Source organism: Saimiri boliviensis, chromosome 6 (assembly GCF_048565385.1).
Source record: "Saimiri boliviensis isolate mSaiBol1 chromosome 6, mSaiBol1.pri, whole genome shotgun sequence".
Taxonomy (NCBI): domain Eukaryota; kingdom Metazoa; phylum Chordata; class Mammalia; order Primates; family Cebidae; genus Saimiri; species Saimiri boliviensis.
The window spans coordinates 125,913,586-126,051,930 of NC_133454.1; the positions used below are offsets into that span (position 1 = coordinate 125,913,586).

The 138,345-nt window shown below is 51.5% G+C and overlaps 6 protein-coding genes and 2 pseudogenes across 15 annotated transcripts; 6 read left to right on the plus strand and 2 right to left on the minus strand.

The window, feature by feature from the left end:
• The first annotated feature begins 10,902 nt into the window (after window positions 1-10,902).
• PELI3 (pellino E3 ubiquitin protein ligase family member 3) lies at window positions 10,903-21,727 on the plus strand. Of its 4 annotated transcripts, none has more exons than XM_039470845.2 (8): window positions 10,903-11,057; window positions 12,173-12,325; window positions 12,869-12,940; window positions 15,301-15,430; window positions 16,511-16,612; window positions 17,660-17,854; window positions 18,154-18,342; window positions 20,002-21,727. In XM_039470845.2, the coding sequence occupies exons 2-8, from the start codon at window positions 12,174-12,176 to the stop codon at window positions 20,569-20,571; spliced, it is 1,410 nt and encodes a 469-aa protein (XP_039326779.1). In that variant the 5' UTR covers window positions 10,903-11,057; window position 12,173; the 3' UTR covers window positions 20,572-21,727. The 4 variants fall into 4 exon arrangements, with proteins under 4 accessions (XP_039326779.1, XP_074257838.1, XP_039326780.1 ...); XM_074401737.1 differs by having other exon boundaries at window positions 12,173-12,301; XM_039470846.2 differs by lacking the exon at window positions 12,869-12,940.
• Window positions 21,728-21,832: 105 nt separating this feature from the next.
• DPP3 (dipeptidyl peptidase 3) lies at window positions 21,833-56,796 on the plus strand. 3 transcript variants are annotated; one of them, XM_010348360.3, is made up of 18 exons: window positions 21,833-24,851; window positions 26,900-27,177; window positions 29,882-29,971; window positions 32,504-32,641; window positions 33,219-33,293; window positions 33,873-33,966; window positions 38,837-38,967; window positions 39,083-39,213; window positions 39,286-39,344; window positions 40,425-40,619; window positions 40,774-40,886; window positions 41,246-41,338; window positions 42,982-43,044; window positions 43,146-43,270; window positions 43,381-43,501; window positions 44,847-45,026; window positions 51,004-51,166; window positions 56,187-56,796. In XM_010348360.3, exons 1-18 carry the CDS (start codon window positions 24,800-24,802, stop codon window positions 56,357-56,359), a joined length of 2,274 nt encoding a protein of 757 aa, XP_010346662.1. In that variant the 5' UTR covers window positions 21,833-24,799; the 3' UTR covers window positions 56,360-56,796. The 3 variants fall into 3 exon arrangements, with proteins under 3 accessions (XP_010346662.1, XP_003937796.1, XP_074257836.1); XM_003937747.4 differs by having other exon boundaries at window positions 26,903-27,177; XM_074401735.1 differs by lacking the exon at window positions 21,833-24,851 and adding an exon at window positions 25,210-25,412.
• Window positions 56,797-57,724: 928 nt separating this feature from the next.
• BBS1 (Bardet-Biedl syndrome 1) lies at window positions 57,725-82,137 on the plus strand. 3 transcript variants are annotated; one of them, XM_003937749.4, is made up of 17 exons: window positions 57,725-57,819; window positions 58,121-58,197; window positions 58,313-58,347; window positions 62,689-62,961; window positions 63,827-63,873; window positions 63,978-64,016; window positions 64,136-64,208; window positions 65,904-66,035; window positions 67,911-68,017; window positions 69,990-70,110; window positions 70,258-70,416; window positions 72,807-72,876; window positions 73,362-73,520; window positions 77,456-77,589; window positions 78,512-78,646; window positions 79,351-79,437; window positions 79,633-82,137. In XM_003937749.4, exons 1-17 carry the CDS (start codon window positions 57,773-57,775, stop codon window positions 79,717-79,719), a joined length of 1,782 nt encoding a protein of 593 aa, XP_003937798.1. In that variant the 5' UTR covers window positions 57,725-57,772; the 3' UTR covers window positions 79,720-82,137. The 3 variants fall into 3 exon arrangements, 2 of the variants coding, with proteins under 2 accessions (XP_003937798.1, XP_074257837.1); XR_746141.3 differs by lacking the exons at window positions 79,351-79,437; window positions 79,633-82,137 and having other exon boundaries at window positions 77,434-77,589; window positions 78,512-78,600; XM_074401736.1 differs by lacking the exons at window positions 57,725-57,819; window positions 58,313-58,347.
• Window positions 76,527-96,719, minus strand: ZDHHC24 (zDHHC palmitoyltransferase 24). Of its 2 annotated transcripts, none has more exons than XM_074401738.1 (3): window positions 96,376-96,719; window positions 93,098-93,375; window positions 76,527-77,130 (listed from the first exon to the last, which is right to left on the minus strand). In XM_074401738.1, exons 1-3 carry the CDS (start codon window positions 96,654-96,656, stop codon window positions 76,787-76,789), a joined length of 903 nt encoding a protein of 300 aa, XP_074257839.1. In that variant the 5' UTR covers window positions 96,657-96,719; the 3' UTR covers window positions 76,527-76,786. The 2 variants fall into 2 exon arrangements, with proteins under 2 accessions (XP_074257839.1, XP_003937804.2); XM_003937755.4 differs by lacking the exon at window positions 76,527-77,130 and adding an exon at window positions 83,116-88,465.
• On the plus strand, window positions 79,799-82,137 carry LOC104652859 (uncharacterized; annotated as a pseudogene).
• Window positions 95,005-95,100, plus strand: LOC120364772 (U6 spliceosomal RNA; annotated as a pseudogene).
• Window positions 96,720-97,485: 766 nt separating the features above from the next.
• ACTN3 (actinin alpha 3) lies at window positions 97,486-112,916 on the plus strand. Of its 2 annotated transcripts, XM_003937746.4 has the most exons (21): window positions 97,486-97,730; window positions 101,489-101,603; window positions 101,778-101,897; window positions 103,788-103,874; window positions 104,776-104,863; window positions 105,376-105,454; window positions 105,530-105,611; window positions 106,367-106,452; window positions 107,039-107,131; window positions 107,604-107,834; window positions 107,933-108,080; window positions 108,919-109,069; window positions 109,606-109,714; window positions 109,809-109,949; window positions 110,201-110,383; window positions 110,864-110,998; window positions 111,095-111,274; window positions 111,625-111,771; window positions 111,860-111,925; window positions 112,375-112,533; window positions 112,614-112,916. In XM_003937746.4, exons 1-21 carry the CDS (start codon window positions 97,584-97,586, stop codon window positions 112,770-112,772), a joined length of 2,706 nt encoding a protein of 901 aa, XP_003937795.1. In that variant the 5' UTR covers window positions 97,486-97,583; the 3' UTR covers window positions 112,773-112,916. The 2 variants fall into 2 exon arrangements, with proteins under 2 accessions (XP_003937795.1, XP_074257835.1); XM_074401734.1 differs by having other exon boundaries at window positions 97,531-97,730; window positions 101,489-101,897.
• Window positions 112,917-113,043: 127 nt separating this feature from the next.
• Window positions 113,044-118,490, minus strand: CTSF (cathepsin F). Its single transcript, XM_039470848.2, is given in 14 exon segments — window positions 113,044-113,586; window positions 113,668-113,726; window positions 114,147-114,237; window positions 114,331-114,395; window positions 114,476-114,595; window positions 115,257-115,337; window positions 115,417-115,513; window positions 115,602-115,747; window positions 115,870-115,983; window positions 117,159-117,234; window positions 117,340-117,471; window positions 117,473-117,577; window positions 117,867-117,965; window positions 118,164-118,490. Coding segments are annotated over 14 exon segments (1,473 nt in total). The 5' UTR covers window positions 118,377-118,490; the 3' UTR covers window positions 113,044-113,511.
• Between the last annotated feature and the right edge of the window lie 19,855 nt (window positions 118,491-138,345).

Consider the following 138,345-nt stretch of genomic DNA (forward strand, 5'->3'; position numbering starts at 1 on the left):
AACAAGAGTGAAACTCCGTCTCAAAAAAAAAAAAAAAAACTAGTTCTGACCGTGATGGGAATTGAGGATTGGATATGCCTCATTATTTCCTCCTCTCTTTTGGAATTCAGGCACAACTCACCAGTAAAAACAGATCTTAAGACCGATAAAGCAGACTCTTTGTAGGAATAGGATACCAAATTCCAACCTGACTCTAGTATAGCAGCCCATGATAGATAGCAGGCCCTGAAAGAAATCAAAGTATTTTACTCCAAATTATGTTACTTTGCCATATCTTGAAATAGTCCTGTCATGGGGGATTTCTACATTCTGTAAGAGAATCCCCTTCCTTTTCCAGGTCTTCTTCCTGATCCAGGAGAAGAAAAAAGAGTCTGGTACGTTTTTAAGCCGGATAGAAAAAATTTACAATCTATTGTCTCTGAAGACTGCTACCTGGAGACTTCATCTGCATAATAAAAACTTGGTCTCTACAACATCTTTTTTTTTTTTTTTTTTTTTTTTTTTTTTTTTGAGACGGAGTTTCGCTCTTGTTACCCAGGCTGGAGTGCAATGGCGCGATCTCGGCTCACCGCAACCTCCGCCTCCTGGGTTCAGGAAATTCTCCTGCCTCAGCCTCCGGAGTAGCTGGGATTACAGGCACGCACAACCATGCCCAGCTAATTTTTTGCACCTTTAGTAGAGACGGGGTTTCACCATGTTGACCAGGATGGTCTCGATCTCTTGACCTCGTGATCTACCCGCCTCGGCCTCCCAAAGTGCTGGGATTACAGGCTTGAGCCACCGCGCCGGGCTACAACATCTTATCTTAACCCAGACACCCACTTCTATTGATTCCAGGTCCTTAGATAAATTCTTTTTTTTTTTTTTTGAGGCGGAGTTTCGCTTTTGTTACCCAGGCTGGAGTGCAATGGCACGATCTCGACTCACCGCAACCTCCGCCTCCTGGGTTCAGGCAATTCTCCTGCCTCAGCCTCCTGAGTAGCTGGGATTACAGGCACGCGCCACCATGCCCAGCTAAATTTTTTTTGTATTTTTAGTAGAGACGGGGTTTCACCATATGGACCAGGATAGTCTCGATCTCTTGACCTTGTGATCCACCCTCCTCGGCCTCCCAAAGTGCTGGGATTACAGGCTTGAGCCACCGCGCCCGGCTTAAGTTGCACTTTAATCAGTATCTCAGATGGACCAAGACCTACCCTCAGTAAAAAAAGGTGCAGGTGCCATTGACAAGATGTAAACAGGAACTTGACACTGACTTAGTTGGAGAAGATAGATTGGAGGGGCAAGAATGGAAACAGAGAGGCCATGATGGGGGCTGTCCTGAGGGCCCAAGCCAAGAAATGATGAAGTCTGAACTAGGTTGATGGGCGCTGTGGGGACATAGTAGGCAGGACTTGGTAACATGTTGAAAGTGGGCAATGAGGGAAGGGAATGAGCTACTTGCAGGAAGTTCTGGGTCCCTAACTCTCCAAGTTGCCAATCAAAGGTCAAAGGGAGCCCAGCCTCCTCTCTCTCCTCTGCCTTCCCCGTCCTCTGTCTGCTCTTCCTTGCTCCTCCTGGGGCTCCCAAGATACCAAGCAAGAGGCTGACGTTGCTTGTGTATGACAGATACAAATCTCGGGCTCGTTGCCCTTACTTGCACGTTTGGTGACTGGAGAGATTATTTTAGTGAAGTCTGTCTCCTCCTTCTTGCTGCCAGAGTGTGAAGCCTCAGATGTCATTCCTCAGGGGGTACAGCCTTGGGTACCCACGATCACCGTGGGTTAACAAGGGTTTTGGCAGGACTCTCTTGGACTGACTCGTTCCCTAACATACCCAGCTGTTAAGCTCCAGTAATTGCCAGCTGAATTGTCTATTACTGTATTTTCAACAAAGCTCTGGGGTATAAACTGCTCCACAAATGGATCCAATCAAACCTGGTGACTCCTTTGAAGAAACAGTCCTGGAGGTGAGTGTCTCAGGTTTGTTCCGACTCTAGCAGGATTCTCCAGTTTCCCTTTCCCCAGTTTCTCTCCAGCAGACTAGCCAGCCTGCAATTTAGCCTTTATCTCCAGATTCCATCAATCTCCCTCTGTTGCCTTTCACCATAACCTCCAGTGTTTTGAGAGTGCTCCTGGGCTTGAACTCAAACTTCCTTACAACCTGCTGCAAATGTTCCTTTAGAGAAAGATCTGGAGCTGTCTCTCTTACTACCTACTTTTTTTTTTTTTTTTTTTTGAGACGGAGTTTCACTCTTGTTACCCAGGCTGGAGTTTAATGGCACAATCTCGGCTCACTACAACCTCCGCTTCTCTGGTTCAAACAATTCTACTGCCTTAGCCTCCTTAGTAGCTTGTATTACAGGCATGTACCACCACACCCTGCTAATTTTCGTACTTTTAGTAGAGGCAACGTTTCACCATGTTGGCCAGGCTGGTCTCAAACTCCTGACCTCAAGTGATCCACCCAACTTGACCTCCCAAAATGCTGTGATTACAGGCATGAGCCACCATGCCCCGGCCTTACTACCCACTTCTGTTCCCTAGAGAAATCTCTGAGCCACTGCTCTCGTGCGGGCGGGAACAATAGCGTGCCACTCTCTGAGTGACACCCCCACTTCAGGAGCTGAGTACTTGGAGGAGGGCGAGTGCAGCAGCCCCAGGTCTCCTCAGTCCTCCTCCTCCACCCTCTGAATCGAACCCCCATTCCACAAGTGGGGTAAGAGTGAATTGTGTCCCAGTGTTCTCAGCAGTGCTGCGCCCAGTGTTGGACATCCATCCTACCAGTGGAGGATGTGTGGAAGAAGGGCACTTCCACATATCAGATACACTAACCTAGAACTCAGACTCAACAACAGGTAGATAGGGCAGGATGAAAAATGCTGATGTCTAGTCCCTCCTGAAAAAATAGCCCCCTGACCTGGAGCTGGGGAGCGAGGGAGTCTGTTTTGTTTTTTTGAGACAGAGTCTCACTCTGTTGCCCAGGCTGAGTGCAGTGGCGCAATCTTGGCTAACTGCAACTTCCGCCTCCTGGGTTCCAGCAATTCTCCCGCCTCAGCCTCCCAAGTAGCTGGGACAACAGGCACGTGCCACCACACCTGGCTAATTTTTTGTATTTTTAGTAGAGATGGGGTTTCACCATGTAAAGTCAGGATGGTCTCCATCTGACCTTGTGATATACCTGCCTCAGCCTCCCAAAGTGCTGGGATTACAGGCGTGAGCCACCGTGCCTGGCCTGCTTTTTGTTTCTCTGAGACATGCTCTCACTCTATGTTCAGATTGAAGTGCATTGGTGCAATCATGACTCACTGCAGTCTCGACCTCCCTGGCTCAAGTGATCCTCCTGCCTCAGCTTTTCAAGTAACTGGGACTACAGGCATGCACCACCATGCCCAGTTAATTTTTTGTATTTTTTGTAGACACAGGGTTTTGTCATGTTGCCCTGGCAGGAATTATTTCTCATTCTGAGGTAGATTAGACAGGATGGTGACAGCCTCCCTAAAGGGGAATAAAACTTGCTAAGTAGATGGAGAAAACAAAATACCCAACAATGCACAAACTGCATCCTGGGCTCATAGTTAGAACATCCCTCAGAAAGGAGGTAGAAAAGCAGAAGGGGGCTGGGCATGGTGGCTCACGCCTGTAATCTCAGAAGTTTGGGAGGCCGAGGCAAGTGGATCATCTGAGGTCAGGAGTTCAAAACCAGCCTGACCAACAGAAACCCCGTCTCTAATAAAAATAAAAACTTAGCCAGGCATGGTGGCATGTGCCTGCAATCCCAGCTACTTGGGGGGCTGAGACAGGAGAAGTGCTTGAACCCAGGAGGTGGAGGTTACAGTGAGCCAAGATCACACCACTGCACTCCAACTTGAGCAACAGAGACTCCAACACACACACATAAACAGAGCAGAAGGGAAAATACCCAAATTCAGGTAAAGCGCAGAAACCCACGTTCAGTGTCCTTGGGCTAACCTATGCTTATTATAATAGTAAAAAACGCCGGGCGCGGTGGCTCACGCCTGTAATCCCAGCACTTTGGGAGGCCGAGGCGGGTGGATCACGAGGTCAAGAGATCGAGACCATCCCGGTCAACATGGTGAAACCCCGTCTCTACTAAAAATACAAAAAATTAGCTGGGCATGGTGGCACGTGCCTGTAATCCCAGCTACTCAGGAGGCTGAGGCAGGAGAATTGCCTGAGCCCAGGAGACAGAGATTGCGGTGAGCCGAGATCGCGCCATTGCACTCCAGCCTGGGTAACAAGAGCAAAACTCCGTCTCAAAAAAAAAAAAAAAGTAAAAAACACACCCCTAGGTAGAGATTTAAGATGCTAATGAGACATGCCATGTATGTACTAGCATGCTCAATAATAGCACATGTGCATGCAGGGGACCACCCAGAACATGAATAATCATGAATAATGATTCCCCCCTTTATGAATAATCATGTAAGACTCCCATAAAGGGAGACTCTCTAATGTCAATTGGTGCCGTTTCACCTTTGAGCAGCCAGCTCTGATCAGTGTACTTTGATTTATTATTAATTAATTTATTTATTTATTTATTTTTGAGATGGAGTCTCTCTCTGTCACTCATGCTGGAGTGCAATGGCACAATCTCGGCTCACTGCAACATCCGCCTCCTGGGTTCAAGCGGTTCTCCTGCCTCAGCCTCCTGAGTAGTTGGAATTACAGGGATGCACCCCCACGCCTGGCTAATTTTTATATTTTTAGTAGAGACAGGGTTTCACCTTGTTGACCAAGATGGTCTTGATCTCTTGACCTCGTGATCCATCCACCTCGGCCTCCCAAAGTGCTGGGATTATAGGCGTGAGCCACCGCGCCCGGCCAGGCCTTGGAGTCTTTTTTTTTTTTTTTTTTTTGAGAAGGAGTTTCACTCTTGTTACCCAGGCTGGAGTGCAATGGCGCAATCTCGGCTCACCGCAACCTCCGCCTCCTGGGTTCAGGCAATTCTCCTGCCTCAGCCTCCTGAGTAGCTGGGATTACAGGCACGCGCCACCATGCCCAGCTAATCTTTTGTATTTTTAGTAGAGACGGGGTTTCACCATGTTGACCAGGATGGTCTCGATCTCTTGACCTCGTGATCCACCCGCCTCAGCCTCCCAAAGTGCTGGGATTACAGGCTTGAGCCACCGCGCCCGGTGGCCTTGGAGTCTTAATCAAAGAACTGCCAACTTGTATTTGCTAGAGTTGACAATTTCTGGGCACCAGTGACTCTTGCATGCCTCCCATATTCCCATTTGTTTTTGTTTTGTTTTGTTTTTGTTTGCTTGTTTGTTTTGTTTGTTTTTGAGACAGAGTCTCGCTCTGTCTCCCAGGGTGGAGTGCAGTGGCATGATCTCACTCACTGCAATCTCTGCCTTCCAGGTTCAAGTGATTCTCCTGCCTCAGCCTCTTGAGTAGCTGGGACTACAGATGCATGCCACAACATCCGGCTAATTTTTTTGTATTTTTACTAGGTACTGGTCTGCATCTCCTGACCTTGTGATCCGCCTGCCTCAGCCTCCCAAAGTCCTGGGATTACAGGCGTGAACCACCATGACTGGCCTGTTTTGTTTCTTTGTTTGTTTGTTTTTGAGACAAAGTCTTGCTCTTTCACCCAGGCTGGAATGCAGTGGCACCATCTCAGCCTCCCAGGTTCAAGTGATTCTCATGGCTCAGCCTCCGGAGTAGCTGGGATTTCAGGCATGTGCCACCACACCCAGCTAATTTTGTGCTTTTAGTAGAGATAGGGTTTTGCCATGTTGGCCAAGCTGGTCTCAAATGCCTGGCCTCAAGTGATCCACTCACTTCGGCCTCCCAAAGTGCTGGGATTATTGGCGTGAGCCACCGTGCCCTGTCATTCCCACTTTTTTTTTTTTTTTTTTTTTTTTTTTTGAGACGGAGTTTTGCTCTTGTTACCCAGGCTGGAGTGCAATGGCGCGATCTCGGCTCACCGCAACCTCCGCCTCCTGGGTTCAGGCAATTCTCCTGCCTCAGCCTCCTGAGTAGCTGGGATTACAGACATGCACCACCATGCCCAGCTAATTTTTTTTTGTATTTTTAGTAGAGACGGGGTTTCACCATGTTGACCAGGATGGTCTCGATCTCTTGACCTCGTGATCCACCCGCCCTGGCCTCCCAAAGTGCTGGGATTACAGGCTTGAGCCACCGTGCCCGGCCCTCATTCCCACTTTTTGAACACAAAGATATATATCAGTTAGTGTATGCCAGTCCCACCATTGTTTGTTGGGTTTGGGGGGGAGGGAAATAACATATCTCTTTATTTCACAGGTTTTCAGATGGAAAGGAACTGTATTTGAGGGGTTATATCCAAGGATCTATACCCAAGAGACTTCATACACACCTAAACCTGATTAAGGTGGTGAGATTTTTAGACTTCCAGTGGATACTGTAATGGGGCAAGATGGGGGTCGGTAAGAGGGAGGATGCTTTTTTTTTTTTTTTTTTTTTTTTTTTGAGACGGAGTTTCGCTCTTGTTACCCAGGCTGGAGTGCAATGGTGTGATCTCAGCTCACCGTAACCTCCGCCTCCTGGGTTCAGGCAATTCTCCTGCCTCAGCCTCCTGAGTAACTGGGATTACAGACACGCGCCACCATGCCCAGCTAATTTTTTGTATTTTTAGTAGAGACGGGGTTTCACCATGTTGACCAGGATGGTCTCGATCTCTTGACCTCGTGATCCACCCGCCTCGGCCTCCCAAAGTGCTGGGATTACAGGCTTGAGCCACCACGCCCGGCCTTGGGAGGATGCATTTTTAATATGAAAGGGGAGTCAGAGGGCAGTCTGTGGTAGCCAGCCTCCAAGATCCCCCACAATGATCCCTGCTTCCTTGTGTAGTGTTTTCCCATGTGGAATAGGGCTGATCTGTGGAACCAATCATATATGACAGAAATGAAGGTGTGTAGTTTTTGAGGCTAAGCCAGAAAGAAAAAATTTTATATATATATATATATATATATATTTTAAGACAGTTTCACTCTTGTGGCCCAGGCTGGAGTGCAGTGGCATGATCTTGGCTCACTGCAACCTTCGCCATTCCCTAGATTCAAGTGATTCTCCTACCTCAGCCTCCTAAGTAACTGGGATTATAGGCACTCACCATCATGCCTGGCTAATTTTGTATTTTTGGTAGGGGCATGGTTTCTCCATGGTTGATCAGGCTGGTCTCAAACTCCCAACCTCAGAGGATCCACCCACCTCAGCCTCCCAAAGTGCTGAGATTACAGGCATGAGCCACTACACCTGGCCAAAAATAATTTTTAAAAAAGACATTGTAGCTTCTTTCTTGCTCTCTTGCATCACTCACTCTGAAGGACCCAGCTATCATGACATTCAAGCATCCCAAGGGGAAGTCTCTCTGCAAAGGAACATTAACCTTTCACCAAAGCATCACTCACCTGCTGGGTACATGAGAGCACCTCCTCCAGGGGATTCTCTAGCTTATTAAGCTAACTTTTTTTGGTAAGGAGCCAGACGGTAAATATTTCAGACTTTGAGAGCCATACAGTCCCTCTCACCACAACTCAACTCTGCCATTGTAGCATGAAAATAGCCACACACAGTACATAATCTAGTAGATGTGGTATGCTCCCATACATTATTACAAAAACAGGCAGCAGGCTAGATTTAGCCCGTGGGTTGTAGGTTGCTCACCCCTGTTCTAAAACTAAACATCATCTCTCTTTCCAGTCCCCATTGCACCTGTTGGAAGACAGTGTCATCAAAGTAAGTTTCAGCTTTTCTCAGTCATTTCAGATTTAAATGCATTCCTTCGGACTCTTCCACCTCCTTCTCCTCTACTTGGAATGGTTTCTCAGATCTGAGGGGACTTCCCCAGTGTCATGGCACTGGGAGAAGCAGGAGCCTATGAACCAGTGCCCCTGTAGCCGGCTATCTTCCTTGCCAGCTTCTACTGAGATATCTGTGTCTCACCGGCCTCTAGCTGTCAATCCAGGTACCCTGATCCACCACCCCATAAGGACAATCCAGCCTGTCTCAGTTTGGCAATTTTGGGGCACAGAAATCTCAAGGCTTTCCCATGCCACTCACGCATCTAAGACTGTACAGACCAGCCCTCCTAGACACAGCACAAACCCCACACACTGCTGTAGTCACCCTGTTTCTAGGGCTTTCCTCTAAAGCTGTAGCCTGAGAACTGAAGCCCAGGTCGCATTTACCCTGGATCCCCAAATCTACATGAGGGATCTGTCTTTTCCCAACCTTACCCTCCCACTCCAGCATGGCCTCAAGCGCAGAACCCAGCATCTTAGCTCTCCCTTCTCCCCAAATCTCCCAGCACAGAAGGAGTTTGTCACGGTTGTTTTTTGTTTGTTGTTTTTTTCTTCTTAATTTTTTTTAGAGATAGGATCTCACTCTGTTGCCGAGGGTGGAGTGCAGTGGTATGTTCATAGCTCACTGCAGTCTCAATCTCCTGGGCTCAAGAGATTCTCCTGCCCGAACTTCTTGACTAGCTGGGACTATAGGCAGGCACCACCATGCCCAGCTAATTTTTTAATTTTGTAGAGACACGGTCTTGCTATGTTGCCCAGGCTGGTCTCAAACTCCTAGCCTCAAGCGATCCTCCTGCCTTAGGCTCCCAAAGCATTGGGGTGAGCCACTGCACCCAGCCCTGTTTTGTTTTTTCAACATATGTTCTCAACTAGATACGCAACTACCTTTCCAAACTATTCCAAGCCCCTCACCTTCAGGCATTTGAACCCAAGAATTAAATAAAGCTTATATCTTATTCCTTTATTTGTCCCTTTCTTTGATGCAACAGGGACAAGATCTAAATTGAAGAGAGAAAAGGGAGGGCTGACAAAGGAATTTCAAAACAATACTGCAAAACCTTATTTCACCACATTTAGGTATCATTATTATGATTCCCATTTTACATATAAGGAAACTGAGGCCTAGAGAGATTAAGAAGCTGGAGTTCTTGGGGCAGAGTGCTGGGTTTAGAGCCAGAAGCCAATGCTGGAACTTCAGCATCTGTGTCTGCTGCTGGTGTCCTAACTCTCCCTTCCTCTCCCTTACTTGGGCAATCCTGGGATTGGGCACACCCAGGCTCCCTGAGGCCCCTGAAGGTCTGGCTGTGCCCACCATGCAGCTCCAATCCCAGTACTCTGCCCCAGGAGAAATCCCTGCCTCCTTCTCCAGTGAGTCTTGGTGATCCCCCTCAGACCTTCCTCCATACAGTCCAGTGGCAGGTGGAAGCATCAGCTCTGCATCTGCCTGGCTTGTGACCTGGGGCAAGTTTCTTCTCCTGCCTCAGCCTGAACTTCCTTGTGTGTAAACGGGGGATTATAACAGGGATTCAGTGTGTGTTCACTGAGGACCTGCTCTGGCAGGCAATGCATTGAAAGCTGGGGGTACACAAGGGAGTGAGGCTGTCCAAGGGTCGCTGTGCACACCGGCACAACAGGGGCCTCTGGAGGCATCAGGGAGGACAGCTATCCTGTGTCACAGGGTTTGTGTGACCTGTAGCCAGCAGCCCAGCAGTCTGCTTGGTGGGGGTCTCCCAGGGAGATTCTCTGTGACTAGTGTCTTATCCCCTAAAGAATGTGCCATCTGGTGCTTTCTTGTTTCATCTAGCCACTGGGCCCCAGAACAGTTGGCAAAGCAGTTGGTATCTTTGGCTATTTTTAGGTGGGGGAGCTAGTGGGGTGGATGTGGTGGCCCCAGGGGAGTCTGATAGAGGGAGCTTCAGGTGCAACAAGTTTGTGGGGGTGGGGTAGCAGCAGCTTTCTCTCAGGAATGTTTAGGCAAACTCCCATGCATCCTTCGTGATGCAAGGCCAAAGCCACCTCCTCTGTGCAGCCTTCTTTGATTTTCTCATAAAACACTACCACTGCCACCCACAAGACGAAAGACTTGATCTGGAACTATAGCCCAGCCTTTAATTACAGTTCCAGACCAAGAGTACTGAGCAACGGGGACCTTACCTGATGAAGATAAGCTTTCTTTTCTGCACCTCTGAGGCTCCATCCTGCCATCCCTAGTCAGAACGACAAGGTACAGAAGTTAGGAGTTGTGACTGAAGTCACTCATACAGCGGAGATTCCCTTTTGGCCCATTTCTAGTAAACTACAACAAGCAAGTCACTTTTGTAAATCTATTTTCTCATCTGTAAAATGGGCAACCATCATGCTTGCCTCCCAGGATTAAAGTAAAGGGTTTAATTTGCTCAAAGCACAGCGCACAGCGCCTGACATACAAGAGATCTCTCGCGAGCCCCAGGCTTAGAAGGGGCTGTGCTCCCCTAAAGGTCTCCTTCCTTTGCAGCAAGTCGGGTGGTGTATGCGTGCTGGCAGAGGGGAGGTGGCTGAGGGGAGGGGAATGGGGGATGCCCAAGCTGGGCTGGAAGACAAGTCTGCGACTCTAGTCAACTGCGGCTGCCTTCCCCGCTGACGCACACCCCCTTTGCCTTTGCCATTTTCCTCCTCTCCTCTAATTGCGTGGCGCCCACAGATGGGAGGCCAGGTGTCGGAGCTGAGGGTGGGGAGTCCTCGGGCCTAAGCCTGGGGAAGGGGCCTCCAGCGCCATGTGAGGGCCCCGATCTACGGTGGGGAGGGGGCGCCCGGGTCTCTGGGAGAATCCCGGAGTCCCCGGAAATGGAGGCGGAGTCTGGGGAGCCTGAAATGGGGGACGGGTCGCGTAGACTAAGGGAGAGTCCTGAGCCGGCGAGGAGGGGCAAGGGAGTCCCCCAGTCGGAGTGGAGGGCGGGGCTTCCCTGGACAGAGGGCGGTGCCAGGGGAGGGGCGTGGTCTCCCGTGAAGGGGCGGAGCTCCGCCGACAAGGGCTAAGCTTCGCCGCAAGAGGCGGAGTCTGGAGCGAGGCGGGGCTTTTCCTAGGGGCGGGGACAGTGGGGCGTGGCCTCAGGCCAGGGGGCGGAGCGTGGCGGTTGGCGCTCATCCCCCTCCCCCGGCCCCGGGTGTCCCCGTGACGAGGCAGCTCGGAGCCGCCGCGGGCCGGGCCCATCCCGCCGCAGCGGCCCGGGGCCGAGCAGGGGCTAGACGGGGAGGGAGTGGCGCCCAGCGGGGCCCGGAGCGTGGCCAGGTGAGGCCGCCGGGGCGGAGGGGGCGGGGGCTGCGCCGGGCGGGCCCCGGCGGGCGCGGGGGGCGTGTTTGCGTGTCTGGGGGTGGCGGAGGGAGTGGGTCCGAAGGCGGGCGCTGGTGGCTGCTGCGCGCCCGCGCGTCCCTGCGGTCGCGGTTGCGGGTGGTCTCTGCGCCGTCCGGGCCCGGGGTGTACGGGGCCGTGAGCGCGCGCGTGTTGTGCGGAGGGGCCTCCGGGTGTGGACCTGCGTAGGCGCTGGGCCGCGGTTCTCGTTCTGCCCGCCCTGGGCGCAGGGCTCCGGGCGCGGGCCTGCCCCGGCGCAGTCCCTCCGGCGCGGAGATGTTTTCCAAACAGGCTGCCTGCGGGAGACGTCTCTGCTGCAGCCCGAGCTCGAGGGGGGAGCGCCGCCCCCACAGGCCTCCTGAAACCTGGGTGGTCGGGACGCAGACAGACACCTGAGGGAGGGAGGGAGGAGAGGGCGAGCACCCAGGAGGAGACCATAGGCCTGCCCGCAAGGGGAGGCCGAGATGGGGAGACTGAGGCAAATGGATGGTGTGGCGGAGGCGGGCAGACAGGCAGAGACGGGGAATGGGGGAGAGAGATGGTGAAAAGGACAGCAGCTGGGAGGACAGAGAGTCATTGAGAAAACAGACAGACAGACAGAGGCCTAGACCTTGAAGGGGCAGAAAGATTCATATGGACAGGTAGATTCAAGGAACCTGTTAGAGGGGCTAAACCAGAGGTCCAGAGGCTAAGAGCTATACCTAGGAACTGGGTCTGCGATGAGGGGTAAGGGCCCCCAACTCATGGGGTACCCCTCTTTGAAGCACATCCCAGTTTGGGATCTTGGACAAAAAGTAGCCTCTGGCTACCCCAAGTTGGTCCATCCCTCTGGCACCACTGAATATCCTGACCCTCTGACTGTGCCACCCATCCCTGGTATCCCAGCAACCTCAGGCAGTTTAGAGGAGGCAGAGGGAAAGTGGTTGCCATAGCAGTAGAGGCGGTGAAAGGTCACCCTTGCCTTAGCCTAGGCGGCCCTGCAGCAGGCTGGAGCTGGGATTGAGCGGGGCTGGGGTGGGAACCTGCAAAGCTCTTTTCTCTCCCACTCTGCCCAGAATGGTGCTGGAAGGAAACCCTGAAGTGGGGTCCCCCCGAACCTCAGACCTCCAGCACCGGGGGAACAAGGGCTCTTGCGTTCTCTCCTCTCCCGGTGAAGATGCACAGCCAGGCGAGGAGCCCATCAAGTATGGTGAACTCATTGTCTTGGGGTGAGCATCCCTGGCCTAGGAGGGGTGAGGCACCAGACACCCTCCCACACCCAGCACAGCCAGAACAAGGGCCCTGACCCCTCCTTCCCCCACATAGGGCTTTCTGCTGTTTGTCCCTCCTCACCTTCCCAGCTGAAAGGCAAAATAGACCCAACCCACCTCAATTCATAATTATTATTTTATCTTCCCATTTTTCACAAATTACTGTGACAACTCTAACTGCCCAAGTTCCTGATCAGATGAGAAAAATGTGACACCAGCTGCCTTTCCTAAAGCACCTAGTATGTGTGGTGTGGGATGAAGAATTCTTGGTTGAGTTCAAATCCTGCCTCTGCAAGTTGCTGAACTTCCCTGTGCCTCCGTTTCCCCTGTTTTGCAAATGGGGATGATAATAATCCCTTCCTCAGAGGGTTGTCAGAAGGAATGAATGTGGTGATTTCTGTAAAGTACATAGAACAGCGCCCAGCACATATCGAGTGTTCTGGGAGGCAGGCCTGTGCCAAGCCCTTTCATGGACATTATTTCATTTCAATCTTCACAAAGATGCTGTGAGGAAGGAGGTGAGGAAACCGAGGCTCAGAGAGGGGAAGTGACTGGCCCAAGGGCACACAGCTGGTAAGTGGCAGGGCTGGGATTTGGACCCAGATCTTTCTTACTCTAGGTCTAGTGCACTTTCACTAAGCCGCAGCTGACCCGCACACTGCAGATGGGAAAGCGAAGGCCAGGAGAGAGGAAGCCACGTGAACTGGCGGCCGGGCCAACCTCATCCCTTCCTGGTCTCTGTCTGACCAGGATCCCTGCACCATCCACTCAGCTCTTTCCCCAGCTCTTACCCTCTTCCCTCTTCCTCCTCTCCCAACCAGGTCTCCTTTTGGCCTCTCTCTGCCATCAGTCCTAAAGAAACTATTTGATAAGCTATATCATTATGATTTTTAACAAAAGGCTGCTGTTTGTTGACATGTGCTTTTAAAAAAAAAAAAAACAGTGATAGTGAACACTTATCAAGGCCTTGCTATAAATATGCCAAACTCCGTGCCAAGCACTTTTAAATGCTTTGTCTCATTTCGTTCTCAAAATGAACCTCCAAGGTAGGTCCTGAAAAATTAGCTCCATTTTACAGAGGTCATGTGATAAGTGGAAGAGCCAGATTTAAGCCAGGCCCAAGCCTGTGTCCTGACCTGTCCCACCTCAAGGCCTGCCCCTGTCCATGTGTGGGAAGAGCTCACAGGGGCAAAAGTGATGTCTCCCTTGGGAGAGCTTGCCTTGGAAAAGCAGCTGCTTCGTATCCCACAGGCAGGACTGGCTTTCCAGCCCAAGGCAAGGCCACTAATGTGGGAAGCTGCAGACTCACGGGTGTGGGCCCACCTGGCAGCCCCCTGCAGAGCAGAGTCCACACTGGCTGCACATCAGAGATGGCTGGAGAATGCTGAAAATATACATTGACAGGCCCTCTCCAAGCCTGCAGAATCACTGTCACAGTGGGTAGGCCCAGGGAATCTGGATTTTTTTTTTTTTTTTTTTTTGAGACAGAGTCTTGCTTTGTTGCTCAGGCTGGAGTACAGTGTCATGATCTCAGCTCACTGCATCCTCCGCCTCCCTGGTTCAAGTGATTCTCCTGCCTCAGCCTCCTGAGTAGCTGGGATTACAGCTGGGATTACCCACCACTCCTGGCTAATGTTTGTATTTTTGGTAGAGATGGGATTTTACCATGTTGGCCAGGCTGGTCTCAAACTCCTGACTCCTGACCCCAGGTGATCTGCCCGCCTTCGTCCCCCAGAGTGTTGGGATTACAGATACGGGTCACGGTACCCGACCTCATCTGGATTTTAACAAATTCCCTGGAAGATCCTGATTCAAGCGGCCTTGTCTGTATTTGGCAGCTATTTGTCCTGTCACTTCCTTTTCCCAAACCTTCCTGGCTCCCCACTGCTTACAGAATAACGTCCTCAGCCTGGAGTTCAGAGCCTTCCCATCAGCATCATCTCCCTACCACACTTTACCACCAAAGTCACCATTCCCCGATCTCATCAGACCCTGACAGCCTTGGGGCCTTTGCTTAGGGTGAGCCTCCATCTAGAGTTGCTTCTGCAAGTCTGGAGTGGGACAGACCAGGCTCGAATCTGGACATTTTCACCTACTAGCCTGAGGCAAGTCACTTTACCTCCCTGAGCCTTGATTTCTCTCATGTGTAAGATGATCAGAGAGCCACTTGCCTGGCAGGCCACTGCACAGATTCCATTAGGTGATTGATGCCATGAAGGCCAGGAACACAGGGGCAGTAGCCCATGGCAGCAATGAGAGCTATGACTCACCCGCTCTGTGCCTCTCACATCCATCCCCTCCAGACAAGAGCTAGAAAGGCAGGTGGAAATTTGACATATATAGACATGGAGGTGGTGGCATTGTGGGCCATTTTTTCCTTTCATTTTGGTTCCTAGTAGAGGTGTGACAAGTGACAGTTTGCTACAGGTGAACCCTTTCTAGTTCTTCAAGACCCAAGAGGTGTTTCCTCTCACAGAAACCTGATCCTAGAGCCAGAATTCCCTTTTCTTCTAGGCTATGGCATCCTTGGCTTGTGTCTGGTTGTGGCAGGTGGCACTTAGGTTCCTGAAGAAGCTGAGGAACCTCTCCACTGAGGGCCCACAACTGACCCTGTGGTGCTCTACTGCCCCCATGCACAGCACCGAACCAGGCATGGCTCAAGTGTCTAGGAAATACTTGGTTAGCTGAATGAAAGTGCTTTTGAAACTGTTCTGACACCCCCCGCCCACTCCCTAGTGCACCAATTTGTTATTGTAGGTCTTCCGGTTTCAGGGGCTTCTAGAGCTTGTTTATTAATGTAGGATCTCCCCAGAAGTTGGCAGTTTCCTCCAAGTCTCATCAGGGGTTCACCTTCCCTCTGTCTCGTGTCTCACCTTCCCTCTGTCTCGTGTCTCCTCTTGCAACCCTTTCTTCTTCACCCCCCACATGTATAGCTACAATGGATGTCTAGCAAGTGGGGACAAGGGCCGCCGGCGAAGCCGCCTGGCACTGAGCCGCCGGCCGCATGCCAACGGAGTGAAGCCAGATGTCATGCATCACATCTCCACGCCGCTCGTCTCCAAGGCAAGCAACTGACCCATAGACCTGAGCGCCAGTCCTGCCCAAGGCCCAGGTCTTTGGCCTTCCCAGTCCTACCTGTCCACAGCCCCCCACTGCAACAGGGGAGCCCACTTTGTGTCATCACTCTCTGCTTATTGGGCTAGCCGAGAATGGTGATGAGACATCCTTTGCAGTGTGCACAGTTCTTTACAATTTGCAAAATGCTTCCTTGACCCCTGGACCTCTCTGAACCTTGGCTACCTCTAAGACGGTGCTGCTTCTTTCCATCCAATGGAAATGGAAATGGATGGAAATGAGCTGTACCATTTTAGAGGCAGCTAAAGTTCAGAAAGTGGGAGGCGACAGTCACACTGCAATGGTAAAGGAAAAACCTTTGGCTTTAGAGGATTTGGGTTAGAATTCAACCTCTGATATTTCCAGCTGTGTGCCTTTAGGCCAGTTTCTTTCTGACCTGCAGTTCCTTCAACGGTAAAATGGGAATGATAACCCCATTCTTTTTTGTTTTCGAGGCAGAGTCGCGCTCTGTCACCCAGGCTGGAATCCAGTGGTGTGATCTCGGCTCACTGCAACCTTCACTTCCTGGGTTCAACCCACTTCAGCCTCCTGAGTAGCTGGGACTACAGGCGGGCACCACCACACCTGGCTAATTTTTATATTTTAGTAGAGACAGGGTTTCGCTATGTTGGCCAGGCTGGCCTCGAACTCCTGACCTCAAGTGACCCGCCCGCCTGGGCCTCCCAAAGTGATGGGATTACAGGTATGAGCCACCACGCCCAGACTGGTAACCCCATTTGTGTTCCATCCTCTGGCACCACTGAATATCCCGACCCTCTGACTGTGCCACTGCTCCCTGGTATCCCAGCAACCTCAGGTAGTTTGGAGGAGGCAATTACTTAAAAATTCTTAGGGTGACTGTAGGGTTTAAATCATGTGAAACACCTGCTGCACTGTTCACCCTCTGCAAAGGATGGAGCTGCCCCCTTCCCAGGGAGTGGCTGCTGGGCCTTGAGCTCCAGCTGCCGGCTCGAGGCATACCCTTATCATGGCTGCACACCCTGGCAAGTGACTTTTTTCTCCCCTCAGGCACTGAGTAACCGTGGCCAGCACAGCATCTCGTACACATTGTCCCGGAGCCATTCAGTCATAGTGGAGTATACACATGATAGTGACACAGACATGTTCCAGGTATGCTCAGGCCTCTCCACACACCTCCTGGCCACCAGGCCTCTAGGCTCTGCAGACATTTCAGGTGAGGCTACAGGATGGGAGGCCATGGGAAAGTTGCTTCTCTTCAGACGAGGAAGCAGGATGTCCCAGTGTGGGCTGCTGACTGCAGAGTCATACAGCAAGTCAGCGGCTGTATCAAGGCTCAGACTCAAGACTCCCAGACTGGGAGGTCACATAGCTCAGGAGTTCAGGTGTGAGAGGCTAATGTGTGGGTTCAGATTTTGGCTCCATCACTTAAGTTCATTTTTCTTTTTTTTGAGATGGAGTCTTGCTCTCATCACACAGCAGTGGACTCTTGGCTCACTGCAACCTCTGCTTCCTGGGTTGAAGTGATTCTCCTTCCTCAGCCTCCTGAGTAGCTGGGATTACAGGCATGTGCCACCCCGCCTGGCTAATTTTTGTATTTTTAGTGGAGACGGGGTTTCACCATGTTGGCCTTGAACTCCTGACCTCAGGTGATCCACCCGCCTTGGCCTCCCAAAGTGTTAGAATTACAGGCGTGAGCCACCTCACCCAGCCAGCGTCACTTAAGTTCTCTGGGCCTTGGTTTACTCGTCTGTAAAATGACACCCTTAATAGTACCTGCCCCACAGGAAGATTAACTTGGGCATTGCACATAAAATGCTTAGCACAGTGGCTGGCCTATGGCAAATAGTTACTCGGAATTCACTATCTGCTGCTAACATTTGAGCAGCAGATATTATTATTATATTATTATTAATTGTTATCTTGTCAGCAAATCAACTGGTATTTATTGAGTGGGTTGATCCCCAGCGCTGGGGGCAACAGAGAAGGAGAAGCTCCAGGCCATGGCTTCTTGGACTTGGAGACCCCATCTGGGAACCTAGAGGACCTAAGGAGTTGGTACTGCCCCTTCCTCAAGGTCTAGCAGCCTCCTTGTTTGGTGGCCTTGCATACAGAGCAGCTGCTGGTACTCTGGGTGGGGAAGCCCATGAGAGTCCCCTGTGCACAGGCAGTCCCTGCTTGCCCTCCCTGTCCTCACAGATTGGCCGCTCCACGGAGAACATGATTGACTTCGTGGTTACAGACACATCCCCTGGAGGAGGGGCTGCCGAGGGCCCTTCTGCCCAGAGCACCATCTCCCGCTATGCCTGCCGAATCCTCTGTGACCGCCGGCCGCCCTATACTGCCCGCATCTATGCCGCTGGCTTCGACGCCTCCAGCAACATCTTCCTTGGAGTGAGTGAGCCCCCAGGAAGGGACCAACTCTATCTGTGAGGCAAGGGGTAGGCTGGGGAGGTGTAGCACCTTGGGGTGAACCAGCCCACAGTAATTCAAAGGATGGTCTCCGCAGGGCTTAGCAACCCCAGCTAATTGATGAGCAAAGTGAAGCCCAGAGAGATGCTCAAGTCATGCAGCTTCAGTGCCAGGCCTCTCTGGGCCACCTCCAAACTTGAGAGTAGAGGGGCAGTGCCTCTGGCACATGGCCTGCTGGTGGGCCACTGGGGGATATGATCTGATCCCTTATGTGGTCCCAGGAGCGGGCGGCCAAATGGCGGACCCCGGATGGCCTGATGGATGGACTGACCACCAATGGAGTCCTGGTGATGCACCCGGCGGGCGGCTTCTCCGAGGACTCAGCCCCGGGTGTCTGGCGGGAGATCTCGGTCTGTGGGAATGTGTACACATTGCGGGACAGCCGCTCAGCCCAGCAGCGGGGCAAGCTGGTAGGTGGCCCACTCCATGTCCCACCCCCATCCTTGCCAGGCCCTCACAAGCTGCCCATCTCCCTGCCCAAGCCAGGAAATGATCTCTAGTCTTTCTGCCCCAGGGAACCCCAACAGGCTCCACGTTGGGGAATCCCAGACTCAGGGAGTTCTTGGCATGTGCCACTTGTCCCACAGACAGGCAGACAGACCAGGGTCCCCAAGCATAGCGTGCATACCACTGGAGGTCCAGGGGGTCATGCAAAGCAAGGTGCACGCAGACACACTGTGCAGTCCCAGGTGGCTTTGAGGCTGCTGGCAGCTTGAAAAAATCGTACTCTCTTATAAGGGTGACACTTGGCCCATGTGTGAGCAGTTTATAGCCTAAAGTGTTGGCAGTTTGCAGCACGTCTGTCACATTCAGACAGGTTTAGCACTGTTCTTTTCTCCCAGGAGGAAAGTGTCCTTAGAATAGTTCTGACACAGGTGTTAGTGGAAGCTCCTTGTGGTACAGATCAGAGAGTTAAGGTTAGGAGCTGGAGTAAGTCCTAGGGAGAGGCAGGGGCTGCCCAAGGTTACATGGCTGTGCTCCTCAAACGGGCCATGCGCTGCTCTTCCCAGGCATGAGCACATTGGCCAAGGAGATGCAAAACCTCAGAGAAAATCATGGCTTTTCTTTCCAGAGCGTTGACTCTGCTGGGAGGTCTAGGGAAGCATTATTTGTTAAAACAATGCATGTGAATGTTTCACAGGCCTACTCTGCTTGAGCACCCACAATTTGCCACGTATTGTTCTAAGTTTTTACGTTGATTATTTATTTATTTTTATTATTATAATATTTTTATTTGAGATGGAGTCTCACTCTGTGGCCCAGGCTGGAGTACAATGGCACGATCTAGGCTCACTGCTACCTCTGCCTCCCAGGTTCAAGTGATTCTCCTGTCTCAGTCTCCCAAGTAGCTGGGACTACAGGCATGACGCACCACAGCCAGCTAACTTTTTGTATTTTTAGTAGAGATGGGGTTTTACCATGTTCACCAGGCTGGTCTTAAATTCCTGAGCTCAAGTGATCCACCTGCCTCGGCCTCCCAAAGTGCTGGGATTACAGGCATGAGCCACTGCACCCAGCCTGATTGATTCATTTAATCTTCACGAGAACCATTTGAGATGCCAGAAGGTACAATCCACCTTGAGGATGAGGCAACTGAGATAGAGAGAGGTTAAGTTACTCAACCAGGGACACAGTTAGTCAATGATGAGGCCAGAATTCAGCCTAGGCAGCCCAGCTCCTGAGTTTTTGCTTTTAACTGTAACCACTAGGACAGCTGCTTTGGGCTAAGCACCCAGCATTCCTCGTTAGAAGTCTTCCTGCCTCTGCCTCTTCCAGAAGGGGGCACTTTGGAAAACGTCTTGTTTTAGAAAAACTCTATCTAGGTCCAGACTTCCTGATTAGACAGATGGGGAAACCAAGGCCCATGCCCCGCTGGGAGGGGGGGTCAGCATGTGCCTGGGGTGCACCTGCACGCCTGCTTGGCCTCCTAGCCTGCCTTGCCCCTCTGCCCTGCCTGCCCTGCCAGCCCTGCCAGACAAGGTGTCCTCTCCAGGGAGGCTCCGTGGGATGGACCTGCGGGTTCAGTAGGGGCCTCTTGGGCAGTAAGGCCCTTCTACTGCCTCTGGCAGGTGGAAAACGAGTCCAACGTGCTACAGGACGGCTCTCTCATCGACCTATGTGGGGCCACACTGCTGTGGCGCACACCAGCAGGGCTGCTGCGGGCTCCCACACTGAAGCAACTGGAGGCCCAGCGGCAGGAGGCAAATGCAGCGCGGCCCCAGTGCCCCGTGGGCCTCAGCACTCTGGCCTTCCCTAGCCCAGCCCGTGGCCGCACAGCACCCGACAAACAGCAGCCCTGGGTCTACGTCCGCTGTGGGCACGTCCATGGCTACCACGGCTGGGGCTGCCGGCGGGAGCGGGGCCCCCAGGAACGTGAATGTCCTCTCTGCCGCCTTGTAGGGCCCTATGTGCCCCTGTGGCTTGGCCAGGAGGCCGGCCTCTGCCTGGACCCTGGGCCGCCCAGCCATGCCTTTGCACCCTGCGGCCACGTCTGCTCTGAGAAGACTGCCCGCTACTGGGCCCAGACACCACTGCCCCACGGCACCCACGCTTTCCATGCCGCCTGCCCCTTCTGCGGGGCCTGGCTTACCGGCGAGCATGGCTGCGTCCGTCTCATTTTCCAGGGCCCACTGGATTAGGCTCCCTGGAGCCCCCTGCTGCTGTGCCCACCTGCCTGCCCAGGTCCCCACCTCCTGCAGCCCAGTGGGAGCTCTGCATGTGGGACACTCCCTGCTGGCACATAGCCACACCAGATGGACATGTTGGATGGGCTGCGCCCTTCCCCCCAACTGTGGCCCCCCACAAGGAGATCCCCAAGATCTCCACCCCAGTCATGCCGATGGGGCCTTCAGCACCGGCTCTGTCCTGGGTTGATGGAGGAAAGCCCAGCCCCATGCCCTTGCCCTTCCTGGGGCATCCCACATTGTGCCGCCGACACTGTGTGCCCCTGGGGGAGTGAAGGGGTCAGGAGCCCCTGACCCCCAGATTAGGCTGGCTGTGCCCTGAGCCTGCCAACCCAGTTTCAGACACTTACCCTTCTTGCTACCACCCTGGGTTCCTCTATAAACCTCGATGCTCAGCTGCCCTCACAAGTCCCACATGCCCCGCATGCATGCAATGCCTCCAGCCCCAGAGTGAGTGGTGGGTAGGTGGCAGGCTGGGCCAAGCATTTGCTGATAGCCAGTGGGCTGGACTCTGTGCTAAGTGGTCTCTGGGGATCCAGAGGCAATCAGACCTGGTTCCCCACCTGGCAGAGTTCACAGTCTAGAGGATGACAGACCGTTACCAAATGGCAACACAGCTTCATGTGTGCCAGGATCAGAGTATGATTGGGCTGTGGCAGGCCTCACTGGTCATGGAAAAGTGAGGGAGGCTTCACGGAGGAGGTGGCATAGGAGCTCAGCCTCGATGGCTGCTCGGAACCCTCTGGGTCCACAGGATGGGAAGCGCGCTCTATACAGAAGGGAGGGCCTGTGCACAGGCTCAGGTGTCAGTAAGCCAGGAATCCAGGGACAGATTCAGGGTGGCTAGAGCATGGACTGCAGGGGGACAGGGAAGGAGGTGGAGCAAAAGGTTGAGACCATGTGACCAGGGAAGATTGTGACCAAGGAAGATGCTGGATGGAGGATTCTGAACCTCATTTGTGGATGGTCAGGAGTTAACAAAGGGAGGAGAGAGGAATCACTGGTCAAGAGTGTCGGCTGTGACACAAGGGCCGTCATCCCTGAATGTCCACCACGTGCCCCGCACTGTGCTGATGATAATAATAACTATGTCCATTGAGCACTCTCCAGACACCAGGCTCTGCTTCTTGGAGGTTTTGTTATTTAATCTTCATAGTAACCCAAGAAGGGAGGTGTTGCCATTTGTGTTTCTGAGAAGATGAGGGCAGATTCACCAAGTCACACAACTAGAAAGTGACCAAACCAGGATTTGAATCCTCAGCTGCTCTTCTCCATCACAGTGTTGCTTTCCTTCAACAGAGGTGGGGGTGAACCAAGCAGGGTTTTGGATACTGGATTGGTGGGCATGCACCTGCTTCATTCCCAGCCCTTCACAGGGCCCCTACAGTGGGCAAGGCCCTGCCTCTGGCAGCCCATGGTCTGCAGAAGGACCTACCTGTGCTTGTACTGGAAGCTAATCCCCACACCTGTACTGACCACCTGCACCCCAGGCCAGGATGCAGTGGGCCATCAGCCAGTCTGGAAGTATTTGGAGGAGTGAGAACCAGGAGCTCTAGAAGGCCCAGGAAGGACCTGGAGACTGAGCCAAGTCTTGAATGGCAGAGCATCTCCAAAGGCAGGGAGAGTTGGGAGGGCAGGCCAGGTGAGGGGGACCCCGAAAGAGAATGGGGAGTGGGGAAGGTTGCTGGGGCCTGGTGGGCCTTGATTGCTGTGGAAGCCAAGCCTAAACTAGATTCCTATTCATCCTGGCCACAGGTGGGGATGTTGCTGGGGTTTCTCCCAGACCATTCCTCGGGGTAGTGAGCCAGGAAGACAGATGGCTGTTCTGGAGATGAAGAGAAGAAGGTCTGAGTACAGGCCTGACCTGATCTGGGTCCCCAGGAGAAGGCAGATGGCAGAGCCTAGGGGAGTGCAGATTCCAAGGGGCAGGACGGACCTGCCCAAGGGCGCACAGTTGGTTGGGGCCAGGGAGACCAGGCCTGGGCTATTGCGAGGATCCAGGGCACCACATGTGATGAGAGGAGGAGGGTATGATCAGATTCTTGCTTCCAGAGCATAGCACTGCTGCAGTGGGGGCAAGGAGGGTGGGGATGCTGCAGGAGGTGTTGGAGCATTCCAATTTCTCTCCCCCCACATATACACAACAAAGCACTAAAAATCCAACTCTTCCAAGTACTCGGGTATTGGTGGAGGGGATCAGACAGCCCTGGTCTTATCCCAGCTCTGCCTTTGCCAGTTCTGAGAGCCTGTTTCCTTAACGTTAAAGGGAATAACAGTCACTACCTTGCCAGGTGGTTGAGAATATATGGAGGGCACCTGTAACAGTTGATTCATAAGTGTTACTCCTCACCTACCCCTTGTTCATTCCCATGGGGAAGAGTCAAGGCTGGGGAGTTATGACTCCAGTGATAGACTGCTCCATGTGAGTGTGTGTGTGTGTGTCTGTGTGTTGGAGTCAGGTGAAGGTGACAGTGTGGTGCAAAATCTGAATCAGGCCAGGTCCCAGTTCAGGGACACCTGAACTGTGTGGTGTTAGAGCAGTCGGTGAACCTCTTAGCCTCAGGTTCCCCATCTGTACAATGGGTAAAGTGATGATACCTCAGGAATCTTGCAAGAATTAAATAAGGTCCTCCATGCCAAACTGGTAGCAAGGGACCTCAGTACATGCTCATATTATCTGTAATTATAAAAATGTGATCACACAGCTTGTTGAGGATCTTGAGAGCACTGAAATCTTTTGCTTGCTTGAGCTGCCCCTGCTGGCAATGGACAGCACTACCGCCTTTACCTGTGCATATTTCAACTTCACCTGTCAGTCAACTTTACACCCTTTTTACTTTTTTTTTTTTTTTTTTAAAGACAGGGTTTCACCATGTTGGTCAGGCGGGTCTTGAACTCCCGACCTCAGGTGATCCGCCCGCCTTGGCCTCCAAAGTGCTTGGATACAGGTGTGAGCCACCATGCCCAGCCCTTTACACTCATTTTAGACAATTAAAACGGAGGCACAGGAAAGAAGAGGGGTGACTTTCCTGAGGACACTGACCAACTTGTTGAACTCCCCCATATAAAAAGTCATCATCAAAGCTAAAAGCTTGTAACACTCTTGTGCCAAGCAGGGCTTTGCGCGCCTTTGTGGATGAAACTGGTGTCTGGTAGGCGGACGCTGCCTGGCTTAGACACAGGCGCAGCAAGGAGACTGTGGGGTTTCAGTTCCTAAAAGCCCCTCACCCCGCACAACTATAGGGAGCAGCACTGTAGTCAACACATCACACCCTATAATATCCCTTGGATTGGATTCAATTATCAGCCTGGTTTTCCGGCTCAAAGAGCCAAAACTTCCAGACAACCTCGGTCCACCCCGGGTCTGACCCTGCGCCCTCACTTAGACTACTCCCCATTCGGCCTAGGTCCTTCCACATGCCCCATTTAGACCGAGGTGTGAGCCTGTCCAGCCCTGTAAAAAGTGGACTGCAAGCCCGCCTTTGCCCTGGACTCCCTTTTGGGGCCGCAGAAGGCTTTCTCAGCCTTCTGGCTTCTGTCAAGCACCAGGAAACTGTCAGCCCGTTTGTGCTGAGGAAACTGAGGCTCGGGAATGTTTAGCGGCTGCTTCCAGGCCCGTGGCGGGTGGGTGGTGGTGCAGTGAAGCACTCGTGGCGTTTCTCCGCACCCCTACACGGGTGGGACCACCTCAGCCCTGGCCCGAGTCGGCTCAACAGTAGCCCCGATTCCCGGCACCGACAGCTTTGCAGCCTCCAAGTCTCCAACCCCAGGCCCCGAGTCCCGTGAGGAAGGTGGAGCCACATTACTCCTATTGTGTGGGTTCCCACCTGCAAAAGTGAGGTCCGGGCCCCTGGGGTGAAACCCCAAAAGAAAGCGGGATCGGGGCTGGGAAAGGGGGGGTTCTCAAGTCACTGATACCCTTGCCAGCTCGGCCTGGGCTTGGTGACCTTGTCAGTCCGGTCTGTCGGGACTAGGCCGCGGCCAGGCGGGGCACAGAGCTCCCGGGTCCGGCGCGTGTGCGGCCTGCGGACAAAAGGCCGAGTCCGCGGGGCCAATCCGCTGGGCGGGAGCTGGCGGGCCGAGAGGGTCGTCTCGGCGCATCTATTGGCTGGAACTGACGCCCATCTGATCCCCGGGGCCAGGCAGTTGGCCAAGAGGGGCGGGGTTCGCAGAGCCCCAATGAATGGGGGAGCCGGAAGCAGGAAGTGAGTTTGCGAACGGAGCAGCGGCTGCAGGTGAGGCGCGGCGCCCTGGTTTTGGGGGTCACAGTGTGTCATCCCGGGGGACCAGGACTAATCTGTACTGAGCGCAAAATCACTCCCTTTCTGCCCACTCTCCAGTACCGCCTCCAAATTCATCCGGCCTTCGAGGCCAAGGAGCGCTCCGGGCAGCAAAGAGTTAACAGCCCTCTGGGAACCTGGAGGTTGTGCTTTTAGGGCGGAGCCTCTGGAGTCCCGGGCCGGGCCGGGAGACGCGAAACTCTGCCTCAGCCGGGACTGGGCGTGGCGGGGAGAATGCCGCGCGGGTTGGGGTATCTCCGGGTCCCAACGGGGCTATCAGACCTTCGGTAAATTGTTGGCCCTTCCTAGCCTCAGTTTCTCTATCTGTAAAATGGGCTTTCTTCTGGTTGTGAACTTTCGTGGCTTCCCTGGCGGAGCACAAGGAGAGAGCCAGAGAATGGAGGGCCGAGGAAAAGCAGTTAGAGGGATGAGGATGGGACACGTTCAAGGAAAGTCATTTATTGCTGTGGATAATTTCCGTCCAGGAAGACCTCATCTGATTAGTGCACCCACCTGGTAAGACTGAGGTTATTCCCTCTTTCACAGAGGAGGAAACGGAGGTACAGAAAAGTGAAGCAATGGACTTGACTTTAAGGAGTGTGGGGCTGAGTCCTTGCTAAAGGCTGAGGCTTCCATCTGGTGGCCTGGCGCTCTATCCTTACGAGCACAGTGGAAAGTGTCAAGAATTCTGAACAAGGACCAGGCGCTGTGGCTCACTTCTGTAATCCCAGTACTTTGGAAGTTCGAGGCAGGCGGATCACTTGAGGTCAGGAGTTCAAGAGCAGCCTGGGCAAAATAGTGAGAGCCCCGTCTCTACCAAAAATACAAAAATTAGCAGGGCGTGGTGGCGTGCACCTGTAGTCCCAGCTACTCAGGAGGCTGAGGCAGGAAAATAGCTTGAACTCGGAAGGCAGAGGTTGCAGTTTGAGATCATGCCATTGTGCTCCAGCCTGGGCAACAGAGTGAGACTCCTTCTGAAAAAAGGAATTTTGAACAAGGAAGCAGGGAGGGGCCTGGGCTGGGAGCCTAGAGATGAGGGTCTCTGCTGCTGATGTCTCTATTGTGAGATTAAGCAAGGCTCTTAGCCTCTCTGAACCTCAGTTTCCCCATATGTAACACTAGGTAGAGTCTTTTTTTTTTTTTTTTTTTTTTTTTTTTTCGAAATGGAGTCTTGTTGCCTAGGCTGGAGTTCAATGGTGTGATTTGCCTCACTGCAGCCTCCGCCTCCTGGGTTCAAGCAATTCTCCTGCCTCAGCCTTCCCAGTAACTGGGATTACAGGCGCCCATCACCACGCCCGGCTAAATTTTTTATTTTTAGTAGAGAAGGGGTTTCACCCTGTTGGCCAGACTGGTCTTGAATTCTTGACCTCAGGTGATCCATCCATCACACCCTCCCAAAGTGCTGGGATTACAGGTGTGAGCCACCATTCCCAGCCTTAGAGTCAATCTTTAAGATATAGAGGCTACAGCCGGGCGCGGTGGCTCAAGCCTGTAATCCCAGCACTTTGGGAGGCCGAGGCGGGTGGATCACGAGGTCGAGAGATCGAGACCATCCTGGTCAACATGGTGAAACCCCGTCTCTACTAAAAGTGCAAAAAATTAGCTGGGCATGGTGGCACGTGCCTGTAATCCCAGCTACTCAGGAGGCTGAGGCAGGAGAATTGCCTGAGCCCAGGAGGCGGAGGTTGCGGTGAGCCGAGATCGCGCCATTGCACTCCAGCCTGGGTAACAAGGGCGAAACTCCGTCTCAAAAAAAAAAAAAAAAAAAAAAAAAAAAGATATAGAGGCTACAGACCAAATATGGTCCATCAGTGTATTTTGTGACCTCCTTGGGTGAGTCATTTCACCTCTGAGCCTCAGTTAGCATATCTGGTGAATGGGTACAATAGTATTCCTTTCCATGTGTGCTTTTGGGAGGATTAAATGAGATCATAAGAGTTCAGGACCAGGTATGCAACTGTTGTGGGGTAAACGACAGCTGTGATGATAGTGATGGTTCTCAGCAGGGCCCATGGCGGACACCCAGTACATCCTGCCCAATGACATTGGCGTGTCTAGTCTGGACTGCCGTGAGGCCTTCCGCCTACTGTCACCTTCAGAGCGCCTCTATGCCCACCACCTGTCCCGTGCGGCCTGGTACGGAGGCCTGGCCGTGCTGCTGCAGACCTCCCCCGAGGCCCCCTACATCTATGCTCTTCTCAGCCGCCTCTTCCGCGCGCAGGACCCTGACCAGCTGCGCCAACATGCCCTGGCCGAGGGCCTTACGGAGGAGGAGTATCAGGTCAGTTCTCTCGGGCCAACCCGCATTTCCTGAATGGCTTCTGGGTGTGAAAGACCAGGATGCAAATGTCTGTCTATTTCAAGGGGTAGGTGGAGGATTAAACCAAAGGTTACAAATTCAGGCACTTCCCCTCTCTGGAACCTCAGTCTTCTCATCTGTAAAATATGCATGTGGGATGTGTATACCTCTTAGTGTTGTGATGACCCACTTAGAACAGTGCCTGACTTCAAAATAAATGGTGGCTTCTCTGATTATAGCAAAAGAAACTGTAGTGGAGATTCAGGGAAGGCAGAGGAAGGAGTCCAGAGTAGGAATCAGGAGGTCTGAGATCAGGACCAGTTCTCTACCACACTGTGTGGCCCTGGAAAGAATGTTCTGCCTGTCTCTTAGTTTTTGTTTTTGGATGTATTGGTCAGTTAATAGATGAATTCTTAGTGCATTGCAGCAATGCAGAAAGACACAAAACAAAACCCAAAGATCACTCATTCTCAGTACCCTCCTCAGAGGTAACTACTGAGGCTGGTTACAGCCTTTTCTTTTTTTTTTTTTTTTTTTTTTTTTTGGTGAGAGTCTCATTCTGTCACCCAGGCTGGAATACCGTGGCACAATCTCAGCTCACTGCAAACCTCCGCCTCCCAGGTTCAAACACTTCTCACGCCTCAGCTTCCCAAGTAGCTGGGACCACAGGTATGTGCTACTCTGTCCAGCTAATTTTTGTATTTTTAGTAGAGCTGGGTTTTCACCATGTTGGCCAGGCTGGTGTTGAACTCCTGGCTGCAAGCAATCCACCTGCCTCAGCCTCCCAAAGTGCTGGGATTACAGGTGTGAGCCACCATGCCTGGCCTTAGCTGCAGCCTTTTTTTTTTTTTTTTGAGATGGAGTCTCACTTTCACCAGGCTAGAGTGTGGTGGTCCAATCGCGGCTCACTACAACCTCCCCCTCCTGGGTTCGAGCAATTCTAATGCCTCAGCCTCCCGAGTAGCTGGGATTACAGGCACGCACCACCACACCCAACTAATTTTTGTATTTTTAGTAGAGACTGGGTTTCACCATGTTGGCCAGGATGGATTTGATCTCCTAACCTCGTGATCCACCTGCCTCGGCCTCCCAAAGTGCTGGGATTAGAGGTGTGAGCCACCGCGCCCGGCCAGTTACAGCCTTTTCTATGCCATCTGTATATTACATTCCTATATGTGTACATGCATGGTGACTCAGTTCCTTGTTTTCGCTTTTATAGAAATGAGATAATGTTCTTTTCCTGCTTCATGTTCTGCTTTTCCCATTGAATGCCAGTTCTTGGAGAACTTCCATGGGGTACATATAAATGTACCTTACTCCTTTTTATTGGCGTGAAGGATTCCATAACAGTGTACACTGTAATCAATTTACTCTTTTCTTTATTGCTGGACATTTAGCTTGCCCTGTTTTTCTTACAAACAGTGCCATGGTGAGCATACTCGTGCACACATGTGAGGAGGATCTATTTCTAGATGGAGAACTGCTGGGTCAAAAGTTCTGTACATTTACAATTGACTGATTTTGTTAAATCATCTTCTAAAAAAGCTTCACTGCATTATATTCCCACCAAGAATGTACAAGAATATGACCTGTTTTTCTATATGTGAAATAAAGGGATTTTGGATTGTTTCTCTCTGAGCTGATGTGCTGTTTCTTCTACCGCTTTTGAATGTTGGGCAATGACTTCCCATCTTGAGGGCTTGGCTTACTCATTAAAAGAGCTAATAATCTGTGGAAATGTTTATAAATGAAAAGGTACAATCCAAGCGTTACTATTTTCAGGGGAATTCTTATGTTTGCAGTAGCAGAAACCCAACTCAACTTGGCTTACATGAAAAAGAGAGTTATTGGCTCACGTGATTGAAAAGTCCAGGTCTAGTGGAAGTTTCAGGCAGGGCTGGATGCAGGGATTCAGTGCTCCCATTGGGATGCAATCTTCATCTCTCCGCTTGGTTGCTTTTCTCACTCATGGAGGGGAGCTCCAGGGGTTCCAGGCCTGATAATCCCTGGTGTACAGAGGCTCTTTGCCAATAGGAAATGTCCTAGGTAAAGCTCTTAGGCCAGATGGAGCTTTAGGTCCATCCCTGTAGTCAGGGATGGTGGTTTCTCAGACTGGCTGAGCTAACTTACATCCCTGAGCTCCAGGAATGGCCCTGGAGCTGGGGGAAGGGAGATCCCCCAGCCCCCTACCCACAAGAGGAGGTCTGAGGTCTTATTACCAGAGGAAGATCTGGGGCCAGCAGAAGCCACAGAGAAGATAGATGACTAAGGCCCCTCCGGCTCTAACGTGTGTTGCTTGCTTCCAAGGCCAGCTGCCTGATGGGTCAGAGGCTGAGGACAGGCTCCCAGGAGGAGGGAGGTGGTGCTGGAATTAGGCCTTAAAGGACGCAGAAGCCTCAGGTGGCTGAGAGGGTGCTGGGATGGAGAGGACAAAGGCAGACAAGCGCTTGGGTGTGTGTGGGAACTGTCCAGAAGATCAGTTAGGCAGGACAATGAGGGTGTGAAAATGGGTCTGTGAAAGTCAGTGTGGGCCAGACTGGGGCTTCCCAGGACCTGGGTCCTGCCCACAGATTTCCTAGCCTTACCCACACTGGTTCTACTGGGGCATTTGCATCTCAGGAGGGGGTGTCACTGGGGTCAGGGAGGCTGTGCTTCCTAGGTCTCTGATGCCTGCCTCCCCCCTCAGGCGTTCCTGGTCTATGCTGCGGGTGTTTACTCCAACATGGGCAACTACAAGTCCTTTGGTGATACCAAGTTTGTTCCCAACTTGCCCAAGGTGAGCCAAGGGAGGGTTGGGGAAGTGGAGATAGGGGTTTGGTGGGGTGGGGGTGGAGAATGCATTAGAAGGAGCCCTAACCAGAGTATCAGAAGCAGAGACCCTTGAGCCTATTGCTGTCACCCTGTGTGACTGTGGGTGTCACCAGCCTCACTGGGTGCTGCAGCCTCTTAGTGTATAAATGAAAAGCACAGCTCTCCCTGACTGCTGATCTTCAGGTGGAACAAGGGCGGGATGTGGAAGCGTTCTGTGACCTTTTAGGTGCTCGCAGACACGGAGCTCATTGGTCATCACCAGGAACAGTGGCGAGTGCTGGGCAGGAAGCATCCCCACCAGGGTTATGAGGCTTGAGTCTGTTTAGGGCAGAGGTGGTTCTTACAGCAGGTATAAGAGCCGGGACTTTCACATGCACACAAGTCACCTGGCAATCTTACTGACGTTCAGCATCTGATTTGGCAGGTCTGGCGGCCCGAGGCTTGACATTTTTTTTTTTTTTTTTTTTTTTTGAGATGTAGTCTTGCTCTGTTGCCCAGGCTGGAGTGCAGTGGCATGTCTGCTCATTGCAACCTCCACCTCCTGGGTCCAAGGAATTCTCCTGCCTCAGTCACCTGAGTAGCTGGGACTACAGGCGCGTGCCACCATGCCCGGCTAATTTTTTGTATTTTTAGTAGAGACAGGGTTTCACTGTGTCAGTCAGAATGGTCCTGATCTCATGACCTCGTGATCTACCCACCTTGGCCTTCCCAAAGTGTTGGGATTACAGGTGTGAGCCACCGCACCCAGCCTGACATTTTTTCATTAAGACAGGGCATTGCTCTGTCACCCAAGCTGGACCTAGTGGTGTGATCATGACCCACTTCAGCCTCAACCTCCTGGACTCAAGTGATCCTCCTGCCTTAGCCTCCCAAGTAGTTGGGAATGTGGGCATGCACCACCACAACAGCTAAATTTTCTTCCTTTCTTTTTTTTTTTCTTTTTTCTTTTTTTTTTTTTTTTGGGATAGGACCTCACTCTCTTACTCAGGATGGGGGCAGTGGCACAAACACAGCTCACTGCAACCTCAACTTCCTATGCTCAAGCGATCCTCCTCAGCTTCCAGAGTAGCTGGGACCACAGGTGCCTGCCACCACGACACCTGGCTGATTTTTTTTTTTTTTTTTTTTTTTTTTTTTTTTGAGACGGAGTTTCGCTCTTGTTACCCAGGCTGGAGTGCAATGGCGCGATCTCGGCTCACCGCAACCTCCGCCTCCTGGGTTCAGGCAATTCTCCTGCCTCAGCCTCCTGAGGAGCTGGGATTACAGGCACGTGCCACCATGCCCAGCTAATTTTTTGTATTTTTAGTAGAGACGGGGTTTCACCATGTTGACCAGGATGGTCTCGATCTCTTGACCTCGTGATCCACCCGCCTCGGCCTCCCAAAGTGCTGGGATTACAGGCTTGAGCCACCGCGCCCAGCCTGGCTGATTTTTTTAAAATTTTTTGTAGAGGGCTGCGCATGGTGGTTCATACCTGTGATCCCAGCACTTTGGGAGGCCAAGGTGGGTAGATTACGAGGTCAAGACATTGAGACCATCCTGGCCAACATGGTGAAACCCCATCTCTACTAAAATACAAAAATTATCTGAGTGTGGTGGCACATGCCTGTAGTCCCAGCTACTCGGGAGGCTGAGGCAGAAGAATTGCTTGAACCCAAGAGGCAGAGGCTGCAGTGAGCTGAGATTGCACCATTGCACTCTAGCCTGGCACCTGGCAACAGAGCAACATTCTGTCTCTATAAAAAAAAAAATTTTTTTTTTTTTGTAGAGACAGAATCCCACTGTGTTACCTAAGCTGGTCTTGAACTCCTAGGCTCAAGCAATTCTCACATCTTGTCCTCTCAAAATGCTAGGATTACAGGCATGAGCCACTGTGTCTAGCCTAATTTTTTTTTTTTTTTTTTTTTTTTTTTGAGATAGGGTCTCACTTTCGTCACACAGGCTGGAGTGTAGTGGCAGGATCTCAGCTTACTGCAACCTCCACCTCCTGGGTTCAAGCAATTCTCCTTCCTCAGCCTCCCAAGTAGTTGGGATTACAGGCGTGCACCATCACGTCTGGCTAATTTTTATATTTTTGGTAGAGACGGGGTTTCACCATGTTGGCCAGGCTGGTCTCAAACTCCTGAACTCAGGTGATCCACCTGTTTCAGCCTCCCAAAGCATGGGGATTACAGACGTGAGCCACCTTGCCCTACCTAAATTTTTTTATTCTTTGTTGAGATGGGGGTCTTTCTGTGTTGCCCAGGCTTGTCTTGGCTTCCAAGCCTGGCCTCAAGCATGTCTCTCCTCTGCTTCCTGAAGTGCTGGGATTATAGGCATGAGCCACCGCACATGGAGGCTTGACATTTCTCAGGTCCCACCAGTGCTGCTGGTCCATGGACCGCACAACGAGCCAAAGCTCTTAGGCCATGGGAGAAGAGCTTGGGAGTGGATAGGGAGGCTCTGGAAGGCAGGTTTGGGTGGGGTGACTGAACCAGTGGCCTCCCTTTCCCTGCAGGAGAAGCTGGAACGGGTGATCCTAGGGAGTGAGGCCGCTCAGCAGCACCCAGAAGAAGTCAGAGGCCTCTGGCAGACCTGCGGGGAGCTTATGTTCTGTCTGGAGCCAAGGCTTCGACACCTCGGGCTGGGGAACGAGGTGAGGCCCCGACTCCTCCAAGGGGAGGGGGAGTGGAGGGAATCCTTCCAGGCCACTTGGTAAGGAGGGAAGGACACGGAATGGGGAAGCGATGGGCTCTGCCTCACACTCCTGAGGCAATACTGCTCCCTACTCTAGGCCTCAGTTTTGTCATCTATAGAATGAGAAGCAGGTCAGGTTGAATGCTTTCTGAATGCCCTCCCAGATCTGACATTCTGCATGCAGGATGTGGTGTGCTGATGGAGGGAAGGAGAAGGCTGAAGGAAGAGGGAGCTGAGGAGAAGATGGCAGGGAAGGAGGGGGTTGCAGGGTGGCTACCTCTGCAGGCCACCTCAGTTGCCTGGGGTGAGGATGCAAGTCTTAGGGGTGGCCAGCCTGAGAGAGGCCTCAGCAGGGCTGCAGGAAGGCTGGAGATGAGCATCTGTTTGTTTTACAACTTTTTCCCCTAGAGGTAGATGGAGGGGTAAGGGGTAGAGGCTGCTGGAAGGAGGGAGGGACAGGAATCCTGGAAGATGACATCCCTGCAGCCCTGACCTCGGCAACTCCTCTTTCCCATGTCCCCTCTCTTCCCCAACAGGGAATCACCACCTATTTCTCTGGGAATTGTACCATGGAAGATGCCAAACTGGCCCAAGACTTTCTGGACTCACAGGTTTGGGGTCAGGGGATCTCAGGGTAGCGTCGGTTTGGTGGGGTTCCTAGTCCTAGCCCCTCATACCTGGTGACCACTCCTGAGTCTCTGCTTGACTACCCCCCGCCCCTGTGTACGAGGGAAGGTGCCACCCCTGCCCCACCCCAGGCTGTAGAGCCTAAAGACAGGCTCAGAGCAGGATGAGGAGGCAGGACCTCAGGCCACATCCTTGTGTGGCTCTGGGGTCCGTGTGTCAGTGGAACTCCCAGCTCAGCCACTTACCAGCTACGTGATCAGTTTCCATGGCTGTGAAGTGGTACCCACCTCCAGTAGCCCTGGGTTCACAGAGGCCATGCAGTGCCTGGCACAGTGGTTGGAGTCAGTGCTTAGTAAAAGTTAGTGCACAGTGTCACGAGCAGAGCAGGAGAGGTGGCCCTGGGCTGTCCCTGCCCACTCTCCCTCTCCCCACTACAGCCAACTGGGAAGGCCCAGCCTGCTTTGCCTCCATGCCTTCTCCCCCTTGCGTGGTCCATTTTCCTCTTCCTACCCCACTGTCCCCTCCAGACCTCACTCTCTAACCCCTGCCCTGGTCTCTTCTAGAACCTCAGTGCCTACAACACCCGGCTCTTCAAAGAGGTCGACAGAGAAGGGAAGCCCCACTATGAGGTGCGGCTGGCTTCTGTGCTCGGCACAGGTGAGCTTAGCCCCAGGCTTCCCTTCTGCCCCCTCCCGGCCATTTCTGGACCTGGGTGGCTCAGGCCACCAGCCCTGCCAGTGCAGCAGAAAGAGGGTCCTTCTCTCCCAGGAGTTTCTGCATAAGGCCAGGGAATGGCTCTAGTTTCTCTATATTAGTCCCATATTTGTCTGTGAACCAATCCCTGAGGGCTAGCAAGGGACAGGTTTCTGACTGGCTCAGCCTGGTCTCAAGCTTATCCTGTAGTCAGGCAATGAAGTTGGCCCCTCAGGCCGGGTGCGGTGGCTCACACCTGTAATCCCAGCACTTTGGGAGGCTCAGGCAGGCGAATCACCTGAGCTCAGGATGGTGCCCAGCATGGTGAAACCCCATCTCTACTAAAAATACGAAAATTAGCTGGGTGTGCTGACATTTGCCTATGATTCTAGCTATTTAGGAGGCTGAGGCAGGAGAATCGCTTGAACCCAGGAGGCAGAGGTTGCAGTGAGCCGAGATCTTATCACTGCACTCCAGCACTCCAGCCTGGGTGGCAGAGCAAGATTCCGTCTCAAAAAAAAAAAAAAAAAAAAAAAAGAGCCGGGCACGGTGGCTCAAGCCTGTAATCCCAGCACTTTGGGAGGCCGAGGCGGGTGGATCACAAGGTCAAGAGATGGAGACCATCCTGGTCAACAAGGTGAAACCCCATCTCTACTAAGAATACAAAAAATTAGCTGGGCATGGTGGCGCGTGCCTGTAATCCCAGCTACTCAGGAGGCTGAGACAGGAGAATTGCCTGAACCCAGGAGGTGGAGGTTGTAGTGAGCCGAGATCGCGCCATTGCACTCCAGCCTGGCTAACAAGAGCGAAACTCTTGTCTTTTTTATTTTTTTTTTATTTTTATTTTTTATTTTTTATTTTTTGAGACAGAGTTTCGCTCTTGTTACCCAGGCTGGAGTGCAATGGCGCGATCTCGGCTCACCGCAACCTCCGCCTCCTGGGTTCAGGCAATTCTCCTGCCTCAGCCTCCTGAGTAGCTGGGATTACAGGCACGTGCCACCATGCCCAGCTCATTTTCTAGTAGAGACGAGGTTTCACCATGTTGACCAGGATGGTCTCGATCTCTTGACCTCGTGATCCACCCGCCTCGGCCTCCCAAAGTGCTGGGATTACAGGCGTGAGCCACCGCGCCCGGCCCTCTCTCTCTTTTTTTTTTAATGATTTGGTTTAGCACCATTTTTTTTTTTTTTTTTTTTCTCATGGACCCTCTCTAGGTCTTTGTTTTTGTTTTTGTTTTGGGGTTTTTATTTTTTGAGACAGAGTCTCGCTGTATCGCCCAGGCTGGAGTGCCTAGGCTAGAGTACAGTGGCACGACCTTGGCTCACTGCAACCTCTGCCTCCCGGGTTCAAGTGATTCTCCTACCTCAGCCTCCAGAGTAGCTGGCATTGCAGGAACCCATCACAACACCTGGCTAATTTTTGTATTTTTAGTAGAGACAGTATTTTACCATGGTGGCCTGGCTGTTCTCCAACTCCTGACCTCAGGTGATCACCTGCCTTTCGGCCTCCCAAAATGCTGGAATTAAAGGTGTGAGCCACTGCACCTGGCCCCTCTCTGGGTCTTTGCACAGTCTATTCCCTGTTTCCCATGCGGAACCTCCTCTGGCCTCTCCTTGCGCCCTGGCCACCTCTTCCCCGTCCTCTAGGCCATGCATGGACATCGCCTTCCCCAGGATCTTCCCCCATCTTCCTGTAACTGAGTCCATGCCTTTCTCTCTTCCCATTGGCACACTTAGTAGTTTCCCTAACTACAAGCTCCCGAGAGAAGGGTCTGTGTGTTTCATCAGCCATTGTCTCCCCAGTGCTCAGCGCTTGGTGGATCTGAGCATCCATCAGGGAGATGATGGCAGATGTGGGTTCAGAGGAACAGGAGTGGATCTCACTGGAATATAAGCTGGGCCCATACTTAACGTACAGGATGCAATGTCGGGCAGTGGTTGAGTGAGGCCCTGGAGCCAGGATACCTGAGTGGGTCATTATCTATTGCTGTGGAACAAATGCTTCCCAAATTTAGTGCTACAAAACTTCCTTTTCAGCAGAGCACGGTGGCTCACGCCTGTAATCCCAGCACTCTGGGAGGCCGAGGCGGGTAGATCACGAGGTCAAGAGATTGAGACCATCCTGGCCAACATGGTGAAATCCCATCTCTACTAAAATACAAAAATTAGCTGGGCATGGTGGCGTGCACCTGTAGTCCCGGTTACTTGGGAGGCTGAGATAGGAGAATTGCTTGAACCTGGGAGGCGAAGGTTGCAATGAGCCGAGATTGCGCCACTGCACTCTAGCCTAGTGCCTGGTGACAGAGCAAGACTGTCTCAAAAAAAAAAAAAAAAATCTTTTCATGCTCACAGACTCTGGGTCAGGAATGCAGGTGGAGCACAGTAGGAACAGCCAGTTGCTGGGTGACCATGTCTGGGGCCTCAGCTGGGAAGACTCGACGGCTTGTGGCCGCAGGCATCCACAGGCTCGTTCGCTCATAGGCAGCTGCTGGCTGCCGGCTGGAACCCAGCTGGGCTGTTGACCACAGTACCTCACGTAGCACCCTCTTACTGTTCATGGTAGCTGGGCTCCAAGAGTGAACATCCCAGGAGAGCCAGGCGGAAGCCTGCTCACCTTGTGTGACCTGGCCTCAGCACATACATGATGTCCCTGCCACTGAAGTCACAGCCTTCCAGCTTCAGGAGGAGGGAACACTGATCCCACATCTCCATGGGCGAAGTCACAGTTGAGCTGGACATAGTGGCTCATACCTGTAATCCCAGCTAGTCAGGAGGCTGAGCCAGGAGGATCACTTGAGCCCAGGAGTCAGATCAGCTGGGCAATCTTGCGAGATCCTATCCCAGTTTTTTGTTGTTGTTTTTTTTAAAGAGCAGTAAGACAGGAAATACTGTGGCTATTTTTGCTTGTTTGTTTTGTTTGTTTTTACGTAGCTTTGAAGTTTATTTTATTGATCAGAGACGAGGAAAATACAATACTGTGTTAGCATCCCATTGCTTCTGTAACAAATGACCACAAATTTAGTGGCACCAAACAACACAGATTTATTCTATTATAGTTGTGGAGGTCCAGAGTCTAAAAGCAAGGTGAAGCTGGGCTGCATTCCTTCTGGAGTCTCAGCAGGAACCTGCTCCCTTGCCTTTTCCAGCTTCTGGAAGGCTGCCCAGCCCCCGACTTCACTCCAGCTCCCTTCTGCTATCATCACAGCTCTTCCCCTCAGTGTCTCCCTGTGGGACTGTCGATTATGTTCGGGACGTGGCTGTCTTTTAAAATCCAATCTGCCACTTGCTACTCCCTTAACATCGCGGTGCCTTAGTTTCCCATCTGTAAAATGGGGATAATAATTTCCCCCTCCCCCCAGAGTTGGAATGAGGCTTAAAGGAGTTAATACATTGAAAGCACATGTTATATGATACATGTATTTTTGGTTTTTTTGTTGTTGTTGTTGTTTTTGTTTTGAGATGGAGTCTCGCTCTTGTTGCCCAGGCTGGAGCGCAGTGGCACAATCTCAGCTTGCTGCAACCTCCGCCTCTCAGGTTCAAGCAATTCTCCTGCCTCAGCTTCCCAAGTAGCTGGATTACAAGCGCCTGCCAACATGCCCAACTAAATTTTTTGTATTTTTTTTTTTTTTTTTTTTTTGGAGACGGAGTTTCGCTCTTGTCACCCAGGCTGGAGTGCAATGGCACGATCTCGGCTCACCGCAACCTCCGCCTCCTGGGTTCAAGCAATTCTCCTGCCTCAGCCTCCTGAGTAGCTGGGATTACAGGCATGCACTACCATGCCCAGCTAATGTTTTGTATTTTTAGTAGAGACGGGGTTTCACTATGTTGACCAGGATGGTCTCGATCTCTCGACCTTGTGATCCGCCCGCCTCAGCCTCCCAAAGTGCTGGGATTACAAGCTTGAGCCACCGCGCCCGGCAATTTTTTGTATTTTTAGTGGAGACAGGGTCTCACCATGTTGGCCAGACTGATATCCAACTCCTGACCTCAGGTGATCCACATGCCTCAGCTTCCCACAGTGCTGGGATTACAGGTGTGAGCCACTGCGCCCAGCCAGTTTTTTTGTTTTGTTTTCGTTTTTGTTTTTGAGAAAGATTTTCACTCTTGTCGCCCAGGCTGGAGTACAATGGTAAAAAATGGCTTATTGCAACCTCCATGTCCCTGGTTCAAGCAATTCTCCTGCCCCAGCCTCCTCAGTAGCTTGGATTACAGGTGCATGCCACCACACCCGACTAGTTTTGTATTTTTAATAGAGGTGGAATTTCACCATGTTGGCTAGGTTGGTCATGAACTCCAGACCTCAGACGATCCACCCACTTTGCCCTCCCAAAGTGCTGGGATTACAGGTGTGAGCCACCATGCCCAGCTGATATGTATATATATTTTTTTTGTTGTTGTTGTTGAGATGGAGTCTCGCTCTTGTTACCCAGGCTGGAGTGCAATGGCGCGATCTCGGCTCACCGCAACCTCCGCCTCCTGGGTTCAGGCAATTCTCCTGCCTCAGCCTCCTGAGTAGCTGGGATTACAGGCACGCGCCACCATGCCCAGCTAATTTTTTGTATTTTTAGTAGAGACGGGGTTTCACCATGCTGACCAGATGGTCTCGATCCCTTGACCTCATGATCCACCCGCCTCGGCCTCCCAAAGTGCTGGGATTACAGGCTTGAGCCACTGCGCCCGGCCCTGATATGTATATTTTTTAAGATGAGAGTTTATACTTATGTCTGTTGGCTACAGGGAGCCATTGAAGATCTTAGAGTAAAAGAATGCTATGGGGAAGAGCTGGCTGAGGTGTCTTACTCCAGCCTTTTCTGAGTGATGCCTTCTTTCCCCAGGGCCTTCCCCAGACTCCGAGGTGACTTCCAAGCTGAAGAGCTATGAATTCCGGGGAAGCCCTTTCCAGGTGACCCGGGGAGACTACGCACCCATCCTCCAGAAGGTGGTGGAACAGCTGGACAAAGCCAAGGTTGGACTGGCTGGGGGCTGAGGGGTGCAGGCTGGGGACGCTTCTGGGCAGCAGAGGGGGCGTGGAGGTGGGTGGGTGGCCCAAGGTTGACTGTCCCCACCTTATGGTACCTCAGGCGTATGCAGCCAACAGCCACCAGAAGCAGATGCTGGCCCAGTACATAGATAGCTTCACCCAGGGCTCCATCGAGGCCCACAAGAGGGGCTCCCGCTTCTGGATCCAGGACAAAGGCCCCATCGTAGAGAGGTGAGGCACCAGCTCCACCCTGCCCACCCCTCCTGCCCGCCCCTCCTCTACCTCTGCCCTTTTCTCCCCCAGTTACATCGGGTTCATCGAGAGCTACCGTGACCCCTTTGGTTCCCGAGGAGAATTTGAAGGTAACTTCCTCGGGTAGGGGGAGGTCAGTCACAGTCCCTTTTTCCACCTCCAAGTCCATGTTTCCAGCGTCCCTTGAGGGTTCTCCCCACCCTCCTCAGCCATAATCATAACCAATAAGAACAGCCATGGTAAATAAACACCACTTACAATGTATTGGGCGCTGTTGTAAGAAGCTTACCTATATTAACTAATTTAGGGTTCGTCATCCCATGAGGATTTATCTTAAATCCCCATGGGCATCAACATCCCCAACTGTGAGTGTCCTCAGGTGCAGCCCCCAAGCCCCAGAAGCCCCCTTTTAGAGTCGCCCCTCCCTCTCCACATGCACACCCTCCACAACAGGTGTGGGCACTGGGTCACAATCAAGGGGTGGCCCGGGAACCCTGGCTCTGAGCCCCTTTGCTGTGCTGCCTCTGGTGTCTGGTCAGGGCATAGGCTCCAAACAGACATGTGCCTCCCAAGCCCAGCTTCACCACACCGGAGCTGTGTGATCTTGGGCCAACTAGCCCAGCCTTTGAACATCAGTGTGATTAGGATGCAGACTTCTGCACTCAGTGGCTGGGAGCAGGATAGACATTGTGACTGTAGACCTGACCCGAGGCTGTCATCCCAGGCTGGTGGCAGGCTGCCTCAGACCCCACCCATGTCCCCAGGGGACCTATCTGTGAAAGGCAGGGCATCCAGCCTGAGGATTCAGCCACTTCTGTGACTGCCGTAAGCCTCTCCAGCCCCTGAATGTAGAAGATTCTGAGCATCTGCCTGCTAAAACCGAAGAGATTAGCCTGGTAGGAGGGAGAGCACACAGCCTGATGGGTCTCATGTGTGAGCCCCTAGACCCAGGCCCAGGGGGAAGGGGCAGGTGGCCCAGGGGCCTGAGTGGGAGACAGGTTTGTGCAGCTGCAGCTTTCCTGCCCCAGTCCTGACCCAGTAGGGCCCAGGCCTGGGTCACTGCTGTCGCCAGCCACCAGCACAGTGATCATATACAGTACCCATTCAGTACATGCGTGATGGCTGGAGTAGGGTGAAGTGGGAGCCCTCCTGGAACCCTGCCAAGCCACAGCCCCCTCCCTCCCCTGCAGGCTTTGTAGCCGTAGTGAACAAGGCCATGAGTGCCAAGTTTGAGCGGCTGGTGGCGAGCGCAGAGCAGCTGCTGAAGGAGCTGCCCTGGCCCCCAGCCTTTGAGAAGGACAAGTTTCTTACCCCCGACTTCACCTCCCTGGATGTTCTCACGTTCGCTGGCTCTGGCATCCCTGCTGGCATCAACATCCCCAACTGTGAGTGTCCTCAGGCCCAGCCCCCAAGCCCCAGAAGCCTCCTTTTAGAGTCGCCCCTCCCTCTCCACATGCACACCCTCCGCAAACAGCCCTGTGCCTCTTGTCTGTGGCCTTTGACCCTCGCCTCTTTCTGGTCCTCCGCCTTCTCCTCCAGATGATGACCTGAGGCAGACGGAAGGCTTTAAGAACGTGTCACTGGGGAACGTGCTGGCTGTGGCCTACGCCACGCAGAGGGAAAAGCTCACCTTTCTGGAGGAGGAGGACAAGGTGGGCACCAGTAGTCAGAGGGTCGGGGCTGGGCCTCACCTGCCTCAAGTGGACTTGGGAAGGCGGACAGCCCAGAGCAGTAGAAAGGAAAGCACAGTTTCAGTCCTGGCTCTGTCACTTCCCAGCCACGTGACCATGCGGACTTTGGAGCCTCAGTGTCCTCTTGGGTCACACTAGGGAGGCATCCCTCCCTGCCTCCTGGGTTGTTGCAAAGATGAGATGGGCTGTGGGGCGGAGCACAGCTGGCCTTCACTAAGCACGTACACTGAGCTGGGCCCATGGCCCAGGGGAGGGGAGGGTGACAGGCTCTGTGGCCGGGGCCGGCCAGTGGACAGTGCATTCTCTGCTTGTCTTGGCAGGACCTGTATATCCTCTGGAAGGGGCCCTCCTTTGATGTGCAGGTGGGCCTGCATGAGCTGCTGGGCCATGGCAGCGGCAAGCTCTTCGTGCAGGTGAGAAGGCAGCGGCCAGCCCTGGCACCCCCGCCCACAGCTCCACTCTCCCACAACCTGCCCTACCCAGCGGTGAAGCTGCTTCAGCCTCTGCCCTCGCAGGCTGTGGGTCAGGTGGGGAAAATGGCCCCTTAAGCAGAGAAGACTCTGTCTTGCCCTCTCTCAAGATGTCCCAGGAGCTCAGATGCCTTGAGTATAGAGGTGTAGAGGGACCTCTGGGACAGTTCAGCTGCCCCTCCCACACCAGGAGGAATTGCTTGGCTCAGGCTAAGGAAGCGTACCCTAAGGGTGTGACTCCAGCAGCCCCAGGACAGACGCTGGGGCAGGGGGCATCTCTGCTACTCCCATCTGAGGCGGTAGTGCTGTCTGTTTGCGCTGCTGTTCTATGGAGCCTGGGCCTTTCCAGGTATTGTTGGGAGCCACTTCTCCCCAGAGCAGCTGGCCAGAGTGGCTGGAGCCCCCTCCACGCCTACCCAGGGAATATGGAAACACAGATAGTTTTTTGTGGGGGCCTGAAAAAGCTGATTGTGGACCCCCAGCATGGAGATGACCAGAGGTGGAGTGGGGTATGGACCCTCCCCTCTGAGGGTGGGGTTCTGGGTGGGCCCTGTTCCCCAGGGATGGGCTGCTTCCCTGGATGGGGAAGGGCTGGAGCTAGATCCCAGGGTCAGGAAGATGCAGAGAGCAGCTGTTGGGGCAGCAGTCTGGTGGAACGCTTGTCCAGGCTTTATCCAGGCTGTGGCCTTGGATAAGTCAGCTCCTTCATCGAGCCTCAGTTGGCCCATCTGTAAAATGAGGTTCCTGACCCCTACTACTGTGTGGGCTGTTGCGAAGACTAAAAGTGAAGACAGACCGTAAGCCCTGGCACACAGTCGGTCCTCAGCAAGCAGGTGTTAGTGCTGAGAGACAGTGTCCGCGGAGGTTGTGTGCTCTGACTCCATCTTGGGGCTCTTAGGCTCTGAGCCTCGGTGTCCTCGTCTGTGAAGTGGGGTCATAGTAGCACTGTCCTCAGAGGGTAGTTGTGAGGATTAAAAGGATGCTGCCTGAGGCCAGGCGTAGTGGCTCACACCTGTAATCCAAGCACTTTGGAGGCCAAGGCAGGCGGATCACCTGAGGTCGGGAGTTCAAGACCAGCCTGACCAACATGGTGAAAACCCATCTTTAAAAAAAAAAAAAAAAAAAGGATGCTGCCTGAAAGATGCGTGGCACGCGGTGGGAGGGCGAGGATGATGCTGTGACCTCCTCTGGCAGAGCCAGGAGCCAGGCCAGAAGCCCGTGGTGGGCACAGCTGGGTTCTCTGGCCCACACGTTTGGGGCATCTCCCACCTGGGTCTGGAGACACCAAATCTGGGTCTTCACAGGACTTGGGGTGAGTCCCTCCCCTGTCTGGCCCTCAGTTGTCCTCTCTGTGCGGTGAGGTAGGCAGCCCTGGTTCTCACACTCCTGAGCTCTGAGGAGGCAGCCAGCGTCACAGGGCTCAGGGCCGGGCGGGTGTCAGCGTGTGGACTGACCTGCTGCTCCCGCCACCTGCTCCTGGGCTCCCGCTTGCCTTTCTGAGCGACTCTCCGGGCCCACGGATCCTGGGGCTGGAGGCCTGGACCCAGCCGGGGGTGCCTTTCCCTCACTCGCCCTGTGTTCTGCAGGATGAAAAAGGAGCATTCAACTTTGACCAGGAGACGGTGATCAACCCAGAGACGGGCGAGCAGGTGAGGGAGGCCTCGGCGGAGCCCCAGGTGCTCACCCCAGGAGGGTGGGCACCAGTGGGGCATTGGCCACTCTAAGCCTGACAGTCCAGCTCCTTTTCCAGATTCAGAGCTGGTATCGGAGTGGGGAGACGTGGGACAGCAAGTTCAGCACCATTGCCTCCAGCTACGAAGAGTGCCGGGCTGAGAGCGTGGGGCTCTACCTCTGTCTCCACCCGCAAGTGCTGGAGTAAGAGCAGCAGGGTTGAGGGGTGGGCTGTCCCAGTGCGGTGATGGCGGCTGGTGGGAGGGGCACAGGGCAGCCTCTGACCATTCGCCACCTGCCTGCCCCTCCCACAGGATCTTTGGCTTTGAGGGGGCTGATGCGGAGGACGTGATCTACGTGAACTGGCTCAACATGGTTCGGGCCGGGCTGCTCGCTCTGGAGTTCTACACACCTGAGGCCTCCAACTGGCGACAGGTGGGGCCTGGGTGGAGCCCCCAGGAGGCAGAAGGGAGCCTGCAGTGGGTGCCAAGATCAGGGTGCAAGGATGGGACCACTGTACCTTTAAGGCAGATGAACTCAGTTTAATCCCAGACTCCACTGTTTAGGGGCAAGTCACATCATTCTTGTGAGCCCCAGAATTCCTCTCTGTGAAATGGCAGTAGGACTCTTCCTGGCCACCATTCAGGGTGAATCAGATGAGGTGACTTTATTAGGACTCCTTGCAGTTGATGTACTCTGTGCCACATACAATTCATTTTTCATTTTTTGTTTTTTGTTTTTTGAGACGGAGTCTTTCTCTGTTGCCTGGCTGGAGTGCAGTGGTACAATTTTGGCTCGCTGCAACCTCTGCTGCCCAGGTTCAAGCAATTGTCCTGCCTCAGCCTCCTGAGTAGTTGGGACCAGATGCTCACACCACCATACCTGGCTAATTTTTTTTTTTTGTATTTAGTAGAGATGGGGTTTCACCATGTTGGCCAGAATGGTCTCAATCTCCTGACCTCATGACCCTCCCGTCTCGGCCTCCCAAAGTGCTGAGATTACAGGCGTGAGCCACCGCGCCTGGCTGCAACACACAATTCTAAGCGCCCTCCATGAATTAACTACCCCAGGAGGTAGGTGCTATTGTTATCCTCATTTTAGAGATGAGGAAGTTGAGGCACAAGGAGATGAAGCTACCTGCCGCTAAGTGGCAGAGCCAGTCTTCACATCCACACGATGCCTCTGGGGCCATTCGATGCCACCGCTCAGTTATGTGTCCTCTGGATGCGGGGTAAGCAACAGAAACTTTTTGACAAAATCAGATGGTTGTGGTTTGAGGAGGTGATGTAATGTCATTCAGAGTCCAGAAATATGGGTCTGAGTCCTGACTCTTCCTTTACTTGCTGTGCACCCCTAAGGAAGTCCCTCTACCTCTCTGGGCCTCTATTTTATCATCTGTAAATGGGATAATGATGCCTACTTGGTTCCACTTTTGAGCACAAACAAGGTTGTGGAGGAAGAAGTGTTTGGGGGCCCTGGAGAGGGTAGCTGCTGTCCTCAGAGGGGATCTGGAGCAGCAGGGGTCACAGTGGATGACACGGGAAGCCCAGGCACCAGGTCCTGCCTGGAAATGGCCTCCCTGTCTCCTAGGGCAGCCTACCCTCTCTGTGAGCTGAGAAAGGAGGAAGCATTGGAGGGGAGGGGAATAAGCAGTAAAGGACCCACAGGGTGGGGGGGATTGACAGTACAGTTGCCAGTTAATGAGCATATACTATAGACCAGGCCTAGAACCGAGCACTTGATACAGGCTGCAAATGTCGTCTTTCCCCCGCCCCGGCAGGCCCATATGCAGGCCCGGTTTGTGATCCTGAGAGTCTTGCTGGAGGCTGGCGAGGGACTCGTTACCATCACTCCCACCACAGGCTCTGATGGGCGCCCAGATGCCCGGGTCCGCCTCGATCGCAGCAAAATCCAGTCTGTGGGCAAGCCTGCCCTAGAGCGCTTCCTGCGGAGACTTCAGGTAAGCAAAGGCCTCTCACCTGGGGGGCCCCCACCAACCTCTCCAGGGTTACTGAGTGTTACCATGTGCCAGGCACAGAGAATAAGCTGTGAGCAGTTTCTTATGCTGTAGTGAGGAAAGGTAGCCAGTAAACACGTAAGCACATCGGGTGGCTCACGCCTTTAATCTCAGCACTGTGGGAGGCCAAGGTGGGTGGATCACATGAGCTCAGGAGTTCGAGACCAGCCCAAGCAACATGGCAAAACCTCATCTCTATAAAAAATTCAAAAATTAACCAGGCTTGGTAGTGTGCACCTGTAGTTCCAGGTACTCTGGAGGCTGAAGTAGGAGGATCATGTAAGCCTGAGAGGTCAAGGCTGCAGTGAGCCATGATTGCACCACTACATTCCAGCCTAGGTAACAGAGTATGACCCTATCCCTAAAAAAAAAGAATAAGGACATCTTTTAAGAATTAAGGACATTAAAAAAAAAAAAAAAGAATTAAGGACATTTTTGGACAAACAAAACCAGTTAACCATTACTAAACCCTCAATAACAAAACTTCTTCAGGATATAATTTAGGAAAAAGAAACAGCCCCAGAGAGAAGGTTTGATAAGCCATAAGAAATAGTGTAAGTGAGGCTGAATGTAAGGTTACAATATGAACAATTGGTGTACAATATGTACACCAATAAAAATGCTCAATTTGGCTGGGCGTGGTGGCTCATGCCTATAATCCCAGCACTTTGGGAGGTTAGACTCCTTGAGTGCAGGAGTTTAAGACCAGCCTGAGCAACATAGACCTCATCTCTACAAAAAATTTTAAAAGCAGCCAAGTGTAGTGATGCACATCTGTGGTCCCAGCCACACAGGAGGCTGAGATGGGAGGATCACTTGAGCATGGGAAGCAGAGGCTGCAGTGAGCCCTGATCACGCCACCACTCTAGTCTGGGCGACAGAGCTAGACTCTGTCTCTAAATGAAGAAAGATAACGTATTAATCATAAGTTACCATAAAGAAGGTGCCAAGTTGGCCGGGCGCAGTGGCTCAAGCCTGTAATCCCAGCACTTTGGGAGGCCAAGGCGGGTGGATCACGAGGTCAAGAGATCGAGACCATCCTGGTCAACATGGTGAAACCCCGTCTCTACTAAAAATACAAAAAATTAGCTGGGTATGGTGGTGCGTGCCTGTAATGCCAGCTACTCAGGAGGCTGAGGCAGGAGAATTGCCTGAACCCAGGAGGCAGTGGTTGCGGTGAGCTGAGATCACTCCATTGCACTCCAGCCTGGGTAACAAGAGCGAAACTCCGTCTCAAAAAAAAAATTGCCAGGCATAGTGGCAGGCGCTGGTAATCCCAGCTACTCAGGAGGCTGAGGCAGGAGAATTGCTCAAACCTGGGAGGCAGAGGTTGCAGTGAGCTGACATCATGCCACTGCACTCCCTCATGGGCAACAGAGTAAGACTCCATTTCAAAAAGTACAAGTAAATTAAGAACTTTTTTTTTTTAAGTAAAGAAGAAGCTGGGCACGGTGGCTCGCACCTGTAATCCCCAGCACTTTGGGAGGCTGAGGCAGGCAGATCACGAGGTCAGGAGTTCAAGACTAGCCTGACCAACATGAGGAAACCCTGTCTCTACTAAAAACACAAAAATTACAATGGCTCATGCCTGCAATGCCAGCACTTTGGGAGGCCAAGGCAGGGGGATCACAAGGTCAAGAAATCAAAACTATCCTGGCCAACATAGTGAAACCTCATCTCTACTAAAATATAAAAATTAGCTGGGCATGGTGGTGTGCATCTGTAGTCCCAGCTACTCGGGAGGCTGAGGCAGGAGAATTGCTTGAACCCGGGAGGCAGAGGTTGCAGTGAGCCAAGATCGTGTCACTACACTCCGGCCTGGCACCTGGCGACAGAGCAAGACTCTGTCTCAAAAAAAAAAAAAAAAAACTCACAAAAATTAGCCAGGCGTGGTGATGCAGGCTGAAGCAGGAGAATCACTTGAACCCGGAAGGCAGAGGTTGCAATGAGCCAAGGTCACGCCATTGCACTCCAGCCTGGTCGAGGGAGTGAGACTCTGTCTCAGAAAAAAAAAAAAAAAAAATGAAGAAGAAAAGTTACCAGAAAAATAAGCAAAAATGAACAGAAGAGGAAAATGAATAGCTCTTGACCGAGATCACCAGAGAAGATGTTCAACCTCGTTAGTAATCAGGCAAGCTCAACCTAAGCTGCATAAATTACAATTTATACCCACCAGCATGGCAGAAATTAACAACTGCCAGCATCTACTTGGTAGGCTGAGCAATGAGTACTGCATCCACTGCGCTTCTGGAAGGCTGTGTTGCATAGGAATTTCAAGAAACAGTAGCATCATCTCTTAAAGTTGAGCATTCCTGTCACCTACACGGAATCAGTTCTGGGAAAACTTAGCTCTGTTCCTCAGGAGACATACTGGGATGTTCACAGCAGCATTATTAGCAAAAAGCACCAGCTGGCGCGGTGGCTCACACCTGTAATCCCAGCACTTTGGGAGGCCAAGGCTGGTGGATCACCTGAGGTCAGAAGTTTGAGACCTGCCTGGTTAACATGGTGAAACACCATCTCTGCTAAAAATACCAAAACATTAGCCAGACATGGTGGGCTATGCTTGTAATCCAAGCTACTTGGGAAGCTAAGGCAGAAAAATCACTTGAACCCGGGAGGTGGGGGTTGTAGTGAGCTGAGATTGTGCCACTGCACTCCAGCCTGGGCAAGAGCGAAAATCACATCTCAAAAAAAAAAGCACCAAATTACACATCAGCTGTAGAAGAGATTGTGTGTTTTAAGCAGAAGACTACACAGCAGTGAAACTATAGCTTCATGTTTTAGCACAAATGAATCTCAAATGTAATCCAAGCAGAAAGAGCAAATCAGAATATATACAGTTCAAAAAGCAGCCAAGCCAGGTAGCCCATTCTTATAATCCCAGCATGTTGGGAGGCAGAGGTGGGCAGATCACCTAAGATCAGGAGTTTGAGACCAGTCTGTCCAACATGGTGAAACCCCCTATTTACTAAAAATTCAAAAATTAGGTGGGCATGGTGGCAGATGCCTATAGACCCAGCTACAGAGGAGGCTAAGGCAGGAGGATCACTTGAACCCGGGAAGCAGAGGTTGCAGTGGGCTGAGATTATGCCACTGCACTCCAGCCTGGGTAACAGAGTGAGACTCCGTCTCAAAAAAAATAAATAAAATAACAGGCAATAATTTAATATATGATTTAGATTGAAACTCAGGTAAAGCAAGGAAATTTTTTAAAAAGTACATTACCGGCCGGGCGCAGTGGCTCACTCCTATAATCCCAACACTTTGGGAGGCCAAGGAGAGCAGATCATGAGGTTAAGAGAGCAAGACCATCCTGACCAACATGGTAAAGCAGTGTCTCTACTAAAAATACAAAAATTAGCCGGGGGTGGTAGTGCGTGCATGTAGTCCCAGCTACACGGGAGGCTGAGGCAGGAGAATTGTTTGAACCCAGTGGGTAGAGGTTGCAGTGAGCTAAGATGGTGCTACTTCACTCCAGCCTGGTGACAGAGCAAGACACCATCTCAAAAAAAAGTCTATATCAAGGATAGTGGTTTCCTTAGATGGGGGCAACCACAGGGTGCAGTCAAGCAGAAGGAGCTGAACCCTGAAGTGTGGTGGTGGCTGTATGAGTGTCTGTTTTAATGTTCTTTACAGCATACATACTGTATCTTGTCTGTGTAAGAAATGTTTTATTTATTTTTTTTTTATATGGAGTTTCACTCTTATTGTCCAGACTAGAGTGCAATGGTGCAATCTCAGCTCACTGCAACCTCCCTTCCCAGGTTCAAGCGATTCTCCTGCCTCAGCCTCCCGAGTAGCTGGGATTATAGGCATGCACCACCAAGCCCAGCTAATTTTGTATTTTTAGTAGAGATGGGGTTTCTCCATGTTGGTCAGGTTGGTCTCAAACTCCTGATCTCAGGTGATCTACCCACCTCGGCCTTCCAAAGTGCTAAGATTAAAGGCATAAGCCACCATGCCCGGCTATTTTTATTTTATTTTATTTTATTTTATTTTATTTATTTATTTTTGAGTTGGAGTCTTGCTCTGTTGCCAGGCTGGAGTGCAGTGGCACAATCTTGGCTCACTGTAACCTATGCATCCCAGGTTCAAGCGATTCTCCTGCCTTAGCCTCCCAAGTAGCTGGGACTACAGGCACACACCTCCATGCCCAGCTAATTTTTGTATTTTTATTAGAAATGGGGTAATGGGGTTTCGCCATGTTGGCCAGGATGGTCTCGATCTCTTGACCTCATGATCCTCACACCTGGGCCTCCCAAAGTGCTGGGATTTCAAGCAGGAGCCACCGCGCCCAGTCTATTCTTATTTTTATTTTCCTTTTTTTTTTTTTTTTTTTTTTTGAGACGGAGTCTCACTTTGTTGTCCAGGCTGGAATACAATAGTGTGATCTTGGCTCACTGCAACCTCCACCTCCCGGGTTCAAGCAATTCTCCTGTCTCAGCTTCCTGAATAGCTGGGACTATAGGCACTGCCATCATGCCTGGCTAGTTTTTGTATTTTTGTAGAGACGGAGTTTCACCATGTTTGCCAGGATGGTCTTGAATTCCTTACCTCAGGTGATCCACCAGCCTTAGCCTCCCGAAGTATTGGGATTACAGGCATGAGCCACCATGCCCGGCCAGAAATGTTTTATTTTAAAAAGGCTAATGGTGGTCAGTGGTGGCTTACACCTATGATCCCAACACTTTGGGAGGCCAAGGTGGGCAGATCGCCTGAGGTCAGGAATTTGAGACCATCCTGGCCAACATGGTGAAATAGTAGCCAGGTGTAGTGGCAGGCACCTATAATTCCATCTACTCAGGAGGCTGACGCAAGAGAATCACATGAACCCAGGAGGTGAAGGTTGCAGTGAGACCATACCATTGCACTTCAGCCTGGGTGACAGAGTTAGACACTGTCACAAAAAAATAAAAATAAAAAGGTAATGATAATACCTGCCTTGTCTACATGTCAAATGAGATAATCAAACAAGAAAGATTAGCTTTAATTTTGTGAGCGTTTAGTCTGTGGTAATCATTGATCTGTGTTTCCCACTCATTCAGCACAGTAACTGTGAGAGAGCAGAACTATTCCTGTTTAGAGATAACAGCTCAGAGTGGTTCTGTAACTTGTCCCAAGGTCACACTGCCTGTAAATGACAGGGCCCAGCACTTTGCAGAAGTGTCTTAGTCTGTTTTGTGCTGTTGTAACACAAAAAAATACCAGAGGCTGAGTGATTTATAAAGAACAGAAATTTATTTCTGACAGTTCTGGAGATGGGGAAGTCCAAGATCAAGGCACCAGCTAGTTTCCTTGTCTGATGAAGGCTGCTCTCCCCGTCTATCCAGGATGATACCTCGTTGCCAAAATCTTTGGAGGAGAGGAATGGGAGGAATGCTGTGGCCTCACATAGTAGAAGGCAAAATGGCAATAGGGCCAAACGGGCATAAAGCCTGTTTTCCTTATTCTTTCTTTCTTTTCTTTTTATTTAGAGATGAGACAAGGTCTCCCTCTGTGGCCCAGGCTGGTCTCAAACTCCTGAGCTCAAGCAGTTCTCTCACCTCGGCCTCCCCAAGTGCCAGGATTGCAGGCATGAGCCACCATAGCCAGCCATTTTTTTTTTTTTTTTTTTTTTTTTTTTTTAATAGAGAGAGGGTCTTGCCATGTTGCCCAGGCTGGTCTCAAACTCCTGGGCTCAGTGTTCCCCCATCTCTGCCTCGGAAAGTACTATTACAGGTGTGAGCCACCACACCAAGCCTGAAGCCTCTTTTATAAGGGCCTTAATCCCATTCATGGGGAAGGAACCTTAATGGTTAAGTTGAAACTTAACCATAAGTTTCAACGCCAGAATTTTGGAGGGGACACATTCAAACCATAGCACAGACCGTCCAGGACTGAGCACCGTCAACTAGACACTTACTCCATCATCCCACAGGTGCTGAAGTCCACAGGGGATGTGGCTGGAGGCCGGGCCCTGTATGAGGGGTATGCAGCAGTCACTGATGCGCCCCCCGAGTGCTTCCTCACCCTCCGGGACACAGTATTGCTGCGTAAGGAATCTCGGAAGCTAATCGTTCAGCCCAACACTCGCCTTGAAGGTAATGGACTCGAACTCCTTTCATGGGGACCACACGGGGCCCTATGGGGAGCACGAAGAACCCACACAGGGGCTCCAGGAGAGCAGCCCAGCATGGCCGTTTCCTTTCCATCTCCAGGGTCCTTCCCATGCCAAACTTCAGGCCCTACTCTTGGTTTCTGTCACTTCACCCCCCAACAAACACAGAGTCATACAGGTTGTAAGACAGTGACAGAAGATCTGAAGAAGACCACCAGAGCAGGGGATAGCAGAACATACAGACAGGGGAAGCCAGGCATTCATACCAAACAATTAGACCTGTTGGGTACCCAGGCTGGGGGTCAGGTCAGGAGGGAGCTGGGACCCAGCAAGCCTAGTGAAACCCAGGGGACAGTGTGACTCAGTCGCATCCGGGATGGTGATCAACAGCTGCATCATCCCTCTTCCTTCTCAAGCGACAACACCAGAGCCTAGCCCTAGCCTCACGGTGCTTGTACCTTTCATATTCAAACCTCCTCGGGTCGCAGCACCTTACTACCTTCACTTTCCTGTCACCCCTTGACTCATCTTTCCTGATAGTTATCACTTGAGACACCTAAGACAATGTGATGTTATGGAGTGGTTACAGCACCAGCTTCAGAACTGCCCTGTGACCTTGGCCTAGTCACTTGACCTTTCTAGACTTTGGTGTCTTCATTCATAAAGCCAGTGTGGATTGCTTGCTGATATGATAGTGAACCTGAATTCCTTCCTGTGGTTTCTAAGTGCTTTCTGGGGATTCACCTTTTAAATCCTCACAATAGCCCAATAAGGTAGGTATTTTTGTTATCCCCATTTTACAGGTAAGGAAACTGAGGCATAGAGAGTAATTTGCACAAGGATTATCCCTTTTTAGTAGAGGAGCCAAGAGTCAAATTAAGAGTGGTTGAGTTAGCCGGGCATGGTGGCTCATGCCTGTAATCTAAGCACCTTGGAGGCCAAGGCAGGCAGATCACCTGAGGTCAGGAGTTCAAGACCAGCCTGACCAACATGATGAAATGCCGTCTTTATTAAAAAAATAAAAAATAGGCCGGGCGCGGTGGCTCAAGCATGTAATCGCAGCACTTTGGGAGGCCGAGGCGGGTGGATCACGAGGTCAAGAGATCGAGACCGTCCTGGTCAACATGGTGAAACCCCGTCTCTACTAAAAATACAAAGAATGAACTGGGCATGGTGGCGCGTGCCTGTAGTCCCAGCTACTAGGGAGGCTGAGGCAGGAGAATTGCTTGAACCCAGGAGGCGGAGGTTGCGGTGAGCCGAGATCGCGCCATTGCACTCCAGCCTGGGTAACAAGAGCGAAACTCCATCTCAAAAAAAAAGAAAATAAATAAATAAATAAATAAATAAATAAAAAATAAAAAGAGTGGTTGAGTCAGGTATGGTGTCCCCTGCCTGTAGTCCCAGCTACTTGAAATAGTGAGTTGGGAGGATCGCTTGAGCCCAGGAGTTCAAGGCTGCAGTGAGCTATGGTTGTACCATTGTGCTCCAGCCTGGGTGACAGAGCAAGACCTCAACTCAAAAAAGAAAAGCATTGTCATGGGCAGTTAATGAGGGTTGAATAGAATAATATTTGTAAAAATCATTACCTACTATTGGTGAGGAAAAAGCATTTATTTATTTATTTTTGTTTGTTTGTTTTGAGATGGAGTCCCACTCTGTCACTCAGGCTAGAGTGCAGTGGTGCAGTCTCAGCTCACTGCAACCTCTCTGCCTCCTGGGTTCAAGCAATTGGCCTGCCTCAACCTCCTGAGTAGCTGGGATTACAGGCATCACCCACCACACCCGGCTAATTTTTGTATATTTTTTAGTAGAGACAGAGTTTTACTATGTTGGCTAGGCTGGTCTCGAACTCCTGACCTCAAGTGATCGGCCCACCTTGGCCTCTCAAAGTGCTAAGAATACAGGCGTGAGCCAGCACACTTGGCCTTATTTATTTTTATTTATTTTTTGAGACAGGGTCTCACTCTGTCACCCAGGTTGGAGTACAGTGGTGCGACCTTGACTCACTGCAGACCTTGACTCTGCTTTCCAGGCTCAAGTGATTCTCCAACCTCAGCCTCCCAAGTAGCTGGGACTACACAGCCAGCTAAGTTTTATATTTTTTATAGAGACAGGGTTTCTCTATGTTAGCCAGGCTGATCTCAAACTCCTGAGCTCAAAGTGATCCACCCTCGGCCGGGCACGGTGGCTCAAGCCTGTAATCCCAGCACTTTGGGAGGCCGAGGCGGGTGGATCACGAGGTCGAGAGATCGAGACCATCCTGGTCAACATGGTGAAACTCCGTCTCTACTAAAAATACAAAAAAGTAGCTGGGCATGGTGGCACATGCCTGTAGTCCAAGCTACTCAGGAGGCTGAGGCAGGAGAATTGCCTGAACCCAGGAGGCGGAGGTTGCGGTGAGCCAAGATTGCGTCATTGCGCTCCAGCCTGGGTAACAAGAGCGAAACTCTGTCTCAAAAAAAAAAAAGTGATCCACCTTCCTTAGCCTCCCAAAGTGCTGGGATTACAGGCATAAGCCACCATGCCCAGTGGAAAAAGCATTTATTAAGAGGCTTGGCTTGGCGCTGTGGCTCACTCCTGTAATCCCAGCACTTTGGGAGGCTGAGGCGGGAGAATTGTGAGGTCAGGAGATCAAGATCGTCCTGGCCAACATGGTGAAACCCCATCTCTACTAAAAATAGAAAAATGAGCTGGACATGGTGATGTGTACCTATAATCCCAGCTACTTAGAAAGCTGTGGCAGGGGAACTACTTGAACCAGGGAGTCAGAGGTTGCAGTGAGCTGAGATTGCGCCACTGCAGTCCAGCCTCGTGACAAAGCGAGACTCTGTCTCAAAAAAAAAAAAAAAAGGCTCACTCTAGATGCTTTTCCATGCCCTCAGGAGGCTTCCTGAGAGTTGGCCCCAGCCCTTGCCAGCCTCACCACCTCTTCCCTGGCTCACTGTACTCCAGGCTCCTGACCCTTCTGTTTCTTCTACTCACTGAGCTCGCTCCAGTCCTATAGCCTTTGAATAGACTGTTCTCACTGCTTGGCATGATCTTCCTCCAGATCTTTGCCTGTCTGGTTCTTTTCTTTTCTTTTCTTTCTTTTTTTTTTTTTTTGAGACCAAGTCTCACTCCATTACCAAGGCTGGAGTGCAATGGTGCGATCTCCACTCACTGCAACCTCTGCCTTCCAGGTTCAAGTGATTCTCCTGCCTCATCCTCCCGAGTAGCTAGGATTACAGGCATGCACCATCACACCTGGCTAATTTAGTATTTTTAGTAGCGATGGGGTTTCACCGTGTTAGCCATGCTGTTCTCAAACTCCTGACCTTGTGATCCGTCTGCCTCGTCCTCCCAAAAGTGCTGGGATTACAGGCATAAGCCACCGCGCCCAGCTGCCTGTCTGATTCTTTTTGTCCTTCAGGTCCTTGTAAAATGGTACCTTGTGAGAGAGGTTGTCTCTGACCCCCTCGGCCTAAAGTAACTGCTTCAGTCCCTCTCTGTTCTTCCACCCAGCTTCATTTTCTTCATGTGCCCATCACACTTGCCCATCTTCTTGCTGGTCACATCTCATGATGGCAGGAGCAGCATACCCCAGTGCCTCATGCACAACCTGGCACACTGGAGCTGCTCAGTGACTGTCAAATGAGGCCGGGCACGGTGGCTCATGCTTGTAATCCCAGCACTTTGGGAGGCTGAGGCAGATGTTTAAGACCAGCCTGACCAACATGGCAAAACCCTGTCTCTATTTAAAAAAAAAAAAAAAAAGATTCTTATAGATCCAAATGAGTGCATTAACAAATCATGTCAGCCACGTGGACAGTATCATCAATTGCTTTGTTATGTCTAGCCCTGTGCAAGCTATGGAGGAGCCACTGGGGATCCAAAGGTGATCACAGCTTATTGGGGATGATAAGATATGGAGACAAATCATCATACAAGGGAAATGTTAATGAATAGTCAAAAGATATAAACAAAACTCTAAACACTTAGAGGAGGGAAAATCGCATCCATCTTCAAGAGTATCCAGGAACGTTCTGGGGAGGAAGTGGTGGTTCCCACTAGATCTGAAGAACAGTTTGGATTTTCAAAGGCTGCCATGGTGATGGGTGATGTACCATAAAAACTTTATTTTTTGAGACAGAGTCTCACGCTGTCCCACAGGCAGTGGTGCAATCTCAGCTCACTGCAACCTCCTCCTCCTGGGTCAAGCGATTCTCCAGCCTCAGCCTCCCGAGGAGCTGGGATTACAGGTGTCTACCACCATGCCCAGCTAATTTTGTATTTTTAGTAGAGATAGGGTTTCACCATATCGGCCAGGCTGGTCGTGAACTTCTGACCTCGTGATCCATACACCTTGTCCTCCCAAAGTGCTAGGATTATAGGCATGAGCCACTGCACCCAGCCAAATATTTTATTATTTATTTATTTAGTTTAGTTTAGTATGTATGTATGTATGTATGTATGTATGTATGTATGTATGTATGTATTTGAGATAGAGTCTCACTCTGTCACCCAGGCTGGAATGCAGTGGCACAATCGGCTCACTGCAGCCTCCGCCATTCAGGTTCAAACGATTCTCCAGCCTCAGCCTCCCAAGTAGCTGGGACTACAGCTACACACCACCATGCCCGAGTAATTTTTTTGTATTTTATTAGAAACAGCGTTTCACCATATTGGCCAGGCTGGTCTCAAACTCCTGACCTCAGGTGATCTCCCGCCTTGGCTTCCCAAATCTTTATTTGACTGACTGAATGAATGAATGAAAGTAGCCATGCATTTAATACTCCCTCTGTAGTATTTCCTTCCTCACAGGGTTAGTGTAAAGATTGAATTAAGTAATTAACCTAAAATGTAGAGCACAGTTTTGTTTTTTGTTTTTTGTTTTTTTGGGGTTTTTTTGCAGAGCTCAGTAAGAAACAGTTGCTGCTGTGATTGTGATTATTGACTATTAGGATGATTTAGTATCCCAATTCAGACCTTTTCCTGCTGCTCTTTTCTCTCCATCTCCTCCCCAGGCTCAGATGTGCAGCTTCTGGAATACGAGGCCTCAGCTGCTGGCCTTATCCGATCCTTCTCTGAGCGTTTCCCAGAGGATGGGCCTGAGCTGGAGGAGATCCTCACACAGCTGGCCACAGCCGATGCCCGATTCTGGAAGGGCCCCAGTGAGGCCCCATCCGGCCAGGCTTGAGGAAGATGTGTGTGGCCTCTCCCCCAACTCCATCAAACTAAGGCTGCAAGTGGCCCTCCATTCATGTGTGTATTTAGGGGCTAGGGGAGGGGAAGGGGCAGGAGCATGGACCTTGGTACTACCTCAGCTGAGGGTGGTGACACTAACCGCTTCCATTTGTCAGCACTTTCCAGCTTGCCAAGTGCTTCCCCTCTGATCTCATTTCATCTGCACTGCCATGTGTGGGGTGAGCAAGACAGGGCTCACCATCCCATCTACCAGATGAGGAAATGGCAGTTCTGAGAAGTCACTGGTCTAGATCCCGCAGGAGGCACGTGACAGCTAGGGTTCAAAACCTTCTCACCAAATCCAATGCTCCTCACGTATTAATTTTATAACCAGACAAATAAATATCAGAGACAACCACCATCTTTGCGGCGTGTGTGGCTCTTCCTTGCCTTTGTCTGACTTCTCATTTGCTCCCAGCAGGAGGGTGATGAGCTCAAGGCCTGGGGAGGGGGAAAGCCTCCCTTCCGTAACAAGATGTTGACATTATCTCTAGATGAGGATATACAGTCACAGAGGTGAACACAGCATGATTTTTGCAGCCCTCCTTTGTGGCATTTCTTGCTTTTTTTTTTTTTTTTTTTTTTTTTTTTTGAGACGGAGTTTCACCCTTGTTGCCCAGGTTGGAGTGCAATGGTGCGATCTTGGCTCGCTGCAACCTCCTCCTCCCGAGTTCAAGCAATTCTCCTGCCTCAGCCTTCTGAGTAGCTGGGATTACAGGCGCCCACCACCATGCCCGGCTAATTTTTTGTATTTTTAGTAGAGACGGGATTTCACTATGTTGGCCAGACTGGTCTCGAACTGCTGACCTCGTGATCCACCCGCCTCGGCCTCCCAAAGTGCTGGGATTACAGGCATGAGCCACCGCGCCCAGCCTTCTTGCATTTTTAAATGTTCTGGGAACTTACAAACTCAACTTCAGTCAGAATGGTCTGCATTTGCCCCTTAACCCTCGTGTTTTGTTTCTCTGTGCCTGGACCTCTAGAATAAGGCAGCAAGACAGGACATGGCTCCTCACCGGGTAGCCATGAAGATGGTGACAGAAGTTCGTTTTGCTGCTCATAAATGCTAGAAGGGGCTTCTTTCCAACCCTGGAAGCCAGAGGGCCCTGTGGCTGACCCAGAGATCGAAGGACCCAAACACCTGGAAAGGTGGCTCTCATTGGAAAGGAACAAAGATAAATGAGCTGGGAAGAGAGATTCCTCAACCCAGGAAGGTGGCCAGTGCGTCCTCCCTCGGGGACCCTGAGCCTGGCTGGGAAAGCCTGGCGCCCGGAACCTTTGTACTTGCGCTTCCCAGCGCTCGGGCACTATTGGGCGTTACGCGGCGGCAGGGGCGGGGCTGGTTGCCAGGACGACGTCTGCCAAGATGGCCGCTGTGTCCTCATCGGATTCCGACGGCTGCGGAGCTGAGAGGTGAAGGCGGAGCTCCTCAAAGCCTCCTTTCCTTCCCGTGTAAAGAGGGTCCCTTGGTCCCCGGGCTCTGGGCTTCTGTTCTCGGGCAGTCTGGAAGGACTCTTAGATGTCACATAGGGAAACCGAGGCCCAAGATGTGCATGTTTGTGTCTGGAGGTCGCTCGGTGAGCCAGTGGCGAAGCCCCGGACTTGTACCCAGACGTTCTAATCTTATGTTCATGAGTGACCTGTACCAGCTCGCTCTAAGTTTTCTTCCCCTCCTGTGGGACTCACTCCCCAACTCTCTTTCCCCCACTTCCAGCAATGAGACCAATTCGAAATGGTTGGATGCGCACTACGACCCAATGGCCAACATCCACACCTTTTCTGCCTGCCTAGGTGAGTCTCTGGAACCAGGAACCCTGGCTTATAGGGGGATGGGGAATCAGACGATGGTCCTGTAGTGAAGCCTCTGGGATTCTGAGACCCTGGTTTTGGCCCTTTTGTTTTCCAGCGCTGGCAGATTTGCATGGGGATGGGGAATACAAGGTAAGCATATTACCCTAGCAGGAGAGTTGGGGACAGGGAGGTGTACCCAGAAATAAGATTTTCCGACGGCTGAAAAGAGGCCCAGCATACTCTGGAATTCACATATACTATGAAAAAGCACATTTCGCGTTAAATTTTGTTTTTATGTGGAAAGTGAAGAGAACTTACTGATTTCATAATACAGACTGCAGAAAGTAAAGCAGATAAAATATTTCTGGGGATTGTATTAAGACAAAGCCTTTTAATTTAGTTAACATGGTTTTCTTGTTGGAAGGGCAAATCCCTTGGTTGGGGGTGGGTATTAGAATCTGGAGGGAAAGTAAAAGGGAGGGAAGCGAGAGTTTTATGTTTATCAAGAGATTTTAAGATTGGCCATAAGCTGTCAATTGTCGAAGCTGGATAATGGGGTATATCGGGGTTCATTATGTGAGTCTCTCCACTTTTGTATGTGAATGAAAATTTTCCATAGAAAAAGGTTAAATTTTAAATTTAATTTTAAGACTGGGCATGGTGGCTCATGCCTGTAATCCCAGCACTTTGGGAGGCTGAGTTGGGTGGTGCACTTGAGCTCAGGAGTTTGAGACCAGCCTGTCCAACATGTGTGAAAAATTGTCTCTACTAAAAATACAAAAATTACCCGGGCATGGTGGTAGGCACCAGTAATCCCAGCTACCTGGGAGGCTGAGGCAGGAGAATCACTTGAACCCAGGAGGTAGAGGTTGAGTAAGCTGAAATTGTGCCACTACACTCCAGCCTGGATGACAGAGTGAGACTCAGTCTCAAATACACACACACACACACACACACACACACACACACACACTCTTAAATAAAAATATAGGCCGGGCGCGGTGGCTCAAGCTTGTAATCCCAGCACTTTGGGAGGCCGAGGCGGGTGGATCACAAGGTCAAGAGATCGAGACCATCCTGGTCAACATGGTGAAACCCCGTCTCTACTAAAAATACAAAAAACTAGCTGGGCGTGGTGGCGCATGCCTGTAATCCCAGCTACTCAGGAGGCTGAGGCAGGAGAATTGCCTGAGCCCAGGAGGCGGAGGTTGCGGTGAGCCGAGATCGCGCCATTGCACTCCAGCCTGGGTAACAAGAGCGAAACTCCGTCTCAAAAAAAAAATAAAATAAAATAAAATAAAATAAAATAAAATAAAATATATATATATATAAAAATAAGTTTAAAAAGACATAATTTTTTTTTTTTTTTTTTTTTTTTTTTTGAGACAGAGTTTCGCTCTTGTTACCCAGGCTGGAGTGCAATGGCACGATCTCGGCTCACCGCAACCTCCACCTCCTGGGTTCAGGCAATTCTCCTGCCTCAGCCTCCTGAGTAGTTGGGATTACAGGCATGCGCCACCATGCCCAGCTAATGTTTTGTGTTTTTAGTAGAGACGGGGTTTCACCACGTTGACCAGGATGGTCTCAATCTCTTGACCTCGTGATCCACCCGCCTCGGCCTCCCAAAGTGCTGGGATTACAGGCTTGAGCCACCGCGCCCGGCCGACATAACGTTTTTTAAAGGTAGAGAAGTGTATTGGGATAAAAGAAATGAAGTTAGCGTGGATTCAGTATCCATTTCTGGACTAGACCTTCCATGGAGGCACATTCATAAACACAGATTTTATTTATTCCCATTTTGTTAATGGGAAAATAGTTTCAAAGAAGTTAAGTTTATTGAATTTGTAACTGGGTCTGTTTGATTCCAAGTCCTGTACTTTTCTACCATAGCTCAGCCCTTACTATAGGCAACGACACTGCAATGGCTATATCATGTGGGTGGCTAGAAGATAGTCCTGAAATCCTACCCCATTTGGAATAGGACCCAGTGGTTTTTGCCCCCAAATTCCTATCCATAATGCATTCAGTAATTCAGCAAGTGTATAGTGAGAAGTGTATAGTGAGTCCCTACTGTGTGTCAGGCGTTATGGGGACACCTTATTCAGAAATCCGTCATCACATAGGAGGAGATACAGACACCATTGACAATTATTTCATGATATTGATTGAATGCCTATTTTGTGTTTGGCCCTGGGCTTACAATAGTGAGGGAGGAGAAACCATAGACACAGTAGCTAATAAGAAATGTTTTCCTTCAGTGCCGCCTGGGGGAAAAAAAAAAAAAAGAAATATTAAGTATCTTCACGTAATAGCATGTTTAATAGCCAGTTTATTCAGCATTGAGTCCTAGCATCTAGCCCAGTACCTGGGACAAAGTAGGTACTTGATAAATATTTGTGGGGAAGTGAGTAGATGCTAAAATTGAACATGTAGAAAGTAATATGGGAGTACCAGTGAGAACAATGGATTCCATCTGGAGGTACCAGGAGGCAGTAATGTGTGAACTGGGCATTGAAAGATGAATAAAATCTCTGAAGAAGGCAAGGATGAGAGGATGGGGAAGGCATTTCAGGTAGAAGGAACAGCACAAGCAGAAGCCCAGAGGCTTAGAAGTTCATAGCATATTTGGAAAGAGTAAATGTGAAGTTAGAAAGTTGAGGCCTATATAAAATAACTACCACATAAAATAGTAGTTAAGACTATGGCTTTGGATTCAGACAGACCTAGCTATCCCACTTAATAGCTGTGTGACTTTTATTTAACATCTCTAAGACACAGCTTCCTCATTTGAGAAATGAGGCTACTAATGGCACCTACTTCATAAGGTTGTTGAAAGCTGGTGTAGTGGTGCACACCTGTAGTCCCAGCTGCTTGGAAGGCTAAGGTGCGAAGATTGCTTAAGCCCAGGAGTTCAAGGCTGCAGCGAGCTGTGATCGCACCACTGAACTCCAGCCTAGGTGACAGAGCAAGACCCAGTCTCTCTCTTTTTTTTTTTAAAGACAGGGTTTCACCATGTTGGTTAGGCTGGTCTTGAACTCCCGACCTCAGGTAATCCGCCCCCGCTCCACCTCCAAAGTGCTTGGATTACAGGCGTGAGCCACCACGCCCAGCCAACCCAGTCTCTTAAAAATAATAAGATTGGGGCCGGGCGCGGTGGCTCAAGCCTGTAATCCCAGCACTTTGGGAGGCCGAGGCGGGTGGATCACAAGGTCGAGAGATCGAGACCAACCTGGTCAACATGGTGAAACCCCGTCTCTACTAAAAATACAAAAAATTAGCTGGGCATGGTGGCGCATGCCTATAATCCCAGCTACTAAGGAGGCTGAGGCAGGAGAATTGCCTGAACCCAGGAGGCGGAGGTTGCGGTGAGCCGAGATCGCGCCATTGCACTCCAGCCTGGGTAACAAGAGCGAAACTCCGTCTCAAAAAAAAAAAAAAAAAAAATAATAATAATAATAATAATAATAATAAGATTGTTAGGCCAAGCATGGTGGCTCATGCCTGTAATCCCAGCACTTTGGGAGGCCGAGGTGGGCAGATCACCTGAGGTTGGGAGTTCAAGACCAGCCTGACCAACGTAGAGAAACCCCATCTCTAAAACACAAAATTAGCTGGGTGTGGTGGTGCATGCCTGTAATCCTAGCTACTTGGAAAGCTGAGGCAGGAGAATCACTTGATTCTGGGAGGCGGAGGTTGCTGTGAGCCGAGATCAGGCCATTGCACTCCAGCCTGGGCAATAAGAGCAACGCTTCGTCTCAAAAATAATAATAATAATAGGATTGTTGAGAGAGTTAAAGGTTGCATGCAGTTTCTGATGTGGTCCCTGGCACATACTACATGCTCAGTATCCAGGCATTCTTGGGGATCCCCTTTCTGTCTGGAACACAGAAATGGGAAGGCGATAGGAAACAAGTTGATAACTAGATTAGAGGGGCCTTGCAGGCCTCATTCGGGGGAATGGGCTTGTGTGGCAGCTTCAGCAGCTTGGAAGATGGATTGGAGGGTGGAAAACTGAGAGACCAAGGAGCTTGGTTCCCCTCTCTGTGTCCACAGAGCACATCCTGCCATGCATTTGGAAACCAGGCTTCAGCAGCCCAGATACAGGTGTCCCCATCCCTTCCCCAACTGACCTCTGCCACTGTCCCAGTGTCTCTCTAGAAGTGCCTGGCATGGAAGACATGTTTGCCAAATGAATAATAAAAACATCAACTGCCACTTACTCCTCAGTAGCACTTACCAGGTTCTGTAACTCATTATCTCATTTGATTTTTACCACATATCATGAGGAAAGTATTCTCATTTTGCAAGTGGGAAACCTGAGATTCAGAAAGGCTAGTCAGCTTTCCCAAAGTCAGGCAGCTTGAAAGCCTGAGGGCCAAGGCTTTGTTGGTGCAGAAATGAATTAATGCACACCAGCAACAAGGCAAGAAGAGGGTCAAGTGGAAAGGTCTTCAGACCCTGAGCCTAGAATGAGCCACCTTCTCCCTGCAGCTGGTGGTAGGGGACCTTGGCCCTGGTGGGCAGCAGCCCCGCCTGAAGGTGCTCAAAGGACCACTGGTGATGACCGAAAGCCCGCTACCTGCTCTGCCAGCTGCGGCCGCCACCTTCTTCATGGAGCAACATGAGCCCCGGACCCCAGCTCTGGCACTTGCTTCAGGCCCTTGTGTCTATGTGTATAAGAATCTCAGACCCTACTTCAAGTTCAGCCTGCCCCAATTGCCTCCAAACCCTCTGGAACAAGACCTTTGGAACCAGGCCAAAGAGGTAAATAACATGGGAGTTGGGAACCAGAAGGCAAAGATGGCAGCCACTGGGTGAGGAGGGCTGGGCTCCTGGGAAGAAGGTGGGCTGGTGGTAGGAGATCAGCTATAGTCCATCTTAGAGAGCAGTGGTGGCACCTTTTTTTTTTTTTTTTTTTTTTTTTTGAGACAGTTTCATTCCTGCCCAGACTGGAGTGCAATAGCATGATCTCAGTTCACTGCAGCCTGTGCCTCCCAGGTTCAAGCAATTCTTCTGCCTCAGCCTCCCAAGTAGCTGGGATTACAGGTGCTGGCAATCACACCCAGCTAATTTTTTGTATTTTTTTTAGTAGAGATGGGGTTTTACCATGTTGGCCAGGCTGGTCTCGAACTCTTGGCCTCACATGATCCACCTGTGTTGGCCTCCCAAAGTGCTGGAATTACAGGCATGAGCCACCTTGCCCAGCCTAGTGGTGGCACTTCTGGGCAAGATGCTGTGCTTGGCTACTCAGCAGTCATTCCCAGAGAGGCACGGAGCCAGTCCCCTTGGAGAGTAGAACCCAGAAAATTCCTCTGCACTAGCCACACCCCTGCTCAACTTTGGGGGAGATGAAACCAAAGAAGGTAGGAGCCTATCAGAAGAAGGACTGGAAACACCAGGAGAAGGGGGAAGTTTGGGGAGGTGTTGATAAAGGCGATGATATACATGGCCCTGAGGCTGGATTCAGATAAAGGGCATGAGCTTGGGGCTTAGTACAGAGGTAGGCTGGCAGAGAGGCAGAGACCAAGAGGTACATCCAGAAGTGTGGAGCTCTCTGAGGGCATGGGCTTTGAGTTTCCTGCTTGCCTTGAGCTCACAGGCTCTCCCTTCTAATCCCACATTGTCACAGGACCAGATCGACCCCTTAACCCTGAAGGAGATGCTGGAGAGCATCCGGTGAGAGCCTGCCTTCCCCTTCATCCCTCCCAACTCCTTCCTCTTACCTAAGCCCAGGTTTCTGTTCCTCCACTCAGCTGCCATGCTGGCCCCTCTCTTTGCAGGGAGACAGCAGAGGAGCCTTTATCTGTCCAGTCACTCAGGTAAGGACCCTGTGGAGGGCCAGGGCTTGGGAGGCTCCAGGGGGAGGAAGCAGCTGCCAGAATGATGGAGGAGTGCAGCCAGGCCGGGGCCTGCAGATGCCAGTTCTGTGTGTGTCTAGTTTTCTGCAGCTGGAGCTGAGTGAAATGGAGGCATTTGTAAACCAACACAAGTCCAAGTCCATCAAGCGGCAGGTAATATGCCCTTCTCTTTTTATTTCCCTGTAAAAAAAATTCATATATTTTTTTAAAAGACCACCTAATATCAGTAGTAAAGTCTCTAAGGAAACCCAACCAGTGTCTCTGCTATATCCCTTCCAGCCATGCCATGTGTATATAGTCACAAAGTGGCAGTGCCTTCCACGTTCCAGTTAACAATGACAGCTTTTTTTTTTTTTTTTTTTTTTTTTTTTTTTTTTTGAGACGGAGTTTCGCTCTTGTTACCCAGGCTGGAATGCAATGGCGCGATCTCGGCTCACCGCAACCTCCGCCTCCTGGGTTCAGGCAATTCTCCTGCCTCAGCCTCCTGAGTAGCTGGGATTACAGGCACACACCACCATGCCCAGCTAATTTTTTGAGTTTTTAGTAGAGACGGGGTTTCACCATGTTGACCAGGATGGTCTCGATCTCTCGACCTCGTGATCCACCCGCCTCGGCCTCCCAAAGTGCCGGGATTACAGGCTTGAGCGACTGCGCCCGGCTATCTTTTTCAGTCTTAATGGTAATTACACAATGAGCAGCTTTATCTAAATAAAAACATTTTGCTTCTGCTAATTTCTGTAGGAGAAATTCCTTACAAAGATCTCCTTACAAAGGAGATCTTTTATTTTTTGTTTTCTCTCCAATTATAATTACAAAAGGAACAAGTAGGCCGCCCAGCTAATTTTGCATTTTTAGTAGAGCCGGGGGTTTCTCCATGTTGATCAGGTGGGTCTCAAACTCCGAACCTCAGGTGATCCACCTGCCTCAGCCTCCCAAAGTGCTGGGATTAGAGGCATGATCTGCTGAGCCAAGCCCAAATATTTTTTTTTAAATACAACTTTAAAAAAATGACTGGGGCCGGGCGCGGTGGCTCAAGCCTGTAATCCCAGCACTTTGGGAGGCCGAGGCGGGTGGATCACAAGGTCGAGAGATCGAGACCAACCTGGTCAACATGGTGAAACCCCGTCTCTACTAAAAATACAAAAAATTAGCTGGGCATGGTGGCGCGTGTCTGTAATCCCAGCTACTCAGGAGGCTGAGGCAGGAGAATTGCCTGAACCCAGGAGGCGGAGGTTGCGGTGAGCTGAGATCGCGCCATTGCACTCCAGCCTGGGTAACAAGAGTGAAACTCCGTCTCAAAAAAAAAAAAAAAATGACTGCAGCTGTACGTGGTGGCTCACGCCTATAATCCCAGCACTTTGGGAGGCTGAGGCAGGTGGATCACAGGGTCAGGAGTTCAAGACCAACCTGGGCAATATGGTGAAACCCTATCTCTACTAAAAATACAAAAATTAGCTGGGAGTGGTGGTGTGCGCCTGTAATCCCAGCTAGTTGGGAGGCTGAGGCAAGAGAATCACTTGAACCTGTGAGGCAGAGGTTGCAGTGAGTCAAGATTGCACCACCACATTCCTTCCTGGGCAACAGAGTGAGACCTTGTCTCAAAAAAAAAAAAAAAAGACTGCATAGTTTTTGATAATATGGGTAGCTCATAATAGACTTAGACAATCCTCTTTTGTTAGAAAGTTAGATTTGTTGCAATAAACACCTTCGTACTTAAATCTTCTGTCACATCTCTGATATTTCCTCTTCATCCTCCTTTCCCTCTTTCTTCCCTCCTGTGACATCCTGGGAGTATCTTGGGGGTGGCATGTGGGGGTTCCCTGGGTGACCCCTGGAGTCCTTCTGTAGACAGTCATCACCACCATGACCACCTTGAAGAAGAACCTGGCTGACGAGGATGCTGTGTCTTGCCTGGTGCTGGGCACTGAGAACAAGGAGCTCCTGGTGCTTGACCCCGAGGCCTTCACCGTTTTAGCCAAGGTCAGTGTCAGGTCTGGCCCTGGGCACCCTGGGGGCCCAGGCTTCATTCTCTCCCCATGCTCCGCAGTTTGTTCTGGGTAATATGTATGTTCATTGTAGAAAAATTAGAAACTAGATAAGCATAAAGAAAGATATATAGCCAAAAATCCTACCACCCATGGATGTATACTGTTAAGGTTGAGGCATAGGTCCTTCTAGACATTTTCATATTTAGACATAGATATATAACTTTATGTAAATATTTATCTTTATAAAAACAGGATTAGCTAGTTGTGGTGGCCCATGCCTCTAATCTTAGTGCTTTAGGAAGCCAAGGCAGGAGGATGGCTGGAGCCCAGGAGTTTGAGGCTGCAGTGAGCTATGATTGTGGCACTGCACTCCAGCCTGGGTGACAGAGTAAGACCCTGTCTCTAAACAACAAATAAATAAATAAAAGCAGGAGGATCATGTAACATGTTTTCATATAGCAGCATATCATCAGTGTCTTTCTATATCTGTAAAACCACCTGAACCTTTTGTTTTGTTTTGTTTTGTTTTTTTGTTTTGTTTTGTTTTTGTTTTTGAGACGGAGTTTCGCTCTTGTTACCCAGGCTGGAGTGCAATGGCGCGATCTCGGCTCACCGCAACCTCCGCCTCCTGGGTTCAGGCAATTCTCCTGCCTCAGCCTCCTGAGTGGGTGGGATTACAGGCACACGCCACCATGCCCAGCTAGTTTTTTGCACTTTTTAGTAGAGACGGGGTTTCACCATGTTGACCAGGACGGTCTCGATCTCTCGACCTCGTGATCCACCCGCCTCGGCCTCCCAAAGTGCTGGGATTACAGGCTTGAGCCACCGCGCCCGGCCTGTTTTGTTTTGTTTTTTGTTTTTGAGGCAGAATCTCACTCTGTCACCCAGGCTGGAGTGCAGTGGCTCTATCTCAGCTCACTGCAACTTACCTCCCAGGTTAAAGCAGTTCTCATGCCTCAGCCACCTGCACCGCCATGCCCAGCTAATTTTCATATTTTTAGTAGAGATGGGGTTTCACCATGTTGGCCAGGCTGGTCTTGAATTCCTGACCTCAAGTGATCTGCGCATCTCAGTCCCCCAAAGCATTGAGCTTACAGGTGTGAGCCACCATACCTGGCCCCACATCAGCCTTTTTAAAGACCACACAATATCTATTATATAGAGGTACCATAATTTATTTACGCTGCCACCTATTGTACATTTAAATTGTTTTTCGTTTTTTGCCTATTATACATTTAAATTGTTTTGTTTTTGTTTTTGTTTTTTTTTTTCCTGTTAATACCAGTGCTACAAACTTACTTACCCAAATATCTTTGCATGCTTGTTTGTTTGTTTGTTTTTGAGAGAGAGTCTTGCTCTGTCACCCAGGCTGAGGTACAGTGGTACAATCTGAACTCACTGCAACCTCTACCACCTGGGCTCAAGCAGTCCTCTTACCTCAGCTTCTCAAGTAGTGGGGACCACAGATGGAGGCCACCACGCCCAGCTAAGTTTTTGTACTTTTGGTAGAGACGAGGTTTCACCATGTTGGACAGGCTGGTCTCTAACTCCTGAGCTCAAGCCATCCACCCACCTCAGCCTCCCAAAGTGCTGGGATTACAGGCATGAGCCACCGAATCTGGCTGCATGGTTGTTTAAGTACTTCCTTAGAATGCAGTCCTAGGAGTGGCATCATTTAGTCAAAAGGCACAGACTAAAAGGCTTTTGCTAAATGTTGCCCTCTCTTGAAAAACTGTATGAGTTTAAACTGGGTGCGAGTGAGGATATTGGGACTTTAGACCAGGCATTCACTCAGAGGAGTTACTGTCAGGGCAGGGAGGGACGGGGACTCCTGAGAGATTGGAGTGTTTGCGCCTCTTCTTTGCAGATGAGCCTTCCCAGCGTCCCCGTCTTCCTAGAGGTTTCCGGCCAGTTTGATGTCGAATTCCGGCTTGCCGCGGCCTGCCGCAATGGAAACATCTATATTCTGAGAAGGTAGCCACATCTCTGGTCTCTGGGGCCGGGAGGAACATCTCAGAAAACTGAGGGCTTCAGAGGCTTGCATGATGAGAATGGGCTTTAAGGCTGGAATTTGGAAATGTAAAGAGCTGAGAACTTCATGAAGGAGGCTGAGCCTGCAAGCCCAGGGAGGCTACCTGTAGGCTTGTGAGATGGGCTGGCAAAGTGAGAGACTAGGCTGAGTGACTATAGTACGGGAGTGATGTGATCAGAAATGAGAAGATAGGCCAGGTGCGGTGGCTCATGCCTATAATCCTAGCACTTTGGGAGGCCGAGGAAGGCAGATCACCTGAGGTCAGTTCAAGACCAGCCTGGCCAACATGGTAAAACTCCATCTCCACCAAAAATACAAAATTAGCTGGGTGTGGTGGCACACACCCCTAGCCCCAGCTACTTGGGAGACTGAGGCAGGAGAATCACTTGAACCCAGGAGGTAGAGCTTGCAATGAGCTGAGATCACACCATTGTACTCCAGCCTGAATAACAGAGCAAGACTCTGTCTCAAAAAAAAAAGGAAATTGATGGGAGGAAATAAAATAATTTCCCACATTTGTTACTTTCCAGGGTATATGACATTGTTTATGCATTAGTTTAACATCACATATAACGTGCATTTTTTTAATTCAAGAAATATTTATTTAGCACCTACTAATGCATTATGCAGTGTGTGGTATTAGGGATATATTGATGAGCAAGATAAATATGCTCCCTGTCCTCATGGGGAACACAGATGTTTTAAAATCAAGAAACCAAGATATTACTAAAAATTGGATGAGTGCTATGGAGAAAAAATACAAGCTCATTGGGGAAAAATAATGGGTAAGGATGATCAGGAACACCTGTCTGTGGAGATGGCTTGAAGGTTAAGAAGAAAGCAATTGGCCAGGCGTGGTGAGTCACGCCTATAATCCTAGCACTTTGGGAAGTCAAGCCAGGCAGATCACCTGAGGTCAGGAGTTTGAGACTAGCCTGACAAACATGGAGAAACCCCATCTCTACTAAAAATACAAAATAAGCCAGGTGTGGTAGCACATGCCTGTAGTCCCAGCTACTCAGGAGGCTGAAGCAGGAGAATCGCTTGAACCCAGACAGTGGAGGTTGTGGTGAGCCAAGATCATGCCACTGCACTCCAGCATGGGCAACAAGAGCGAAACTCTGTCTCAAAAAAAAAAACAGAAGGAAGCAGTTGTTGAGAAAGTGGGAGAAGAGTGTTGTAGGGAAACTCAAAGAGGGAAAGACATTGGCATGTGCTTCTCAAGTAGGGAGGAATTAACTGTACTTTCTAGATAAGGGAAACTAAAATTGAGAGGCCAGTAAACTAAAAACTGCATCGACCTTTGGGAGGCCGTGGCGGGTGAATCACGAGGTCAAGAGATTGAGACCATCCTGGTCAACATGGTGAAACCCGTCTCTACTAAAAATACAAAAAATTAGCTGGGCATGGTGGTGCGTGCCTGTAATCCCAGCTACTCAGGAGGCTGAGGCAGGAGAATTGCCTGAACCCAGGAAGTGGAGGTTGCGGTGAGCTGAGATTGCGCCATTGTACTCCAGCCTGAGTAACAAGAGCAAAACTCCGTCTCAAAAAAAAAAAACTGCATTGACACAGGGCAAAGCTCTTCATCCTTTTCTCATAAGTTAGTAAACTGCCTAAGTCCACTTGTCCTGGCTAGTCTGGCCTTAGGCAAACTCGCTGAAAACTGTTAAATGCCAGATGATCATACAAGCCACCATAGTAAAGGTGGGAGGAAAACAGAGTAGGAGACCACACTTGATGTTTCTAAGGCCACACATTTACTCAGGTGGCAGAGGTGGAAATAATCCCAAGGTCATCTGCTTTGGGGCCAGTGTTCCTCCCAGGTGAGTCCATAGGGTTTAGAAAGAGGAGGGTCAGCCATGGAAGTGGAGAGAGGATTTCTTGGGGCTGGACAATGTGTCATTTATTCCACAGAGACTCCAAGCACCCCAAGTACTGCATCGAGCTGAGCGCCCAGCCTGTAGGACTTGTCCGAGTACACAAGATCCTGGTGGTGGGCAGCACCCAAGACAGCCTGCACGGCTTCACCCACAAGGTGCAGCCCCCAGGAAGCAGCAGCCCCTCCATGCCTATGTCCCCAGCACCCCCTTGGCAAGAAAGCCCTCTGGCTTCCCCACCCCAGAAACCCTTCTTTCCACTGTAAGCCCTGAGCCCTTCACAGACACTGGCTGTTCCCTGCCAGGGGAAGAAGCTGTGGACAGTACCGATGCCCGCAGCAATCCTGACCATGAACCTCCTGGAGCAGCATTCCCGGGGCCTGCAGGCTGTCATGGCTGGGCTGGCCAATGGAGAGGTCCGCATTTATCGTGACAAGGCCCTACTCAATGTCATCCGCACCCCGGTGAGCCCCACCTCCAGCATCTGCCGCTTATTCTTCCTTGCCCTAGTCTCACCTCTGGGGCTTCTTAGCTGCCTCTCCTGACCATACATTGATGCATTTCAAAAACGTTTGTAGACACCTGTAACCCCAACACTTTGGGAGGCCAAAGTGGGCAGATCACCTGACGTCAGGAGTTCAAAACCAGCCTCACCAACATGGCATGACTCCATCGTTACTAAAAATATAAAAATTAGCCAGGCATGGTGGTGCATGTCTGTAATCCCAGCTACTCAGGAGGTTGAGGCAGGAGAATCATTTGAACTGGGAGAAGGAGGTTGCAGTGAGCCGAGATTGCACCATAGCACTCTAGCCTGGGCAACAGAGTGAGATCCTGTGTTTAAAAAAAAAAAAAAGGCCGGGCACGGTGGCTCAAGCCTGTAATCCCAGCACTTTGGGAGGCCGAGGCGGGTGGATCACAAGGTCGAGAGATCGAGACCAACCTGGTCAACATGGTGAAACCCCGTCTCTACTAAAAATACAAAAAATTAGCTGGGCATGGTGGCGCGGAGGTTGCAGTGAGCCGAGATCGTGCCATTGCACTCCAGCCTGGGTGACAAGAGCGAAACTCCGTCTCAAAAAAAAAAAAAAAAAATGTGTTGTGCACCTCATGTGTACAAGTTACCATATTGGTGTGGGAGGAGGTGTCCTTGTTTTCAGGAGGCTTGCAGTCTAAGGTAACAGCAAATTTAAAAGCAGGGCCAACTAAAGCTGAGCAAAGTGCTAAAAAGCACAGAGGCAGCTGAGTAACAAGAGTAGGGGGTGAGATAAATGGGGATGGACTTCATGGGATACTTCACAGAACAAGTGACAGTTCAGCTGGGACTCAAAACAGTTTGTCAAATGGACGAAGAACATTCTGCACAGGGAAGAGCACGAACAAAGCCTGAGAAATATGAAGGCTTTTGATTAAGGTCATTTGATGAGTTTGGACCAGAGGTTTTCAGTCTCTAAGTTGTGAGTCAATAAATTAGTTTAGTGGATCACAACCAGCAACATTTTTAAAAATAGAATAGTAGGCCGGGCGCGGTGGCTCAAGCCTGTAATCCCAGCACTTTGGGAGGCCGAGGCGGGTGGATCACGAGGTCGAGAGTTCGAGACCATCCTGGTCGACATGGTGAAACCCCGTCTCTACTCAAAATACAAAAAATTAGCTGGGCATGGTGGTACGTGCCTGTAATCCCAGCTACTCAGGAGGCTGAGGCAGGAGAATTGCCTGACCCCAGGAGGCGGAGGTTGCGGTGAGCCGAGATCGCGCCATTGCACTCCAGCCTGGGCAACAAGAGCGAAACTCTGTCTCAAAAAAAAAAAAAAAATAGAATAGTAAATTCAAAGTATGTCAAAAGTGAGGCCCGGGCCCAGTGGCTTACACCTATAATCCCAGCACTTTGGAAGGCCAGGGCAGGTGATCACAGTTCTAGACCAGCCTGGCCAACATGGTGAAACCCTGTCTCTACTAAAAATACATAATTTAACTGGGTGTGGTAGCACAATGCCTGTAATCCCAGCTACTCCAGAGGCTGAGGCAGGAGAATTGCTTGAACCCGGGAGGCGAAGGGTTCAATGAACTGAGATCACTCCACTGCACTCCAGCCTGGGCAACAGATCAAGACTCCATCTCAAAACAAAAACAACAACAACAACAAAAAAAATAAATAGCTGAGCACGGTGGTGCATGCCTATAATCCCAGCTACTGAGGAGGCTGAGGTAGAACCGCTTGAACCCAAGAGGCAAAGGCTGCAGTGAGCCAAGATTGCACCACTGCACTCCAGCCTGGGCGATGGAATGAGACTCCATCTCAAAAATGAAAGTATGTTACAAGTGAAACGTGCGTATGTGTGCATGTGCACCTCTGTGTGTAAATTGTCCTGTGTCACATTATAAAATTTGAAAACAACTGGCTTGGGCCGTAGGTGCTGAGAGAGCCAGTGGTCTGCTGGTTGAAACAAGGGGAAAGAGAGAACTGATGGAAAAGGCAGGTTGGAGTCAAATGTGGAAGGCCTTCAGTGTCCTAACAAAGAGGACAAAAGCCGTTAGAGGTTTTCTAGCAGAGACCAGACATGTTTGTGTTTTCGAAAGGCAGCAAAGGCAGATTGTGAAGGACAGACTGGGGTGAAAGACCAGAAAGATGAGGCTGGGAAACCTATTAGGAGGTTGACCCCAAAAGTGAGGGCCAGTGATATTTGGTCTCGAACTGTGGTAGTGAGTTTGGAGGGGAGATGAGAATATAGAAAATATTTCAGAGGCAGTGATGCCCCAGGACTATCTCTTATCACTTCTCACCTATTATATCTCAGCTCTTGCTTTCCTCTCCAAGATAGTTCCCCAACTAAACTCTGACGTTTCCACATAGGATGCAGTGACCAGCCTTTGCTTTGGCCGCTATGGGCGGGAGGACAACACCCTCATCATGACCACACGAGGTGAGTGAGTCACACCTGTTAAGGGCTCCGGAGTCGGGAGTGAAGGGGTACGCCAGCTTCTGGGGAAAGAGGAGGAGGTGGGTATGAAGCATGCGCAGACCTGGGTGTGGAAAGCAAGGTGTACAGATGCGTCCTTCCAGGGTTAGATCTCCACGGGACAGCTCATCAGATAGCTACCCAGTGGCTGGGTCCTGGGCTGGATTCTATCTCTCTAGTTCACCCAGCATCCCCAGTGCCTGCCACAATGCCAAGAACATCCTAGTACTCCACAAATAACTGCTAAGTGGATTAATGAATTAATGATGGGAGACTATTAAGATACACTTCATTCCTTCCAGAAACAGTCTCATCTGGAAGACAGATGTGTACAGAAACAGCTCTATAGGAGGCAAATTGGGGAAGAAAGAGTGGGAATGCAGGATAGGAGTGGGAATGCAGGATAGAACTGGGGAGAACAAATCTATTTCCACTGTCCACTTCCCTAGGCGGCGGACTGATCATCAAGATCCTGAAGCGTACAGCAGTGTTTGTAGAGGGAGGAAGTGAGCTGGGTCCCCCACCAGCCCAGGCCATGAAACTCAATGTGCCCCGCAAGACCCGGCTTTATGTGGATCAGACACTGCGAGAGCGGGAGGCTGGCACCGGTAGGACTCAGACTGGGTCCTTTCTCTTCTTCCTCCTCCATAGCAAAGCTGAGGGAATGTTGTGCAGCCACCCTGCACACTGGGAGGAGACCTTGGCCAACTAGGCAGGTCACGTGGCTCTGGAAATCCAGGGACAGCCTAGGAGGTACACCTTGCCTGCAAATCACTGTTTCTCAGGGTGGAAGGTGCTGTGGGTGACGGCAGGAGCCTTAGAATTCAGGAAAGGGAACAGTCACTTCCAAATGCAGGAATTATTATGAGGAAAGCAGAATTTTGGCCAGGCACAGTGGCTCATGCCTGTAGAGGTGGGAGGACAGCATGAGCCCGGGAGTTCAAGACCTGCCTGGGCAACATGGTGATACTTCTTTCTCAAAAAAAAAAAAAAAGGGAGAGCGAGAAAAGTAGAATTTGACTGTGTCCTCTTGTCCAGTTTTTCCTGCTCATTTGTTTATTTGTTCATTCATTCATTCATTTATTCAGTACCTATGATTACACCAGGCCTTGTGCCAGGTGTCTTTAATTAGAATAGTCCCTACCGGCCAGGCACAGTGGCTCACGCTTGTAATCCCAGCACTTTGGGAGGCCAAGGTGGACAGATCATAAGATCAGGAGTTCAAGACCAGCCTGGCCAAGACAGTGAAACCCCGTCTCTAGTAAAAATACAAAAATTAGCTGGGCGAGTTTGCAGGCGCCTGTAATCCCAGCTACTCAGAGAGGCTGAGGCAGGAGAATCACTTGAACCCAGGGGGCAGAGGTTTCAGTGAACCAAGATAACGCCACTGCACTCCAGCCTGGGTGACAAAGTGAGACTCTGTCTCAAAAAATAAAAAAGAATAGTCCCTACCTTAGGAACTCAGTCTACATGGCCAACTTCATGTTCAGGTATAGAAGGGGTTTCTGCAAAGAGCTTTTGGAGCACATGAAGTAAGGACTTCTGCCTGGGAAGCTTGGAAAAGGCTTAAGAGTGAGGTGATTTTGGGCTTTACCCTAAGAGATGATTGCCAGACCCCATCAGGGCAAGGCAGGGTAATGTAGGCAGAGGCACAGGGCGTTGACCTGGATTCAAGAGAGCAGGCCATGCACAGTGGCTCATGCGTGTAATCTCAGCACTTTAGGAGGCTGAGGCAGGCAGATCACCTGAGGTCGGGGTTCATGACAAGCCCGACCAACATGCTGCTAAAAATACAAAATTAGCTGGGCACGGTGGCACGTGCCTGTAATCCCAGCTACTCTGGAGTTTGAGGCAGGAGAATCGCTTGAACGCAGGAGGTGGAGGTTGCAGTGAGCCAAGATCACACCACTGCACTCCAGCCTGAGCAACAAGACTGAGACTCTGTCTCAAAGAAAAAGAAAATGTACAAAGTCTAATAAAATTGTGAAACTGTCTTCAAGAACAGAAAAGACCATGTTCAAGAATGCTTAAGTGGACAGATATATCAAGTTGTAGGATGGGAAGACCTAATGCTGTAAAGCTGTCGATTCTTCTGAAATTAATTGAGAAGCATAGTAAAGTTGCAGTTAAAATCCCAGTGGGGGCCAGGCGCGGTGGCTCAAGCCTGTAATCCCAGCACTTTGGGAGGCCGAGGCGGGTGGATCACGAGGTCGAGAGATCGAGACCATCCTGGTCAACATAGTGAAACCCCGTCTCTACTAAAAATACAAAAAACTAGCTGAGCGTGGTGGCGCATGCCTGTAATCCCAGCTACTCAGGAGGCTGAGGCAGGAGAATTGCCTGAAACCAGGAGACGGAGGTTGCGGTGAGCCGAGATTGCGCCATTGCACTCCAGCCTGGGTAACAAGAGCGAAACTCCGTCTCAAAAAAAAAAAAAATCCCAGTGGGGTTTGTTTTAAGGACATGGCCAGTTGATTCAAAGAGTAAACCTAAGAAGTTTGAGGAAAATAAGACTAAGGGGACTTACCCTATCAGGTAGCAAAATGAACTCAAGCTGTAGGAATCAGTAGCTGTGGTGTGGATGTAGAAATAGACACAGAGAGCAGGGGCAAGTCTAGGAAGTCCAGAAACAGACCCTGAACATGTGGAAAGTCAGAGTATGCAAAAGGTGTTATTTCGAATTGGCAGGGAAATGTGAGACTATCCAAAAACAGAATAGGACAACTTGCTTCTAGAAAAGAAAATTAGACCTTTTATTCAGAGCAGCCACAAAAATTAGTTCTGGATAGATTAAAAATAAATGGTAGGTCTGGGCACGGTGGCTCACTCCCAGAACTTTGGGAGGGGCCGGGCGCGGTGGCTCACGTCTGTAATCCCAGCACTTTGGGAGGCCGAGGCGGGTGGATCACAAGGTCAAGAGATCGAGACCATCCTGGTCAACATGGTGAAACTCCGTCTCTACTAAAAATGGGCATGGTGGTGCGTGCCTGTAATCCAAGCTACTCAGGAGGCTGAGGCAGGAGAATTGCCTGAACCCAGGAGGCGGAGGTTGCGGCGGTGAGCCGAGACCGCACCATTGCACTCCAGCCTGGGTAACAAGAGCAAAACTCCATCTCCAAAAGAAAGAACTTTGGGAGGCTGAGGCGGGTGAATCACAAGGTCAGGAGTTTGAGCCTGGCCAACATGGTGAAACCCTGTCTCTACTAAAAATACAAAAAAACAGCTGGGCATAGGAGCAGGCGCCTATAATCCCAGCTACTTGAGAGGCTGAGGCAGGAGAATCACTTGAACCCAGGAGCCAGAGGTAGCAGTGAGCTGAGATGGTGCTATTGCACTCCAGCCCTGGCAACAGAGTGAGACTCCATCTCAAAAATAAATAAATAAATTGTAAAAGTACTGGAGAAAAAGGACAGACTCTGTCTCAAAAATAAATAAATTGGGCCGGGCGCGGTGGCTCACGCCTGTAATCCCAGCACTTTGGGAGGCCGAGGCGGGTGGATCACGAGGTCGAGAGATCGAGACCATCCTGGTCAACATGGTGAAACCCCGTCTCTACTAAAAATACAAAAATTAGCTGGGCATGGTGGTGCGCGCCTGTAGTCCCAGCTACTAGGGAGGCTGAGGCAGGAGAATTGCCTGAACCCACGAGGCGGAGGTTGCGGTGAGCCGAGATCGCGCCATCGCACTCCAGCCTGGGTAACAAGAGCGAAACTCCGTCTCAAAAAAATAAATAAATAAATAAATAAATAAATAGTAAAAGTACTGGAGAAAAAGGACATGTGAATAGGTGGGATAACTAAAATGTAATCTCCTGAATGGCAGAAGCCATCTCACACACACGGAAGAGTGAAGCCATCCTGGAGGACCAAGGTGCTCAGTCTGGAAGAGAGACAGTGGGGTGAGGGCAGGGTGATCTCTGGAGGCAGCTTGGGGAAGAGTCAAATGATACTGCAAATGGTGAACTGTGAGGAGTGGACCTAGGTGACTTGGACAGGGAGGGAGTGATGGAGGCAGGACCATGAGGCTGGTTTCCGTCGCGTTGAGCCTGAGGTGTTGATGGGACCTCCCTGTGGACATGAGCAGGAGGCAGGCCCAGTGCTTGCTGAGCTCTGGGGACACACGTGCAATAAGAACTCAGGAGGGACGCAGAACCTGCCCGCAGGAGCTTGCAGCTGTTCCTCTTTGTGGTGGTCAGAGCTGTGGCAGGACATGGATTGTCTGGGGGAAGAAAATGGAGGATGAGAAAAGATTGGACCAGATTCAGGAGAACACCAGCCTCTAGGGCCGGACAGAGGAGCCAGCAAAGGAGCCAGACAGTGCAGGCAGGAGGTGGTAGGGGAGCAAGGAAGAGGCAGGGCAAGCCCACCTCGTCCAGTGTTGCCAGAGGCTGAGCTCTTTCCCACGTCCCCAGTTCCTGCAGACCCCTCCCGCAGCACCTTCCTCTTGCACCCTCCCCACAGCCTGAGCAAGAGTGCCCCCTGTTCCTGTCTCCTCCCTGCCACCCCCCACTTCCACCACCAGCCTCTGTGCCCCTTCTCTGCAGCCATGCACCGGGCCTTCCAGACAGACCTCTACCTGCTGCGCCTGCGGGCTGCCCGCACCTACCTGCAGGCCCTTGAGTCCAGCCTGAGCCCCGTGTCTGTGACAGCCCGGGAGCCACTGAAGCTGCATGCCATGGTGAGCATCTGGGTGAGGGTGGAGTCAGGCCAGGGGGGCAGAGGCTGGGGTGCAGAGGAACCCCTCTGCCACACAGCTAAGCCCCAGAGCTGATTCCAAGCCAACTCAGCCTGTGCCCCCCATCACCTTCCCACAGACCCAGGGACTGAGTCTCATGTTCTCCTTTGTGAGAGCTGCCCTCACCTTCCTGCCCTCCTGTGCCACCTCTCCCCTCAGCTGGCCATGTGATGGGACACTCTCCAGCTCCCTGTTCCATGTTGTGCCTCACACAGGCCCCCAGAGTAGTCACATGGGGATATTTCTTCCCAGGAACCTGGAGGGATCCCTATAGCTATAGTACAGGAAAGAAGGCTGTCACTTTGGTAACATGTTAGGACTGCCCGGTACAGGGAAGGGGCCATCCCGACCTGACCCATAGGCACCGAGACTAGCACAGGCACAAGGAGAGGAGTCCACAGGCTCAGACGAAAATTAGCTTAGGGTCAGCAAGGCTCCGACCAGCTCCAAATGGGTCCCTGAGGTATGGCATCTGACCCAACTGGGTTCCGATTTCTCTTTTCCTAAAGACAGTGGATAGATGCAGAGGAGGACGAGGCTACAAGGTGACTCGAGAGCGAGAGAACAGTGAAATCTTCAAGGCTACCCTAGGATGAGAGTGGGAGGTGAAACAGGCAAGGGTTGGGGTGACGGGCTCAGGTGGGAGTCGGGGCCTGCAGTCCCAGGCTGTATGACCTCCCTCAGGCTCTCACTCTCTCCGGCCTCTTCTGATCCCTGTGCTCCGTCTGGTCTTCTGTGTCTGTGGGGGCAGATTTAGTAGGAGGAGGGGATATGAGGGCATTAGTGGAAGGCAGGCAGGGCACACTGTACTTTGTGCCCAAGGCTGCCAGGTCCTAAGGGCTTTCTCTACCTGCCCCCTCCACAGGTTCAGGGCCTTGGCCCCACCTTTAAGCTCACACTTCACCTGCAGAACACTTCAACAGCCCGTCCTATCCTGGGGCTGCTGATCTGCTTCCTGTACAACGAGGCGCTCTATGCCCTGCCCCGGGCCTTCTTCAAGGTACTGAACTCTCCTCACTTAGAGTAAAAAAGGCCAGGACAGGGGGCCAATGAGATGCCCACAGAGCCCTGGCAGGTCAGGGTCAGAGCATGCGGGTGGCTGGGAGGTGGCCAGCAGACCTACTCTCCCACCACAGACCAGGCCAAGGCCCCAGCAGAGGCCTCTGGAGGGAGCACTCAAGCCCCGCCTCTGCTGTTCTTCTTGCAGCCTGTGAGGGGTCTCCAAGAGCCACATAGAAGGTGCTGGGAAAACTGCCAGAGCCTGAGCCCCAGCCCCAGCTACACCTCCCAGAAGCCTGTTGGAGTCTGGGGGATCCCAGAGCCCACCCTGCTTCCCAGCTACTCCTACAACACAAACAGGAGCCTCTATGCCCCAGAGAGCATCGCCCATAGAGTGAAGGCCTGGTTTTCCTCCAGGGCCCAAGTCTGACCCCAACTTGGGAGACCCCAAGACGGAGAGACTGCAATATGCAGTAAACAGCCCCAGACTTGGTGGAAGTCTAGACATTAGGTTTCTTCACTCACTGTGTGGCTTGGGACATTCACTTCCTCACCGTACCTGCATCCTCCTCTACCCAGCAATTGTCCTGCCCACCCTGCAGGGGCGCTGAGGGTCAGCGGAGACTGCGGGCCTGAATGCACTTGGGAATGTGCCAAACACTGGCACGTGAGCTGGTTTCCTTACTTCTTTGTCCCCAAACATAGGTACCCTTGCTGGTGCCAGGGCTCAGCTACCCCCTGGAGACCTTTGTGGAGAGTCTCAGTAACAAGGGCATCTCAGACATCATCAAGGTAGGTCCCACACCTGTACTACGTGGAGGGCCAGCGGGACCCTGGGGAGGACAGTAAGGGTGAGCTCCAACAAAGCCCTTGAGGGGCTGCCAGGTGGGGGTGGGAGTATCGGCACAGTGGAGCCCTGTGGCCAGCGCAGACCAGGCAAGGGGTCAGGGGTGCATGCCCCCCGCTGCCATGGTCACTCCTCCATAGGTGCTGGTCCTTCGAGAAGGCCAAAGCGCACCCCTGCTGAGTGCCCACGTCAACATGCCCGGGAGTGAGGGGCTGGTGGCCACCTGAGCCCTGGGCTGCTGTGAAAACCCCTGAGGAATCAGCCAGGGAGAACCGGGCAGGTTCAGTGGCCCCAGGCCCACTCCTGATGCAGCAGTGTGCTGGGGTGACAGCTTGTCTCCCCTCTCCTAAGCACCCCCTTTCTTACCACCCCCACCACTGGGCCTATAGTAGCAGTTAGTGAGTACCCTAAGCGGCTCGACTCCTCCTTCAGGACCAACCAGGCATTGGTCCACCGAGCTCCTGCTACACCCTCCCCCTCCCCAGCCTTTTCAGAAACCACCCTGAGCTTGGAACAGAGCTCTGAAGTGGTCAAAGTGAGATGAGCAGGACAGGCGGAGCCATTCTCCACTGCCACATCCCTCATGCACGTCACTCGTCTCCCACTGCAGGCCAAGGCCAAAACTGGCCTAGGCCTGGCCAGGGAAATCAGCAGCTCTTCTTGGATGAGAGTGTGCCTCCTATTGCTCCCTGGCGATCCAGAGGCTAGGCTGCAGCCCATTCAGCTTGCAGGCAAAACACATGCTCTCTTCTCTCCTGACAGCTGAGCAAGCCCAGGGAATAGCCCTCCTCTCTCCAGCAAGCTTCTCTGAAATCTTAGACTCAGCCGTTCTTAGGCCTATGATGGTACACAAAGGTTGTCCAGGGAGAAGGGGGTGTAGGAGGGCAGATGGTGCCCCACAGGGAGCTGGTGGCTTCAGCCCCCCTAGAGCTCCTAAAGATCACACAGCAGCTGCTCCTGATGGGGGTGCTTATGCACAGAAAGAAACCCCAGGAGAGGCAGGCGGAGCGAGACAGAGCAGAGCCAGGGCCAGGGGCACAAGGAGAGGCGTTTCTGGGGCTTTGGGGAAGTGCCACAGGAGGCAGAAGTCCAGAACTGCCCATATAGATGCCCTTCTATGTCCTGGAGCCCAAATCAGTCATGTAAGTGGGAAGTTCCCAGGACAGTGGCCATATCGTGAGAATGAGCAGGAAAGGCTGGCCCCAGAGGTGTTTAATAAAGCTGGAGACTGAACAAAGGCCTGTGCTGAGACCCACAGACCTGGCCTAAGCTCCTGGCTAGCCTGCCTGGCCCACCTCACAGGCCACCCTGAGCCCTGCTCCCTAAAAACCTGCATCTTCCCCTGCTTGCCAAGGTGCACCCTGCAGTGTGATGCACAGCTCAGGGTTTTAGGAGGTCACCAGATCTCTCTGGGCTTCAGTCTCCCACATGTAAAATAAGGCACTTTGACCAGATTGTTTCCAAAACTCTTTCACCTCTAATACACTGTGAGCTTGGCAGCCCCTCTGGAGGAAGGAGGAGTTGACTCCAGAAAGCTGACACTTAACAGGAGTAACTGCAGAGCTTTTGCCCTTGAGGCTAAGGGCCCCTGGCTAACTGCCACTGCTGGCAGCAGCCGCTGTGCCCAAGACATGGGGACTGAGGTGATGCAGCCCACCATCCACCCCTGTGCCTCTCAGGGGATGCAGCTGAGGTCAGGCTAAAAGAAGCAAGGGACTCTGCACTGTGTGGCCACTTGCAGACACAGACCAATTGGGTCAGGATGGCAGAGGGTTTCTAGATCAAGCCTGCTGGGCCACAGCTGGAAGAAGCAGGAGTTATAACCCAGAAGTGGAAAGACCTGGGGCAGAGGGAGTGTCACTGTCAGATTTCAACTTAACCTGAAGAACTTAGCAGAGACGGAAGGGCCTGCCCTAGAAAGTGATGAGCCCCTTGTTGCTGGAGCTGTGCAAATGGTGGCTGCACTATCACATGACAGGGTCACGGGATGGGCCAGATGACCAGATGATCCCTTTCACCCCAATCAGGCTATGAACTTTGAGAACTGGGAACAAAAAAGTCTAATCTGGGTTCTCATCATAGCTATTTCTGAGGATGAAATGGGAGACCTATGCCCAGCACTGATGTCAGTTTATATAATGTAATGCTGTGTATCTACCACTAAGAAACACATGAACCGCACCGCGTGGACAGGAAGTGTTCACAAAGCCACATGAGGCAAGAAACAGTGCCGGGTGCCCAGCACATGCACTAGAGAGAAGCTACAGACATTAGGACAAGGAGAGTTGGTGTCTTTCTAAAACGTTCTTATTTAAAAACGTGTCCCCACTTACTAACATGAATTACACAGTTTGCAAGAAGAAAAGTCTTTCCCATTCTCTAGTGCTGCTCCCCGACCCAGCAGTCACTTCCAGTTCTTTCAGGTATTTTTAAAATGTGCTTATATGACTCCTGCTTGATTTATCAATCTTAGACATTACCTGTTGACTCCCTGTTGTCATACATGAGGCTTTAGCTCTTGTACCCCTCCCCCATCCCTAGTTTTTAGGTTAAAAAAAAAACTCAGAATACTATTTCTATTATTATGTGAAAGTTATTAACTGCAGAGCCAAGAATTGGAATATAATTAAATTCACTTTGTTGTACTTTTTTTTATGGAGTGAATGAGTTGCCCTGAGTTTCTCATTTACTTTGTTTTCTGATAGACCAATTGCAAATTCTTCCCCCACCATCTGACAGCTCCTCTTTTTCCGGACACTTTTCCTTCATCCTCTATTTCACTAAGGACTATTTGTTCTCCAGGTAAACTCCTTTTGCCTCTCTCCTGGGCTAGATCCTGATTCCTGGGCCCCATGGCTTCCTATTTCTCAGTTCGCCTTCATTTGGTGAAACACTTCCTCAAATATCTTTAAAAACTTGTGGCCAGAAGGCTGGGTGCCATGGCTCATGCCAGTAATCCCAGCACTTTCGGAGGCTGGGGCAGACGGATCACCTGAGGTCAGGAGTTCAAGACCAGCCTGGCCAACATGGTGAAACCCTGTCGCTACTAAAAATACAAAAACTAGCCAGGCATGGTGGCAAGCAGCTGTAGTCCCAGGTACTCAGGAGGCTGAGACAGGAGAATTGCTTGAACCTGGGAGGCGGAAGTTGCAGTGAGCTGAGATCATGCCCCTGTACTCCATTCTGGACAAAAAGAGTGAAACTCTCAAAAGAAAAAAAAAAAAAAGCCGGGCACGGTGGCTGAAGCCTGTAATCCCAGCACTTTGGGAAGCTGAGGCAGGTGGATCACGAGGTCAAGAGATCAAGACCAGCCGGGCGCGGTGGCTCAAGCCTGTAATCCCAGCACTTTGGGAGGCTGAGGTGGGTGGATCACGAGGTCGAGAGATCGAGACCATCCTGGTCAACATGGTGAAACCCCGTCTCTACTAAAGATACAAAAAATTAGCTGGGCATGGTGGCACATGCCTGTAATCCCAGCTACTCAGGAGGCTGAGGCAGGAGAATTGCCTGAGCCCAGGAGGCGGAGGTTGCGGTGAGCCGAGATCGCGCCATTGCACTCCAGCCTGGGTAACAAGAGCGAAACTCCGTCTCAAAAAAAAAAAAAAAAAAGACCATCCTGGTCAACATGGTGAAACCCTGTCTCTACTAAATATACAAAAAATTAGCTGGGCATGGTGGCGCGTGCTTATAATCCCAGCTACTCAGGAGGCCGAGGCAGGAGAATTGCCTGAACCCAGAAGGCAGAGGTTGCGGTGAGCCGAGATCACGCCATTGCACTCCAGCCTGGGTAACGAGAGAAACTCCATCTCAAAAAAAAAAAAGAAAGAAAGAAAGAAAAAAGTCATTAGAGGCCGGGTATGGTCATTCACACCTGTAATCCCAGCCCTTTGAGAGGCCAAAGCAGGAGGATCGCTTTAACCCATAAGCTGGAGACCAACCCGGGCAACATGGTGAGACCCTGTCTCTACCCCCACCAAAAAAAGGTCATTAGAGTTTTTAAGAATTTTAACACGCTGCTTGTCTGAACATTTCTTTATTTAATTCATACATATGTGACAGTTTGGCTGGGTCATAAGATTCAAAGTTGAAAATATTTTTCCTGCAGGTAGTACTCCCTTGTCTTCTAACTTCAGATAATGCAGTTGAGAAATTCCATGATATGCCATTCTTACATTCTTAGTCCTGATCTCTTTTTTTTTTTTTTTTTGAGATGGAGTCCCACTCTGCTGGACTGCAGTGGTGAGATCTCAGCTCACTGCAACCTCCACTTCCTAGTTTCAAGCGATTCTCCTGCCTCAGCCTCCCGAGTAGCTGGGATTACAGGCACCTGCCACCATGTCCTGCTAATTTTTGTATTTTTAGTAGAGACAGTGTTTGACCATGTTTGCCAGGCTGGTCTTAAACTCCTGGGCTTAAGTGAAATGCCTGCCTCACCTCCCAAAGTACTGGGATTACAGGTGTGAGCCACCACACCCGGCCACCATGTGTTTCTATCATTTGCTGTGCTGTGGGTGGAGATGTGCATCCTTCAGCTGCAGGAAATTGTGCTGCTGTTGTTTTGTGGGTGATTCCCCCACTTCGTTTTCTCTGTTCTCTCCGGAACGCCAGTTAAGCCCCAAAATTACAGAAATTAGCTGGGCATGGTAGCAGGCACCTGTAATCCCAGCTACTTTGAGAGGCTGAGACAGGAGAAAATCACTTGAACCTGGGAGGCAGAGGTTGCACTGAGCCGAGATCATGCCATCTGCACTCCATCTCAAAAAATAATAAAAAAAATATTTGACATTAGGGCTGCCCAATAATTTAAAAAACTATAACAAACATTTAATGGTGAAATATTGATCTTATTCTAAAGTGAGAAACAAGAGTGTCTACTACCTGCAATCCACATTATATAGTAGTCTCACCCATACAGAGGGGCAAGAAAAGGGTACAAAAATTTAAAAAGGTGGCTGGACTCAGTGGCTCATACCTGTAATCCCAGCACTTTGTGAGGCCAAGGTGAGAGGGTCTCTTGAGCCCAGAAGTTCAAACATGGTGAAACCTCATCTCTACAAAAAAAATACAAAAATTAGCCGGGCATGGTGGCGCATGCTTCTAGTCTGAGCTACTCAGAAGGCTGAGGTGGAAGGGATTGATAGAGCCCAGGAGGTAGAGGCTGCAGACGGCCATGATCACGCCAGTGCACTTCAGCCTGGGTGACAGAGTGAGACCCCATCTCAATAAAAAAGTTTTTGGTTTGGCTGGGCATGGTGGCTCACGCCTGTAATCCAAGCACTTTGGAGGCCAAGGCGGGCAGATCACCTGAGGTCAGGAGTTCAAGACCAGCCTAACCAACATGGTGAAATCCCGTCTTTAATTACAAAAAAAAAAAAAAAAAGTTTTTGGTTTGTTGGACACAAGTTTTGTTTCTCTTGGTTTGTTTTTGTTTTGAGGCAGTCTCTCTATCACCCAGGCTGGAGTGTGGTGGCATGATCCAGGCTCACTTTAACCTCTGCCACCTGGGCTCAAGTGATTCTCCTGCCTCAGCCTCCCAAGTAGCTGGGATTACAGGCATGCATCACTGCGCCTGGCTAATTTTTGTATTTTTAGTAGAGATGGGGTTTCGCCATGTTGGCCAGGCTGGTCTTGAACTCCTGACCTCAGGTGATCCGCCTCCCTTGGCCTCTCAAAGTACTGGGATTACACATGTGAGCCACCATGCCTGCCCTGGACACAGATTTTTTTTTTTTTTTTTTTTTTTTTTTTTTTTTTTGATAGAGCGTCTACCTCTGTCACTCAGGCTGGAGTGCAGCCGCATGATCACAGCTCACTGCAGCCTTGACCTGCTGAGCTCAAGCCATCCTCCCACCTCAGCCCACCACCATCCCCCACACTACAGATGCACCACCACACAAGGCTTTTTAAAAAAAAAAAAAACACACACACACAGGGTATCAGCAGGGCGTGGTGGCTCACGCCTATAATCCCAGCACTTCAGAAGGCCCAGGCGGGTGGATCACGAGGTCAAGAGATCGAGACCATCCTGTCAACATGGTGAAACCCTGTCTCTACTAAAAATACAGAAAAAATTAGCTGGGCATGGTGGCGTGCAACTGTAGTCCCAGCTACTCAGGAGGCTGAGGCAGGAGAATTGCTTGAACCCAGGAGGCAGAGGTTGCGGTGAGCCGAGATCGAGCCATTGCACTCCAGCCTGGGTAGCAAGAGCGAAACTCTGACTCAAAAAAAAAAAAAAAAAAAAAAAAAATTACACAGGGTCTCACTATGTTGTCCAGGCTTGTCTCAAGGGATCCTCCCGCCTCAGCCTCCCAAACTGTGGGATTACAGGCATAAGCCACAGTGCCCTACCCCACTAATTTTGTGTTTTCTGTAGAGACAAGGTCTGGCTAAGTTGCCCAGGCTCACAGTCTGTTTTCATAGTGCATGTATAATAGCATAAAATACTTAAGAATCAATCCAGTTTAAAAAGGCATGATCTTTATGGGAAAAGGTATGCAACTTTATTGAAAACACTGAGTGGGGAAATAAACCATGCTCATGAACTGGAAAATTCAATTGTACATAGATGCTGATTTCATCCAGATTGATCTACAGATTCAACTGGGTTCCATTCTCTATCTGAAGGGGTTTTTTGGGGGAATTTGACAAGCTCATTCTCAAGGTTACATGGAAGAGCAAGGGCCAAGACTAGACCGCTTAGATGATTTTCAAAGGGCACATGGCAGAAAAAAATGGCCAGTGGAACCAAATAGAAAAATTAATTGTGGTATTTTCAGTAGATCACTATGCAGCAGGGGAAAGGAATGCCATATACACACAGTAATCTGGATACATCCCAGGAACATGCTCGAGTGGAAAGACGAACTGTAAAACAATAAACTCGGCATGATTTCATTCATAAATTTGAAAACATGCAAAGCCAATACAAACACAAAAAAACTATAAAGCAAAGCAAGGGAACGACTGAAACAGGACAGTGTCTGCCCCACAGGGAGGGGCAACAGCAGGAACTTCGAAGGAAATGGTAACGTTCTCAAATGCAACAGGGGATGCTGTTTCTCTTTATAAATGTGTTTTTTAGCTCCTCACTCACTAATTTCACAACAACAAAAAAAAATCCAGGTGCAGTGGCTCACATCTGTAATCCCAGCACTTTGGGAGGCCAAGGTGGGCAGATCACCTGAGGTGAGGAGGTCAAGACCTGACTGGCCAACAGGGTGAAACCCCATCTCTACTAAAATAAAAAAAAATTAGCCAGGTGTGGTGGCGTACACCTGTAGTCCCAGCTACTCAGGAGGCTGAGGCAGGGGAATTGCTTGAACCTGAGAGGTGAAGGTTGCAGTGAGCTGAGATCGCACCACTGCACTCCAGCCTAGCAACAGAGCAAGACTCCATCTTAGAAAAAAGAAAATGTCAGCCAGGAATGGTAGCTCAGGCCTATAATCCTCGCACTTTGGGAGACGAAGGCAGAGGCAGTGGATCACTTGAGGCCAGGAATTCAAGTTCAGCCTGGCCAACATGGCAAAACCCCGTCTCTACTAAAAATACAAAAAAAAAAAATTAGCTCAGTGTGGTGGTGGGTGCCTGTAATCCCAGCTACCCAGGAGGCTGAGGCACAACAATCGTTTGCACCTGGGAGGTGGAGGTTGCAATGAGCCGAGATCACACCACTGCACTCCAGCCTGGGCAAAAGAGTGACAAAAAAGAAAATGTCAGGCTCTTTCTTCTACTGTCTTCCCTCCTGTTTTCTTTCCCTTGGTATATATTTTTGGTTTTCTTTACTATCAACTTAGAGAGATCCTAAGAGAAAGCTGAGATGAACTCATGTTTAAGCCTGCTGTGTGGAACTGGCGATCTCTATTCACTCTATTTAGACAGAAACGTGTAACAAGCAGCTCCTGAGGAATCCAGAGAGGTGCAGGCTGAGCCCTCTCAGCACTGCCCTCCACAGGAGCCCCAACAGCCCCAGCCCACTTCTTTACCTTGATTCTTTCCTACTCATTTCCTCCAGCTGTGGAAGGGTAAAGGCAAAAGCACAAAGACCTGGGATCAAATCTTCCTCCATCTGCCACACCATGGTCTTACCACATTGATTCTTAGGGCGTAACTGCTGCCTCATGGACCAGGTTAGCTAAGAGAGGTTCCATGAAACTGCTGTTGCAGAAATGCTTCTAACTATAAAATGCCAAATCTGGGAACAAACGTTTGGATTCTCATAGCCTGGACCACTAGGACACTGCCTTGGCCTGCTGGTACCCCACCCCCAACTCACCCAGGCCAGGGGAGGTAGAGCCCCAGCCCCTGAGACCCTCAGGCATTCTGCGGTTTCCAGACCAGCAGAAGGACCCAGAAACAGTAGCCCCAGCAACAAACTAAGGGGCCAGAAACCATGCAAAGATGGAGGGAGGCTGAGAAGCAAGTCAGTGCTTTATTAACCTGGCAAAGGGGCAGCTAGGCAGCCTAAGGAGCCCCCTGCCAGACCCTCCTCTGCACTCCTCTGCCCAAGTCACAGCCCAAGCCCTGGACCCATAGGAGTGCAGGCTGAGCAGGGGCAAGGCCAAGGAAGGGGTAGAATTGTTCAGTGCAGATGTTAAGGTCCAACCCTACTTCCTTCCTAAGTCTGGGGGTGGGCCCCCCTCCCACCCATTCCTCCCTGTACAGTTCTGGCTCTTCCTGGAGTCAGGAGGCTGTGTCCCACATCTGCTGTGGTCTGGAAGGTGATCCCATCCCCAGGCAATGGGGAGGCCAGGAAGGGCCAGAGCCAGACGAGGACCCAGCGGGGCCCCAGGGCTGCCTGCAGGTTGTGGCAGGGACCCAGGTCATAGGAGTGCTGGCCCCGAGCCCACTCCCACGTGGTCTGGCCTCGCAGCAGCAGCATTCCATGGAAGAGCAGCCCAGCCCCGCACAGCAGCGCACCCGCCACGCACGTGTCCATCACGAAGGCCAAGGCGAACTGTGCCAGAGAAACTCTGCCTGCAAGGAGAGAGCAGAGATCAGGGAGTGGCAGTAGAACCCAGCTCTTCTTTCACCCGCTCCCCTCCACCACAAAGCAGGGCTCATTCCTCTGCTCAGCAAACCCTGTGTCTGTGTCAATACTGTCCAGCCAGTGCTGGGTGACAAGAACACACTGGTAAACCGGGCAGGCACAGCCCCCTGCTTGGGATACGGCTTCATTCCTGCATCACCTACTTGGTGAGCACTTCCTTAGCCCCAGAGGCGGTACCAGGCACTAGAGGGCGTCTCTGCCCTCAGGGAGCTCACAGACATCAAAGAGGCCATTCTGAGCGGAGCACAATGGCTCCCACCTGTAATTCCAGCACTTTGGGAGGCCGCAACAGTTGGATAACCTGTGGTCAGTTTGAGACCGACCTGGACAACATGATGAAACTCCATCTCTACTAAAAAATACAACAATTCGGCCAGGCGCAGTGGCTCACACCTGTAATCCCAGCACTTTGGGAGGCCAAGGCAGGTGGATCATGAGGTCAGGATATCGAGACCATCCTGGCCATGGTGAAACCCTGTCTCTACTAAAATACAAAAAATTAGCCAGGTGTGGTGGCGCATGCCTGTAGTCCCAGCTACTCAAGGGGCTGAAGCAGGGGAATCGCTGAATCCAGGAGAAGCAGGTTACAGTAGGCCGAGATCGTGCCGCTGCACTCCAGTGTGGTGAAAGAACAAGACTCCCTCTCAAAAAAAAAAAAAAAAATTGCCAGGCAGTGGTTCACGCCTGTAATCCCAGCACTTTGGGAAGCAGAGGCAGGCAGATCACCTGAGGTCAGGAGTTTCAGACCAGCCTGACCAACATGGAGAAAGCCCTGTCTCTACTAAGAATTCAAAATTATCTAGGTGTGGTGGCACATGCCTGTAATCCCAGCTACTCGGGAGGCTGAGACAGGAGAATCGCTGGAATCCAGGAGGCAGAGGTTGTGGTGAGCTGAGATTGTGCCATTGCACTCCAGCCTGGGCAACAAGAGCAAAACTCCCTCTCAAAAAAAAAAAAATATATATATATATATATATAAATTACCTGGATGTGGTGGCACATGCCTGTAATCCCAGCTACTTGGGAGGCTGAGGGGCTGAGGCAGGAGAATTGCTTAAACCTGAGAGGTGGAGGTTTCAGTGAGTCTCGAACACACCATTGCACTCTGGCCTGGGCAATGACAGAGGGAGACTCCGTCTCAAAAAAAAAAAAAAAAAAAGCCAGGCGAGGTGGCTCATGCCTGTAATCCCAGCACTTTGGGAGGCCAAGGCAGGTGGATCACAAGGTCAGGAGTTCAAGACCAGTCTAGACAAAATAGTGAAACCCTGTCTGTACTAAAAATACAAAGGTTTGCTGGGCATGGTGGCACACATCTGTAATCCCAGTTACTCAGGAGGCTGAGGGGCTGAAGCAGGAGAATTGCTTGAAACCGAGAGGCAAAGGTTGCGGTGAACCAAGATCGCGCCACTACACTCCAGCCTGGGCGACAAAGCAAGACTCCATCTCAAAAAAAAAAAAAAAAAAAAAGAGGCCGGGCGCGGTGGCTCAAGCCTGTAATCCCAGCACTTTGGGAGGCCGAGGCAGGTGGATCACGAGGTTGAGAGATCGAGACCATCCTGGTCAACATGGTGAAACCCCGTCTCTACTAAAGATACAAAAAATTAGCTGGGCATGGTGGCACGTGCCTGTAATCCCAGCTACTCAGGAGGCTGAGGCAGGAGAATTGCCTGAACCCAGGAGGCAGAGGTTGCGGTGAGCCAAGATCGCGCCATTGCACTCCAGCCTGGGTAACAAGAGCGAAACTCCATCTCAAAAAAAAAAAAGAGAGGCCGGGCGTGGTGGCTCAAGCCTGTAATCCCAGCACTTTGGGAGGCCGAGGCGGGTGGATCACGAGGTCAAGAGATCGAGACCATCCTGGTCAACATGGTGAAACCCCGTCTCTACTAAAAATACAAAAAATTAGCTGGGCATGGCGGCACGTGCCTGTAATCCCAGCTACTCAGGAGGCTGAGGCAGGAGAATTGCCTGAACCCGGAAGGTGGAGGTTGCAGTGAGCCAAGATCGCACCATTGCACTCCAGCCTGGGTAGTAAGAGCGAAACTCCGTCTCAAAAAAAAAAAAAAACATTCTGTTTGGGCCAGGTGTGGTGGCTCAACGCTTGTAATCCCAGCACTTTGGGAGGCTGAGGCAGGCAGATCACCTGAGGTCAGGAGTTCGAGACCAGCCTGGCTGACATGGTGAAACCCCACCTCTACTAAAAATACAAAATTAGCCAGGCATGGTGGTGGGCACCTATAATCCCAGCTACTCGAGAGGACAAGGCAGGAGAATCACTTGAAGCCAGGAGGCGGAGGTGGCCGTGAGCCAAGACTGCACCACTGCACTCCAGCCTGGGTAACAAGAGTGAATCTCAAAACATTCTCTTTGAAGGTCCTGAGGCAGGCCAGAGGCACCTGTGAGACAAGCGGGTGGCCAGTCTGCAGGTACAGGGAGAAGCGCAGGCTGGACAAGTGGCCCTGCAAGAGGCGTGCAAGGCCCCGAGACTGGGCGCAGCCAGACCTACCAAAGTGTAGGGTGAGAGGGGAATGGCACCTAGATGGGAGCATGGGGAAATCAGTTATTGGGGATCAGATAAAAGATGACAGAGGGCAACCAGAAAGGAAGGCAGGTGCACCAAGGTCCCAGCCACCGGTGATGCAGGCAGAGAACACTTCACAGGGCCTGGGGGCCAGCACTGTCATGAGTCTAAAAGGTCTCATAAAGCATGAACTTGAGTGGGTTATAAAGTACATGGAGACAGATCCCTGGGTGAGTGGCGGTGGCAGAAGTCAGGCTGGAGCAGGCAGGGAAGGCACAGCCATGAGCCTGGGCAAGTCCCTTGGGAAGCTTAGAGCAGGACAAAGGAGTTTGTCCAAGGTGTTAAAGCTGGAGGAACCAGCAGAGGGGGCCTGGCCTGCAGGAGAGGCAGACGCCACAGCCTGACGACTCCAAGCAGGGAGGTAGGCACCAAACACAAGAAGCTGGAGACAGTCAGCCGGGCTCGGAGATTTGAGGACAGTGCAATTTGGGATGTGCCAACTGATTTCTCGCTTGCTCTGTGTCGGAGCTTGGAGGGTGGGAGAGCAGGGAAGGTCTGAGCTGCTGTCACTGTGGGGAGCAAGCTTACGAACAAACAGGAAGACCAGGCATGGCGGAGGGCCTGCTGAGGTCAGCAGCCGGGAACATGAGCATGGCATCAACCTGCCACAGACTACCAGTGCCTCCGGCTCTCAGCAGCCAGAGGCAGACACAGAGAAGCCAGGAAGGCACCATGGAAGAAGATGAGGGAGGAAGTTTGCGACACTGGCAGGAGAATGGTGGGAAGGATGAGTGCCGAGACGACGTCGGCAGCAAAGGTGGAAAGGCACAGACGGGCAGTGAGGGCCACAGGCCTGCAGGCTTATGGAGCAGGTGCCAGGGCGTAGAGGAGTAAGAGATGGAGAGGAGGTGGGGAGCAGAAAGAGGGAGGCAGATGGGTGGTTTGGGGGGTGAATCAGTTGTGGATTCTGACCAGGATTGGGGTGTGGAGATGGGAGCAGGAAAAGGAAGGAAAATGAAGGAAGAGGCCGAGAGCTAAGCCATCCAGGCATTGAGGGTGCTGGTCATGCAGAATTCCAGACACCTTGATTTACATAGGGCCCAGGGCTGAGCAAAAGTCTGAGACTGAAGCCGGAGCCTTCTGTGACTGAGGGGAGTGTGTGTTGACCACAAGGAGGTAAGGGGGTGCAGCTGGAGGGCTGGGACTCATGGAGGGGTCAATGAGGAGGGCAGAGGAGGGCCCGCTGGGAAGCCAGTGTGGGCAGATGAAGACTGATGACCCCAGTTGGGAGGCTTCCCCTGGGCCAGAGGGTGGGCTCTATGCACAGAGACTACTCCAAGTGGCTGGGGAGGTTCCTCACCACAGATCAAAGTGACAGAGGGAACCATGGAAGAGGCAGGAGGAAGGAATTGGGGCAAGAAAGGCCAAAGCATTCTGGGCACAGAGAACAAAGAGTAAAAAGGACCAGCGGGGCTTCTAGCTGTGGAGGTGTCGGGGAAAGAGAAACCTGTGTCGTCCAGAACATGGGATCTCAGGGAGCTTCCTGATCCAAATCTGCCCTCCATAACTGGGCCTTCTCCTGCCTGTCACTTTCACTGGCTCCCCAATGTCCAGTCAAGTAGGAGACATCTCACACCAGTGCTCAGGACCCCGCCAGCCAGGTCTCCCCTACCAATCTGGCCTTAATTCTCACAATTCCCGCCTACCCTCCAAACCTTTGTTCCTGCTGCTTCTCTCACTTAGAAATACCCCTAGAATTCGCTCCCACATCCTGCCACGCAGGAACCCCGACAGGTCTTTCTCCTCTCTCAACAACTCCTGGAATCCTTCCGATTCTCTGGCCAGAATGCTTGCCTTGTCTCAACACACCAGTTTCTGTTCTGCACCCCCAGGGGAATACCAACCTGCCCTTATCACCATAATTGACACAGGGGCTGCGTCCCCCCAGGCCAGAAAGTCCATCTCCCACCAGAATGGGCTGCACTCCCCAGCCCAATACCAGGGCCCCCGCCTCTGCGCAGAGGTCTCCCAGGCACCCCACCTGTAAGCAGCATGAGCCAGGGAAGCAGGAGGAGGGCAGCCATGTGGAGGGGCGTGTGGGCTCGCAGCAGAGCCGACAGTGCAGGGCCCAGCAGCACAGAGACGTGGAGCAGGACACCGGCGGCGTGAAGCAGCAGGCACAGGAAGGGCCGGTAGTTGCTGAAGCCCACGCAGCGGCCCAGCAGGCGGCAGTGGTGGTCCCGACGTAGGATGCAGACGCGGCAGGCAGAGCAGTGTCCACTGCGTGGGGGCACCTGGCTTTGGCACTGGTAGCAGTAACTGCAGGAAGGAACCACAGGGTCAGTTTCCCTAGCAACTTGAGTGCCCCATATCATGCATGGGGCAGCCCCAGAGCCCATCCTGGGGAAGCAGGAACAGTCATTTGCCCTGCTTAACCTCAATTTCTTTTTTTTTTTTGTTTCGATGGAGTTTCACTCTATTGCCCAGGCTGGAGTACGGTGGAGTCATCTCAGCTCACTGCAACCTCCACCTCCCTGGTTCAAGCGATTCTCCTGCCTCAGCCTCCCAAGTAGCTGGGACTACAGGCGCCCGCCACCGTGCCTGGCTAATTTTTTGTATTTTTAGTAGAGACGGAATTTCACCATGTTAGCTAGGATGGTCTCAATCTCCTGACCTCGTGATCTGCCCACCTCAGCCTCCCAAAGTGTTGGGATTACAGGCGTGAGCCACAGTACCCGGCCATAAGCCTCAATTTCTTTTCAGGTAAATGCAGGCTAAACAAGATGTCCTAGGCCCTTCTAGTTCTAGCACCCCAGGTCTGAGGCCTCCTCCAGCCCTAACATCCCCCATCCTGAGACCTCTCTCAAGCTACTAACATCCAGCAGTAAATCCCTCCCTTCCACCATGGACACTCCTTTGTCCAGGTCACTAGGAACTCCCTGGATTACTGCAATGCCTCTCAACTGGTCTCCCGATTCCACCTTTGCCCCACCTCATACAGTCTTACCCCAGCAACCAAACTGACCCTCCTCTGCTTAAAACCCTCCATGATTCTCCAATTTATTTCAAAGCCTTCCATGTCCTACAGCATCCTTCCATCTGTGACATCTCTTCCCCTCTCTTACTCCACTCCAGCCACACTGGCCTTCTTGCTGTTCCGGGAACATGCTACATATACAACTGCGTCAGAGGCTTTGCTTCATCTGTTCACTCTGCCTGGAACACCTTTCCCTCGGATTCCCACATGGCTAACTCCCCACCCCCTCCAAGTTTTTGCTCAAATGACTCCTTCTTTATGAGGTCTACCTTGACCACCTATTTATTTTTATTACTTTAAAAATTAGCCGGGCGCGGTGGCTCAAGCCTGTAATCCCAGCACTTTGGGAGGCCAAGGCGGGTGGATCACAAGGTCAAGAGATCGAGACCATCCTGGCCAACATGGTGAAACCCCGTCTCTACTAAAAATACAAAAAATTAGCTGGGCATGGTGGCGCGTGCCTGTAATCCCAGCTACTCAGGAGGCTGAGGCAGGAGAATTGCCTGAACCCAGGAGGCGGAGGTTGCGGTGAGCCGAGATCGTGCCATTGCACTCCAGCCTGGGTAACAAGAACGAAACTCCGTCTTAAAAAAAAAAAAAAAAAAAATTAATTTGACTGGGCGTGGTGGCTCACGCCTGTAATCCCAACACTTTGAAAGGCCAAGGATTACAAGGTCAGGAGTTCGACACCAGCCTGGCCAATACGGTGAAATCCCATCTCTACTAAAATTACAAAAATTAGCTGGGCATGATGGCGTGTACCTGTGGTCCCAGCTACTCGGGAGGCTGAGGCAGGAGAATCACTTGAACCCAGAAGGCAGAGGTTGTGGTGAGCAAAGATCGTGCCACTGCAATCCAGCCTGGGCAACAGAGTAAGATTCCATCTCAAAAAAAATTTTTTTTTAATTTTAGTGCTCACTTCGGCAGCACATATACTAAAATTGGAACGATACAGAGATGATTAGCACAAGGATGACACGCAAATTCATGAAGCATTCCATAATGAAAATAATTTAAAAAAAGAAAAAAAAATTTAAAGACAGGGTCTTGCTACGGTATCCAGGTTGGGGTGTAGTGGCTGTTCACAGGTGCAATCTGTGAACACATCACTACAGCCTCAGCTTCTCAAGTAGCTGGAACTACAGGCAAAAGCCTGTGCCTGGCATAAAATGTGTGTGTAGAGCCTGTTACCTGGTGTAATTTGTATTTTCTAATTGACAAATTCCAGTTGTATACACTTATGGGATACCAAGTAATGTTATGATTTATTAATACAACTTGGAATAATTTTTTTTTGAGACAGAGTCTTGCTCTGTAGCCCAGGCTGGAGTGCAGTGGTTCAATCTCTGCTCACTGCAACATGTACTTCCCAGGTTCAAGCAATTCTCTTCCCTCAGTCTCCTGAGTAGCTGGGATTACAGGCGCATCCCACCACATCCGGTTAATTTTTTTGTATTTTTAGTAGAGACAGGTTTTCACCATGTTGGCCAGGCTTGTAAACTTCTGACCTCAAGTGATCTTCCTTCCCACCTTGGCCTCCCAAACTACAGGTGTGAGCCACCACACCTGGCCTGACCACCTATTTATTTATTTATTTATTTTGAGATGTTGTTTCGCTCTTGTTGCCCAGGCTGGAGTGCAATGGCGCAATCTCAGCTCACCAAAACCTCTGCCTTCCGGGTTCAAGCGATTCTCCTGCCTCAGCCTCCCAGGTAGCTGGGATTACAGGAATGCGCCACCACACCTGGTTTTGTTTTTTGTTTTTTGGGGTTTTTTTGTATTTTTAGTAGAGACAGGGTTTCTCCAAGTTGGGCAGTCTGAGCTCGAACTCCTGACCTCCGGTGATCCACCCACCTCGGCCTCCCAAAGTGCTGGGATTACAAGCATAAGCCACTGTGCCCAGACTAACCACCTATTTAATACTGAAACTTGCAACCCCTTTACCCTGATCTACTTCTTATTTCCATACTACTATCACCTTCTAGCATTCTATATGATTTTCTTATTATTCCTCTAGTTTCTCATCTGCCCCCTAAATGAGCTCCAGATCAAGAATCTGTTCTATTGTACCCTTAGTACCTTGCACCTAGTAGGTGCCCAGTAAGTAGTTGTGAGTGAATAAATAACAGTCGTTCTAGCTCTTCCATTCCAGGTTCTAAAAAAATTTCTGGCTCTAACAACCCGAATCCTAATGTAAGCCGGTTCTAACATCTCCAGTCTTGGGGCCCTTCCGCCCTGGCAACGGCTCCCACTTCTCCCCCCGGATTCCACGCCCCACTCACGCCCAGCCCTGGCCCAGACCGCGGCCGGCCAGCATCACGCCGCGGATGCTGGGATCCGAGCGTAGGAAGAGCCCCACGTTGCCCAGCAGGTTGAGCAGCTGGAAGGCGGCCAACGCCAGCTGCAAGGCCCGGGCCAGGGGTCCCAGCGGGGGCGGCCCGGGACCGACCACCAGCACGTAAGCCAGCTCCAGACCCACGGCCGTGGCCCACAGCGCGGTGAGCACGAGAGGCAGCCCCGCGGGCGCCCCATCTGCGCCCTCAGCCGCCCACGGCTGCCCCATGGCCTGGACACTGCAGCAATCGGAGCCGGAGGACTCGACCGCTTCCGTATTAGGGAGGGAATAGCGGCAGACGGACGTCTGCTACGGCCAATAAAAGCTTCGAAGGGGTGCGGCAAGCGCTCAGAGTCTCAGGGAGCGGCCGACCAACGGGGCGAGTTGATTGGGCCGACGGACCAGCAGGAGGCCCTCGGAATCCCGCGGCAGTGGAGCACGGAAGACGCCGCGGAGTGATCGGCCCGCCCACCTGGGAGGCCCCGCCCCCCGCCGAAGCCCCGCCTGCTGGCGCCGCCGGCCAGGCGCGCCCGGGGGATTGAGTTGCAGCCTGGGCGGCATCGGGGTTTCCCGGCTCAGCAAATTCTCTCCTACTCCTCCTAGTCGCCCCGATATTAATAGCCCTGCCGCGGCCCATCCAGCTGGCTCGGAGCCGTTCCCCATGCCCGGTGTCTCCCTTCATCACCCCAGAAAACATGCGAAACAGCTCGGCGCCTTCGTGTTCCTGACTGTGAAATGGGGATAGGGCTCCGTGTCCCACCATCAAGGGGCTGAAAGAGGCTAGCCAGGAGCGCCGCAGGGCAGCCGCTAGAGCGGCCCGCGGCCGCTACTATTATCCGCCTTTCCATTGTGGTGAGGAGGAAACAGAGAGGTCCCGTGGATTTCCCAAGGTCACACAGCACCCCCGCAGCGGAGCGAGAATGCAAACCCAGGATCTCCGCCGCGAGATCCATCCCGGCGCCCCCCAGCTCCGCAGTCCCTGGCCCCAGGACAACCCCTTGCCAGGTCTAGCCCGAGCTCCTTCGCCCCATCCGGCCCCTCCCTCCTCCCCCATATTTAGTGCGAATTCGATCCGGGGCCGGATTGGACCCTACTTAACGGGGCCCGGGTGTCCGAGAGCGCGCGGAGCGGAGCGAAGCCAGGAGCCGGAGCAAGATGATGATGGTTATGCAGCCTGAGGGTCTGGGGGCCGGGGAGGGGCCCTTCGCGGGCGGCGGCGGGGGCGGCGAGTACATGGAACAGGAAGAGGACTGGGACCGCGACCTGCTGCTGGACCCGGCCTGGGAGAAGCAGCAGCGGAAAGTGAGTGTTCGCCCATTTCCCGAAAGCAAAACCGAGGCCTGAGAGGCCGGGCGGTTTGTCCTGGGCATCTCAGCAGGGCAGGGGCAGAGGCTGTCTTTAACCTAGAGTGCCAGTCCCCAACCCAGGCTCTGCCCATCAGCTGTCTGCTGTCCCCAGGGCTGGAGGAGAGGACTGGGAGCCCTCAAGAGGGGTTTAGAATGACAAGAGAGTTTCTGGGGTCCCCACCCCACAGCGTTCATTCCCCTGGGCTCACTGCCCCACTTCTGCTGGTCAAAACAGGTTGGGCAAAGTCCAGGAGATCCAAGTTTCGGGGTTCAGGAAGAAGAATCTTTCTCCCACCACTCTCTAGTTAAATATTCCCAGGCCCCACCCTGAGGGCTTGCAGCCAGGCAGCCAGTGGACTTGGGAGTGTGGTGGGGTGAGGAGGGTCCTCTCAGACCTCTTCCCATCTCCAGGGTGGGGTTCATAGTCGCTGTATCTCATTTAACAACTGAAGAAACTGAAGCCCAGAAAGGAGCAGAGACAGGCCTCAAATCACAGACTGTCAGACTTCAGGACCCCATAACCTGAGGATCTTTATCCCTTGCCCCACCCCCACTCTTTCCCAAGATACTCCAGGGGCCCTGAGTCTGCTGAAAAGGCCACAGGTCAGGGATGGGAGACCCGGGTCCCCTTACGCAGTAACCTGACTCTCTGGCCAGATGGACACGTAGTGCTGAGGCAGCACCTCAGGGACCCAGCCCGTTGGGCACTCAGGGCCCCTCCCTCCCTGAGCTATTTTCACTCCCAGACTTTCCCAAGTGGAGGGGGCAAGACACCTGGGTTCCCAAAGAGAAAATGATCCAGGCCAGAGGGAGAAAAGTTTGGGAAGTGGCAGGCCAGGGGTAACTAAGAAAGCACCATGAGCCATTAGACCCTGCTCAGCATGTACCAACACTGTATGACATGAGGAAAGGGAAGGGTACCGGGGCACTCAGTGGAATTTGCAGGACCTGAGAATTCTAGAATTTAGAATCAGAACACTTCCGCTGGGTTAGATAACAGGAGATGACCCCAAGGGCCAGGACGCTCCGCTGACTCGGCTGGGCTTCCCCAGGTGACAGACCTCCCGTTAGGCTCCCTTGCACCTGTCTCCAGCCTGGCTGCAGTCCCAGGTTCTGCAATTTCCCGGTGATGTCATCCCCGTCCTTGGCTCCAGCTGCCACCTGTTCTGCAACATCTCTCTCTACCCCCTCCCACCCGGGCCTCTCCTGGATCCAGGTCTTCATGCCCCTCATATGACACATGCCAGTCTGTGACTTGCCTTTGTCACCTAACAAAATATCAGAAACATCTGTTCATCGCAACTTGCAGTCACCATCTCATCCATTCATTCAACGGCTGCACAGCAGAGAGGCTCTGAAAATCAATCAGCATCCCCTGTAGTTGGACATGTGGCTCATGTCTTTCTCGTCCAGCGTTGTTTATTGCAAGGTGGTAATAAACATCCTTGTGCTCTGCTTTAGCGCTGCCCTCTCCCTGTTCCTCTACGCTCCCTTTCTCCCCAGTGACTCCTCCATCCAAGGGCTTCCTTCACAGTCTTGGGGCAGCATGCCCACCTCCTCCCACCTGATGACTTACTATCTGCCAGCACTGTTTTAGGTGCTGGGATTCGGCAGCAGACAAAATAAAGCCCCTGCCACAGGGAGCTTACATTCCATCATTTCTGTCTCATCCACCCAATCCTGCCTTGTCCCCCTCACTGACACCCTTCCTCTCTTGCCCTGGTCCCAGTTACTGCCTCCTCACTTCTCCCCTCTGCCGCGCCAACCCATTTAGCTCCATTCTGCAACCAGCATGGACAGTTCTGCCCACCTCCCTCTTGCCTGAGGCTTCCCTGACTCCCTGTTGCCCTCAAGATCAAATTTAATCTCCCCGGCTTAGCATCCAAGATCATGCATGACCTGGCCCCTGCTGCCCCTCCGGCCCGCCTCTTACCACTTATGCCCCAACACCCCCAGCTCCATTCCAGCAGTGCCCAGATCCTTGTAGTCTGACAAATGTGGCAACTGTTTCTCTCAGCCACCAAGCACTTGCCCACATAGCTGCCCCTGCCTGAAATGCCCTTGCCTGCCCTTCCCTGCCTGAATAATTCCTGCCCATCACAGTTCTGATCAAATACTGGCCTTCCCCAAGAGGCTCCCACGCTGATCTGCAGCGTCCCTCCCATAAACTCCTCAGCAACTTCTTCCAGCACTTCTCAGATCAACATGACTCTTGGATAGACTATGAGCTCCCTTAGGGCAGGAACCACATCTCATTCAGAGTCATGTTTGGCACCACCCAGACCTGCCTGTCCCCCTGCCTTTTCCAGATCAGAGCATCTCAGACTCCAGGGTTGGAGGGAACTGTGGGAAATCTAAATTGCCCTATTCAGTGCTTGGGTTCCCATCAAGTTGTACTCAGCACCTACTTTAATTACACAAATGGGGAGACCAATCCCCAAAGAGGGAAAGGGGCTGACCCTAGATCACAGAGAGTGAGTGGCTCAGCTGGACTTGGAGCTCACCCTGACTCTACCAAGGAGTCTCTGGAAAGACAGAATTCAGAACTCGAAGGGCAGCAGGTTGGCAGAAACTTGTGTACCAAGTGCAATGTCACCCCTATCCCCAACAGACACACAGCCCTGTACCATCCCTCCCATCTCAGATGGAGCCTGAGGCTGAGGCTGACTCTTGGGGAAGCGGTGGTCAGTCACCCCGGGAAATGAGTTCAGACCAGGCATGGTAGCTCATGCCTGTAATCCCAACAGTTTGGGAAACCAAGGCAGGAGGATCACTTGAGCCCAGAAGCTTGAGGCAAGCCTGGGCAACATAGGAAGACCCCGTCTCTAAAAAAACAAAATGAGATCAAGCTAGGCCTGACCCTTACCAGCTGATCCTCCAACAGCCGGCCGAGTCCTTGCACACTTAAGGTCTACTTGGAGGCCAATTTACAACAGCCCTGGAAGGTCAATGGGGCTAAGAAAATAGAAACACAGAGATAGTCCCTTAGACAAAACCCTGAGGGCCAGATCTAGGAGTTTTCAGATTTCAGAAAGGCAGTATCACCCTGCACTGGTCCTTATAGTTCAAGACCTCAGAGGGCCCCACACTTTGAATGTGTTAACATTTTCTAGGGCCCCCTCTAGTATTTAAGACCAGCTAAGGCCAGGCGCGGTGGCTCAAGCCTGTAATTTCAGCACTTTGGGAGGCTGAGGCGGGTGGATCACGAGGTCGAGAGATCGAGACCATCCTGGTCAACATGGTGAAACCCCGTCTCTACTAAAAATACCAAAAAAACTAGCTGGGCGTGGTGGCGCGTGCCTGTAATCCCAGCTACTCAGGAGGCTGAGGCAGGAGAATTGCCTGAACCCAGGAGGCGGAGGTTGCGGTGAGTCGAGATCGCGCCATTGCACTCCAGCCTGGGTAACAAGAGCGAAACTCCGTCTCAAAAAAAAAAAAAAAAAACCAGCTAAGGCTGAAGTGCTGATGGGAGGATGTCCAAACTGGAACCTGCATGGGTCCCAGATCCTATTTCTCCCCTCCCAGGAAAACTAAAGCTCAGAGAGGGAAAGGGACTGGCCCAGGATGCACAGCAAGTCAGTGGCTGAGCTGAGCTGAGACTTGAATTCAGAAACACAAGGCTCTGAGACGACCTACCCTGAGTGAGGAGACAGGACCGTGCCCCACATCCCCCAGACCTGGTTGTAGGGTCTGAGTGCTATCCTCTGCCCCCAGACCTTCACTGCCTGGTGCAACTCACACCTGCGCAAGGCGGGCACCCAGATCGAGAACATCGAGGAAGATTTCCGCAATGGCCTCAAACTCATGCTGCTCCTAGAGGTCATTTCAGGTGAGGATGGGAAATCAGTGCACCTGGGCCCCAGGACCCAGGAACATCTGGACAGCAGGGGCAATAGGGTGGCGGAATGTTTGACGGGACTTGGCAGGGAGGGGAGAGTTTGTGGGCAATGGTTTCAGCTGCCTCTAATGACCTTTGGCCCTTGGACTCTCCTCTTATACCCAGGAGAGAGGCTGCCCAGGCCAGATAAAGGCAAGATGCGCTTCCACAAAATCGCCAACGTTAACAAGGCCCTGGACTTCATTGCCAGCAAGGGGGTTAAGCTGGTGTCCATTGGTGCTGAAGGTGAGGAGGTAGCAAGAAGGGTCGTGGGCAGGGAGTGGGAGCCTCTCTTGATATCAACAGATCACCTCTGTGAGTCTCAGTTTCCTCATCTCAACAATGGGAATAATCCCTGCCTCGCCAGAGAGCCTGTAAAGAGCCAATCTACCAGCCAGGCCTGGTGGCTCACGCCTGTAATCTCAGCACTTTGGGAGGCCGAGACAGGAGGACCACTTGAGGCTAGGAGTTCGAGACCAGCCTAGCCAACATGACAAAACCCCCATCTCTACTAAAATTATAAAAATCAGCTGGTTGTGGTGCTACACATATGTAATCCCAGCTACTTGGGAGGCTGAGGCACGAGAATCGAATGAACCTGGGAGGTGGAGGTTGTAATGAGCCAAGATTGCACCACTGCACTCCAGCCTGAGCAGCAGAGCAAAACACAGAGATAGTCCCTTAGACAAAACCTGACCCCTTCCCTTTGCTTGAACAACACATAGTTTTAGGATCAGTTCCTTTGATTCCTTTATAGTGTGTTGGAGGAAAAATAAATAAAAAAGAAAAAGAAGAGCAAATATACCTAAAGAGGCAGCGCAGCCTCTGAACCCTAGTAAGAGTTCAGTGAAATCGTTTCTAAGTAACAAGCCAGGCATGGAAGCACGTGCCTATAGTCTCAGCTACTTGGGAGACCCAGGCAAGAGGACTACGTGAGCCTGGGAGCTGGGAGACCAGCCTGGGCAACATACCAAAACTCCATCTTGGCCGGGCACAGTGGCTCATGCCTGTAATCTCAACACTTTGGGAGGCCAAGGAGAGTGGATCACCTGAGGTCAGAAGTTCAAGACCAGCCTGACGAGCCAACATGGTGAAACCCCATCTGCACTAAAAATGCAAAAAACTGCTGGGCATGGTGGCACACACCTGTAATCCCAGCTACTTGGTAGGCTGATCCCAGCTCCTCAGTAACCTGGGAGGCGGAGGTTGCAGTGAGCCAAGATCACACCATTGCACTCCAGCCTGGGTGACAAGAGTGAGACTCTGTCACACGCACACACACAAAAAGAGAAAAGTCTGGGCCGGGCGCGGTGGCTCAAGCCTGTAATCCCAGCACTTTGGGAGGCCGAGGCGGGTGGATCACGAGGTCGAGAGATCGAGACCATCCTGGTCAACATGGTGAAACCCCATCTCTACTAAAAGTACAAAAAATTAGCTGGGCATGGTGGCACGTGCCTGTAATCCCAGCTACTCAGGAGGCTGAGGCAGGAGAATTGCCTGAACCCAGGAAGCGGAGGTTGCGGTGAGCTGAGATCGCGCCATTGCACTGCAGCCTGGGTAACAAGAGCGAAACTCCGTCTCAGAAAAAAAAAAAAAAAAAAGAGAAAAGTCTATCTCAAAACAAATCTCAAAATCAACCAACTAAACAAAAACAAAAATAGATATGGCTGCGCACGGTAGCTCACGTTTGTAATCCCAGCACTTCAGGAGACTGAGGTGGGCGGGTCATTTGAGGTCAGGAGTTCGAGACTAGCCTGGCCAACATGGTGAAACCCCATCTCTACTAAACATGCAAAAAAATTAGCTGGGTTTGGTGGTGCACACTTGTAGTCCCAGCTACTCAGGAGGCTGAGGCAGGAGAATCGCTTGAACCCAGGAGACGGAGGTTGCAGTGAGCCAAGATTGCACCACTGCACTCCAGTTGGGGTAACAGAAGGATACTCCATTTCAAAAAGAAAAGAAAAGAAAAGAAAAACAGATGCTTACTGAGCATCTGCTAGGTGCCCACCTACTAGGTGCCAGCCCTGAGATGGGGGACAAGGGCCAGAAGGCTGAGCAGGGGGAAGGTGAGTTGAGGTCAGATAGCACAGGCCTTGATTGCCAGGCAGAATCTGTCCCCTGACCCCTGCCCTGCAGAGATCGTCGATGGGAACCTGAAGATGACCCTGGGCATGATCTGGACCATCATCCTTCGCTTCGCCATCCAGGACATCTCGGTAGAGGGTGAGCAATGGGGAATGAGGTCGGGGCAAACTGCAATGGCTTGGGCCTATAATCCCCGCATTTTGGAAGGTCGAGGCAGGCGAATCACTTGAAGAATCGCCCAGAAGTTCAAGACCAGCCTGGGCAACATGATGAAACCCCATCTCTACAAAAAATGCCAAAAATGAAAATTCAAAAAAAATAGCTGGGCATGATGGCATGTGCCTGTAGTCCCAGACTAGGGAGTCTGTGGTAGGAGGATCGCTCAAGCCTGGGAGGTTGAGGCTGCAGTGGACCATGACTGTGTCACTGTACTCCAGTTGGATGACATAGCAAGAGAAGAAAGGAAGGAAGGAAAGAAAGAAGGGAGAGAGGGAGGGAATGAAAGAAAAGTAGGCCGGGCGCAATGGCTCACACCTGCAATCCCAGCACTTTGGGAGGCCGAGGTGGGTGGATCACCTGAGGTCAGGAGTTCGAGACCAGCCTGACCAACATGGAGCAACCCCATCTCTACTAAAAATACAAAATTAGCCAGGCATGGTGGTGCATGCCTGTAATACCAGCTACTCGAGAGGCTGAGGCAGGAGAATCGCTTGAACCTAGGAGGCAGAGGTTACAGTGAGCTGAGATTGCGCCATTGCACTCCAGCCTAGGCAACGAGAGCAAAACTCTGTTTCAAAAAAAAATTACTAGCTGGGCATGGTGGCGTGTGCCTGTAATCCCAGCTACTCAGGAGGCTGAGGCAGGAGAATTGCCTGAACCCAGGAGGCGGAGGTTGCGGTGAGCCAAGATCGTGCCATTGCACTCCAGCCTGGGCAACAAGAGCGAAACTCCGTCTCAAAAAAAAAAAAAAAAAAATTTAGGGTAAGAGGGATGACCCAGACCCATTGCCAATGAATTCTCCCCCCTGCTCCCCACCCAGAAACCTCGGCCAAGGAAGGCTTGCTCCTGTGGTGCCAGAGGAAGACAGCACCATATCGCAACGTGAACGTGCAGAATTTCCACACCAGGTCTGTCAGCTGGTTAGCAAATGTATCTGGGCCTCTGTGGGGCACTGGGCGCAGAGAGGAGTCCTCTCTGGTCAGTGAAGGGCACTGAGCTGTTCCCTGTCACAAGCCACAGGGGAGGAAAAGGTCACAGCACAGTTCCTAGAACAGTATCTGAAGAGAGGACTCAGTAATGTTGAGTGGAATGGAATTGAATCCAGGAGGGTCCCAGTTAACTCCTGGAGGAGGGAGTGTTTGACACATCCCTGGAAGGCCATGCCAGCCAGAGGGAAGCTGGAAGCCAAAAACATCTAAAAACTGGTCAGGCCTAAGCTTGGATATGTGACGGAATCGTGATGGCCTTGCAGGAGATGGTCCAGATCTGGTCATCAAGGGCCTCAAATGCCAACCTAAGCGGTTTGTGCTTTACTCCATTTTACAGATGAGACTGTCCTTCTGGGGGGTACTCCTGGGCCAAGGGGAGAACGAGGCCTCAGCTTGAACCCAGGCCTGACCCCCCTCTTCTCTCTGTCCAGCTGGAAGGATGGCCTGGCCCTCTGCGCTCTCATCCACCGACACCGCCCCGACCTCATCGACTACGCCAAACTGCGAAAGGTAGGTCTCCACCACCCCAGTCCACGACCTCTGCCTTCAGCTGACCTTTCACCTCCCTCCCTCACACCCATCTAGGATGACCCCATCGGCAACCTGAACACTGCCTTCGAGGTGGCAGAGAAATACCTGGACATCCCCAAGATGCTGGATGCAGAAGGTGAGAGTGAGCTAGCCCAGGGGAGGGCTCCAGTGGGCCTGGTACAAGTTCCACACCTTTGCACTGCCCTTTTCCTCCTCCTGAGATGCTCTGACCGCCCCTACCCCACTCCTGGGTCACAGTCCCCCTTCTCTAGGAGTCCTCTGTCTTGTCCCCTGCCCCATTCCCCAAGGAGCACCAGCCTCTCCTGCCTCTCCCCTATGTAATATACCTTCTGCCTCACATCCCAGTTACCTGGGTCACCTGGGATCATGCTGGTCCCCCAAGTCTGGCAGCTCCCCTGGGGGACATCCTTCCTGTGGTCCCCATGCCTAGGCAAGGCAAAAGTCAACTGAAGCAGCAAACACTTTCTGAGCATCTACTATGCATGATGCCTGGGCTGTGTGGCCACCGCTGGAGGAGAACTTGTTCTGGCCCCAAGGAGCTTGTGGCCTGGGGGAAAGAGACAGAGGAAGGTATAGAATAGTTCAAGGCACAAAGCAGTGTGGATCAGCCCCTCACGAGGGGCACAGTGGCTACCCACTCACACTCACCCACTCCTTCACACTTTTCTCACCTCAAGGAGAGGCGGGGGGGAAGTTGCTGAGCCCTGGGGTGAGGAGAGAGGGCTTCAAGGAAGAAGATGACCCTGGGCTTGGGTGGCTGGCAGCTGGTGGCCATGACTAGATGCCTCCAACTCTCCCACCCAGAGTGAGTTCTCTGCCTGGGGAGGAACCCCTGCCTTGGCCAGTAGATACCTTGCTGTCCTCTCCTAGACATTGTGAACACCCCAAAGCCAGATGAGAAGGCCATCATGACCTATGTGTCCTGCTTCTACCATGCCTTTGCCGGGGCTGAGCAGGTAAGAGGGCCCAGCTGCTGCTGCCTGTGCTGGTGGACCCAAGAACCCAACCTTGGCTGCAGTCCAACATTGAAGGCACCAGACCATGCGGGTGGGAGTGCCCCTGTCCCAGCTGCACACACTCAATCCTCAGAGAGCTCAGGAACAGAGGACCCTGGTTTGGAAACTCCCTCCCTACCTAAGAGCCGTGCGCCCCCGTCCCTTTCCCGATTTGCAGGTACTCCATTTGGTTTGTTTTTTTGTTTTTTGAGACAGGGTCTCACTCTATCACCTGGAGTGAAGTGGCGTGATCACGGCTCATTGCAGCCTTGACCTCAGTCTCCTGCCTCAGCCTCCCCAGTAACTGGGACTACAGGCACAGGCTACCACACCTGGCTAAGTTTTGTATTTTTTATAGAGATGGTGTTTCATCATGTTGCCCAGGCTGGTCTTGAACTCCTGGACTCAAATAACTCACCCACCTCAGCCTCCCAAAGTGCTGGGATTAAAAGCATAAGCCACCATGCCCAGCTAGGGGCTCTGGTTTTTAAGGGCTTTACAGAGGCAGCTTACTTTAATGCCAGTCCTCTGCCCACTCCTCCCACAGGCAGAGACAGCTGCCAACCGGATCTGCAAGGTGCTGGCGGTGAACCAGGAAAATGAGAAGCTGATGGAGGAGTATGAGAAGCTTGCCAGTGAGGTGAGGCTGGGCCAGAGAGCCCCCTCCTACCATTCTCTCCCTACCCGGGTCCTACTGGCTCTCCCAACCCTGCTAACCCCAAGCACAGGCCTGCAGAGCCTCCCTCTGCTCAGAGTAGCCCTGGCTTCCTCCCAGCCTCCTGTCCGCCTCCACCCTTCTGCCAACCCAAGCTCCTGGTCAGTCACTGATTCACTCATCATTCATCTGTTTACTCACACATCAATCCATTCACTTATATTTAGATAGTCACACAGCCCTTTGCTCTGTACCAACCTATACTAGCCCCTGGACTCAGAAATCAACCATCCCCTCCTTCCCTGACTCGTGGAGACTACCCCATTCTGCCCTTCATAGTTGTCAAAGTCACCCTCACCTACCCTCTGGCCAAGGCCTGAGTGTGGGTGGAGAGGGGTGGGTGAGCTGAGCAGGTTGGCTCAGAGCTCTCTGCCTTGCCCCTGCCTGCCCCTGTCAGCTTCTGGAGTGGATCCGCCGCACTGTCCCGTGGCTGGAGAACCGTGTGGGTGAGCCCAGCATGAGTGCCATGCAGCGCAAGCTGGAGGACTTTCGGGACTACCGGCGCCTGCACAAGCCACCCCGCGTTCAGGAGAAGTGCCAGCTGGAGATCAACTTCAACACGCTGCAGACCAAGTTACGGCTAAGCCACCGGCCTGCCTTCATGCCCTCCGAGGGCAAGCTGGTCTCGGTGAGCTCTGCACACATTCCCTGGGTGACCTTGGGCTCCGTATCCCCATCTGTACAATGGGTGAACCGTGATGGAGGGCACCCCTGCCTGCCCCACAGGACATCGCCAACGCATGGCGGGGGCTGGAGCAGGTGGAAAAGGGCTATGAGGACTGGCTGCTCTCAGAGATCCGGCGCCTGCAGCGGCTCCAGCACCTGGCTGAGAAGTTCCGGCAGAAGGCCTCCCTGCACGAAGCCTGGACCCGGGGTAGGCATACCTACCTCACGGGGCTGGACTGTCTGTCTCCCGGGAGGGGAGGTTCTTGGCAAAATCCACAGGACAGGGGTAGGTGCTCTGCAGGGAAGCCGAGACTGGATTTCCAGTCCTACCCTGACGCTGTGGTGCAACCTGGGCCTCTCTTTGGGCCACTGGTTGTTTTGTTTTTTGAGATAGAGTTTTGTTCTATTACCCAGGACAGTACAATCTTGGCTCACTATAATCTCTGCCTCCCAGGCTCAAGTGATTCTCCTGTCTCAGCCTCCCTAGTAGCTGGAACCGCAGGCTTGCACCACCACGCCCAGCTAACTTTTTGTACTTTTTTTGTAGAGATCGGTTCTCACTTTGTTGCCCAGGCTGGTCTCAAACTCCTGGGCTCAAGCAATCCACCCACCTTAGCCTCCTAAAGTGCTGGGATTACAGGCATGAGCCACCATGCCCAGCCATTTCTTTATCTATAAACTCCCTCCCCACTGACTGCCCCGCCCTGCTCTGGTCTTCTGTAGGTTTGTTCTAATTCATCATGTAGCACTTTATATATATATCAGGTGTCCAAAAGTGAGTCAAGTGCTCACATCACCTATATCATACTCAAAATACTAACGCTAAAATATTGCATGAGTCAAGTATGTTACTCTGGATAGAAACATTAATTCGGTATTCTGTCGAGGATTTTATTGGTAAACAAAGGAGGCAAGGTCAGGGCCTAGAACACGTTAGGCCTGGGCGATCGTCACCTTAACAGATGAGGCTTCAAGGTCACACAGCCCAGCCGGCACCCCTGCCCCTGCTGCCACTGGGTGACCAGAGCCGGCCTCTCTTCGGGCAGGGAAAGAGGAGATGCTGAGCCAGCGCGACTACGATTCAGCTTCGCTGCAGGAAGTGCGGGCGTTGCTGCGGCGCCACGAGGCTTTTGAGAGCGACCTGGCGGCACACCAGGACCGCGTGGAGCACATCGCCGCGCTGGCCCAGGAGCTCAAGTAGGCGGGGCCTCTCGAGGCCCGCCCCCCGATACCGCCCTAATCCCCACTGCCCTCCTCAAGACCCCGACTCTCCCGAGTTCTGTAACCCCGCTGTGGCACACAGGTCCTTCCCTTCACCATTCGCTCCGACCCCTCCTGAAACCCCATCCCCATCTCTGGACCCCGCTCTGATGCCCACACTCTGCCCACTGGCACTCGACCTGTCCCACTCCATGGCCTGTCCTCCAACCTACTGCTCCAAACCCTCCGCATCAGCCTTGGCCTGGCCACCACTTCTCACACAGCCCTGCCCCTCCACCCAAGAGCACCTCCTGGACTGCAGCTAACGACGCGTGGGCACCCCCCCCCCCGCCCACGTAAATAAGCCAGGGCCCCCCCCCCTTTCTAGGAAAGCACCCAGCTTTACCCACCAGCTGCCCTGGCTCGCTCCAACACCTTTGCCCTGATGTGGGGCATGAGTTCCAGCCCTGGGAGTGCAGTTAGGACATCTGGGCTGGTGCTGGCCCCACACTCATCCCACTTTGCTCTCCTAGTGAGCTGGACTACCACGAGGCGGCCTCAGTGAACAGCCGCTGCCAGGCCATCTGTGACCAGTGGGACAACCTGGGTACCCTGACCCAGAAAAGGCGGGATGCACTAGAGGTGGGGCTGGGGGCGGGGGAACTGGGGGGTGTGTAGGGAGGTGAGGCCAGGTCTGCCAGGCAGGTTGCTGACCCGCTACGCCACCCATCCCTAGCGGATGGAAAAGCTCCTGGAGACCATAGACCAGCTGCAGCTGGAGTTTGCCCGGCGGGCCGCGCCCTTCAACAATTGGCTGGACGGTGCCGTGGAGGATCTGCAAGATGTGTGGCTGGTACACTCTGTGGAGGAGACCCAGGTGGGTGCCAGGGTTGCAGGAGACAGATGGGATGACAGAAAAGCTGGATTCAAATTCTGCTAGCCACAACTTTACACTCCTGGGGCACAGGGCTGGGAGGAAAACCCATTTCCGAGTGCTGGGCTACAAGACAGGAGGCCAGGATTCTTGTGTCAGGACTGCCCAGGACCACTGGGTGGCCTGGAGCACACTGCCTTTTCTGTTGCCTGTGTTAAGTGAGGACACCAGCTGATACTTCCTGTCACCCCCAGAGCCTTCTGACAGCACATGATCAATTCAAAGCAACATTGCCTGAGGCTGACCGAGAGCGAGGCGCCATCATGGGCATCCAGGGCGAGATCCAGAAGATCTGCCAGACCTATGGGCTGCGGCCCTGCTCCACCAACCCCTACATCACCCTCAGCCCGCAGGACATCAACACCAAGTGGGACATGGTCAGTGCTACCCGTAGCCTTCTTTCCGCCCCTTCCTGCACACTCTGACCACCCTGAAACCTCGGGTGGCCCAAGATATGGAGATTAAAGTCCATCTTCAAATCTGGGTTCTGCCACAGACTCCATGTGGGACTGGATACATCACCTTGCCTATCTTGGCCTCATCTGTATATGACGAGCCATTAACAGCAGCATTTTCCTGTAACAACTGAAGTGAAGTAGAATTAAGCCTTGTATGTGCACATCTTTTATGTGGACAACCACCCATATTAGTTATAAACGATGTCATCAGCCCCATTTTGCAAATAAGAAAACTGAAGCCCGTATAGATTAGTGACTTGCCCAAGAGCTTTCTCGTATATTCCAGAGAAGCTGGCACAAGGCAACAGGGGTTGAGGTTTGAGGGGCTAGAGCCCATCTCCCCTCAAAGCCATTTCCCAGCCACCAGAGCTAGTTTTGGCATAACTATCCTCCTCCCAGGTCCGAAAGCTGGTACCCAGCCGTGACCAGACACTGCAGGAGGAGCTGGCACGGCAGCAGGTAAACGAGAGGCTCCGGCGACAATTTGCAGCCCAGGCCAATGCCATTGGACCCTGGATCCAGGCGAAGGTGGAGGTAAGAGCTGGGATAGTGTGGCCAACCTGGGGGAGTGGGGCAAGGGCTGGGCCACAGGGAGTCGGGAGCTCTCATGATGACTGGGTACCCCTGCAGGAAGTGGGACGGCTGGCAGCGGGGCTGGCCGGCTCTCTGGAGGAGCAAATGGCTGGGCTACGGCAGCAGGAGCAGAACATCATCAACTACAAAACTAACATTGACCGACTGGAGGGTGACCACCAGCTGCTGCAGGAGAGCCTGGTGTTTGACAATAAGCACACCGTCTACAGCATGGAGGTGGGATCGCACCCTCTCAGTAGAGAGGGCAGGGAGATCACAGCTGGACAGAGCATGTGTGTCCCAGTAGGGTGCCCAGTTCAGCTTGGCCAGGTCCCTTAAGACCCAGCGACGGAAAGTGACCCTTCCAGAGTCACAAAGCAGTCCAAAGCCAGGCCAGGATTGGCCATAGCTGGTTAGGAGACAGGAAGGACTGCTCTGGGGGTTACTCAGTGGAGCCTCCAGATGGGGATGGAGGCCCAGTGAGGGGGAGGACTTGCCCAGGGTCATTCAGCAGACTGAGCGTGGAGCTAGAGCCAGTGGCCAGGCACTGGCTGCCCACTGACAGTGGCCTGTCCTCTGCCTGCCAGCACATCCGTGTGGGCTGGGAGCAGCTGCTCACCTCCATCGCCCGTACCATCAATGAAGTGGAGAACCAGGTACTGACCCGAGACGCCAAGGGCCTGAGCCAGGAGCAGCTCAACGAGTTCCGAGCATCCTTCAACCACTTTGACCGGGTCAGCAGGAGCCTGGCCCTGTAGGGTAAGACACTTTGGGGCTGGTGGGGTCTGGAGACAAAGCCTGATACCCACTCACCCCCTACAGAAGCGGAATGGGATGATGGAGCCCGATGACTTCCGAGCTTGCCTCATCTCCATGGGCTATGACCTGGTGAGTATCCCTCTTCTGTGCTGATCACCTACTGCAAGCCTCCCATCTTCACATACACTGCCCTCTGCACCTTCATCACATCCACACAGGGGCTAGCAAGGTTCAGAGGGGTAAACTCACTTGGACCCAGTTCTGTATGGACCCAAAATCTGAGCTTGTAACATTTTTACCTGTAGAAAAACAGGACTACGGAAATGGGGGGCCCTGGGAAAAAAATCAGGATCAGCTTCCTGCTGTAGCTCTCTGGAGGAGCAAATGGCTGGGCTTTTTGCAGATTTTGCAAATTTGCAGATTTCAGCCTACCATAAAGGACTTCGATCTCTGGAGGAAGGGAACATCCTGTCACCGGGGCTCTGCAAGCCAAGGCTGGATAGTCCCCAAGAGGAGACCCCAGGAGCCCTCCTGGCTTTAGTGATCATGGGCATAATGCCTGGCCTCTATCTCTGCAGGGGGAGGTGGAGTTTGCTCGCATCATGACCATGGTGGACCCCAATGCGGCCGGGGTGGTGACCTTCCAGGCCTTCATAGACTTCATGACCCGAGAAACAGCTGAGACCGACACGGCTGAGCAAGTTGTGGCCTCCTTCAAGATCCTGGCAGGAGACAAGGTAAGTTCCAGGCAGTTGAGGGGCTGGGGGGCTGGGGCAAGGCATGGGACCTGAGGGCCCTCGATGCCTCTTCTCCCCAGAACTACATCACCCCTGAGGAGTTGCGGCGCGAGCTCCCCGCCGAGCAGGCCGAGTACTGCATCCGCCGTATGGTGCCCTACAAGGGATCCGGGGCCCCGGCTGGAGCCCTGGACTATGTGGCCTTCTCCAGTGCCCTCTATGGCGAGAGCGACCTCTAACCTCAACCACTGACGTTCTCTATGCAAGATGGAGAGAGGGTGCACCCTGTGGTTGTTGATCCCATCTGTCCCTCAAGGGAAGAGCCTGAGAGAGTGACCGGCCAAGTGCTTCTGAATAAAGATCCCTCCGTGGGCCTCTCCCCATCTCCTTTTGATTCCTGAAGCAGAATCCGGGCCCTCAGGCTCCTGGGCAGAACCAGCTATCCCAGCTTGACCCTCCAGGAGTCCCCACCATCCCTCCTCACCTTGGGAACCGAGCATTCATACCACATTGGGGACCAGGACACCTCTTTATTGCTGTTAGAAAAGGGTGGCTACAAGTTTCCTGGACGTGGAGGGGGGACACTATCCCTAAATCCAAGGGAACCAGAAAATTTATAGTATCAGAGAAAAGCGGGGGCAGGACAGAGCTGGGGTGAGATTAGAACATCTTCTTCCTGCTCATTACCTGAGCCCAGAGTTCTTGCCCCAGCCTCAACTGCCAAACACCACCCTTCACCCCGAGAGCTTCACCCTGAGCTACCACAATTCAACAAAGGTGCAAGTGCAGAACTTCAGGTTGGGAGTGGGGTGCAGGGAAGCAGGGACTGTGCCCCAGCCCAGTGCCCTCTGCTCACCCTGAGGTACCCAGTGCCTGTCCCTCAGCCAGCTGTACCTCCCAAGTAGGGGCCTGGACACATGTCAGGTTGGGGCAGCAGCCACTCTGATCAGCACCAGGTCCTGAGCTGGGGGCCCCTCCTCAGTCCACCACCGCCGAGCTGGCCATGGTGTTCACACCACAGGCCCCAGACCCGCGATGCAAGTAGTAGTAACCCTGGGAGAGAGTGGGAGCTGGTGAGGGCACCAGGGTAGGATGGCAGCCTGGAGGGCCAAGGGCCAAGCCAGCAAGACTCACCTTCTCACCCCAGTCAGTGCCCCAGCTGTTCTTGATGGCCCAGAAGGGAATGTCAGAGCCTGGGGTGCGGTGCAGAGCAGAAGGTCAGGGCCCTGAATTCCCTAGGCAGAGCCTCAATCACTTGGCACCCTTCAAATACTTGCACTGGGCCTACTGAGTGACACGGACTAGGAAAAGAGCAGAAAGCGAGGGCCCCACCTACCAGCCTCAGGAAGACCTGGTCCAGCCCGGGGGGAGGGAGGAAACACGCACCCACTCACCTCTTGCAGGGTATTGGGCCATCAATATTCAACCTACCACAGCTCAGCTTCCCTTCCATAAAGGACAGATGATGCCCACCTGGCACCACAGCCCAGGTAGCAGGTAAAGAATAGGGTTCCTTAGGCATCCCCCCGATGTCCCCTCTAGAGGACCTGAGATGCTGTGGTCCCGCCCCTGCCTGTGGCCTGGCGGGATGCAAGACAGGCAGTGGAACTCACGGTTGCCATAGCCCACAAGCAACACCGCATGGTCGATCAGCCAAGGGCTGCAGAGGGGCCGGAGAGGGCGGGAGATCCCGTGGCGGTAAAACTGGAGGTGGAGGAGGAGTAGGGGATCAACTCCAAGAAGAGGTCAAGGAGGTCAACAAGAGATGCGACAGGGGCCGTGTCGCTAGGGTCTCACCTGCATGCCAAAGGCATTGATGGCAACAGAGATTGGGCCCCTCTTGGCCAGCCAGGCCGCCAGCTCTGAGAAGAGAAGGGGTGACATCAGAGGGTACCCAGGCCCCAGCCCCACCTGGCCTCACCTCACTCTGCCCCTCACTCACTCTGCTCATTCTGACTCAGCTCCACAGAGTCGTTGATGTAGACCTTGGCCTTCTCTGGTGAGAAGCTGCAGGCCTGCATGTGGCCCCGGTAGCTGTAGTCATCCTCTGTCTCCAGCCCTCCTGGGGAACAGTGGGGATGGGTAGAGAAGGATGGGCTCTCATTTGCCGTTGACAGCCTGAAGTGGACTAAGCCCCCTACACAAGGTCTCACATTCCTCGTTTACCCCAGGCCACAGGCCATCCCCTCTGAAGAATGTCTTCATTCTAGAAATAACACATCTGACGCTGGGAGAAGTAGGGAGGAGGGAGCAGTAGCCAGCAAGAAAAGTAGCAGAGACAGAACTGAATTCCAACTTCTGACTCCTGACCCAGGGCTCGGCCTAACAGTCTTTCACCCAGGCTGGAATGCAGTGGCACAAACACGCCTCACTGCAGCCTCAACTTCCTGGGCTCCAGCGATCTTCCTGCCTCAGCCTCCCAAGCTGAGACTACAGATGCAAGCCACCATGCCCAGCTAATGTCTTTAGCTTTTTGGAGAGATAGGGGTCTTGCTATGTTGCCCAAGCTGGGCCTGAACTCCTAGCCTTAAGTGATCTTCCCATCTTGGCATCCCAAAGTGCTGGAAATACAGGCATGAGCCATCATGTCTAGCCAGGTCAGCATTAAGACTTGAACCCAGTGCTGTGTGTTTCTCATGCTTATGTCTCCCCCCATCATAAACTAACTTCTTACAGAGGGAGAAGTGGCTCCTGTTGCCCCTCCTGACCCCATGAATGCATACCCAAATTCTTTATGGCTGAGTAGGCACTGGAGGGCAAGCCGCCCATGCAGGCCTTGTCAATCTTGTCACAGTCCAAGAGCTCTAGGAGACAGAAGGCTGGTCCTAAGAAGCCCTCCTGAGGGGCTAGGCTGGGGACACATGGGTAGAGCGAGATGCTCACCCTGCTCAGAGAGGGAGAGCAGGGTCCCCTGGTTCAGAAACCACTGGCCCTCCACGTTGCCTGTGACTGAGAAGGCCCAGCAGGAGCCGCACATGCCCTACGAGAGATGGGTAGAGTCAGAGCTGGATCCCTGCGCCAGCCCCAGTGCTGTGCCCATGTCCCACCCTCACTTCTAGGAGTCCAACCTGGTCCTTGACTTTTGTGACAGCCCCCTTACTCCTCCAGTCCCATTCAGGCGGGGCGAGGTCACCCACAGACTTGGCTTGTTTCATCTTCTTGCCAGGCTCTTCTCTCAGGAGAGGATTCAGGTAGATAGTACGGAACTCCTCCTCTGTGGGCAAAGGTGGACAGGGCAGGAGGAAGAAGAGTGTTCTAAGCCAGACCTGACCAGAGGCCTTGCGAGCAAGGCCCTGTCTCTTCCTGGCTCCGTGAGGACTTGGCCACTCCCCCTACCTGTGAGATCACTGAACTTGGTGACTCCATACTGAGCTGTACCTCGGTCCAGAGCCTGGATCTTCTGGGCTCGCACCATGTTATGGGCAAAGATGGACAGGCGCCACTGGGCTTCTGAGGACCAAGGAGCAGAAGAGGAGGGGCTCAACCCCAGGCAAATAATAAAAGGGCAATCCGCTGGGTACAGTGGCTCACGCCTGTAATTCCAACACTTTAGGAGGCCAAGGCGGGTGGATCACGAGGTCAAGAGATCGAGACCATTCTGGTCAACATCGTGAAACCCCGTCTCTACTAAAAATACAAAAATTAGCTGGGCATGGTGGCGCACGCCTGTAGTCCCAGCTACTCGGGAGGCTGAGGCAGGAGAATTGCTTGAACCCAGGAGGCGGAGGTTGCGGTGAGCCGAGATCGCGCCATTGCACTCCAGCCTGGGTAACAAGAGCGAAACTCCGTCTCCAAAAAAAAAAAAAAAAAAAAAAAGAGGAGGGCAATTGAGGACAGCAGGCAGGGGTTTCCCGGGGGAACAAGCAGGGGTGGGAGTCAGACGTGCAAGTGATGGAATGGGAGGTCTGATCAACTTTTGGGGTCAAACGGAAGAGATGACTTCCCAGGTACAAAACCAATAAATGGGGTCTAGAGGACACCACCCAAAAGAGGTGGTGGGGAAAGGCATGTTGTCAAGGACTCTCCAGCACAAAAGATCTGGCCTCTGCCCCCATACCCTGCCCAGAGTGATGAAGACCCATGGCTGGGTTTTTTTTGTTGTTGTTTTTTGTTGTTTTTTTTTTTAAAAAGAGTTTTCCCTCTTGTCACCCATGCTGGAGTGGAGTGGCGCAATCTCAGTTCACTGCAACCTCTGCCTCCAAAGTTCAAACGATTCTCCTGCCTCGGCCTCCTGAGTAACTGGGACACAGGCGTGTGCCACTACGCCCAGCTGATTTTTGTGGGGCTTTTTTAAGTAGAGGTGGGATTTCACCATGTTGGCCAGGGTGGTCTTGAACTCCTGACCTCAGGTGATCTGCCCACCTTGGCCTCCCAAAGTGCTGGGATTACAAATGTTAGCCATTGCGCCCAGCCAAGACACATGGCTTCTGACTGGGAAGATAGCGGGAGACGAGACCAGGTACTCCGAGTGGCTGCCCAGGCCAGGAAGGCTAAAGGAGAGCTCAGGAATTACGGGGTCCTGGAATAGGTACACTACTTCTCGTCTTTCCCCTCTCCCAAAGTGCCAAGTTGGGGAGAAAGTGCCGTTCTGATTGTAACAGGTACAGCCAAGGCTGGGTCCTCACCTTCCTTTGACTCATATGTCCGGTTATAGGTAATGACAAAGTTCCTGAAGATTGAAGCCATCTTCACAGTCAAGTCCTGGATAGGCAGACCGATCTTTAGCCTAGCCAGGGAAACCCACTCCAAGAGGAAAAGAGAGGGCGATGAGGCAGCGGCTGGCTCCCCAAGCTACAGGCTCCTCACCTGGGGCAGGGGATCCTCATTCAACAGTGAAAATACTGGGCTGAAAGTCTCGTTTCCATTGTCTGGATGGGGTTGGGACAGAGAAGAAATCATGACTGAGCCCTGAGTGAAGGCTGACTTGGGCTCCCCAGCAGCCTTGGGCTCTCTCAGCACCTGGAACCTTGGTGTCCACCGGGCCACAGTCTTTCCGCAGCAGCACGTGTTTTCCAAGCTCATCTAGGACTTCGAAACTGCAGAGCTGGAGGGAGAGAAAGAAGCTGCCCTGGGGGCCTGGATGGGAGCAAGGTCTGGGCAAGATGGAGCTGGAGGCTCCTCAGATGAGGGGCACTCCTAAGGCAATCACCCCCACAGTGGACATCTTCCCCGCGCTTCAGAGCATCTCGGTTTCTGGCCCTCGAGGCCTGGGAAGGGGTTCAGGGTGGGGCAGCAGCTGCCTCAGATCCCTGCCTCTTGACCTGAACTGACATCATCCAACTGCTGCCTTACTCAGCCCGGGGGCACGGAACCCCTAGAGCCCCATCACTCACCAGGGTTTTCTTGGACACAGGGAGCTGGCACACCAGGGGGTCATTGCAGGGTGGCTCCTCCAGGGTCGCCTCCAGGGAGTACAGCGACCCCTGGCCCGCCTGGAGAGAGGAGCGGGTGAGGCGCGCACGGTCGGCCCTTCATGGCGCCCAGGGCCCCGCCGGTGCCGCGCTGCACGTTACCCATCGCCAGAGATCCGTTCCTCCAGAGGACAGGCCCCATCCCAAGGTTAGGCCAAAGCTCCCAACTCCCAAACCTTGTACCTCGGCCCGGCGCCCCCGCCCCCGGTGCGTCCTCACCCGGCGGACGCGGCCGCGCACAGCGCCCAGCACGACCCGCGTCCCCGCGGCCCGGCCGCGGTTGAACATCTCCAGCGCGAAGCGGGCGGGCGCCAGCAGCTCCGGGGACCGCGGCCCCCAGGCCTGAGCACTGGCGGCTCGGGGCTGGGCGGGGACGGCCACCGCGCCCGGGAGCAGCCCCAGCAGCGACAGGAGCTGCAGCCAGGGCGCCATGGCGACGGCAAAACCTGCAGCCCAGACGCGCACACCGACGAACACGCCACCAACCCACCCGCGACCGAGCCCGAAGCCAGCTGGGTCTGCTTCCGCCCCTCTCCTTCCCGCGCTCCGGCCAATGGGCGCAGGTCTGGGACGCCTGCGCGCTCGCTTGTTTACAGGAGGCACGTGGGGCGCGCGGGATCTGGTGATCAAGAGGCTACTACTGGCCTGAAGCTAACCTAGTTACTAACCTCTATCGCGAGCTTCTTTTTTTTTTTTTTTTTTTTTTTGACGGAGTTTCGCTCTTGTTACCCAGACTAGAGTGCAACGGCGCGATCTCGGCTCACCGCAACCTCCGCCTCCTGGGTTCAGGCAATTCTCCTGCCTCAGCCTCCTGAATACCTGGGATTATAGGCACGCGCCACCATGCCCAGCTAATTTTTTGTATTTTTAGTAGAGACGGGGTTTCACCATGTTGACCAGGTTGGTCTCGATCTCTCGACCTTGTGATCCACCCGCCTCGGCCTCCCAAAGTGCTGGGATTACAGGCTTGAGCCACCGCGCCCGGCCTATCGCGAACTTCTTATGTGTTAGACATGATATGCCAGCTCCCTTTATTTGGCGTAGCAATATCTGAAGTAGGTGCTATCTCCATCATACAGTCTAGAAAACAAGGCTTGAAGAGATTTAGTGGCGCGGCCCTGTGCAGTGGCTCACGCCTGTAGTTACAACCCTTTAGGAGGCCAAGGCAGGTGGGTCACCTGAGGTCAGGAGTTCGAGACCAGCGTGGCTAACATGGCGAAACCCCGTCCCTACTGAAAATATAAAAATTAGCAGGGCGTGGTGGCAGGAACCTGTAATCCCAGCTACTCAAGGAGGCCGAGGCAGGAGAATCGCTTCAACCCAGGAGGCGTTGTAGTGAGCCAGTATTGCGCCACTACACTCCAGCCTGGGCGGCAGAGTGAGACCCCATCTCAAAAAAATAAAGAAAGAAAAAGATGGGGGCCGGGCGCGGTGGCTCAAGCCTGTAATCCCAGCACTTTGGGAGGCCGAGGCGGGTAGATCACAAGGTCAAGAGATCGAGACCATCCTGGTCAACATGGTGAAACCCCGTCTCTACTAAAAATACAAAAAAGTAGGAGAGAGAGATTCAAGATGGCTGATCACTAGCAGCTCGGGATTGTAGCTCCCAGTGAAAGCGCAAAGAACGAGAGGACGCCACACCTTCACATGAATTCTTGTTGCTCACGCACCAGGAGATTCCCAGCGGAGGAGCCCCACGGGTCGCCAGCGCGACTCTTGTGACCGGCGAGGCGGTTTTGCCGGCGCCTTGGAGCGATGGTTCTTGGTGCAGAGTCGGAAAAGCACCATCAATCTTAACACCGCTGATTTGGTCGGTGCAGTGGGTTGCTCAGATTTCGGCGCTGAGAATCAGTAAGTTGGACGTCCACTCAGAAACCTAATTGCAAAGACGGTGAATACAGGGACCACAGATGGATAAATTTATAACGAAGGGAGGAAAACGGCCAAAAAAGGCTGAGAATGCCCAAGATCAGAACGCCTCTCCCTCAGCGGGGATCACAGTTCCTCATCAGCAACGGAACAAGGCTTGATGGAGAACGAGTGTGTTCCAATTACAGCAGTAGGCTTCAAAATGTGGATAATGAGAAACTTCTGTGAATTAAAAGAACTTGTTTTAACCCAATCTAAAGTAAGAACTTTGAAAAAAGATTTGACGAAATGTTAACAAGAATACACAATTTAGAGAGGAATATAAGTGAATTGATGGAGCTGAAAAACACAATAGGAGAACTTCGTGAAGTATGCACAAGTTTTAACAGCCGAATTGATCAAGCAGAAGAAAGGATAACAGAGGTCGAAGACCAACTCAATGAAATAAAACAAGAAGACAAGATTAGAGAAAAAAGGATAAAAAGGAACGAGCAAAGTCTCCAAGAAATATGGGTCTATGTGAAAAGACCTAATCTACGCTTGATAGGTGTACCTGAATGTGACGAAGAGAATGAATCCAAGCTGGAAAATACGCTTCAGGATATTATTCAGGAAAATTTTCCCAGCCTAGTAAGGCAGGATAATATTCAACTCCAGGTAATACAGAGAACACCACAGAGATATTCCTCAAGAAGAGCAACTCCAAGGCACATAATCGTCAGATTCACCAGGGTTGAAATGAAGGAGAAAATACTAAGGGCAGTCAGAAAGGTCAGGTTACCCACAAAGGGAAGCCTATCAGACTTACAGCAGATCTCTCAGCAGAAACCCTACAAGCCAGAAGAGAGTGGGGGCCAATATTCAACATCCTTAAAGAAAAGAACTTTCAACCCAGAATTTCACATCCAGCCAAACTAAGCTTCACAAGTGAAGGAAAAGTAAAGTTTTTTGTGAATAAGCAAGCACTCAGAGATTTCATCACCACCAGGCCTGCTTTACAAGAGCTTCTGAAAGAACCACTACACATAGAAAGGAACAAACAGTATCAGCCTTTCTAAAAAAAATTATCAAAAAGAGCATCAATATAATGAAGAATTTATATCAACTAATGGACAAAATAGCCAGTTAATGGCAGTATTAAACTCACATATATTATTATTAATTCTAAATTTAAATTGACTAAAATCCCTCAATCCAAAGACAGGCAATTTGAATACAAAACTAAAACCCATCAGTATGCTGCATCCAGACCCATCTCACATTCAAGGATACACAAAGACTCCAAACAAGAGATGGAGAAAGATTTACCAACCAAACAGATAGCTAAAATAAATAAATAAAAAGCAGAAGTTACAATTAAGCAACAAAGATCAAAAGAAGCAAAGAATGACATTATATAATGATAAAAGGATCAATGCAACAACAAGAAGAGCTAAAGATCCTAAATATACACGCACCCAATACAGGAATACGCAGACATACAAGACTTATAAAGAGACTTAGACTCCCACATAATAATAGTGGGAGACTTCAACATTAATATTAGACAGATCAATGAGACAGAAAATTAACAACGATATTCAGGACTTGAACTCAGATCTGGAACAAGTAAATGTAATTAACATTTATAGAACTCTCCACTTTAAATATACAAAATATACACTCTTATCAGTACCACATCATATCAACTTAGAAGTTTAAAAGAAATCTTGGTTGGCTCCTTGTTTGTTATTTGTTATTCTCTTCCCTCATTTTCTTTTATATCTCCATTACTAAGGACAATTATAGGCATACCCATATTTAGATTGCATTCTAGCCCGGGCAATAAAGCAATACCCCCATCCTCTCTCCCTCTTCCTCTTTCTCTTTCTTCCTCTTCTTTATTCTTTTTCTAAAAAAAAAAAAAAAAAAAAAAAAAAAGAACTGTCAGTCCAGAATACTATATTCTGTAGAAATATCCTTTAAGAATCCAGGTAGGGCCGGGTGCAGTGGCTCACACCTGTAATTCCAGCACTTTAGGAGGCTGAGAAGGGCAGATCATCTGAGGTTGGGAGTTCAAAACCAGCCTGACCAACATAGAGGAACCCCGTCTCTACTAAAGATACAAAATTAGCCAGGCATGCTGGTAATCCCAGCTGCTTGGGAGGCTGAGGCAGGAGAATTGTTTGAACCCAGGAGGTGGAGGTTGCAGTGAGCTGAGACTGTGCCACTGCACTCCAGCCTGTGTGACAAGAGTGAAACTCCACCTCAAAAAAAAAAAAAAAAAAAAATGAAGGCAGGCAGGGCGCACTGGCCTGTAATCCCAGCACTTTGGGAGGCTGAGGTGAATGGATCACCTGAGGCCAGGAGTTCAAGACCAGCCTGACCAGCGTGGAAAAACCCCGTCTCTACTAAAAATAGAAAAATTAGCCACGCATGGTGGCTCATGCCTGTAATCCCAGCTACTTGGGAGGCTGAGGCAGGAGAAAAAAAAAAAAAAAAAAGTAGCTGGGCATGGTGGCATATGCCTGTAATCCAAGCTACTCAGGAGGCTGAGGCAGGAGAATTGCCTGAACCCAGGAGGCGGAGGTTGCGGTGAGCCGAGATCGCGCCATTGCACTCCAGCCTGGGTAACAAGAGCGAAACTCCATCTCAAAAAAAAAAAAAAAAGAAAGAAAAAGATGTGAGTGGTTGGCTGGGCGCAGTGGCTCACATCTGTAATCCCACCACTCTGGGAGGCCGAGGCAGGTGGATCACCTGAGGACAGGAGTTCCAGACCAGCCTGGCCAATATGGTGAAACACCCTCTCTACTAAAAATACAAAATTAGTTGCGTGTAGTGGTTGGTGGGTGTTCGTAATCCCAGCTACTCAGGAGGCAGAGGCAGGAGAATTGCCTGAACCCAGGAGGCGGAAGTTGCAGTGAGCCGAGATCGCGCCATTGCACTCCAGCCTAGGTAACAAGAGCGAAACTCTGTCTCAAAAAAAAAAAAAAAAAGAGAGAGAGAGAGAGAGCAGGCAGTTGGATTCTGAGCCTGGGTTTGCAGCTTGATCCCCTCTTACAGCCCCTGTTCTCAACAGCGAAATGATCGGTAATATTCCAAGTGCTGGCAGTGTCTCAGGCTGTTGTGAGGCTCAAGTGCAATCATGCAAGCATTCAGTAACCACTAAGGCAAGGTGCACAGGGTTGGGACTATTCCTTCAAGCATTCACCTGCTGTGTTCCAGGGTCTACCAAGGGAAAGCATGCACAGACGCATTACAGGCATAGTGCTACATTGTTGGAGCTCACAGTCTAATGTGAAAAAGGACAGATGAGAAAAACAACATTTTCCTGCAAGGTGTTGCTACCTAGGAAAGAGAAAACAGGGAAAAGAAACTTTGAGGGAATTTGGCCCTGGGTGCAGTGGCTCACACCTGTAACCCCAACACTTTGGGAGGCCAAGGCGGGTGAATCGCCTGAGGTCAGGAGTTTGAGACCAGCCTAGCTAATGTGGTGAAACCCCACCTCTACTAAAAATACAAAATTTGCCATGCGCGGCGGCTCAAGCCTGTAATCCCAGCACTTTGGGAGGCTGAGGCGGGTGGATCACGAGGTCGAGAGATCGAGACCATCCTGGTCAACATGGTGAAACCCCGTCTCTACTAAAAATACAAAAAATTAGCTGGGCATGGTGGCGTGTGCCTGTAATCCCAGCTACTCAGGAGGCTGAGGCAGGAGAATTGCCTGAACCCAGGAGGCGGAGGTTGCGGTGAGCCGAGATCGCGCCATTGCACTCCAGCCTGGGTAACAAGAGCGAAACTCTGTCTCGAAAAAAAAAAAAAAAAAAAAAAAAATACAAAATTTAGTTGGGCGTGGTGGTGAGTGCCTGTAATCTCAGCTACTCGGGAAGCTGAGGCAGGAGAATCACATGAACCCGGGAGGCAGAGGTTGCAGTGAGCAGAAACTGTGCCACTCAACTCCAGCCTGGGCAACAGAGTGAGACTCCACCTCAAAAAAAAAAAAAAAAAATTGAAACTGCCTTTGCAAAATTATGACAGTAAGAGAAATCTGACATAGCTGACTGCATCTTGCTTTCTAGCCTCACAGGCTGGCTGTCTTTGCTCATTCCTGAGCATGGGGCAAGCTAACTTTTCGAGAAATTTAGTTTATACTTTAAATGATAATACCCCTTCCCCAAAACTAAACCATCCTTGTAAAACTAATGAAAGGCCACCAAGTTAGAAAGATGAGAGGAGCCTGAATTCTGCAAAGATGTAGATATAGTTTTTTGGGTTTTTTTTTCCGAGACAGAGTCTTGTTCTGTCGCCAGGCACGAGGCTGGAGTGCAGTGGCGCAATCTCAGCTCACTGCATCTTCTGTCTCCCGGGTCCAAGCATTTCTCCTGCCTCAGCCTCCCGAGTAGCTGGGACTACAGGCGTGTGCCACCAAACCCAGCTAATTTTTGTATTTTAGTAAAGACAGGGTTTCACCATGTTGGCCAGTTGGTCTTGATCTCTTGACCTCGTGATTTTCCTGCCTCGGGCTCCCAAAGTGATGGGATTACAGGCGTGAGCCGCTGTGTCCCCCAGATGTAGGCATAGTTAAAGGACTACTAGCCATTGTTCTGGAAGTTACAAGATTTGCAAATTCCCCAATTACTCCTGTAAATAACATCACTATTGTGGAACCTAAGATTGGCCTTTTGCATTTCTGACTATGGAATGGCACCACCCTGATGTGTGACTCAACCAGTCCTGTGGCCCCGCCCAGAAGCGGACTCACTGCAAGAGGGCCATTTTCCACAGTACTGTGATTTCAGACCCAAGCAATCAGTGGCACCCACATCCTATCCCCATGCTCACCAAACTATCTTTGAAAAACTCTAACCTCCGAGCCTTCAGTGAGATTGATGTAATAACTCTGTCTTCCCATGTGGCATGGCATGTCTTGTGTCAATTAAACTCTTTCTTTAAAGCAATGCTGTGGTCTCTGAATTCATTGTTTGTGCAGTGGGTAGGAAGAATCCATCTGGGATTACAAGATCATCTAGTTCAAACCGGAATTGCTACAGCAGCAGAGGTCTAGAGAGACAAAGCGACATTCCAGCTACTCAGAAATTAGTGCTGGAGCCAGAGTGGAGCCATCTCAATGCTCCCAGTTGCCAGCTGAGGTCTGAGAGGAGAGGACATGAGAGATTCCAGCAGATACTAATCTCTCCTTGATTATGCTCTTGATTATGCTCAGATGGAGCAAAACTCCATCTGAAAAAAAAAAAAAAGACAAGAAATACAAACATTATCCAGGCATAACAGTGTGTACTACAGTCTCAGCTACCTGGGAGTCTGAGGTGGGAAGATCTCTCTTTTTTTTTTTTTTTTTTTTTGAGACGGAGTTTCTCCCTTGTTACCCAGGCTGGAGTGTAATGGCGCGATCTCGGCTCACCGCAACCTCCGCCTCCTGGGCTCAGGCAATTCTCCTGCCTCAGCCTCCTGAGTAGCTGGGATTACAGGCATGCGCCACCACGCCCAGCTAGTGTTTTGTATTTTTAGTAGAGATGGGGTTTCACCATGTTGACCAGGATGGTCTCGATCTCTTGACCTCGTGATCCACTCGCCTCGGCCTCCCAAAGTGCTGGGATTACAGGCTTGAGCCACCGCGCCCGGCCCAGGTGGGAGGATCTCTTAATCACAGGAGGTTGAGGCTGCAATGAGCCATGATCATGCCACTGCACTACAGCCTGGGTGACAGAACAAAACCCTGTTCCAGGAAAAAAAAAAAAAAAAAGCCAGAGGTCTTAAGACTTTCTTGCAATACATTCAAGAATGTAGCAATAAAACCCCAAATTCAGCCAGGCGTGGTGGCTCATGCCTGTACTCTTAGCACTTTGGGAGGCCAAGGTGGGCAGATTACCTGAGGTCAGGGGTTCAAGACCGGTCTGGCCAACAAGGCGAAACCTCGTCTCTAATAAAAATACAAAAATTGGCCAGTGCTGTGGCTAAAGCCTGTAATCCCAGCATTTTGGGAGGCCAATGCAGACGGATCACTTGCGGTCAGGAGTTTGAGACCAGCCTGGCCAACATGCCAAAACCTTGTCTCTACTAAAAATACAAAATTAGCCAGGCATGGTAGTACATGCCTGTAGTCCCAGCTACTCAGGAGGCGGAGGCAGGAGAATTGTCTGAACCCGGGAGGCAGAGGTTGCAGTGAGCCAAGACTGTGCTTTTGCACTCTAGCCTGAGTGACAAAAGTGAAACTCCGTCTTAAAAAAAAATACAAGGGACCAGACAAGGTGACTCACGCCTGTAATCCTAGCACTTTGGGAGGTCGAGATGGGTGGATAAAGAGGTCAGGAGTTCAAGACCAGCCTGCCAAGATGGTGAAACTCCGTCTTTACTAAAACTACAACAATTCGCCAGGCGCTGTGGCAGGTGCCTATAATCCCAGCTACTTGGGAGGCTAAGGCTTGAACCCAGGAGGCACTGGTTGCAGTAAGCCAGGATCGCCTGCCAAAATGGCAAAACCCCAGCAAAACCCTATCTCTACTAATAATATGAAAATTAGGTGGGTAAGATGGCACATGCCTGTAATCCCAGCTACTCAGGAGGCTGAGAATCAAGAATCGCTTGAATCCGAGAGAGAGAGGTTGCAGTGAACTGAGATGCCACCACTGCACTCCAGCTTGGGTGACAAAGCGAGACTCTGTCTCAAAAATAAATACATCCATGTCAGACCTCCATGCGCAAGCCTGTACCCAGAAAGTCTTAAGACCTGATTGCCTTGGCTGATCGCCCCCCCAACCCCTGCCTGCATTTGCCATTATCCCTGATAGCCCAGTGGAGCTTCCCGCAGTTAAGATGGCTCACCCCACCTGGCCATCTTAACTGTTATTATGATAATGTGAATACTACTCACCCCACCCTGCCATATTAACTGCTCTTACGCCTTACCCTACCGGCCATTGTAACTGAACTTATGGTAATGTATACTCCTCACCCCAACCCCCACCAGTGTAACTGATCTTACTCTGTAACTTTCCACTACCCACCCCAAACCTATAAAACCAACTCCTATCCCACCACCCGTCACTAATGACCTTTTTGGCCTCAGCCCACCTGTACCTAGGTGAATAAACAGCCATGTTGCTCACAAAAAGCCTGTTTGGGGGGTCTCTTCATTCAAAGCGCATGTTTTTAACAATACATACATACTAAAAAAGGAAGAAAGAAGGGAAGGAAGGAAGGAAGGAAGGAAGGACAGACATGGTATAGTTACAAAAAAGGATGCCACAGCCCAGGGTCATCCCAGTGTTCGGAAAGTGAGCTGAAAGTGGGGGTAGTGGAGGATACTGGGAAGGAGTGGATATTGAGGGAGAAGGAAGACTAGGAGAGAGTGATTAAGAAAGCAGAATATGGCCGGGCACGGTGGCTCAAGCCTGTAATCCCAGCACTTTGGGAGGCCGAGGCGGGTGGATCACGAGGTCGAGAGATCGAGACCATCCCGGTCAACATGGTGAAACCCCGTCTCTACTAAAAATACAAAAAATCAGCTGGGCATGGTGGCACGTGCCTGTAATCCCAGCTACTCAGGAGGCTGAGACAGGAGAATTGCCTGAACCCAGGAGGCGGAGGTTGCGGTGAGCCGAGATCGCGCCATTGCACTCCAGCCTGGGTAACAAGAGCGAAACTCCGTCTCAAAAAAAAAAAAAGAAAGCAGAATATGGCCAGGCGCGGTGGCTCAAGCCTGTAATCCCAGCACTTTGGGAGGCCGAGGCGGGTGGATCACGAGGTCAAGAGATCGAGACTGGCCGGGCGCGATGGCTCAAGCCTGTAATCACAGCACTTTGGAAGGCCAAGGCGGGTGGATCACGAGGTCAAGAGATCGAGACCATCCTGGTCAACATGGTGAAACCCCGTCTCTACTAAAAATACAAAATATTAGCTGGGCATGTTGGCGCGTGCCTGTAATCCCAGCTACTCAGGAGGCTGAGGCAGGAGAACTGCTTGAACCCGGGAGGCGGAGGTTGCGGTGAGCCGAGATCGCGCCATTGCACTCCAGCCTGGGTAACAAAAGCGAAACTCCGTCTCAAAAAAAAAAAAAAAAAAAAAAAAAAAAAAGAGATCGAGACCCTCCTGGTCAACACGGTGAAACCCCGTCTCTACTAAAAATACAAAAAGTTAGCTGGAAGCCGGGCGCGGTGGCTCAAGCCTGTAATCCCAGCACTTTGGGAGGCCGAGGCTGGTGGATCACGAGGTCGAGAGATCGAGACCATCCTGGTCAACATGGTGAAACCCCGTCTCTACTCAAAATACAAAAAAAATTAGCTGGGCATGGTGGCTCGTGCCTGTAATCCCAGCTACTCAGGAGGCTGAGGCAGGAGAACTGCCTGAACCCAGGAGGCGGAGGTTGCGGTGAGCCGAGATCACGCCATTGCACTCCAGCCTGGGTAACAAGAGCGAAACTCCGTCTCAAAAAAAAAAAAAAAAAAAAAAGTTAGCTGGGCATGGTGGCGCGTGCCTGTAATCCCAGCTACTCAGGATGCTGAGGCAGGAGAACTGCCTGAACCCAGGAGGCAGAGGTTGTGGTGAGCTGAGATCGTGCCATTGCACTCCAGCCTGGGTAACAAGAGCGAAACTCCGTCTCAAAAAAAAGAAAGCAGAATATAATGTATTGCAAGAAAGAGGAAGTGGCTGGCTGTGTCAGATGCCAACAACAGGTCAAGGAAGATGAGGAGAGAGAAGTGCCCTTGGACTTAGCCACAGATAGGTCACTGGGCACCTCATTAGGAGGAGTGGTTTGAGGAGAGGATGTGAGAAATGTGGACAATGACTGGAGACAAGGATTTCAGGAAGTTTCACCAGGAGGGAGAGTAGAGAAACAAGGTAAGAGCTAGAGGGGCATGGGGCATCTGAAGAGTGCTTTTAAGATGGAGACATACTAGCCTGGCCAACATGATGAAACCCCGTTTCACTGGGCGTGGTGCTGGGTGCCTGTAATCCCGCCTACTCTGGAGGCTGAGGCAGAATTGCTTGAACCTGGGAGGCAGAGGTTGCAGTGAGCTGAGATCGCACCACTGTACTCCAGCCTGGGCAACAGAGCAAGACTCCATCTCAAAAAATAAAATAAGATAGAGACATGGCTGGGCATGGTGGCTCAAGCTAGTAATTTCAGCATTTTGGGAGGCTGAGGCGGGTGGATCACTTGCGGTTAGGAGTTTGAGATCAGCCTTGTCAACAGGGTGAAACCCCATCTCTACTAAAAATACAAAAAGTTAGCCAGGCATGGTGGCAAATGCCTGTAATCCCAAGCATTTGGGAAGCTGAGGCAGAAGAATTGCTTGAACCCTGGACGCGGAGGTTGCAGTGAGCCTAGATCCCGCCATTGCACTCCAGCCTGGGCAACAAGAGCAAAACTTCATCTCAAAAAAAAAAAAAAAAAGATGGAGACACTAAAGCACACACAGGATACGGGTTGGTGATTGCTGAGAATCAGAACAGAGATATTAATGACTCAGAAGAAAGATAGCAGGTTTGAAGGGGCCAAGAGCTTAAGGAGGTGAGAGGTAGTGTATTAGTTAATTACTCCTGTGTAAAACACTACTGCAAGCCGGAACAGTGATTTGCCCCTGTAATCCCAGCACTTTGGGAGACCAAGGTGGGAGCATCGCTTGAGCCCAGGAGTTTGAGCCCACCCTGGGCAACATGGCAAAACACTCTCTACAAAAAATACAAAAATTAGCCAGGCATGACAGCATGCATGTGTAGTCTCAGCTACTCTGGAGGCTGAGACAGGAAGATCACTTGAGCTGCAGATCACTGGAGGCTACAGTGAGCCATGATTGTACCGCTGTGATGTAGCCTGGAAGACAGAAGGAAATCTTATTAAAAAAAAAAAAAAAAGAAAGAAAGAAAAAGAAAAACCCAAACCAACCATCCCATTACCCACAAAATTAGTGGCTTAAAACAATGCATGGCCGGGCGCGTGGTGGCTCATGCCTGTAATTCCAGCACTTTGGAAGGCTGAGGCAGGTGGATTGCTTGAGCTCATGAGTTCAAGACCAGCCTGGGCAACATAGTGAAACCCCATCTCTACAAAAAATACAAAAAATAGCCATGCGTGGTCGTATATGCCTGTGGTCCCAGCTACCCAGAGGCCAAGGTGGGAGGATGGCTTCTGCCCGGGAGGCAGAGCTTGCAGTGGGCTGAGATTGAGATCAAAGCACTGTACTCCACCTTGGCTGATAGAGTCAGACCTTGCCTCAAAAAAAAAAAAAAAAAAAAAGCACGTTTCTTGGCGAAACCCCATCTCTACTAAAAAAAAATAATAAGCCGGGCGCGGTGGCTCAAGCCTGTAATCCCAGCACTTTGGGAGGCCGAGGCGGGTTGATCACGAGGTCGAGAGATCGAGACCATCCTGGTCAACATGGTGAAACCCCGTCTCTACTAAAAGTGCAAAAAATTAGCTGGGCATGGTGGCGTGTGCCTGTAATCCCAGCTACTCAGGAGGCTGAGGCAGGAGAATTGCCTGAACCCAGGAGGCGGAGGTTGCGGTGAGCCGAGATCGCGCCATTGCACTCCAACCTGGGTAACAAGAGCGAAACTCCGTCTCAAAAAAAAAAAAAATAATAATAATAATAATAATACAAAAATTAACTGGGTGCAGTGGCAAGCGCCTGTAATCCCAGCTACTTGGGAGCATGTTGCTTGAACTCCGGAGGCGGAAGTTGCAGCAGTGAGCCGAGATTGTGCCACTGCACTTCAGCCTGGGAGACAGAGCAAGACTCCATCCCCTCCTCCAAAAAGAAAGCGTGTTTCTTACATCCATTTCAGTGGGTCAGGAGCCGGCACAGCTTACGTGGGTCCTCTGCAGGGCAGCACTTCGAGCTGGCTAGGGCTGCCCTCTCCTCTCAGACTCAGCTGGGAAAAGAACTCAAACAGCATTCAGCCTCTGTGGCTACCAGACTGTGGTCCTCAGCCACTTGCAAGCAAGGCTGCCCTCAATTCCTTGACACATGAGCCTCCCAGCATGGCCACTTGCTTCCTCAAAGCCAGGAAGGGAAACACAGGTTATCACAATCTTACATAACATAATCACATCCATGTCATAACATAGATCAATCACCTCTGTTCTATCCTGTTGGTTAGATGCAAGTCACAGTCCCACTCACACTTAAGGAGAGGGGATTAAACCAGGGTGTAAATATCAGGAGGTGGGGATCACGGGGGGCCATCTTAGTGCCTGTCTGCTGCAGGCATTCCCCAGAAGAGTATCTAGCACACACAAATATTAACAGCAGCAATAATAATGGCTAACGTTTTCTGTGCACTCACTACCTGTGAGGCACTCAGAGTCCTCGGCTTGTGCATTATCAGCTCATGTAACTCCACACAGCCCTCTGAGATAGTTGTGATGCATGTGAAGAAACAAAGGCAAAAGGAGATTTGGTAATTTGCCCAGAAATTGGTGAATGCTGGATGCAGGGTTTGAGTCCAGTTTTCTTTTTTTTTTTTAGACAGGGTCTCACTCTGTCGCCCTTGCTGGAGTACAGTGGTACCATCTCAGCTCACTGTAGCTTCTGCCTCCCAGGTTCAAGTGATTCGCCTGCCTCAGCCTTCTGAGTAGCTGGGATTACAGGCATATGCTACCACACCAGGCTACTTTTTGTATATTTAGTAGAGACAGGGTTTCCCAATGTTGGCTAGTCTGGTTTTGAACTCCTGACCTCAAGTGATCCTCCCACACCAGCCTCCCAAAGTGCTGAGATTACAGGTGTGAGCCACTGCACATGGCCAACTTAGATAAATCCAGTTCTTTGTTTTTTTGTTGTTGTTTTTTCTTTCTTTCTTTCTTTTTTTCTTTCTTTCTTTTTTTTTTTTTTTTTTTTTTTTTTTTTGAGACGGAGTTGCGCTCTTGTTACCCAGGCTGCAGTGCAATGGCACGATCTCCGCTCACCGCAACCTCCGCCTCCTGGGTTCAGGCAATTCTCCTGCCTCAGCCTCCTGAGTAGCTGGGATTACAGGCACGTGCCACCATGCCCAGCTAATTTCTTGTATTTATAGTAGAGATGGGGTTTCACCATGTTGACCTGGATGGTCTTGATCTCTTGACCTCATGATCCACCCGCCTCGGCCTCCCAAAGTGCTGGGATTACAGGCTTGAGCCACCGCGCCCGGCCCTTGTTGTTTTTTAAGATGGAGTCTCACTCTGTCACCCATGCTGGAGTGCAGTGGTGTGATCTTGGCTCACTGCAACCTCCACCTCCCAGGTTCACGCAGCTCTCCTGCCTTGGTTTCCTGAGTAGCTTGGATTACAGGCATGCACCAACACGCCCAGCTAATTTTTGTAGTTTTTAGTAGAGTTTCACCATGTTGGCTAGGCTGGTTTCCAACTCCAGACCTCATGATGTGCCCGCCTCGGCCTCACAAAATACTGGGATTACAGGCATGAGCCACCATGTCCAGTCTAGATAAAGCCAGTTCTAAGACCCATAAAGACTCTTCTCAAAGTAGCCTCTACAGATCCCTGGGTGCATGGAAGCACGCCATTGAAAGCCAGAGGACAGACGGCACTGTTCCTTCACGCTAATAAACTGAGTAAATTAGTCACCCAGTCACCACCCAGTAGTAGACAATGCATAGTGTGCACATCTGCTTCAGTAGGCCTAGATCAGGAGCCTAGAATGTGCTAGGGAAGCTTAGGAACTGAAAAGTCTGCAGCAGACTGGATATGGTGGCTTACACCGGTAATCCCAGCACTTTGGGAGGCCAAGGAAGAAGGGATCACCTGAGGTCAGGAGTTTGAGACCAGCCTGATCAACATAGTGAAACCCCTTCTCTATTAAAAATACAAAACTTTGATAGGCCGGGCGCGGTGGCTCAAGTCTGTAATCCCAGCACTTTGGGAGGCCGAGGCGGGTGGATCACAAGGTCGAGAGATCGAGACCATCCTGGTCAACATGGTGAAACCCCGTCTCTACTAAAAATACAAAAAACTAGCTGGGCGTGGTGGCGCGTGCCTGTAATCCCAGCTACTTAGGAGGCTGAGGCAGGAGAATTGCCTGAACCCAGGAGGTGGAGGTTGCAGTGAGCCGAGATCGCGCCATTGCACTCCAGCCTGGGTAACAAGAGCGAAACTCCGTCTCAAAAAAAAAAAAAAAAAAAATACAAAACTTTGACCGGGCGTGGTGCCTTACGCCTATAATCACAGCAGTTTGGGAGGCCAAGGCAGGTAGATCACCTGAGGTCAGAAATTCGAGACCAGCCTGACCAATGTGGCGAAACCCCATCTCTTTAAAAAAAAAAATACAAGGCCGGGCGCGGTGGCTCAAGCCTGTAATCCCAGCACTTTGGGAGGCCGAGGCGGGTGGATCACGAGGTCGAGAGATCGAGACCATCCTGGTCAACATGGTGAAACCCCGTCTCTACTAAAAATACAAAAAAAACTAGCTGGGCGTGGTGGCGTGTGCCTGTAATCCCAGCTACTCAGGAGGCTGAGGCAGGAGAATTGCCTGAGCCCAGGAGGCGGAGGTTGCAGTGAGCCGAGGTCGCGCCATTGCACTCCAGCCTGGGTAACAAGAGGGAAACTCCGTCTCAAAAAAAAAAAAAAAAAAAAAAAAAATGTAGATTTTTGGCCAGGCGTGGTGGCTCAAGCCTGTAATCCCAGCACTTTGGGAGGCCGAGGCGAGTGGATCACGAGGTCAAGAGATCGAGACCACCCTGGTCAACATGGTGAAACCCCGTCTCTACTAAAAATACAAAAAATTAGCTGGGCATGGTGGCACATGCCTGTAATCCCAGCTACTCAGGAGGCTGAGGCAGGAGAATTGCCTGAACCCAGGAAGCGGAGGCTGCGGTGAGCCGAGATCGCGCCACTGCACTCCAGCCTCGGTAACAAGAGCGAAACTCTGTCTCAAAAAAAAAAAAGAAAGAAAGAAAAAGAAAATGCAGATTTTTCTTTTCTTTCTTTCTTTTTTCTTTTTTGAGACAGAGTCTCACTCTGTCACCAGGCTGGAGTGCAGTGGCGCAATCTCGGCTCACTGCAACCTCTACCTCCCGGGTTCAAGTAATTCTCCTGCCTCAGTCTCCCGAGTAGCTGGGACTACAGGTGTGTGCCACCACGCCCGGCTAATTTTTGCCTTTTTAGTAGAGACAGGGCTTCACCATGTTGGCCAGGGTGGTCTCTATCTCTTGACCTCGTGATCCCTGCCTGTCTCGGCCTCCAAAAGCACTGGGATTACAGGCGTGACCCACCACGCCCGGCCTTTTTTTTTTTTTTTTTTGAGATGGAGTCTTGTTCTGTCTCCCAGGCTGGAGTGCAGTGTCACAATCTTGGCTTGTTGGAACCTCCATCTCCCAGGTTCAAGTGATTTTCCTGCCTCAGACTCCCTGGTATCTGGGATTACAGGTACGCATCACCACACCTGGTTAATTTTTGTATTTTTAGTAGAGACGATGTTTCACTATGTAGGCCAAGCTGGTCTCAAATTCCTGACCTCAAATGATCCACCCGCCTCAACTTCCCAAAGTGCTGGGATTACTGGCGTGTACCACCGCGCCCAGCCAATGTCTTTCTTTTGAGGTCACTCCTTCCTCCCACCTCTAAGCGTTCCAGAATCCACAATGATTTTTGTCTGAAAGAGCAGGGGAGTGAGGGGGGCTGGTTTCTGAGGGTGCTGGCAGAGCAACTTGAGACCGGGGTCCACTTCGGTCATGACTCTTTATTGACACACAGTGGCGCTGTTGAGGTTTGGTCCTGTGCATTCCCGAGTGTCAGGAGCCCTGGAAGAAGTTGCAGGGGTCTCACCTCCTACGCAGCCACTGCACTCCGAATCACAACTGCCAAATCAAGGAGGCAGGGCCAGAGAGGAATTTGGCATCACTGGATAAAAATCAGCCTTAATTTACATCCCCTACATGCAGCTAAAAGTTAAAATGGAGAGATCTGGGCCCTTCATTTCACACCACCTACATAGCATCTACGCCTGGATGTCAAAATTAACCTGGGTATTGTTTTCATCCCTACTCGTCCTCAGGAATCTCCCATCCCAGCATATGGCATCACTATTCCCCCAGCTCTTCAGTCCGGAGAACTGCAAGTGTCACTGATTCTTTCCTTGCCTTCATCCTGCACATGTAGCACATCTCCAAGTGCCCTGGAGTCCATCCCTCACCGAAATATCTCCCCAATCTGTCCATTTCTCCCCATTCCTGAGGCTGCTGTTCATGGCCAAATCTCCACAATTGCTTGCCTGAATCCACTCCTGCCTCCAATAAGCTCCTCCACACATAGATGGACGGACCTCCAGCACAAGTAGGGACCTTCAACATAAACCTGCCGGGCACAGTGGCTCATGCCTGTAATCCCAGCACTTTGGGAGGTTGAGGTGAGTGGATCACCTGAGGTCAGGAGTTCAAGACCAGCCTGGTCAACATGGTGAAACCCCATCTCTACTAAAAATACAAAAATTAGCTGGGCATGGTGGTACATGCCTGTAATCCCAACTACTGGGGAGGCTGAGGCAGGAGAATTGCTTGAACCCAGGAAGCAGAGGTTGCAGTAAGTGGAGATTCTGCCCTTGCACTCCAGCCTGGGTGACAGAGCAAAACTCCACCTCAACAACAACAACATAAACCGGACCAGGTGTGGGCTGTGATGTGCAAACAGGATCCCCCTTCGAAAATGGACTTGGTCAGGCCAGGCGCGGTGGCTCAAGCCTGTAATCCCAGCACTTTGGGAGGCCGAGGCGGGTGGATCACAAGGTCAAGAGATCGAGACCATCCTGGTCAACATGGTGAAACCCCGTCTCTACTAAAAATACAAAAAAGTAGCTGGGCATGGTGGCGCGTGCCTGTAATCCCAGCTACTCAGGAGGCTGAGGCAGGAGAATTGCCTGAGCCCAGGAGGCGGAGGTTGCGGTGAGCCGAGATCGCGCCATTGCACTCCAGCCTGGGTAACAAGAGCGAAACTCCGTCTCAAAAAAAAAAAAAAAAGAAAATGGACTTGGTGTCCACCTACTGGGAGTGTAGCCCTCAGCTGTCAGCCTCCAGGGGGATGGCCTCAGCTGGGGAGTCACACCTCCTTCCCCAAGCAGCTCCATTTAGTGACAAACCTGAAGTGTCATCCCAGCTTCGGAGCTCCCTGCAGGATCAGGGGAGGCATTCATTGAGACTGCAGAGCAGCTCAGGTTTTCCGCTGCTCAGTTTCACTTCCTTCCCTTCTCTTCCCCAGCCATTGATTCTGAGAGGTTTCCCTAACTGACCTCCTACCTGCTAATCTCCATCTTGGAGTCTGCTTCCTGGGGAGCCCAACCCATGACAGCTCATGGCATACCCTGCACTTAGAATCAAATCCCACCTCCATGGCCTAGACGGCTGTGCACGATCTGGTCCTAGCCTTGCTGTCTGAAATCATTTCATGCCTCTCTTGCTGTCTCGCATTATTCCCTGCTGCAATGACTCCCTTCCCATCTACAAACTCAGTGGTTTCCTGTCTCAGGGCCTTTGCCCCAGCTATTCCCCCCGCAGAGATTTCCTCTGCTTTGTAGGGGTCAGGTTCCTTCTTAGCTGTCCAGTCTGGGTCTAAATGTCATAGGATCACCTCATCTTGAACCCGGAGGCAGAGGTTGCAGTAAGCTGAGATCGTGCCATTGCACATCAACCTGGACGAAAGGGTGAGATTCTGTCTCAAAAATAATAATAATAACAAAATAAAAATCACACAATTCATAAATGAGTTAATGTGAAGTCAGATAAATATTAAAAAGTATTATAGTATCATCAGGGCACGGTGGCTTACGTCTATAATCCCAGCACTTAGGGAGCCAAGGCAGGAGGATCACCTGAGGTCAGGAATTTGAGACCAGCCTGACCAACATGGAGAAACCCTGTCTCTACTAAAAATACAAAATTAGCCAGGCATCTTGGCACATGCCTGTAATCTCAGCTATTCGGGAGGCTGAGGCAGGAGAATCGCTTGAACCCAGGAGGCAGAGGTTGCAGTGAGCCGAGATTGCACCGTTGCATTCCAGCCTGGGCAAGAAGAGCGAAACTCCTATCTCAAAAGAAAAAGAAAAGTAAAAAAATTTACAGTATCACATTACTTAAGGTGGGATATAGGTGAATTTCATCAGGTATGATAAGGTTGTGGCTCCCAAGGAGGGACTAAATGTCAAAAAATGGTACGGCTTGGCTTTTAGTTGGTTTGCCCTAATATTTGTTGAGTGAATGAATGAATAGATGGATGGAAGGATGGATGGAAGGACGGGTGGATGGGCATATGAGTGAACAGAAGGATGGAGATTCTGGTCTCCAAGTCTTGAGACCAGACTTCTTTCCTGGACTGAAGTCATCTCAGGGGCTGTCCTTGGGCAGCTCTGATGCACCTGCAGATCTTCCTGCTGAATCATGCCCAGAGTTGGGATACTGACTGTCCCCACCCTCACTCCCACCCCGAAAGGCCCCAGGGCCTCCTACATAAATTGATTCACATCCTCCTCATTACTTTCTTTGCCAACATCTCAGGATATAGCAGTTTAGAGCTTTCTAAAAGCTTCCTGTTACACCCTAATCCCAGAATGATCTCCAACTCACCTCACCTTTGCACAACTCAGAGGAGATATTCAACAATTATAATAATAGCCAGTGCTTGCTTTGAGCTCAGTGCTAAACCCTTCTCAGGAAATAACTTTTAATTTAAAAAGGTCATCTCAGGTAGTCTGAGGCCTGCAGACATAGGAGAGCCTGACATCTTAACAATTAAATCCCTGCCTTAACCAGCTGGCAAGTAGTCATTTGGAGGTTTGGTCAGATTTACGTATAGTGATTTAAAACCTGAAACTAGACCCACACCTGGACTAACACCAATATCTGTGGGGTGGGGGTGAGGAGCAAGTGTGGAAGCCTGTGATGCAAGAGCTACAAGAAATCTGTTTGGGCTGGGTGTGGGGGGCCCATGCCTATAATCCTAGCATTTTGGGAAGCCAAGGTAGGAGGATTGCTTGAGGCCAGGGGTTTGAAACCAGGCTGGGCAACATGGTGAGACTTCATCTCAGAAAAACCTTTTTTTTTTTTTTTTTTTTTGGTAGAGACAGAGTCTCACTCTGTCATCCAGGCTAGAGTGCAATGGTGCAATCTCAGCTCACTGCAAGCTCTGCCTCCCAGATTCAAGCAATTTCTGCCTCAGCCTCCCAAGTAGCTGGGATTACAGGCATGAACCACCACACCTGGCTTTTTTTTTTTTTTTTTTTTTGAGACGGAGTTTCGCTCTTGTTACCCAGGCTGGAGTGCAATGGCGCGATCTCGGCTCACCACAACCTCCGCCTCCTAGGTTCAGGCAATTCTCCTGTCTCAGAATCCTGAGTAGCTGAGATTACAGGCACGCGCCACCATGCCCAGCTAATTTTTTGTATTTTTAGTAGAGACGGGGTTTTACCTTGTTGACCAAGATGGTCTCGATCTCTTGACCTTGTGATCCACCCGCCTCGGCCTCCCAAAGTGCTGGGATTACAGGCTTGCCACCGCACCTGGCCCGAGATGAAGTCTTGCTGTGTCACCCAGGCTAGAGTGCAGTGGTGGGATC

Excerpts from the sequence above, each read along its gene's own strand:
- ACTN3 (XM_074401734.1), top strand. The coding sequence starts at position 97,584 with ATGATGATGGTTATGCAGCCTGAGGGTCTGGGGGCCGGGGAGGGGCCC. Across the intron at positions 105,612-106,366 it reads CAAGATGCTGGATGCAGAAG|ACATTGTGAACACCCCAAAG; the intron begins GTGAGAGTGAGC and ends GTCCTCTCCTAG. Across the intron at positions 108,081-108,918 it reads GCACGAAGCCTGGACCCGGG|GGAAAGAGGAGATGCTGAGC; the intron begins GTAGGCATACCT and ends CTCTTCGGGCAG.
- ZDHHC24 (XM_003937755.4), bottom strand. The coding sequence starts at position 96,656 with ATGGGGCAGCCGTGGGCGGCTGAGGGCGCAGATGGGGCGCCCGCGGGG. Across the intron at positions 93,376-96,375 it reads GGTCTGGGCCAGGGCTGGGC|TTACTGCTACCAGTGCCAAA; the intron begins GTGAGTGGGGCG and ends TCCTTCCTGCAG. Across the intron at positions 88,466-93,097 it reads CTGGCTCATGCTGCTTACAG|GCAGAGTTTCTCTGGCACAG; the intron begins GTGGGGTGCCTG and ends CTCTCCTTGCAG.
- PELI3 (XM_039470845.2), top strand. The coding sequence starts at position 12,174 with ATGGTGCTGGAAGGAAACCCTGAAGTGGGGTCCCCCCGAACCTCAGAC. Across the intron at positions 16,613-17,659 it reads GTGACACAGACATGTTCCAG|ATTGGCCGCTCCACGGAGAA; the intron begins GTATGCTCAGGC and ends CTGTCCTCACAG. Across the intron at positions 17,855-18,153 it reads CCAGCAACATCTTCCTTGGA|GAGCGGGCGGCCAAATGGCG; the intron begins GTGAGTGAGCCC and ends ATGTGGTCCCAG.
- DPP3 (XM_010348360.3), top strand. The coding sequence starts at position 24,800 with ATGGGGGAGCCGGAAGCAGGAAGTGAGTTTGCGAACGGAGCAGCGGCT. Across the intron at positions 39,214-39,285 it reads AAAGGCCCCATCGTAGAGAG|TTACATCGGGTTCATCGAGA; the intron begins GTGAGGCACCAG and ends TTTCTCCCCCAG. Across the intron at positions 40,887-41,245 it reads TTCTGGAGGAGGAGGACAAG|GACCTGTATATCCTCTGGAA; the intron begins GTGGGCACCAGT and ends TTGTCTTGGCAG.
- BBS1 (XM_003937749.4), top strand. The coding sequence starts at position 57,773 with ATGGCCGCTGTGTCCTCATCGGATTCCGACGGCTGCGGAGCTGAGAG. Across the intron at positions 58,348-62,688 it reads ATGGGGATGGGGAATACAAG|CTGGTGGTAGGGGACCTTGG; the intron begins GTAAGCATATTA and ends TTCTCCCTGCAG. Across the intron at positions 78,647-79,350 it reads TGCCCCGGGCCTTCTTCAAG|GTACCCTTGCTGGTGCCAGG; the intron begins GTACTGAACTCT and ends CCCCAAACATAG.